Source organism: Diuraphis noxia, unplaced genomic scaffold (genome assembly GCF_037042655.1).
Source record: "Diuraphis noxia isolate RWA-SAM2 unplaced genomic scaffold, SU_Dnox_SAM2 contig0002, whole genome shotgun sequence".
Classification (NCBI taxonomy): Eukaryota; Metazoa; Arthropoda; class Insecta; order Hemiptera; family Aphididae; genus Diuraphis; species Diuraphis noxia.
This window is the reverse complement of record NW_028301712.1, coordinates 21,513,374-21,642,515: the sequence shown is the minus strand read 5'-3', so window position 1 is coordinate 21,642,515 and position 129,142 is coordinate 21,513,374. Positions and strand designations below refer to the sequence as shown.

General features: G+C 26.7%; 2 protein-coding genes across 4 annotated transcripts; one reads left to right on the top strand and one right to left on the bottom strand.

Moving 5' to 3' along the window:
* The first annotated feature begins 11,066 nt into the window (after window positions 1-11,066).
* Window positions 11,067-127,069, top strand: LOC107166000 (tachykinin-like peptides receptor 86C). Of its 2 annotated transcripts, XM_089219469.1 has the most exons (6): window positions 11,149-11,197; window positions 35,327-35,385; window positions 44,831-45,019; window positions 68,301-68,548; window positions 115,079-115,513; window positions 123,427-127,069. In XM_089219469.1, the coding sequence occupies exons 4-6, from the start codon at window positions 68,333-68,335 to the stop codon at window positions 124,213-124,215; spliced, it is 1,440 nt and encodes a 479-aa protein (XP_089075595.1). In that variant the 5' UTR covers window positions 11,149-11,197; window positions 35,327-35,385; window positions 44,831-45,019; window positions 68,301-68,332; the 3' UTR covers window positions 124,216-127,069. The 2 variants fall into 2 exon arrangements, with proteins under 2 accessions (XP_015369960.1, XP_089075595.1); XM_015514474.2 differs by lacking the exon at window positions 44,831-45,019 and having other exon boundaries at window positions 11,067-11,197.
* On the bottom strand, window positions 29,620-49,749 carry LOC149058204 (uncharacterized). Of its 2 annotated transcripts, none has more exons than XM_089219471.1 (2): window positions 49,459-49,749; window positions 29,620-30,052 (listed from the first exon to the last, which is right to left on the bottom strand). In XM_089219471.1, the coding sequence occupies exon 2, from the start codon at window positions 30,010-30,012 to the stop codon at window positions 29,728-29,730; it is 285 nt and encodes a 94-aa protein (XP_089075597.1). In that variant the 5' UTR covers window positions 30,013-30,052; window positions 49,459-49,749; the 3' UTR covers window positions 29,620-29,727. The 2 variants fall into 2 exon arrangements, with proteins under 2 accessions (XP_089075597.1, XP_089075596.1); XM_089219470.1 differs by lacking the exon at window positions 49,459-49,749 and adding an exon at window positions 38,845-38,996.
* Window positions 127,070-129,142: the final 2,073 nt, after the last annotated feature.

Here is a 129,142-nt window from a genome sequence, read left to right as displayed (position 1 = left end):
TAATAAAATAAATAGATAAATGTTATGTTATAGAACTATATAAATATAAGAGAATAATTTACAATCAATAAAATTGGCAGGATTGTTAATATTTACCCAATGAATCACTTTGATAAATTGTGGTTAACTCTGTTAGATTTTGTCAGTTGATTGGCAGAAATATTTATCTTCCCAGCTTATAAGTATGATTTTATTTTTCCTCTTTTTCGTATTTGACTATCAATGTAACTAATTATAAAATATATAATATGTATAGGACTAATATTTGAAACCCTTGCTAAAGTAAGACATGACCCTGATAGTTATGAAATATTTATCGAAATTATTCAAAAAGCACAAAACCTTTGGTAGAGTTAGTAAGTATACACAGTTTTGCAGTCGAATTATTAAAACCTAGAAATATTTTATTATTTTAATTTTTATACTATTTTTCATAAATTATTGGTACTTTTATAATGTCCAAAATTCTTAATTATTTGTTTTTTATTATGCAATGTATTTATGAATAAATTTTTATAGTTTTCAAGTTTAAAAAAAACTTCTTGTAAATTTATTAGAATTGTAATAATAATTGTTTGAAATCTAGAAGAGAAAAATATTAAAATTAGTTATATTAGTTATATTGTATTACATTCGTTTAAAATAATAAAAATTAAAAAGAATGGTTTTATACTTGTCGTGTAAATAACTCAAGGACTGTATGAAGAAAAGACTTAAAAAATGGAGGCTGAATAAACTGGTCTGGGATTAAAATTTAGGCAAATTGGATAATTGCGTTATCATTATTAAATGTACATAAAACCGGTTTGAATTTTAGTGAACTGAGAATCATATTGTTAATATTATAGCCTATATGGTTATAATAATATACCGTTTAATATAAAACATTACAATATTAGTAAGTATATTAATCAGTGATCATAATGAGTAATAACACTATTTATAAACACGACCTACTATATAACACTTTAAATTAATTATTTAAAGGCTTTCATTTCTTTTTCTTTTTAACAGTACCTAACATAAATTTTATTTTGATCTTTTTGACTGTGGCAAATGTTTATAAGAATTATCAAGGTGTTACCTAGCCTTGATTTAAAATATTTTTTTTTTAATATGATGATTATTATTTTACTGCATTTACATTTAGTTTTGTTTTGGTATTAAAAATAACCTACATATTTCATAATCTTTTTTTTTAAGGCATCCTCTCTGGTTTCTGATCAGATAGATCAAAATGATATATTTACCGTATTCCAAACTTTGGAGCTTAAACCTTCATAAACAAAATATATTATAAATAATTAAAAAATATAATATAATAAATTTAACAAATCTTTATTTATTTTGACAAATAAATTTCATATTATTATTTTATTCTTGTTATATTACTGCTAAAATTAGACATTTTAACTGTATACTAATAAGTAGAACTCAGATTTTAAAGCATAATAAATAACAAAAAAGCACAAAATTGTTTTTAAAAAGCAAAAATGAAGCATATTTATTAAAAAAAAAAGCAAAAATAGAGTATGGCCAAAAATGAACACGAATTAGTTGGAAAACTGATTAAAAAAGAATTTTAAAATTAATTTAAATGAAAACAAAATAATTCACTACAGTATATTTGACAAGATTTTCAGTACTGAATCTGATTCTATTGGCTGACATAATATTTTATACATATAGAAATCCATGCAATATAATCATTTAGTCCGTACTGCGTATTTTGGATTTTTTATTAATTAAATACATTTTTTTTTTTTACTACTATAGCATTATAAACATAATATAATACCTAAAATAACCGATAAAAGCAAAAAAGTAAAAAAAAAAAAAAAATTGGTGTATTTGGAATGAGAATGATGTGAAACTGATTTATGTATAAAAATCACATTTTTATCTTTTTTTTTTACACAATAATATATATGCAATCTGTACAATTATGCACAATTAGCATATTTGATAAGGGTTACAATAATACATGAGTACATGAGTAAGAAGCCACCCACTAAGGGCACTTGACTGGAAGTTGTATGAAACTAGCTATATTTATAAATACTGATTCATTTTTTTTTGATTTTTGATATTAGTTCCCTAGCAAGTCACGGCACCAGCTCCTTTTTAATCGACGCTTGGGGTTGTCAGGTAATTTTTGGGTGGATAGGTTTTTAATGAGTGGGTTTTGGTGTGTTTGCCGCCGGGCATGAAAGATTTTGTAGAAACGTATAGCTTCTTCTGTCACGGTTTTAATTGATAGGTTATTATGTATAGTGTGATTCGAAACAAAGGGTGGAGCATTAGAAATTTTCCGAAGAGCAATATTCTGAAATTTTTGAATTTTGTTAGCATTGGACGCTTTTGCTGTACCCCATAGTTGAAAACCATATGTCCATAGAGGTTTGAGTATTGTTTTATACATAAGAACTTTTGTTTTTAAACTGGAGTGTTTGTTATTTGTGAGTAGCGTTCGTAGTCTGCGAAAACGGGCGTTTAAGGCAAATCTTTTTATACGGATATGGCTATTCCAAGTAAGGCGCTTATCCAAGTTAAGTCCAAGATATTTAACTGAGTCAGATGTGGGGATAAAATTTTTATCTTAAATATAAAAAAAGAAGCATTTGCTTTAAAGTCCTAGCCCTACTAATGAGTGATAACTGATGAATCTCAAGACTCAAGAGGTTATCACTTATCATACTATTCATACTTAAAAAATTTTCGATATCGTATAAAGATGTCAAAATCAGTTTTTAATGTTTTTCAAAATTTTATAAAATTTGAAAATTCTATTTTATATTTTAGGTACAACCCTAATTTTATAAATTTTTCAGTTATTTACTTCCCCGATACCTATTTAGAGGGAGGGGGTTAATAGGTGTGTTATATCAACAAAAATGAATTTACAGGAGAAATTCTCATGCCTCGATTAAATTATGTTAAATTTTGATAATTTTTTCTCTTCTTTTAATTAAAAATAAAAAAAAATTAACAAAATCCGCTCTTCTACAGGGCGTGAGCATTTTTCTTGTAAGACATGTTTTTGTTTTAAAAATTCCCCGGCTTCGCACCCCTAAACCAACAATTATTCTTAGTGAACTTATTCGAGAAGTTTTTTGAAAATTATTATGGAAAATAACTATAATACTAATATTAAATTTGTTCGAAACAATGATGATCATTGCGTAAATTTATGTTTTAAACGAACTGAATTGAATTTTCAATAATTTATAATAGGTACGTATCAATTATTAATGGCAAGTAATGATGATAAAACTGATAATATATTGTATATGATGTATTGATATCTAATGTATATTGTATGTACAGAAAAACTAAGGAAGTATTATTACAGATATAGTTATATAAATAATGAATTCCTCATGATTTTGCTTTGGTGTTTTGTCATTATTTTATAAATTTAGTGAAATAATAAAACTTGAATACTCTCTTGCCTCGACTCAGAATATAAGAGTAATATTTGGTCTTAATATTTTAAGTAGACTTAAGTTGGACTATAAAAAGAATCGAATAGGTATTCAAATTGTTGAATATTTAGTATCTATTGATATTGTTAAATATTTAATATTGGTATTGTTAAATCAACAGAGGTAAAAATTTGGTTTTCAAAAGAATGAACTTGTCTAAATAAACAGTTATATATTGTTGAAATTTGAATTATATTCTTTACGGTATATTATGTAAACATTTATTTTAGATTTTGAATGGTTGCAATAAGTTTTACAATGGTTTTTTTAAATTTAGGAAAGTAAAATACTTATGTTAGCTTTTCCTGGTAAATATCACAGTTATTTACAGAATAATGATTATCAAGTTCAATAATTTTATCATTGAATTAATTGTATTCATAAAGCCATAAAATTAAAGTATGTTTTGAAAAAAACTATTATCTCAATGTACCTATCTGTTATGTAACGAAGTACTATTTAACGATTCGAGTTTTTATACATATTTTTGATGAAATGGATACTAAATATGTTATATAATATTTTATACATTTATATATATTTTAAATAATTAATAATATGTGAATTAATATTAAAAGACACTAAAATGGGAAATGTGTTTAATTTTCAACTTTTAAGGTGACTACCAATATGATTTTATAATAATAATTGGATAATATCTTTGGTATCGCACAGCCACCGACCCGTAAAAATGTATCACCTCGCCAGCATTTAATCTAGAACGTTGATATCCATGATCGATAATAATATTATTTTTTCTGCATTTGATACAGATTACGTGTAGTCTACTTATGGTAAAGAGTGTAAATGTGTTTTATAATATTTGAAATTGTATTTTATTACATTATAAATGTAGAGCCTTGTTAGTATGTATTGTATACACATATAATATATGTACCTATTTTACAAATGTCAATAGCTTATTTTTTAATATTTTTAAAAATTAATTTCAATGAATAATAATACTGTCTATAAACATTAAATTTGTACAACAATAACATAATATTATCGTTAAAACAAATAAAATATGTGACATTTAAGGGTCATTAATCATTATGAAATTAATATAATATTTTGTTGAGTTGATTTGTGTGTATTTATGAAATATCTACTATTAACTATGCTACCTACTAATGATGTTATAATGACGCTATTATAGGGTTATGAAATTATGAATTATACAGACGATACGCCATGACGTCATGTTTGTAGTTTTGATAGTTTGCAAGTAAGGATATTTATTTACCTTCAATTCATATAGTAACTGAGAATCTATAAGCCTGTTGAAATAATTTTATTGGTTTAAGTTTTAAAACAGTCAATTTATATTCGAAATTAATCAGTTACCACTTATTAATGTAACTATTGAATTTGAATCAAGTCATTATCCAATAAATCCCATCACGTCCGTAAATGGTAAATTGAACTCGAATATGTTCAGTGTATTATATCACCTAATAATAACATTATACTTTAATAGTTAGGTATTTGCCTTTAATACTTTATGTACGAACTCTGAAAAATAATTTTTCTACCAAAAAAAATCTCAATATGATATAAATTCTATTAAATTTATTTAAATATGTATATGAATGAATTTAATAGTTCGTTGACTTCTCCGAGTTTAAAACCAGATTTTTATCTCAAAGTGAATATCAAATTATTACAATCGAATCTGGCATTGTTTAATACTATTATGTATGACTTATAAAATAAAAAGAAACTGTCGGTTGATGTTAATGAGAGAACACGAAATGAAAAAAACGGCCACACTGACAAGGATTATGTAACGTTTATACGAATATTTTTCTTCGGAATCCGATTGAACTAAATGCATTTCTTTGTGATAAACATAATGCGAGGTTGTGTGGGATACATATATCTGCAATATCATGCAAATTTAAAAACAAAGATTGTTCCAAATTTACTTTAATAGGATTTGGTTTTGAATTTAGATATTTATATACATTATACATAATGTATACCTATATGTAAAGTGTCAAATTTAAAATTAATTATTCTCTTTTTTGTGGTTGGAGATTTCAAATGTAAGTGTACTTCCGTCCAGTTATTTTTTATTAATGTGTCTAGCCTGTTATTAGGGAATTATATGTTATATTGCATCATTTATTGTGAATCAAACATGATTTAAAAAACAATGAATTATTTCATTAAATTTATCAATAATATAATTAAATTTTTAAATTATGAAATTTTGCCATAAACAAAAACCATTTACAGGAAAACGATTATTGAGTTAAATATTTTACGTTTATTCGTTACTTATTCATAAATAATTATTTATTACTTAACTTCGTATACCTACGTAAATATTCAAAATTAAATTATAGTTCAAAATTTGATTGCGATGAATAGTGAAATAATAAGTACAATTTTTTCTATAAAAAATAATAATTAGCGAAATAATTTTATTATCATGGATTTTGATCTCATAATATAATCGATGCTCGTGCATGAAACGATAGAATTGCCTACTTACAACTCCTTAATGACGACGAAACTTCCAACATTGATAAGTACTGAAAAGTGAATAATGATAATAAAATGAGAGTTATGCTAATTTAGTTGTCTACAAATAAAATTACAAGGAGTTAACAAATAAGGTAGTATGGTTCTTATCAAAGTTTTCAATAACGTTATCAGTTTATACTTATATAATTAAGTATTGAAAAATTGTTGATGATTAAAATAAAAAAAAAAATACTTCAATAAACAAAGACTATGCATAATGCGTGTATTTAAATATTGTAAAGACGTGTATTACTATTTATGTTTTAATTAGATTCATATATACGTGTATCGCGTTAACGTGTATGTGGAAGTGATCATATTTTACAAAATTTTTACTCTCAGACGAAATTTAACTATACACATTTTCATATAGTTAAACTATTTTTGTGGCACTTGAATTTGCACATGCGCGCAACAATTTTTGTTTGAATTGCACGGAGCATTTTTGACACGAATTATTTTTCGTAAATCAAACTTTAAATTAAGATATGACGTGTCCCTAAGTTAACGTTTTTGTAACATTTTTATTTTTATTAAATTTATAATCATTATTGAATTATTGCAATAATTTACGAATTCATAAAATCATAAATAGTATAAAAATTGAAATATAATACAATATTTTAAATAGCTATCATAGGGACATGGGTAATTTTCTTAAATTAAAGTTTTTTTTTTTTTTATTGAACGTTACAGCTTCGGCAGCATAGGCCATTAGCTTTGAGCTTTATACAATTATATACTTATAAATATTTACATAGAATAGGAAGAAAAAAAACAGTTTATACAATATTAATGACTTATTACTATTAATTATTATATGCTTTTTTCTAAATTTAATGCTTTGAGGAAAGATATGATGGTTTCTGGTAGGCAGTCGGGACCGATAATTTCGTACAGGTAAAAAAATTCGGTAAATTTTTAAAATAAACAAAGATTTTATGAATGAAAATATTAATGTTTCTTAATTTGTTAGAAAATGTAATAATTATTAACCATTAAATACTGTGATTACTATAATTTGACCATTTTTTGATTTAAAAAGAAATAATTCAACTACTGACACTCGTTATAATTCAGAGAAAAATAATTCATAGTCAAAAATTTCAAAAATTTCATCAAAAAAAGTTGTTGTACGCATGCACAAATTTAACTGTTACAAAAGTAGCTTAATAATTTAAAATCGTGTATAATTATATATATTAATTATAGCCAAAAAATAGAATTCAAATATATTAAACTTATACTAATCTATTAAGAGGATTTTACATGGACGTTTGTTGTCTCCGTCTTATAAATGTTACGGCAAAAGTACGAATACCGGTTAAACCTAGGATTTACTGGTAAATCCTAGGTTTCACCGACTTCTGTTGGTAAATGTCCAAGTTTTGGACATTTACCAATTGATTTCGGTAAAACCTAGGATACACAACATCGTTTGGTCAAATACCGAATGATTTTTGTAGTTCAGACTTATACAAACGAGATTTGGTAAATCTTAGTATAAACAATCAGTGTTAGTAAAAGTCCAAAAGTTTTTACCAAAGTTATTAATTATTATTATTATTTAAATATATTAGGTAGGTACTATATCAATGACTAATACATTAAATACACATATTTATATTATTGTTATATATTATGATAACTAAACTGCGATCAGCTTTTATGTTGATTATCATAATTATTATTTTTTAAGTATTGATTTTGGGAATTTTCATTTCGACTTTCATATACATCATGATAATGGACGACCTTAATACGTGTACCTATATACTTATACAATCAAATCACAATACAATCAATAAATTATCCAAAAAGGTACCAAGGTATGTGATAAAAGTTGTTCCTACTTAATACTGTGTTGCACTACAAGTTTATGATACGGAACCAGGTTTGATAATAGATTGAATCTAAATTGAATAGATTGAAAACAACTCGAGATGTCACAGTAGCGAAGCCTGCACAAATAAATGATTTAATAATACAATTAATTTTATTATAATAAAAATAATATACCAAACATTACAGTAATAAAATTATGTGAAATTTCACTTGCTGCATATTTTCAATTTTGTATTAGTATTTAATAATAATAATAAAATAATAAACTAGCACTACAGTAATAATATTATGTAATAGTTATATAAATTTATTATCATAATATATAACAATAATATAAATACATGTATATGTATTTAATATGTAATACCTACCTAATATACTTAAATAATAATAATTATTAACTTTGGTAAACATTTTTGGACTTTTACTAACACTGATTGTTTATCCTAAGGTTTAACAAATCTCGTTTAAAGTCTGAACTATACAAAAATCAAACAGTAGTCGACGTAATCTAGGATTTACCAGTATTCGTACTTTTACCGTAACATAAACATTACAAATCATGGTCAATTTGACGTTCACAATAATACATTTTACTTTTTAATTATTAAAATAAAATAAAATTTACCTATCATAAAATTTAAACACAAGAAAGGATATATTGGAGGATTTTATTGATATTATTATTTTTAAATGTGTTATGATCGTTTTAAAATTTACAAATTAAATAAAAAATACCAATTTAAAAATGGTCATAACTTACTTAATAATAATACTTTACTTATCAATAAAGTCCTCCAAGATGCCCTAGATAATATTGCTGCCTTTACATTTTGTTAGAGGTAAATTCACTCTAATTTTATAAATTAAAGAGAAAAACGTGTTATTGTGAACGAAAAATTTGCCATTGTGTACATTTTTAAGACGGAGAAAACAAATGCCAGTGTGGCGTCTTCTTAAGTGTTTTAACTTATCGTGATCACACTGTATATACTCATTTATTCTGCATAAAACGGGTGGGGAAATGAAACAGCCAATTAAAAATATTTGTTTTTTCGTTAACAGGAGTACAGGACGTAACACTATATCATTTGTTGTCTACATCTTACAAATACGGAACATAGTAAATTTACGCCCAGCAGATCATGTGTTTCTTTGTTAGTTTAAAAATTAGAGTGTATCGATATATTATGAAACATGATGGTAAGAACACTCAGGTCAATAGTTTAGTTATATAATATAATAGTAAATTAATTACATTAAAGTCGATTAAGTTGTATTTAATCAATAATAAAAAAATTATGGACTGCTTATTTATTTATTTACTTTACTTAATTAATAAGACGTTAGACCGTGTTTATCCGTAGAAAATATCGTATAAACCCGTGTGAAAAATATTACGCTTCAACGTTGAAAAACAATCCGCTATCGATAATCTCTGTTATTTTTCACCTGTAGGTTTTTAGACGCCTTTTTCGCGTAGGCGAATACGCACGAGTCCATATACCTACATAATAAATGGCGTGTGGGTATTATTCACACACACACACGCACACACACATACAACGTCACCTGTACTCTACTCCACCATCAATCGTCGTGGACGTTACGGGGGATGAAACTCGCTGCGGCGGATAGGAGTTAAGGAACAGATCAACACCTGTTGTTCGGTGGCCGAAGCTCATACAGCGTGTGCAAACGTTGGCGCGTGCGGGCAGAGGTGAACGCAAATAAACGGTATACGCATAAACAAACAATAACGGTATAGGCAACACGATGAATGTAAATAACTATACGCAGTGCAGAGAAGGTGTATGTTATGTTGTAGTCGGGCCGTGAATAAGGAGAGGAAAACAATCGCATTGAATAAAAAACATAAATATAATATAATAAAGAAACGTATTGCAGTATTTTGCTGAATCAATCGCTGAGGGATGAGCACCGGCACGGTGGTAGTGTACGGCAGGAAATCGTGTGTGTAGTAAATCAAAATCATTTGTTTCTATTTTGTTCCACCTGTTGGTGTATCTTGTAATCTCCGAAGGAGAATTGTTTACAAAACAATAACTCTTATACGTGTGCGAATACGTTTAGATGTTCGGTTCCCAACAACTGATATTCAGGTGAAATTACTGAATTGTGAGCATAACGAGATACTTTACAATAAATAATATAACAAGTTATATGAATCGTCAAGTATGCAACACTAAATTAATAGAGTATAGGTATGGTACATGGCATATAAATTTTCGTTGTTATCGTTATACATTTTTAATTACCTATGCGTTTTACGTTTTTATCTGAAAATTGTTAAATGTCGTTTAGAACGATCTGAATTCAATTCTGTATAAAATATTTAGTCCATTAGCTTTTTTTTTTGGATTTATAGGAATACAACTCTATGTAAACCTATCAAGATTTGAATATTTATTTAATGTAATAAAAAAAAAAAATGATTGTACCTAAGCCCATAGATGAATTCATATTCTTTGTTTTTAATATTAAAATCAGGTCATTCAAAGTAGGTATAGCTGACGAAAATGATCTGATGATGCGTCTTCTAGCAACAGTCAAACTAATGTTCAGTATCAGTAATACGCATGATCTATAATACCTATAATACCTACCTATTATCAATAATATTCTATATGGACATTTTCGATGATGGAGTTGATGTGTGCAATAATAAATGTAAAGAGGTACCAACGTCCAACACATATACATATTATATTTGTCTTTTTTGAACAGCGATCAGTATGGTACTCGTACATAACATTGTACAGCACGTGTGTTCATAGATTAATTTGGCAGTTTTGCATTATGTAACATTTCATTTTATATTCAATCGTGTCACATGTTTCGGATACATCCTGTGTGTTATACTTCGTCGCATATTCTGCGTGTATAGCTTGCGAGTCGACGTGCGTGCGCGTGTGTGTGAAGGGAGAGTGAAGTTGGATTTATCAGGGTTCTAACCATAATGGTAGACGACGAGGAGCCACTACCACAGAGCCATACTTACCCCGCACGAACCGCGAGGCTGGTATTGTGCCGGGTGAAGATAGAGGCCGGGTGGCGGTGGAGAAAAAAACTATCGAAAGCCTCCGAGAATGCGCCGCCGTGGAGTTTGCGCCGCCGCCGTCCGTGCGTTAAACCGTAGAGTTGCGTTTTTGTCCGAAAATACCAACACACACATATGCGCCGCCGCCGCCGGGTAGGTATACAACCACCGAGCGCGCCGACAGTGTTCGGTTGAAAACCACCCCGCAGTCACACGCGTGCCGACTGGCGACCCGACAGCGTACTGTCTCCTCCGATGATGCGCCGCGTAAAAGGTAATTTTCGTTTTTTGTAGACTTTCGTCGTCGATTCGATGCGAGTTACGTAATACCTATAGAATTAATTAATAGTATAATTTTATGTATTATTACTTAGTGTACGCTAGAGTCTAGCACCACTGCGCTAGACGGCTAGACCCCCTCCTCCCCCCAATTCATATTTTTGGAGCCCTGGTACGAAACTAAATCCGGGCTCTGAATATTTTTCTAATATATATTGAAGTTATTATTTGCATGAACGGTGGGACCTTCGAAAGTCTAGGCCCCAGTACCTTGGGTTTTTCTGACTCCCCTTTCAAGGAGGCCCTGATGTACGCCATTACACCGTAAATACGTCAGCTGGTATTTGTTTATGTTACAACGTTTGATTATCAAAAGTTTTAGTCGCAGTCGACATGGCGTTTAATTAAATAAATAATATTGTTTTTCATTGAAATTTTTCATGCGAACAACGAAAACAATTTTTTTTTAATCAAAAACGTTCCATTACTTTCAAAACGCATTTCGGTGCTATTAAAAAAAAAAATCTTATTGGTGTATTATGTTTATAGAACCTATTGTTGACGTAAGCTTTTACTATTTTTACAAGAGACTTGAAATAAAAAAATAAATAAATAAAAAACGTACATGTGATGTAAAACTGCATTTGTTTATTTTGTTGAAACAAATATTATGTTTATTAATACTATGTCCAATTTAATTTAGTGTTAAATTTAAAAGTTGATTCAAAATATTCTATTGTTTCATGTCTATAAATACTGAAATACTACCGATTTAGATTTAGATTTACAAATAAAGAATTATATATTATATCTATATACAGAATAGAGATTCTACAGACTATAGATTATAGGAAATAAAATATTTTGAACATAAAAATTAAATCAGAAAATATAGTATTCAGCTATAGAATTCTTAAACATTTTCTTTAAATTTCAGTTCTAAAATATAAAAATATATACTAACTTTTCAATATTAAAGATAAGGGTACTAGACATCTCTAATTGATAAAATTTATTTTATTATTTATATAATTATTATAATAATTTTATTTCATTTAACAATCGGAGATGTCTGGTTGTTGCACCAAATGAGCAAGTTTGGGGTTTCTTGTTGTTGCTCTCAGGTATTTAATTGAAGATGGCAGACAAGGTGAAGCCACATTTAAATTAAAATCTAATTTAACAATAAGGTTAATATATTTCCGTGTACGTTTTTGCATCTAACATATAGATTTTACGATATTAATGAAATAATAGAATAATTATCAACATTTCATCTTATAAAAATTGTATTGGGAATGGATGGAATTAATGATAGATATATTCAATTAGAATGGTTATACACATTAATAGTAATAAAGTAAATCAATTTTTTTCGTTAAAATTTAAGTTTTTACAATTTTAAATACACAACATTGTTCATTTTTTTTTTAAAATATAATAAAATAATCAACTGTTACCCAATGTTTGGTCTTGGACTATTAATTTTTTCTATGCGATTTACCATTTACATATTTTTCATCTAATACTTGTCAAAAAAAAATGCTTATTAGAAATCGCGAACTTAAGACTTTTAACTTTAAATTTTTGGATTTTATACTCTTCAATCTTTTTTATACAGCTTAAAATGTTTAAGTAATACATAAATAAACGTATAATTTTAAGATCCTGACCAAAACTAAGAATGAATTGGGCTTTAAAGGGAGGGAACAACTATAAGTTTTATGATTAAAAAGTCTTTTTCTACCTTCAGTTAACACTTTATCGAAGTAATTTAAAGATTACAAATGTTATTTTTATAGATAGGAGATTAATTCTATGTAATGTAGTATTAAATTTTAGTTATTAATAATTTTCTGTAATTCCTAAGAAACAGATGTAAGGAAAACTACAAAACTAGTGAAATTAATTTTTATTTGTAAAATATTTTACTTAAAAAAAAAGCAATCATAATAAAAATACGATTATGTACCATAAATTAATATATTAGCACAATAATCCAATTACTAAAAGAAAATTACTTTAAAAAGATTTTAAATTTAAATTAGCGATTTTCACTTTAAAATTTCAATTATAAACCAAAACAATAAAAAATATTATTTATACTTTCCTTGTTTATAGACTTTGAGAATTTTTCAAAAATTACCCGTTAAATTAGATACCATCTGGGTCACTATCAAATTTACAGTTGGCAAATTCTGTTACTTTTAGAGTACTTTTACTGTTGCAGAAGATAATTTTCTAGAATAAAGTCACCTTTATAAAATCAAGTTATTCTTTAGAATTTTTATATAGTTATAAGTTCATAATCTGTAATATAAGTTTATGAGAAATAATTATTAATCATTATTAATAATAGTTCCTTGATAATAATATTGCTCGATGTGCTATATATTTACAATATTTTAAAAATGTTTTCAACTAATAAATTTATATTCTATTTGAATACAATAATTAAATCCTTGGATGACTTCAAATAAGTGTTGTTCTTGTTACATAATCGTATGAGGTTTCCGTAAAAATATTCTGTTAGATAAGTTAAGATTCTGTTTTAGTTTAAGGCTGATTTCCAATAATAGCTTAATGTAATTTGAACATAAGACTTATGAATACAAATACACTTTAAATCATTCTAATGGAGTATTTAATCTTTTGTATGAATATTATTCGATATAATAAATTATAATTTTATACATTGATCTATAACAAGATATATTAACACTTAATATGAAACATTAGAAAGAGTGGAAACAATGGAATTAATGTTATGGTACCTATACAAGTGGCAGGTATTAAAATGTATAAATTCTATATTTGTATGAAAGAATTCGTTTTATTTTTATCTTTTTTATACATATATTTCTTACTTTTCTTTCATTTTTTACTGCGCATAACTTCCTATTCTCATAGTATTGGAACCACAGAACTATATACAGTCATTAAAAGTGGCTGGTCCATGTCGGTGAGACATTTATTGTAAAATCTCAACGACTTTACGGCTTTTTGAACCCTCCTCCACATTATTGTGGTGAAAAAGATCAACTCGAAGCCATTTTAATTTTAATTTAAAACACAATAGTTTTAAGTATGACCTAATGGATAAAAAAAAAAATTAAGTATAAAGTAGTTTATTGCGTTCAGAAGTTCTTGAATACCTTAAATAAGCAAAATATTTATGATACTGTATAAAATATCCTAGCTAAAATTACAAACCAAAATGTTATTATGTACACTTAACTTATGAGTTACAATACATTTTAGCTTTTGATATTTGATAAAATATATAATGGTATATTAGGAGACTTTGTGTTTGAGCTTATGAAAAATTGATATTATTAATGTAGTAAATCAAATTATATGAAATGAATTAGATAATTTATATTTAAATCGAAAGATTAAATTTATAAATTGAACTAAATATTTAGTTAGAACTTTGGTATTTAAAATTATTCATGCTTAGATTTTTATTTTTATTTAATTCTTATACTTTTAATTTCTACAGCAGGTCTTTTGTCTTTCATTCACTCATTACTTAGTAAACGTTTATTATGAACGGAGTAAAGTATATTGCGAAAACGAGAGATATAATATCATCGCCGTTCACAGCATACCTATCGACAAATTAGTTACCTACGATAATGGTTGTTGTAATTTCATAATACATAGTCATGGTTTTTGCATAATTTATAGTATATTTCGGTAGTTACCAAAATTTTGTGAATTAGAGTTTTTCAAAACAGGCTTTTATACACACATTTCCCATTTAGGCGAATTTTGGAATCAATCACATGTGACAACAATGATTCCCATGAAAGACTATAATTGGTAATTACTCATATTTTTTGTCACTACGTCTCACTTATTTATAGGAAATCATTGAAATCAAACTAATTAAAAATTATATTTACAACTACTAATACTACCTACTATAATATTAATTATAAAATGTATACAGTTTTATAAACCAAAATAAAATAATATTACAATAATTGGATATTAAAAACAGAATTTTAAGATGAAATAGGAAATGAATAGGTACAATATATTTTTAATACATGTATTAATCTTCCATCAGTGATATAAATTACGCTACAAATTTTTACAAAGTCTAAATGAATTGAAAATTAAAATGCTACAAACTGTTAGACTGTTAGAAACCGATGTAGTTTGTGATAATATATCTATTTCAAACTAATAAACAAAATACAACAACAACTATAATACTTATTTTATCTTTAAACACTGCGTTCTGATGTCATCATATCTGTATATTTATTCCTACTTACACACAAAAATCTTTTAAGTTTATTTGAAGAAAAAAATATATAAGTACCTACTTCAATGACAATTACATTTAAGGAAACTTTTCTATCACCTTTGTATCACTATTTTATTGTAAATATAATAAATGCTTCTCATCGTGACTTGAGTATTTTCTTTATTTGTTTAAAAACTGACTGAAGTAAACAGTTGGTTTTTCCTTGAGTTATTTCTAACAAAACAATATACCATTTTATCAGCTATTGATGTATATTGTATTGTATAACTTACTTAATTTTTCTATACTTAATAGTTATGTTCTCGGGCACAACATCGGAAAGTAGTATTTTTTAATAACACGCAAATAAAAAATAAAATAAAAATATTTTATATTTTACACAAATCAATTTATTGGATGTGTACTAGGTACATAGTATTAAATGTTTTATATAAATACTAATAATTGTTGATTAATAGTCTGAGATCCATTCAGTACTATTTTTTGAATACTATGATTTTTCATAGTTTTAAACTAATATTTTAGATTCTGGTCGGAGCAATGAATGTATTGATTTTATGTGCTTTTTAAGTTTGTTGTGTCTGTCGTTACCTATTGAAGCAGTAAAAATGTTTCAATTTTATTTTTAAATATATTTTCTGCTTTGGTAGGGAATTGAAAATATTTGAAAATTAGGAGAGGGGAAGAGTGGTCAAAAGTAAATAATTTAAGGTTCTTTTTAATCTGTTTATGGATATAAGAAATTTTCGATTTTCATTAATTTCATTTTAATAATAATTATTTTCAATAACAATTTTTCACTAGTAGCAAAACTTTAAAACTGATTTCAAAGTTCCTCATATATTGTTTTTAATGTAATAAGAAAAAAAAATGAACGTAAAAATAACTTTTAAAACTTTTAATTAGTAACCTACAAGTCAAAATCGTGAAAATTCGTAAATTATTTTGTAGTTAAAAATTAATGAAATATTTAATTTTATATGTAAGGACTGAAAATTTAAAACAGGTTTCTCGCAAGTACCGAATAGTATAACTAAAAAAAAAAATATATACATTTATTTAACATAATATTTCTATTTCTTTTGAAGTTCAAATAAGAACGACACTAGATATTTAAATGAATAATATCAATTTTGGTTATTTAATTGTAATTTAACAATATTATTCATGCATAATTGAAACCCAGTAGATTGTTATAATATATACACTAAAATACCTAAAATACTGTGCTTATAATAATAAAACATTTACAATATATATCTAAGTATCTACATGCATATAATATAGGGAAATATTTGATTAGTTTTCTAACATCTAGTACAAATTTTAAATGTTTAGTGGGGTTTGGTTACTATTTTTAAATCTACAAAAATGCAGTATCCTTAAACGTATCTGTATTTCATTATTTATTTAACTGACTGTAAATATACAAGGTAATTTTTTTAAGCTTGCTAATCCATATATTATATTACATTTATTCGAATTCAGATTTTCAGAATTTTTAGTTAGACCTAATAAGTTCATTTTCAAATTTCTGATATTTTTTGTACTACTTATAATGTTTTATGGCGATACAAACTTTTATTTTTTAAATTTAACACCTCGCCTTTTTTTCTGAAAATTATTTAGCAGATGATTTTTTTGAAAATTTTGATGTATCGAAACCAAAATTATAATAATTTGTTTCTGAGTTATTAAAATGTTTATGCTAGGGTGATAAAAATGGTTTTATAAAAATAAATAATATATGTAATGTTAGATGTATTATTTATTATACTTGGATCATTTTGACAAATTATTTATATTGATAAATCAATAGTAGATAATAGCTAACTTCTTTAAATCGTCTAATCCTCCCATCTACTTAACCCATAACTATAGCCATCTTTTCAACACAAAGTTATATAATTCAAAGACTACTAAATAAAATTTCGCAAAAGAAAATATCTGCTTAATAACTAAAAATGAGGTTCTAATTAGAAAAACCGAATTTTGTATCGTCACAATTCACTAAGTGGTACAATTTCAAGGATTCTAAAATATGGTCTTCAAGTGTATTTAAAAATTCCAAAATTCAGAATTTATAAACGCATAGTTTAAGCATGAGAATAGAATGAATATATAATTGCTTCGTTCATGAATGTTTTAAAATCTATTGACATGGTTTAAATTCTAGATATTCATTACAACTGTAGTAAATATATAACATGAAAATTACAATGATATAACTAACATCTACGAAAAATTAAAACTACATTTTCAAATAGACGTTTATGTATATTAGTCTGACCATGAACCCAAATTATTATACGAACACAAATAGTTTGAAAGTGTTAAATAAAAACCTGTACAAAATTAACTATGCGTTATGATGAAATATATTTGCTAGCAATAGTTTATCGGTTATATATGTACATAATATGATTTATATTATATTTATATTTAATGGTATAATTAGTTATAATAAGATTTTGATTCAGATCTTTGTTAGTTGCCATAGGTTCTCCTATAGGTAAATTCATATTAACACTTTGCTACTTACAAAAACATAAAGATTTATCAAAATTTAATTACCTCAATCCTATTTTTAATTTAAATAATTTCCAAGTTTTAACGTACTGTAACATTATATTAATATATTATAATTGAACAACGACTAATTTATCTGATTTTTTAGATTTGTTGTAACATATTACATTGATTTAATATAATATCCACTGCTGATCAAGTTTATCAAAGTTTGTAAAACTATATTTAATAACATGTGAATACGTTAGAATTACAATAGAATACATAACTTAATATATTATTATACTAATTCAAATATACTATAAACAATATATTTTCATAACATAGCGTATACAGGTACATAAAACAATAATATTCGAGTCAAAAAATGGATTGATTTAACAATGAGGGGGACTTTTTTTAAATAATATTTGTTTAGTTTAAATAAACCATCTGTAAGCCAAAATTTACATTTTAACAACTTGAGAAACTGCAGTTGAACATTGCTTCGGCCACTGAGACAAATAACAAAAATTAACTTATAACATTTGTATAAATGCATTATATTTATATTTTAAATAATTTTTAATAGAGTTGTATACTGTTGTATAATAATAACTATAATATACTATATACTATATTATATTATTATGCAGTATTATTAGTTGAATCGAACCTCGGTGGTTTTTTTCCAAATTGTGAGTTATTATACTTAGAACAACTGTTGGTGATTTGTAGGTTGTTTAATATTTACTTTACAATTTACGTGGTACAATTTACGTGGTACATATTATTGGTTTTTTTATTTTTGTATCAGACTCCTTCATAGTCATCCGTCTTAAAATTAAGACCAAACAATTCACAGTTTTCAGACAAACGTTTCAAAATAAAACAAATAGGTAAACCTAGCTTGAACAGTTTTCGTATATAATTTTTTAGCGTAGCTTCTAATTATTAATGATAATTTTAATTGATATGCAGTAATGAGAAATAATGTGATCAGCTTAAATCTAACTGCACTCCAAGTTATCTAAAATTAAAACTAAATAGAAAGCTTAAACCTAATTATTAAGATAACAACAATTTTCAACAAATATTTCTTATACAATATATAATTAAAAAATATTGAACGTTACACAATTATAACTATTATAATATCATAATTTTAATTTAAAACAGTATTATATACATACACTTATATTATAAAATAGGTAACAATATTACTATTTAATTATTAATCTTATTAGTACTCTAATGTACTTATTATTGAAGATTTAAAGTGTGGTAATACTATACACTCCAAATTATGTTAAGTATAATATTCGTTAATCCCGGGTTAAAATTAATCTATATTTCTATCGTTTTCTGGTTTGTTTTAGTTATTTATATAGTGAAAACATATTTACAGTGATTAATTTTACTTCATAATATTCTGGACAAAGTTGGTATTCATCTTTAAATTTAAAAAAAACTATATGCCTAGTATTAAGGAAACAAAATATGATGAGCAACATGAAACATAAAAGTTATCATTGTACTTAAGTTCATAAGTATTTTATTTTAATTTTAGTTTAATTTTATGCCATATTTTACTTTTTTTATATAATTATTAATATAATATGAAGTATAACCTATGGAAAACATTTAAATAGACAAAAAAGTTCTAAATGTTTGCAAACAAAGGTTAAATTCATGTAGGCTAGCACCACTATATCAGGTATACCGTCAATAGGTAGTGGTCAAGCGGATAGCGCGACAATTGATAGTATACGACAATTAATAGTGTACGACAATTTATAGTGTACATCGTTTTCGACAACATTTTCGTTATACTAAATTAATTAATTTTATTAAATTATAATTGACTTAATTATGACTTATGAGTTTAAAATATATTAAGAGTGAAAGAGGCACCAACATTTTGGTGGATGATGGATACATGTACCAGCGTGAATGCAATAAATTTAAGTCAAGTTTATTTGTGAAGAATTAAAATGTTATTCGAATTTTTTTATTAGTTATAGGTAATATTTTTTTTAATTATTGACAACATTGTTAAAGTTTATTTCTGAAAACCTATTATTATTATTAGGTATTATTTTAATTATTGATAACTTTGTTAGTTTCTTTGTGGAAAATCAGCATTAAAAAAACATTTAAAATCATAACACTAGGTATCAATTTTCGCGCGATCTTTTTTCTACTATCTATTGTCGCGCTATCAATTGACCACCATCTGTTGACATGGAACCCTATATCAACATATAAGGGTTAAAAAAAGCTATATTGAATTATTATTGCTATAACTTTTATTGAAAATGGTCTAGTAGTTTTTGAGTCTATAGAAGATAAACAATAATTTATATACATATATAGATATGTATATTATCATAACACTAGCCTGTTGAATTTCTTGAGATTCAGAGGTTTAGCCGTCGATGTGAAATATTAATTAAGATACATGTATTTTTGAATTTTGAATTATAGATAATTATAATTATATTATTAATTATTAATTATTATTTCCACCATTCCATATAATAGAGCATTTATTGTATAATAATATGTTATTATTATTTAAATAAATAACCATCTGCCAGCTTTACAATATAAAACAAGAATAAAAAAAGTACAAAACATACAACATCATAATAAGTATATAAATAATATGTGTTAAATTTATACACAAAAATATTCAAACATTAATACATGTTCACCGTTATTAACATCAGTTATTATTTATGATCTATATAGACCATTAAGTTCATAAATGTAAATTGCTAAATACTATACTAAATTAGTTAAGGCGCGTGGAGTGATATTCATATGAGTTCGCAATTACTGTTACAGCTTATACGTTTTAATTTTAGTTCATAATAAGTCTATCACATTTACAAATGTTTATATATCAAAATATTTGATTTAAATTCTATAAAAAATTTATATTTTAAATATTTACTATTTATTTATGAAATATTTTGATACATAAAAATGAATACATTTATATTAAAATGTAATGGTTTTATTACAAACTTAAATAGAAATGTATAAGTTGTAAAATTAATTGAGAGCTCTCATGAATTTCAATTCATGTGTCCCTACTGATTTAGTACAGTATTTAGTAATTTATATTTAAAAACTTAATGGCCTATACAGATTACAATATTACAAACAACGGTAAAGTTTGCATATTTTTGTATATAAATTTCACACATATTGATATCATACTGTTTTATTATATGTTTTACTTTTTTTATTTTTGTTTTATATTTAAAAACTGATAGTTGGTACCTATAATATATTCATTTGTAATTAGGAAGAGTGCAAAGATATTTTGCAAGGTCATTAGTTCATTACAATTGTTGATGTCATTGTTGTCTCTCATTGTCACAATATCTGTCTTTACAACAGTAGTTTTTTTCATATTTGTGGTTTCATAAAACTATTACACTGCCCTTGTTCGACTTCCTTGTATTAAATATAAAATCTAGTAAAATATGAAATGAATTTGACGTATCATATATATATATATATATATATATATATATATATATATATATACATATAAGTTTTTTTATTGATTAATGAAAATGTTAAGGCAAAAATTAATTTGAGTAATCTGAAAGTGGATATAGTTTTTAAAAACAAACTTAAAATTTCTGTTTTGACTATTAAGATAATTTTAAACGTTTTTACTAATTAAAATTTCAAGGTAACAAAATAATATTTTTATCTTTGAATACATACCTAATAATTTGAAAATAATTAACCTTAAAATTTAAGATATTGTGCCAACCAAATATTTATTATCATTATTATTATATTTATAACATTATTATTTTTATTAATTTTTAGTAAACCAATCATCAACCTTTGATTTTAGATTCTGAGCGAAGCGAGGAATGTATTGATTTTACAATGATGTGTTTTTTTTTTTTGTATTAGATTCTGAACGGAGCAACGAATGTATTGATTTTACCATGATGAGTGTTTTCATTTATTTATTTATTTTTTTGTGTCTATCATCATGTTTTGGGACAGTAAAAGTGTTTCGATTTTTGACTTAAGTACCTCGTACGATCAGAAAGTGAATCTAGTTGGTACTTCCGGGAGTCAAAAGTAAAAAATTCCTAATATTTTTCTAAGTAATCGGGATAAAAAAACTAAAAATTAAAGGAAAAACGGAAAATTTAACGCACAACCAGTTTTCGACAAAATCAATTTTGGTTTTTGATGTTACTTTAAAACAAATGACCATAGATTCATGAAATTTTCACCGAATGTTTATATAAGTATATTCTATCCACCATGCAATTTACGAAAAATTTCGACTTAAGATGAACTATTTATAGGCATATGAAATTTTCGATCATTATTAGTTTTTTTAGATAAATATCTATAAAAATGTATTTAATGGTCAGAAAAGCTTGTAAATGTAATACAAGGCTTCTAATACATTTGAAAAATATTAATAATACACAGGCAGGATTTTTTTTTTATAAGCATTTAAAGTTCAAATTTTGACTTAATACGTAAAAATTACGGTAATGTTCAAATTATCTTATATAGGAATTCATAAAAAAATTTTTTTAAATCTAAGATTTGAAAATTTAATTCAAGCTTCCTTATAAGTTTGTATTTCTTTATAAAAAAAAAATTCCACCGGAAAGTCGAATATTTTAATAAGTGCCTATTAAGATTAAGTAATAATAATCGATAATATATCCTAGACAGATAAACCGTTTCCACTCAGAATCGTTTTTCGCATTCAAATAGACAATGATATAATATCATTGGATTCAAATTTAATTTCATACATTACAGTAACCCACTTGTATTCTACTGTACAGCAGAGTGATATCCACTTTATTGCTTTTTAAATATAGTACCGTATATATACTATTTTATATTTTATAATCTGAATCAGAAAACTTTTCTAAAAATTAAAAATATAAAATTGAAATATCTTTGGATATTTTTGGTATGATTTATACTAATAAAAATATTATATTAATGAAGTTACTCTAATATAATTTTAAAAGCTTATTTAACATTAACATATCTAAGAATGGGGAAATATACACACTTAAAAATACATACATTAAAATATAGAAAATAATTAGTTTTATTTTAAATAATATTTTTGTTCTCTGTTAAATTAACCGTGCAGTAGTATATTAAACTTATTTTATTTTAAACTGTGATATTTTTTTTTGAATGGTTTGAGAATTATTTTTAAGATAATTATTAAATTATATTATAGTAAATCAATTTATCATATTTAATAATAAAACTGTCAGCTGTTAATGTATATTGTATACGATTTAAAGATATTTTGAAATTATAGTTAACTGAATGAATCAAGTTATATTTGGATAATAATTTATCAGCACATAAAAAAATGTTTTTCTTTAAACCTTTTACGAACATTTTAAAAGCTTTTACCGTGACTCTGAAGAGAAATAACTTCATTTAAGTTTATTAAGAAACAGAAAAAGTTATTCTCTCGACTTTATTAATGATGTTGAATTTTTCTGTCAAAAGAACAACAGGTAGGTACATTATTATAATAATATTTTGGTATTATCTACTGTTATGAGTAGTACTTATAACTATTTTTTTGGAGAAAAATTTCATAATTATATATTTTTTTTAAGTCTTATAATTTAATTATACCAAAAACCTTAATTCATTAAAAAAAAATAAATACTTATACAGTCATGCGTCTCATTTATTACTTAGTAATAATAAATTGTACTCATCTCTTAAATTGGTACAACCTGAAAGGATATTTAGATACCACTAGAAATTTTTATTAGAAACAACATAAATCTCTCTCATAAAAAATGTTTTTTCAAAAATCTAAAAGTCGTCTGAATGGACTCGTCTTGCTTTTTCATCTTAAAGCACAATAATTGTTGTAAATAGATTAATAACTAAAAAAAATTAAGTAATGATAGGTAAATCGTTCGACTAGCATTCGATAAATGTTACTCAGCAGAGTTTACCGCATAATATGATAAATTTTCTATTTTATTTAAGTTGAATAAAAATAGTGGTCAGAATAAACAAACGAAAATTAACATAATATATGATTGGTAAAACTCAATATGAAATATTAAATCATTAAGCAATATAAAGAACAGAGATTTACTATAGTAATGTGCTTGCTTGAGTTAATTCCTGCAATGCAGTCTTTAGTTTAATTGTTATTGAGCGTGTTATTGCTATTATGACAAACCATTAAATGGCAATAATATTGACCACCTTATTTACGCAGCTTCTGTTATTACTTCCTGTTGCAATTGCTTAAAAGGGTGATTATAGAGTGCTTTTAGCGATTTGGATAAGATAAAGGAATAAGCAGATCCATTAAATTGTTTCAATAATACGAATCACCTATTCTTTTCACTTTTATAATCCTGTAATTTATGATAATATCTTATTTGAGTAAGATGGTGTATGGTTAAGATAAGAACCTTACACTTGAGTGTACCATAATAATTATTGCCAAGTTTTATTCATATTTATGCGTTTTATACTGAGTCGAAATCGGAATATAGAGTTTTTATCTCATAATATCATAATTTAATCAATGCATATTGCGTATTTATTTACCAATAAGTCACACTTTTTTATTATACACCACGAATCATTACAAAAATTAGCTCTACGACATTTCTACCATTTTAAATTGTATGAGGCTTAAAAATGATTAATCTATATATTTTTTTTTTTAAAGTTAAAAACAAATTAAAATACTATGCATAATTTTAATTATTTTTGTGTCTATTGTGTAGGTATTATTTATTTTTCATTTTTGCTAATAGTATCAATTATTATATAACAAATAGTTAAATACCTATTGTAATTTTATTACATAACCTTTCCTTTTGTTGATTATTGTATGTTAACAAATTTAAATTGAATTACTTATATAATTGTGTATTGAACTATTGAGATTTAAAATATTACATTTGGCTATTTTGCTGTGTTGTTACTATTTCATTTCAATCATTTATCTGTACTCTCAGCATTTTTAAAAGTTGATTTTCTGTATCTGAATTTATTAGATTATTTGTTTAATTATACTGACAAATTTCAAATAATGATAATAATACGATTGATGTAGTATCTATATTTATTTATTTACAAATAAGTTAAGAAGTAAATTATTTAAATTTTCATTAATCAAACGTATATATATATATAACGTATATAACGTATATATATATATATATGAAATAATATAATAATATAAATAATATACTTAGGTTAACTAAGTTCAACAGGAGCATTGAAACCATAGTTAGCAGACTGAAATACCTCATTGTATTTGTGTATCTAGTACTGTAACTGCAGGCAGTTGAATGATTTAATTTAAAAATTAATATTGAACAGTAAATAAGTCCGCTAATTAGTTTGGAAATAAAGTAAATATCTAACCTTATCATTTTATGTTTTCGATGATTTAAATTCAAAAAAGCTAATAATGGCTGATAAAAGGAGTGACCTTTTGGGTACAAAACAATATCTAAAAGACGATTTTCTCAGAAAACGATTTTGAACAGGCTCAATTATTTGTATTGAATTTACGAAGCCTAATGACCAAGCAGGTGTTTACCAAGCAGGATAATTATAGTCAAACACAGAATGTAATAAATATGGTCAATATAGAGATTTTGTGCAACTGGATATTTTTAGTCCTTATATTACTGTAGTTAGCCCAACTTAGAAGAGGTTTTATTTTTTACGTTTACAAAATGTGTACTAAATGTAATGTTAGTTGTGTTTCGAAAAGATTTAAAATTATTTTTAATTAGCTATCAAAATCTTTTTTCTGGTAAACATGAATGAGTTCAAATTTTTTCAAGTAGTAATAATTATAAAAGTATAAAACTCTTTATTTTGTGAACATCTTTACTTTACATTTAGAAAAATTTAAGTATATATTGTTAAGATTACGCTACTTATATAGGTAATAATAATTATTCAGGGGGTGGAGTGGCCGAGCGGACTAAGGCGTCGGTTGCGACGCACGTAGTCGCCGGTTCGAATCTCGGTCACGGGCGGCATCGCTCTTTGGGCATTTCGCGATGTCTGGAGAGAGAGGCCGCCAGCCCCCAACCGGGCATGGCAGAAACCCACGGGTTCCCATTAAAAATTCTGCCAAAAACCCACGAGTTAAAACCTTACAGTACCTTCCCCTACAGTTCCACAGGATAATGACCTCAGTTGTCGAAGCCCTAACCATAAAAAAAAAAAAAAAAATAATTTTTCAATAGTTTGGCATCATTAGAGATTTTAATAATACGAAAAAGTTAAGATCATCAGTTAATAATAGCATATAGGTATTTGAATCTGAAAATTGAATATTTTAATAAACAAATTAAAGCGATACAATATGCCACCCTTGTTGGACACATGAAAGTAATATTGAAATATCTCGATCAATAACTTTAATATTTGACATATTATAGCATTTTATTTCATATAAAACAGTTAAACGTGAATGAATAAGGTTACAAAAATCTATACGATGTAATTTTTTCTAAAAAATATTATGACATGTGAATTGTGATACTGAATATAATTTTTCGCTATTGGTGTCGAAATTAATTTACCTCGTGTTTATCGATATGTAATAAAATTAGCAAATTCCATAAAATTAACATCTTGTTTTTACGTCATTATTAATTTATTAATTTTGAGTTGTTACCTATATAACGTTATCAAATATATAATATCATTTTAGTTAGCTAAGTCACAAGATACTGATGTTGGATGCGTTCTACTCTATGCATTCAAAACGAACCAATCTGAAATATCCAATTTATTCTAAGATACCAATTTAAATTTATACTAAGTATTGTCATAAGATTAAAAATAGTAATACCGTTTTGGCTGCCGACAGCACTAAGTCAATAAAACGAGAATGAATTATTTTTAATAGAAGTATTTTGTTGAACAGTTTATTTATGACAGAATTTACTAATGCTAGATAATATAGAAAAATTATAATACTAAACATTAATCATGATATTTATATGATGAAGTTAACTCAAAAAAATATATATTTATGATTTTATAAATTTAATCAAACAAATGTGGTGTACGATATATTATATATTTATTATTACTGGATTTATAAATTGATAATTTTATTGTTTAAAAATGCCAATGCATGTTTATATATAATTCAATTACGTAATTAAGTTTGTTAATTTTAATATTTTTTTAATTATTGTTAGATTAGGTTAACTCAACTTTAAAGTCTTTTTGATTTTTAGTCAATTTATATCGTATGCTATGTATTGAATATTGGGCATAAAAAAGATTTATTACGATTTATGTTAGTAAGTTTCATAATAATTGGTAACAATTAAAAACGTTAGTTGCATAATATCTTATACGCCAAAATATTACCATAAAAAAAAGTTCTAAAAATCAGTTGATAATTACTGGGTTGGTGCTAAATTCACGATGATAATAGTGTGATACTTTGTCTTTCACAATAATTATAACTATAATATTTTATTAATTATAGTTTCGTAATCTGTTCGAGCGGACTCATAATTTTAACCTAACCTTTACGTTTTAGATAGAACATATTATGTTGACTTAATGTATAATATAAGTGTATGGTTTTGTAGGTAAACCTACAATTTTTAATTTAATAAGTTATAAGGCTGATGATCATAGGTTTTTGTAATCAAAAGTACAAATTTAAAAAAAATATGTTTTGGTGTTATGCTAATTATTATATACATATAGGCTACACAAATTTTAGAAATATTTAGCAATTATTTAAACTTATTCATATATTGCTAATATTGTTATGTAAAGGTTTATAAAATGGAGCCAAAACATTGTTATATCTCATAAAAAATTGAATATCTATGCATTAATGAAACAATTATTAATTTAGAGTAAAACACTTGTTAGTTTTGAGTTTGTGCATAAGTAGAATATTTAATATTAAATGAATAACGTCGTAATAATGACACATACGGTGTATCTATAATACAGATATATTACCTTAATTATTTCCATGATTGAAGTCATATGCTGTGTTCTTCAAAGTTAACTTCAAAGTAAAAAAGATAAAGAAATTAAAGTACTTACAATGCACAATTAAAACAATATAGCTGCCAGATCATTTTATTCTTTTAGTAATTCTGTATTTTGATGTCGACATTAATTTAACCATTTTATAGTTTAGTCATATTGCGTGAAAAGTTAACTGTTATTTTTCTAAATCGTATTATATTTAGAATTTAGATAGATAACTAATTGATTTATCATAATATGCATTTAACAAGTTGACTGCCTTGAGTATCATATTATATGCTTCTCACTTATCAGACGAATCTCGTCCTAGAGAAATATTGTAGTCAAACCATGTTGGTCAGACTACATTCTTGAATAATATCGATATTTTTCTACACACGTTTATTTATTTTATGATAACAATTCAATCTGTGATAATAATTAATTGGTGAATATAATTAAATATAATTTTAAATATATTATCATATTTGATACTCAGGCCCCACTGCCCCAGTAGGATTCTTATTAATCGTTTTGTATACAATTTCTGTGGTTTTTCTGTTTTTATATTCAACTTAAAGTTATTTATAGTTATTATATATTTCTATATTAAATAATCAATTTATATATCAGTATGAACAACTTATTGCACTATCATTTTAACTATAAAATTTTAATATCAGGATGATAATAAATATAATAATTATAATATTTATAACTATTTGTTACATTTTTTATGCTTAAATATTTGATTTTATTTGTTAATTTTAGATTATTATGAACATTAATAAGTATAAATATAATAATATATTATAATATTATATTATAAAGATTATTATGATTGTTAGAATGAATCACTTTTTTTTTAAAATTTTTAAGTTTTTATAACAAAAAACTAATAAAGTTAGGAGAGAGGCCAAAACACCATATGATTACAAATATTGTGTAGTATTTTATCCAACTGTTGTATTGACATAAATTAGTGTTATGAAGTTATAATCTAACTAAATAAATAAGTGCATATATGATACTCAAGGCAACCGTGGTAAGTTGTGTTGAGAAGCTAATGTGATACGTACACAAGGCGCCATTGGTAAGTTTGTGTTAATTTACATGGAAGAAAATGAAAAGTGTACTATGTATCATATTTGATACTCAAGTCGATTTTGGTAAGTTAAGTGAAATTGATAGGGCAGTTAACTTGCTTAATAATATTCATTAAATTAGTGATTACTGATTAATGAATAATATTAAATTGTTGAACTTCGATAATTACTATAGTATTCACTTTGGTGTTGGGTATTGGGTTGTCGGGTTTGAACTTTTAAGTGTTTATGAGGTTTATAACTTAATTGAACAATTTTCATTGTTTCTAGTTATTTTTAAACAGAAATATTTACTACATGTTTACCTGAAAGGTTTACATGTTTATTTTGGATGATAATAATAACAACGATATTGTTTTTGTATTATTAAATTAATGAAATGAATATAGAATCTAGTTTTCAATAAATTATGCGTTTGTTTTATAAGAAAAAAAATATCATTTATGAATTATTATGAATAAAATACACAATAAATAATAATAATAATAATAAAATGTTATTTAAATTTAAAATGTTTTAGCAAGGCACTTAAGTCTACCTATATACAGTATTAACATATACACGTTAATTAATAAAACAATATCATTTTAAAAATAACCAAACAAATTTACACATACAATTGATAATAATGAAAAGTACTAAACATATAATGAATATGTGTAACATAGCATCTAATGTTTGAGCACTGAGACTATTATTGATCAGGAACAATGGGGTCCGTGACTTAGGTTCATCAACAGGCACCATTTTGTAGCCCATCCAACCGGCGCTGTTCGCTCCTGCACCAGCCGTGGTCATCGCGTAAATAGGCGAGATCGGGCTGTCTAAGTCGTATGTGTCCTTCGCACTTTGCAACTTGCGACCCATTTCTTCTTCGACGAACCACGAACGTTTTGGACTTGAATACCTGTTAACAAACAACATCAAAATAAGTTTAACGAAACTATTAATGTTAATCAATAATGATATATTTTTTAAAGGGTGTCGGTGACAGTTTTTCTAAGTTTTAGCAATTCTATGAAGTTTGATTTTATATTTTACTTACTATTTTAATTATAGTAGATTTTCGTTAATCTATTGCACGATACTTATTTATGAAGGGAGGAGGTTGATAGCTGTATTATATTATTAACTAAAATTTCTTTTAGGAAAAACTCTCACGCCTCATTATGGTACTTATGTCAAAGTTTGATAATTTATTTTGTTTATCTGAAAAATGTGGATCGTGGTTTGAATTTTCATTTTACTTTAAATAATACTTGAAAAAAACTTTGAAAGAGAACAAATATTGTGTATTGTTCAAATGCATATTTTAGCTTCTATAATTATAAATTTTAAAATCGGGCTACATCTGACCTACAAAACATTCTCTTTTTTTTTTAAAAAAAAGAAAAGAAATTAACGAAATATAATTTTTCTATTGAGAATTTTTCCTGTAAGACATGTTTTGTATTAAAAAATACACTGACAGCTACTATGCCCTTAACCAAAATCAGCATTTTTTAAGATGTAGGTTCACTAATATCATAACGGTATATAAGTGATATATACTTTGGATACAATAATGTATGGTTCAAGTATTAGCTGGAAGTTAAAATATGATTAATTATTAAATCCTTTAAACGTGGGCTTAAGAAAACTATCATTTATTCATTTCTAATACTAAAAAAAAAAAACGAAAATTTTATAAATCTTATTTGCCCGTTATAATTATACAAGAATCATAACTAATTTTAACTGTTAAAATGTCATTATAAAATCAATAGTTTTTTATTAGATATATACTTAGCAATAAGTAGGAGTTACTATACAATATGCATAAATATATTTACATTTAAATATACCTACTTATGTATATCGATTGAAAATGGTTTGACGAATAATATAAAACTATTCATATTTTGTAATTTAATTTTGAAAATTGTATTATCATTAATAACTTAATATATCAATTAGTAGTATGATTTTACCAATTATTTATTATTTGGTATTTGGGTAATAAAATTAGTAGGTGCGTATGTGTAAAACATGACGATAAACTGAATTAGGGTAGGTACTACAATAGTTCAACATTATTAATACTTATAGACATTCTTGTTGATATATTTTTTATTTATTTTTTAAATGTGTATAAATGATTTTAATTTTAAATTGTACCATATTATTTTAACCTGCAATGGAAATTTATTTATTATTTATTTTATATAACACGCATGCACTGTACACATATACTATTCGTTGACACGCTGTACACAATTAAATGTAAAGACCCACAATGTTTACCATCCCATCTGCTATTGTTGTTCTACCTAATAATTTTTTACTTATTTTTTATTCAGCAATTCTTATAATGGAGTAATTAATCATTCTTGACATGAATCCTTAATAAGTCACTAGCGAGGCTTAAAAATCAGGTTCTCAGTTATTGACCAATATTTTACCGACTACCGAGTACCGGAAGCTTTATTGTTACCGTTATACTATTAAGCATTCGACATGTGTTTTTATATACTGTTATGGTATTTCTTTCAAGTATGGTGTTGAACACAAGCAACAATTAATATTGATTGGAAAACGCTTTTTTAGAAATTAAGAAGATACTATTAGATCTTCAGACTTTGGCGTGGTTTATATTAATATTTTCTCTTATTTTTCATCAGATAAGAATACTTCTGTGTATTTGATAAAACAATGTTGAATTTTAATTTACTTTTCATTATTTTTTTTTTTTTTTTGAATGTTATAAATATAAAATAGACAGTATAGTCTAAACCTTTCACCATTCACCATGAATAAAGTTCAATGTTGTTGTTTTCGCTTATTTGTTCGTGATTCTATTAAATAATAGCGTTTTTAAATAATATTAGACTTTAGTGTGTTATACATTTATTTGTACCGTCACTAGTTATCGGTTTCCGCATCTTTGGCATACTTTGATACATTACATATTCGTATAAGTAATTATTATCTGGTCCTAAAATCATCGGTATTTTAGTCAGCTACCGATTACCGAGTGTATTGGAACCGAGTCATCGAAGTCATCACTTTATTGTTTATTTGTTAGGTATTGGTTTTTTTGTACGAAAGCGGTGATATTCACTCAACTCAAGGTCACAGATCGGTTATTATAACTTATAGGTTTGTCTAAAAATACAATTTCTAAACTTCGAAGGCTGACTAAGAATACGTCTAAGAAAAATAAAAAAAGAAGTTAATCTCGATCATATCTATGTCCGATTAATGTCGAATTAAATTTTTCGTCAAATATTTGAGTGGTTCTGAAATCCAAAACTAAACTACGTAATTTTGAGTTTTGGAGTTGAGCGTGGGCTGGTGAGAATTTGCAGCATTAAGGACTCTCGGAGCTAAGTTTTGATTTTTAATGTTTAAATGATATGTATTTTCAATATTAATAGTATTATAATACCTATGTTTAGTTATGTATCGTTCAATTTTTACAAAAATTGCTGAAGTCTCAGAATAAAGCTAAATAATTATATAATAAATGTAAAATTATATATTTATAGGGGAGACAGGGTACAATAAATTGTAACATTTTCCATACTATTATTTATTTATAGGAAAATTTAAACTTTTTAGCATTGATTTTGCACTAAAATAATTCAGTAGCTATTGTATATAATCTTAATAAATATGTATAAATTGAATATTAACTTCCATAGGCGAATCTGTAAAATCTGATCTAAAAAAAAAAATGTAACACTTGTACCCGGTTCTGGGTCAATTGTAACAGTAGTAGTGGACAAATGTAACACATACATAACATATTAATCAAAATTAGGTTTTTAATAGTTTAAGCCTTTATAACTAAATATAAATATTTAAAAAACAGTGGTAGAACATACCTAATATAATAATAAACAACAAGTTATAACATTTTTATAGTTTGAGCCTTTATAACTAAATATAAATATTAAAAATACAGTGGTAAAACATACCTAATATAATAATTTTATAGTTTAAGCCTTTATAACTAAATATAAAAATTTAAAAATAGTATTAAAACATACTTTTATTTGAAATGTGTCTTAAAAATAAATATTTGATGTTAATAAATTAAGTTAAAGCGATTAAAATATCTTTCGATGTGTTAGGAACAGTGCTAAAATCTATTTTATATGAGTTAGGGTCCTTTTTCGCATACCTGATCACTTAATTTATAGTGGTAGTATAAGTATTGAGCAAAGAATCTATAATTAGTGGTTGTATATACTTCTGTCTTAACACTTCTTGTTTGTTCTATGACACATTTATTGTTATTACTGCAGTAAATGACTTTCTTTCCATTCATGCTAATCGTATGTTTATTTTCTATAATTATTTTAATCTTTATGATGTTTTATGCTCTGACGATCATAATGGTATTATTTATTCCTCTACACAAGGACTGAAGGACCCACATTAATTTTGCCCCCAAGATTTCTGCAGCTAACAGTTTCTTCCAGATTAACGAAGTTAGTAATTCATTTGTTTCATGTCTAGTTCGAATCTTCATTAGTCAATCAATTTAGTATAAGTTAAGCCTTTTAATTCAGTAGTGCTGGAGGATTACTAAGCAATATCCATTTATCATATTCTGGTTATCAATTTACCAATCTCATAATTTCATTAACTTTTATAGGGCAGAAGAAATGATGATATCATAATTATTAGAAAAATAATATCATTACGAAACAAAAAAGTTCTACAAAAAACATAGAATTATAAACTATTTGTAAAGTTGAAGAATGTGTTGTCTGTTTAATTTATCATTGATTAATGATAACTTATAATCATAATGTTTTACCAAAGCTTAATATTTTAAGAACCATTTAAATAATATCTTGTGTTGTGATACAAAATTCTGTTTTCCAATTGAAAACTCATTTTTTGTTTTATTTTTTTGGTATTCAAGAGATAATGACGAATTTCGATTTCTAACGAGTGGTTTTATAGTTGATTAAATTTATTAATTAGTCATCAAAAACGGTTTTAAAAAATAGAAAATAAATGTAATACTGAGTCAAGTGTTTATTATATTCAGACAGTTTTTAAAAGCACAACATTTAAATTAAAAATAAAATGTTCATTGACAAAAATGTTAATTATTTTAATTTTAAAATCATTTTAACAAATTTCATAATATATTATAATGCTATTATCTTCAATACATTCTATTTTTATGTCAAATACTACTCGTTCGAATTTTGATTAAATATATACTACTATTTAAAAAAATCAGATATTGAATAACTGTAATAAAAAATTAAGAAAGGTAGGCACTTGCCAAGTGTGAATCACTCTGTATAACATATTTATTTACATTTATATTTCTCACTATACGTAGTACGTACCGCATGTTAACGATTGACTATACCTACATGTTTAGATGATCCACACACCTGGTTACTAAAATTATAAAATTAGTGTATATTGTTTCACAATGGTTATATTTTTATATACCATATACATTATACTTGGACCCATCAGTAAAATACAAGAATATTTTTTTTTTGGAAAAAAAAATAAGTCTTATGGTTATTATTTTTAAACCTTCAAACAAAGAATTATTTTGATAAGACCTCTCAACCCATTTAGGAGAATAATAATAACCTTGCAGGCTATGAGCTGATGTAATTATGACCATTCTATTGGTTACACATTTTTTACGAAGGTTAAAAACTGTTTTATGTGGTATCATTATATAATATTACAATTTACGGTTGGAAAGAGTAAAAGATTATTAAACTACTCGTATATGTATTGTCCATGAATTTTTTGCATACTATTGTAACTAAAGATTAAAATATTAAAATCATATGTTAAAGTTGTATTTTGTACATAAGTATCATTGAATTCTATTGTGAAATGAGCATTATTATTATTTTTATTTTTTTGTAATGTCAGTATTAGTCAAGTACATTACTCGTATATAATTGTTTATAGAAATATACAATGTCTTTGAAATAAATAATAAATAAATAACATCACATATTTCACCTCTTGATAATAATATTTATTGAATCCTAATAGTGTTATATATTTTTCGCTGTTTAATATATTATATTCACTATACCTACATTAAATACTTATATTTTAATCAATTTACTTTTGATTAATCATTAGAAGTATATTTTTTTTTATATAATGTTCTTAAATAATATTCGATTATATGTTATAGATTAAACGAAAATAATACAATCATGGAGAAGACGTACTTCAATGAATCACATTTACCAGGTGAATAATTATTAATAAGATATTATATCGATTTGATAATTTAGATTTTAGTTATGAGTTTATGACTGAATAGCTATAGATTATGCATACAATATTTACATTAATCAGCAGTTTTTTAATAAATGAAAAATTATTTGATTATGGCTCCTATTCCTGTAGGTACTTTATAATAGGTACTATTCATCATTATAGTGTGTCATTGTTTGGATTTATAACTCCTAAATATAAGTATTTTTGAACTTTGAATATTCATGTATTGCATTAAGCTATTATTATTTTAATTTGTGAATTCATTTTATGAATTATTTGTGACTTAATTTTAAATCCTTGAACTGATCGAATTGTCTTGTTACGGATAATAACTTTGACACAGAAAAAAAAAATGGAATGAAAATTGAAAAATCACCATCTTATTAACCTAACCTTGACACTATACAGTATAAGCTATTTGTATAAATATTTTATTTTATATAGTTCATTATTTACAATTTAATATTTTCATTTTGCCTTAAAAATCAGTGGTACTATCAAAAAACTGACCCATCTAGACTCGTATTTATATATATACATATATATATAAATAAAATACCTACTTCATTATTTCTGTTATAAAAAAGTTAATTCCAATGAAAAGAGCTTTTACAGTATAACCCATTTAATATTAATTATAAGAACAGAATAAAAAAAAAAAAAAAGAATTCATAGATGGGTTCATATTTTAATAGTAATTTATCCCATTATAATACCATATTATACCTAACAAAAAAATATTAAACAGTAACTCAAAGTTGATACATTCAACGACATTTTTATTAGTATTTATGAATTAAATGACGCATTAAGTATTGATACTCAAAAGTGTAATTATTATTAAGTAACATATTAACATTGCGTGCTTGAACGAATAGTAAATCAAATCTGCAATAATGTATTATCAACAGTATACTCATTATACTTGTATAGGTACTATAAAACTGATGTATTTTCACAGTAAATATATGAAAATATATATACATTTACAGAGAATAACATATTTCTATAAAATAAGTGACTGAAATATATATATATTTAAGCTACGTCATATTTTAATTTGCAAAAGAAGAATAAATAAAATTATATAATTTAGTATTTTTTGTGGCTACATAATATTATCTAGAATTATGTATACACACAATGAGATGAGATTTATAGATTCATAGATTTATTTTTTTAAACAACAATACTTCCAGTTATTATAATACATATATATATATACAATATACATATAACTATAAACTGTCTTTGCCAGTAGGAGGGGTAAATATAATTTAATATATTATCTTACTTGATATATTATATACTTAAGATTTCAGTGCGTAAATTGGCATTTAGAAGTAATTTTAATGATTTGTTGAATTAACTATCTCATTTTTCATAATATATACATTTTGATTTTTCAACAGAAGTTTTAATTATGTTTGTAAGGTTGAGTTATTTATATCAGTGTCTTTGAGATGTTTGATAAAAAAATTATCCAAGAGCTATTTTATTAAAATTATTTAATTTATGTACTATATGATTACTGATTTGTATTGCATGTATCCTAAACGATATGTCATATAAATCCTTCCAAGCAGTACATGCAATAATATCAGTAACTTAAGTAACATTTTATTAAAAGGAAAAAAAGCTTTATAAGTAATTTATTTCATTTTTATTTTATAAGGTAATATAATTTACTAAATAAAATGTTTAATTATATTTTTAACTTACAAATTCATTTTTAATTTTCTTTCGTTATTACGTATTTACATCCTGTAAAGATAATATTATATTATAAAATAATATAATATATTTTATTAAAGTTTAAGATAAATTGACCAAAACATAACTATACAAATAAACAATCAAAGAATAAATGGAGTTTAATGGATAATTAAAAAAAATTGAAAGGTTTTTATAGGTCGTCTCATACTAATAGTGTTTACTGGTTAAAAGAATCATCCGCTTATAGTGATCAGGAACGGAACCTATCTACTTATTCTACCAGTTTTTTGAGTAGCTGGTTATAGTGATTTCCGGTTATAGTGATAACTATACTACTGTATTTATTATATTTTTTAAATAAATAAAGTGAAAATAACAAGTAGAATGTATATTTTTTCTATTGTTTTTATAAATTAATTTAGTATTATTATTATTGTATATAATTGAGTTTTTTCATACTGGGGTATTTAAAATCTATAATAGGTATTTATAGTTAAAAAATAAAAATAAAAATGAAACATTTATTTTATACTATGCTTTTCTGTATAATATTGAAATGGAACAATGATTCAAATAATGATTACGTTTACAGTGTCAATAGTTTTGTAAATAGTTGGTGAATTCAATGAAACAGTTATCAGGGGATTTGATGAAATGTCAATCAGATGAGGTTAATTAACTGAGGTCTTTAAGAACACAGTGGAATATGTTTGACCAACGTATTTTAGTTAAATTAAATACATTATCTACGCAAATCATCTTTTTTATTATTTAATATCTGTGAATCCTGGGAATGATTTTTTAACAAAAAACATCCGTTTTTAAAATTTACAGTTTAATAGTGTATACAATTATTACCATTTTGTTTTTGGCTTAATGATTTGGATTCTGATTATGCAGTGCCTAACACTTGCCATGACTTCCACGTGATTTATAAAAAACTAATAAATGAAATTATTTAAACCTAGGTGTAATGACTTTACTTGACTGCCTTGACTCATTAGAAGTTAAAATAGATAAACATTTTTTTTTTTTTTTACGAGGTATAAGTAAAAGAAAACAATTATTTTATAATACACATATTAAATTAAATATTTAAAATGCAGTATAAGTTTTATACGTACCTATAGTTACGTACAGTTTAATAACAACATTATACCTAAGTATATTTTAAGAAAATCAAAACATCAGAAAAAAAAATATTTTCTCGTATATTACGAAGAATATTTGTGTATATAATATTGTAAGAATTGCATCCATTACAATTTTAATATTTATTTCATATTAATTATTATAAGTTTGTTAAAATCTTTTAAGCTGCCAGTTGTATGTACTATACATGAAGTTATGATAAATGCGAATCGCTATGTTTGAGGTTTTACAAAAAATAAAAGGAAAAAAAAATGACCATATCGATCTTATAAAAATAATAAATAAAAAACGGTATTATAGCAAGAGTGCGAAAAATATGTTCTGGTGTCATTAATCATTATCCACCAAAAAACGTCAATAGGTGTCCCACAAATGATTCACAAAAATGAGTTGATAAAAGATGTGAACAGCGGGGATAAAAATATATTTTGATGATATAAATCAATGTATTAAACATTTTTATTGTAAAACAAAAATATATATACTATTATCAATAGATGAAGTGATAAGTGCCGATCCTTATTATTTAATAAATTGTTACAATACAATTAATATATTTACCCATTCATTTTTATATTTTCTTCAGTGAACAGTCAAGAAAAAAATAACGGTTTATTAACACTAAATTTCTAGGACGACAAAAACCAAAATATATTTGACAATTTAAGTACATTTATAGAATTTATTCAATTATTATTAACTATGATTTATAAAATGTTATATAGTACGCCGAGTAACCTTAGAGTATCACTGTAGAATTTCAGTCGGACAGTTTAGAGGGAGATATTAGAGTAGGAGACAATGTAATTGTTTATAAAATATTACATATTTTCATTAGTATGGCTTTATTAATATGCGTGAATCCGATAACAATATAATTTATTGTGTGGATTCGACATTTCGAACTTGAAAATAAATAGCCATGACATAATTTATTTTATTTTGTTGTTTTCATATTTTTGAATATTCATTCATTAATGTATTAATCTATAAAAAATCATCCGATGAATAGTATCTAATAGAAATAATTATTTTAACCCATAGACTGCTCTAATTGTTGTGATCACCGATTATAATTGATTTTGTATATCATGGACATCATCCAAACTCAAACGTCAGCTATTATAATGTTTACACAAGTCAAAATTTAATAGATTTGAAAAAATAGATCTCATACAGGTTAATACGTTTTTGTGTAACCGATAATTAGTACATGACGTTAAACGTAGTTGTATATTATTGTAGGAATGTGTTAATCTATAAAACATTGCTTAAAAAAAAATTCTGAAATGAGAAATTCCGTTAATAGTAAAGTTACTGTTGTTTTTCATATTGTTAACAAACAAATTTATTAATTTAATTTACATAGTTTATCTACATATAATATATGTAGGTATTTTATATGCATAATTTAAAAAAAAATGGGTTTTCAAACATAAACTAAATTATTAATACTCTAAAAGATCTTATGTTTCGCAAATATGAGACTTGCACATTTTATTGTTAAAAAATTTTTTTAAACATGTAACGTGTGTTATATATAGAATCAGATGCAACGTAAGATACTCATGATGACAAATGATCATTAAATCGTTCACCCACTATATATTATAATACGCATTAATTTAATTGCATTGTCTTGGACATTTATAAAATAACAGCTATTCGATCTATTTAAATATCACGTCAATTGTAAATTGAGTTACATTTTAACAAAGTTATTGGAATACTAGCCAATGCTAATTAAATCTATTTGCATAACGTTATAATTTGGTACCAACAGTTCAGGGATTTGCATATTTACTTTAGATTAATTGATAAATATCTTAAATCCTTATACTTTTTTGTTATTTCATAAACTATATAACGTTTGCCATTTTTTTTTTTTAATTTTTACAAAGACGTGAAATTTTAAATTGAAATGGTTAAAAATTTTTTGTACTGTAAACTCTAGAAAATGATTTTATTGTCTCTACTATTTTACAGTTAAATAGGTACTTATGTTTATTTAATATTTTAATATACGTTCGAAATTGAATTATATTTTTAGATAAATCTAATACTTTAATATTTTTTAAATAATTTTTTATTCTGAAAATAATATATTTGATGATATAACAATATTTTTAAGTTGCTTATCAGTTTTTTTCTAGTTAAAATTGTTTAATGATTACCTAACTTAAAGTTAGTTTAGTTAATTTTTGATGTTATATACCACGTACCATTTATTCTAACTGTAAATTATATACATGTGAATACCTATATATTGTGTCCTTGCAGAATATTATTTTCTGTTTTAAATATTTAATAAGCATACATTGAAGTAAAAGTTATTTAGTACACTATAGAGGAACTAAATTATTTTATATCGAAATACATATGTGAAGGTGAAAGAATATTTCATACGAATGGACTTCCTTTAATAAGCTAACAAATTTTAAGCTGTTTTCAACGTGCATTTAAAAATTTTAATTTCTGACAAGTTGTAACTGTCATTAATCCGAAACAAACTCGTGTATGTAATTACAATATTTTAGAATGAAGTGTGTTTTTAATTTTGTTTTGTGTCTGAACTCTGAAGACACTTTTTCAGTAGAAAAAGGGCCTGATCATCCACTAACAAATTTTCTTGTTGAAAATTGGATTTAGATACTAATTTTGGGAGGTAAAAATATTCAATTATTTTTAAAATAATCGAGAATAATTTAAAAAAAATACAAAAATTTGTTAAACTTTTATTATTTATTAAAAAACACATCCTTTTTACACACTTTTCTTAAAGTCGCTTTCACGTCTGTTTGTCTGTAATCAAATCTTGAGTGTTCGATTTGAGGCACTTTTTGACGATGAAAAATTCTGAAAATTGGTATAGACCTTGGTCTTGGATGACAATATAATAATCCGTTGTCATTTTGGGACATGGATCTCCAGGTAGGCGATGACGGGTGTGCAAAGTCATCTCCGAGGAAGTAAAGGTACGAATGGTTTCTCTGGGTCAAGGCGGGTTAACCTAACCATTACTCGCCAAAAAAAAAATAGTGTTGCAGAGGAACTCCCGGCATCCCCCCTATACGGATTCTGCAGTGGTACAGCAGAGTAAGATTGTACAGCTCAAGCTGCAGATCCCCGTATAGCAACGGATTGTCCCCACAACGTCGCCTAAAAACCCCGTTTACACTGTGTGCTTCTGCAGTGATACAGCTTTGTTTCATAAATATTTTTTAAACGTTTAATAAAAAAATTACTTTTAACTAAAAAGTAGAAAATAAAAAAATGAAAATTTTTTTAAAAAAAACATTTAAAAAAATTATGAAAAATTTACTGATGAAAAATCTAAAAGTGTGTGGTGCTCTTACATTTGACATATACTACCAGTCACTATCCTATAAACAGGATTGAACAAAGAAGTGTATGTGAGACTTAGATCGGCTTTAAATGTTTTGTATGATGCACCACACACTTTTAAATTTTTCATTATTTTTTTAAATATAATTTTTTATAAATGTTTTTTTAGAAAAGTGTGTTTTAAAAAAAAATTATTTTTTATTTTTTCATTACTATAGTGTCTCAATGACGAGGTAAACTAAAATTCTACTATACAGCAGAGTGATTATCTACTTTTTATTGATTACTTATGTTTTTTTTAAATAATGTTTTCATTGATTGATTTTGTTATATTTATCTAATTTCAACAATATATTAGAGTTTATAGTAATTGTCCTTGATGAATAATGTACCTATTCATATGGATATGATGCAGTTATTCGATAATATGAAATATGACACGAATATACAGAGTGGTAATTTTATCGTAAACCATAAACAAAATTTCTAATAAAAAACAAGGAAATTACATTTATTAAAACGTATATGAATATATTAGTTGTTTTGATATTTTCCCATAATTGTAAGGTATTAAATTGAAACATCAAAATATTTTTTTTGAAATTCTGGCATAATTAGGTTATAGAATTGGATATTCAACCGTAAAATACAAATTTCTCATAAAACGGTTTTTATATTTAAAACTAATATTAAAAAATTACATCAAGCTTAACTAATATTGTATGTTAAATCTTACGGGGTTGTATTTGTTGACTTTGTCTCTAATCAATAAAAAAATAATAAACTTAACTAATGCTATTTTTGAATATCTCTTAAACAATAATAGTATAAGTATAAAAAGAATTTGAAACATTTTTAAAATGTATTTGTATTTTGTGTACCTGCTATTGCAATATGTATAATATTTTAAATTAAAACACTTTTTCATTCAAGTATTTACCTATTTGAACAGTATTTTTTTTTTTTATGGTTATTAATAATAATTACTGTGTTCAAAACAAATATTATTTTTTCATATAATATATCATCTGGTTTGCGCTAAAATATACACCACACCTACCATGTGTTATTTTTTCGTATAGCCGATGTACCTATATAGTAGTTCTATAATTTATACCATTTTGTGTGTTAATGTAAAGTGGGGACTTGGTCGTATTATGTTAAAGTAAAGCGGAAACTTGATCTTGTGTTATTTTAATTTGACCGTCTCCGATGCATTTCACGCGTGTGGTCGGTTTGTCGTTGAACTTGGTGAGACTGAACATGCCGCATCGCATTTTGTGCATTTGAAACGCCAATACGTATGTCAAAATATTGATAAAATCAGCATGCCGATGTAAGACAGCATGAAATCTTAATAATAATTTATCTTAAAAAAATAAAATACAAAATACCAAAAATTGTTTGAAAATAAATCGTGTGATAATGTAAATAATCTTAATAACCTAACCTATTTTACGTGTGGTTTTATGAATATTCGAATTTATTAACATTTTAACTTAAAATTAATATTGCTTATTCTAAAATTCAAAAATTGTATTGATGCTTATAATATAATATAGAAAGCATCATTCTGTATACAAAAGTTACATTAAACAATTTTAAATTAGAATCACTTATTCCCTCTCCATTCATGGTTAAGTTAATACTGGTTTAAGTATTTTAACGGTACCTGTATATATAATATTATATATTTTAAGACTATAACGTTATGTACACACTCAACAGATTTGATGACTAGTTACTTATACAGATACCTGTACTTATTAATTGTACTTTTATTCAAGTCATCGTTATAATTTATAAGTTGCATTCATTTCCAATGCTCACCGCCCCTTTTTTTTCATATAATACACTAAAATAAATGAATAAATACAAAATGCTATTATTTTGAGTTAAGTATATTATCATTTAAAGACCAAATTTTTGAAAATTGGCTTTTTATACTATTTAAAAAGAGCCCTGGAGTGATTTATTTATTATTTTTACTAATGAAAAATGAACACCACTATTTCACTACTTACATTGTTAGAAACAGATGTTTTTTTTAACGTTTTGATGCATCTAAATCAATTACAAATACTTTCAGAGTTATAATACTATGTATTGAAGTACCTCATTCAATGTGTCAATATTAAACGTCAAACATAATATGTTCTATGTAACATTATAGAGTTAAGATGGTAATCCCCTATAATGGTCTTTTTTTTTACAGATATTATAAAATCAATGTAATATTCTGTTCAGTATTTGGTAACCTACTTATAATTATTCTACCCAGAAAATGGATATAAAGTAATATAATTTAAATAATCAATACTAATCAATATTTTTCGAATCTATGATATAATGAACAAATGCTTACAATGAGTAATAACAATAATTTAATGTTTAAATTGAAATAAACCAAAGTATTAAAATAAAATTTTATATTTATTAATACTATTCAATGTATAGTTAAATATTAAAAAAAAAGGTTGGATTACAAAACGATACTCTATAAATTATATAAACAAATCTTATATATTTGGATAGTATATAAAAATTAAAAAGTGGGTAAGTACTAAGTAGGTAACGTTCTGCTGTACAGTAGGTTACAAGTGGGTCATAGTAATGGATTATAATACCATAGCAGACGAAAACAATTTTGAGCGGATACTGTTTGTCAGTCTAGGACATTTTATATATTTTTTAAATTGTTATTATCGCAGCTGTAGCTGGTTGATTGAATTAATATTGTATGCATATATTATCATATTTGTATTATACAATAATAAACATTAAAATTGTAAAAGTTTCAAGTACCTACGAATAATTTTTTTTATAAAATTATTTAACAATAAGATATTAACAAATAATATTATTAAATTACAACAATTTAACTGAAATATCTTTATTCTAATATGTAATTTCGTCCAAATTTTGAACTCAAGATAATTTTATAAAAAAACTGCGTCCTTTGTTTTATAGATTTTTTTGGTTACACAATAAACTATATATACGTGGAACCTCGTTTTAAATTTTCGATCCTTAGCAATAAAAGTTGAATGTTTTATAAATTTATAACTACTAAATAATTTGTAAATTATAAATTAAATAAATTTTGTCAACATTTGAACTTTAAAAAAGTCGTGCTAATGTATTTTTATAGGTAATGTTTTTCAACTGCTACTGTTTTTAATATTTTGATCTCCCCAATTAGATTCACTTTTCCACCGGAACAGCTACTGAAGTTGAAATTCTATAACCATTATTCTGATAACTCATCGTGTACACACACACGCACACAAATGATTGTCAGATCAATTCATTCATAGTTTCGTTCAAAATCTTATATTATCAGTATGCTATCAAAACAAGAAAATAATAATCATTAAATGGAACAAAGAATGTAAGTATCTAATATTTTTGCGATACTGGAAAAATCCAAAAATCAGAATTTATATAAATGCATACATAATTGATATTATTAAAAGACAACATAAATATTCCATGCTTGGTGAATTGCATTGTACTATAATATTCGTAACTATATAGGAAATTTGCAGCGTTTTTCCGACCGTTGAACTTCGTCATCACACCGATCGCGAGTTCACAGAAATCTCGAACGGGGTATGAAGATAATAATTATAATAATAATAATATCACATACAAGTATATTATGTAGATATGACAAGTACCTAAATTATTATTATATCATTGTGAAAGGTCAACCAAAATTTTAGATGTGTCATCGAACGCGAGGCTGGGACGTGTTTTTTGGTCGAAGAAGTAGGTAGTTATATATTATTATATAGGGAATGATGCTCGCGCGTACGTTGAGTATAAACGGTTAATGAGATCAACATGACCTTATACAGTGGGGTTGGTAGTAAAGGTGGTAGAGGCAGTGCAGGTGGCAGATGTGGATGTCTGAAGTAGACTATGATTTATGAACACACACACACACACACACACACACACACATATATATCATGTAGTCGTGGATGTCTCCGTCGCGCCACTCGGTCGGTCCCAAACTTACACCATGTCGATACGCGTCGACGTTGATGGGGAAAATATAGTTTTGCACAAATCTAACCAAAAGATACTTTTCCTCGGAACATATAATATTATAGGTACAGCAAACGCATATAATAATATATGCCGTCACACGGTTTATTGTACGATGCGCACATTTTATTTTCTATTTCGTTAGGTATCTCATATCTATCACACACATACATCTACACCCACACGTATGTAATGTATACACACACAGAAAAACAACATTCGTAAATTATCGATGATTTTATTAAAGATGTGATAACTTCCTCGATTCGTCGCTGCTACTGACACTGCTGCGTAGGTAGTCCGCATTTTATTATTATATCGACGGGTAAAATATATAATGTATTGTATTATTATTTCGTGTCGATAAAAAACTCACGAAAAAACTGATTATTCACTGAACAATATTATATTATATTATAGCGTAAGACGTATGTATTATGTGTCACGCGCATTTGTCTGCAACAGTTTCGAACGACCCCACTACGCACGTCGAAGGGTTTGACGATATGGGTGAGCACCTTGTTATGTGTAGCCACCATCCGGTACCGAATAAGCGACGAGGTGACTTTCGCAACCTATATAAGTGTAACAACGGCGAAGCGTCGGACTCGCTGAGACGAAATTAACAACAAGTCCACCATCGGATAAACAATATTTAATATGTATATTGTATAAACACGAACGTGTGCAATGGCCTGGATTCCAATCAAATGAGATACTATATTTCATTTTTAAAATATTCAGTAAGTCTTGAGCTCAGTATCAATATTGTATGAAGACATTTCAGCGTGAAATAACATTTTAATATCAAAAATAGTTTTGGGAACGTATTATAGGTTATTAATTATTTTTAGAAATTCACGATTCGATTCTGTTTCTATACGATTTGTTATTGTGTTGGTGAAATATCATGTTGTAGTACACTGTATGTTTATAATACGAACTTGTAAAATATCGTATTATGCCTTTAAATTAAATGTCTATTACTCTATTTAGGTACAATACATATGCACATAATAATATGTACTTGTATTTAGAATTTACCATTTACAATTACAAAATATATAAATTTTACTTTTTACACAAAACGTACAGACCAATACTTTTTTTGGACCAATTATTATTCATCGGTAAATTAGTTAAATAATGTAAAATGTTTTAGTTCTACGATGATGATTTTTTCCTTTCATATTTTTCTATAAGTTATTATTAAAGAAAGAGTACTCCTAAAATGTTGGGCTGCCTTATCTATCAATCGGATGTTTTATCTTTGTCTTTCTCGTTTGTATTCTTCAAAGAATGCTACTTTGATGATTATTTACTGAACCAAATTTCTCAACAGGTTATATAGATTCTACGAAACGATACCTACAAATAATCTATAATAAAAATATTTATAAATTATTCAAGATATATAATCACGTACGATCATGAATTAAGATTTCCGTTTTCGATATGATCATAATGATTTTATTCTAATTTTTGCCTAAAACTCAGTGTGATGGAAATATGGATCAAGGTTTTTTTATCTACTCGTATATAGTCCGTCGAGAGACGGATTCAGTAAATTTCGGTTTAAAATCATATCTTAAGCGACTTAAGCGTGTTGAATGATTTATGCAATCTTAACTGTATTTTTAACTAAATGAATTTTTGTTATTTTTACAATAACTAATTAAAATGAAATGATAAACAGTATCTAACTAGAATCTTTATCAGTTTTGTATAGTACCAATTTTATTAGGTACTATTATTTTATCAGTTCCGTAGACAGGAATTAACATGAAAGGGGTATACCTAAGAATTATTATATATTATAATTTTTATATTTTTACACTTTCTATATTGTAAGGGAGTGGGTTGGACCTTAACTACCCGTGTCTGTTGCTTTGTATTTTATCTAATAAAATGTTATACTTAAAATATTTATAATATATTTTTGAAACTAAATTTATTTTTTGATTCGTCTAAAATTGAATTGGAAAGTTATATACTATGAGTTATGATTAATATATTTAATTTAACTAGTATAAAGCGAATCATAGGTAAGTTACTTTTTGTTTCTACACATATTATATATAACTCATTGTGTTATAGATATATAATTTAAGTAAATTAATCAGTAAATTATAGGTATGAAAATATGGATGTGATGAATGTATTGATTTCACAATGATGTGTGTGTGTTTTTTTTTGTGTGTCTGTGAACAGCATACCTAGTCGAAATAATGCTTCAATTTCAAACTTAGGGGGTGGTTTCCGATGTAAAAGTAAATATTCTTGATGCATTATAGAGGTCAAAAGTAAACATTTTCCAACAGTTTTCAAAAAAATCGAGAAAAACAAAAAAAAAATGATAGAAAAACGTGAATTTTTACGCAAAACCAGTTTTCGACCAAATCGATTTTTTTATAAGGTTATAGGTAATTCAAAAACTAATCACTATAAATACTTGAAATTTTCAAATTTTTATGTTAGTGATATATATATATACAATTTAATTTTCAAAAATTTTTGACTTTTTTGAGTTATTGAATTTTTGACCAATGAAATTTTCGATGTTTTTGAGAATTTTTTTTTAAAGTGTCGGTAAAAAAATGTTGGATGACCAAAAAAACTTGAAAATTTAATAAAAGGTTCCTTATGAGTTGTTCTCATTGTAGCTAAAAAAAAATTAAAAATCGTTAGTCACAATTTTCAGCAGAAAGCATCATTATAGGAAAAATTTTAAGTGCGTTTGAATTTTAAATTTTTACGAAATAGCATAACGATAACGATTTATCTTCAAACGATTTTAAACATTTGTTATTTTTAAAAAAGTATAAGTCGTAAATACTTGAAAATTTTACCAGCTATTAAGATTGGCATTGTCTTAACATGATTTAATTTTCAAAATATTTTGAATTTTTTTGAGATATTTATAGACAACTGAAATTTAAAATTTTTCTGAACATTTTTTTTGAAGTGTCGATAAATTTTTTTTGGCCCAATCAAAATACTTGGCAATTGAATATAAAGTTCCTTATAAGTTATTCTTATAGCGATTAACAACATTTTAAGAATACATAGGCACGATTTTTTTTATAAGCATTCAAATTTTAATTTTGACATCATACGTAAAAATCATGAAAATTCGTAAATTATTTTATCCTAGAAATTCATAAAAAATTTTCTTTTTAAATCTAAGATTTGAAAATTTTTAATGATCTATAATATGTCCTAGATACATAAACCGTCTCCGTTCAGAATCGTTTTTCGTATACAATGATACCTATCATTGCATTCAAATTTAACCTACCCTAGTCAGAGGTCCACCCCACCCCCTAATTTACACCAGAGCAATACCTACTTACCCGCTTTTTTACATTTAATATTATATAATGAAAGTAGCTCTATAAATTTTAAAATAAAACGTTTATTACGTTTTATACCTGCGTAGTCTCTATAGGAGTTGAGATATTTTTTCCAGTGAAAATAAATTAAATGAATAATATCAGGTCATAAATATGAATCGCATTTTTTACGATTACAAAATATTTATTAATTGAAAATACCATTTCAATAGATATTGTAGTAATTGTAAAAAAATAAAAATAATTTATACGGCAACGAACGTAAAGGTTATGCTATGTTATTCCAGCTTAAAATCAATGAAATTAATGAATATCGAGGCATATTGTTTTTATTGCTTTGAAGTGTCTTCAATTCTTCACTATTTAGGCGAATTTTTAATAAATAAGCATAAGTACTCACTATAAACAATGCTATAGAACGTACCTTTTTGTTTTTCTTGATGTTTATGTCGGCGGGTACTGTACAATATATGTCGTATTTTTTATTTTATTTTTTTTTATCTGAATCGCGTCTTTTTTTTACTGCCACGGGATCACTATTATTATAGGTAATAGTTATTATAATAATGACATGACACTATAAGACACGAGTCGTGGTTGTCACTGCATGGCGTGTTGGTCGGCGGCTGCGGTACGACCAGCGTCGGCGATAACACGCGACTACCGGCTCTGTGGTCTTCGGATCAACACAACACTAGAAACAACACTGTGCTGGCCGGGTGTACAGATGCCCGGAGTTGGGTCGTTCAGTGAGAGGAAGAGTGACCGAGAGACGCGGGCGGTGTTAACATTCAACAAATAACGTTTTCTAATTTTTTCTTTCTTTTTTTGTCTTTCACGGTAGATGCTTTAAATTAATTGTCTAGCCACGGAGAGGGCCAATTACACCGTGTTTCTTCACCTTGGCAATGGATGGTGGATATTCGGGAGGGGGGGCAACAGTGGATATTTATTCGGGAGAATTTGCTGCACGCACCGGAAACGTGGTCGCGCAGTGTGTAGGTCCGCGTAACTGGAAGTGGCAGGTGCCTTTTTTAGTTTGTGTGCTTCTCTGACTCGCTGTCAAAGTAAAATATCACACAAAATTCAGAAACGCAATATTCCATAGTTAAATAACATTCATGTAGTATCCGGATATCCGGTTATGGAGATGTAATGTATTTTATTTCCGAATAAATACATTTTTATCAAATTGCAGTCTATTTGTTTGTCTGTAGTTGCACCGTATATAACCCGTTTGGTTCAAACTTACATAATTATACTTCGACAACTTTTTTAAAACAAATATTTATAAAGAATTGTCTGCCTAACCGAATTACAATGTAATCAGGATATAGTACGTATATATCAGTTTTATGCGAAATGAGTTGATGAGTGGCTGCAGCCTTGCTTAAATACGTCGGGTAATAAAAACACCCAAATTAAATTTATAAATGACGACCCTTATTTAAATATCCCTCTACACGATTTCATAATTGTAATAACCACTTATTATTTATTATCATCATACTGATACACATTGTATGTTAATTTATAATATGCGTAAATAACAACGCTGTAGAAGGTGGGAAGATAATTAACTTTGAAAAATGGTTCTTGCACCTATATATTTGAAAATTTGCAGCACTTCGCGGATCCCTAGCACCCCTCCACCACTGTATACCACCACTTATTTATACATGCGGCAGACTTTGATATTTTGAGGCGTGTCTCGGGATACACGGTCGATACTAACCGAATAACGTATATCATTGTTAAATGCAATTAATCATTATTGCAAATTGCAATATAAAATCTCAAGTATAAATAATATTGTCGTGAACTCATGATGATGAGCGACCATCAAATGTAAGCAAACGTAAATAATTATTGTTCAATTTTTTATACATATTGTTTATTTATTCACAAAGATAGAAGACTATTATAACTATAACTATAAAACTATACTACAATAGTCCTTCAAGTGGTAATAGTGAACATAATGATACTATTATAACATAGAATCGCAGCTCACTATAGTTGGCGCAGCTGCTTCATAGACAAGCGGCGCGTGACAACAGCGGTCTATAATGATACCTACCTACTTAACAAACTGTTGTTTGGAAAGTCTTCACCTCGGACTGTTGATAGTACTGTATAATGATAGCAATTCATACGCTGCCGAATACTAGACGTAAACTGGCCACCTTGAACCGCGTCACGTTTGAAAACAACCGAATTTAACTGACCAAGAATGAAAAACTTTTTATGTAATATACCAACAACCTACTTACTCATTTGAATATAAATATAGATCCGTTTAGGATATAATCGTAAGTGGGTACACAAAGACATGTTTTCATCTTATACCACGTCGTAAAGTTAAAATAATGATATTATAATAAATCATGAAAAATAATAACCATATAGGTATTCTTTTTTTCTTACAAGGTTAATCTTGTCTAACCGTAACTCAATGATTAGTTTCTGTCATTTACGTTCAAGTGAATACTGTAAAATGCACATGGAAGATATGTGGGTCGCATATTTTAAGCCATTTACATACCTTTTAAATTCTAAGTTTTATATTGTGTTTACTAAGAGTTAAATATATTATATTTTTCACGCCTTTGCAGCGATTCATTGTTACGAGTCACAATTACAGCTATATTGACTATACGTATCTACATTCTACATGCCTATTATCCCTGATCGATGTTTGTGTTCATAATATAAAATATGTATAAATAATATTATTTATTATTTTTAATAAATATGTTTCCATAACATGTTCATTGTTATAGTTCAATAGTTGTATAAAGTTGTACTTTTAGTGAAACAAACAATAATGTATAATAATATGCAATTTGCATGATATGTCACATAACGCATTTATTTATAACAATTTCAATTAGTACAATGTACTTTATGATAGATTAAATTTGATAAAAATATTTGGTTTTTAAATGTTGTTTACTTAATACCATGCGTCATAATGCTGTTGTAAGAAAATTAAAATATCAATAGTTATTTAATTATACATACAATTTCGTACTTATTTTTACAATTCTTAAAATAATTTTTATAATAATATGAGCTCATACTATACAATAAGTAAATAAGGTATTTTTTTATTAAATATATCTATAAATATAATTTGCATAGTGATGTAAAATGAAAAAGTTTACATAGAAAGAACTATTAGTGATAGAACTCATTTGTTTTATTTTTCTTAATAAAATATATGTATATCATTTGTGTAAACATTTTAATGTATGTCCGTAAGTGTATCAATAATCTTACATTTTTTAAATATATTTTAAAAATGTACTCATGGAAAATAAAATTAATCAATGTATTAAGTTTATAATGTTAGAAATGTTTGAATCAAATAATATTATAATATTTATCATGTAATTCATATTTAGGTTGGATTTACTTTTGACGAAAATTATAAATGATTATAAAATTTCTACTTTAAATTCTAATAGCAAAAGTTAGATGAACGGTAATCAATATTAGGTATTTAAATAATGACAATCTCTTGAATAGGATTTGTGTGAGTAATATTAATAAGTGGTTTAACATCGCGTTATGCATACGTTATTGTTTACAATATACTTATTATAAAACAATATACACGTAACGATAGGCAATCAGTATAATATTATAATGTTAATTTTACGTAGTTTGACGTCAGAGAACTGGAAATGCATATTGAAATAAAAACACATTTGCCAATAATACTTTTATACTGAAAGACAAAAACTTCTCTTGTATACAATCTAAATTAAATTATTCAAGAGTTTAGTCGTTAGTTATTATTAAATACATTTGCCATCACAATATTATTGTTTGTAGCGATTTTTTCAAATACTTACATATAATCACTTATGTACACTTTAAAAAACACAAATCATCTTACAATTTTACGAGTGGTTGAAAAATAATCAAACGTGTTTCAGCATTTCTGTGGTTCCAATGTCATATACTAAATTACTGTACATTGATCTTATTTACACTAATACCTATTTGAAAATACTATTTAAATTATTATTTAAAGGTATAAACCTTTTTCTGTAAAAGTAAACTTGAATAAATAGTCTAACTAATCTAACTGTGTAGGTAAGTAATTAAAAAAAAAATTAATTAATATAAATTAACTATAAACGCATTGCATTTTTATACAGTTTCGTCAAATTATCTTCATTAAAATAGTCAGATTGCTTTACAACATATATTTTCTCACTCTTATTATTTGATCATTAACTCCATATTGCTTCTCAAATCTCAAATATGAATGATTTGATTGGTTTATATTTACCGATAATTATTTTATATTACATCTAGGAATACAAATAGACTTTGTGATATTTATTTTGGATATAATTACATTAGAGTAATAATAAATATTTTATTATTGGGATATCAAGCTGCTGAGTATTATTTATGATACTTATTACTTTTAATTCAATAAGTTTCATTAATAACTGAGTATTATACTCAAATAATAATAAATTCGTAAATATTTTATATATCAGCTATTATTTAATTTGATCACCTCAAATCGTATAGGTAATTTGATCTAGTGAAAATATATGATTAAACAAATAATATAATTAATCATTTCTTTTTGCAAAAAAAGTGTTTGTTTTCAAATTCTTTAGTACCTATATGATATTATTAACATTAAATAAATCATATAGTTTTTGTAAAGTTTACATAACAAGAGATCAAAAAGAAAATAAACATTTGTTTGCTTGCAATTATTAAACATCAATTACTAATTAATAAATTAATTTTATAAAAATCAATTTTGAAAGGAAAATAGCCTAGTAATTTAATCTTAAAGGTGAACAACGACGGACAAAAAAATCTATATCTGTTAACGCTTTAAATCACTGTACTTACTACTTTAAAATAGTTAATAAAAAAAAAATTGAGTATATAGCTGGAAATTATATTTTACGTATTATATTAATAATTATACTATGGGTCAGGTCAATAAAGTGAATATAGTTGGTAGGTACCTACAAAAAACCTACCTAAAAAAAAAATCGTTTTTTAAGTTCAACAAATTAAATTATTTAAAGTATAATAATGAGTAGTTTAAACTTAAGTTCAATAACAAAAAGTACATAGTACATTATTATGACGTATATATGTATATATCAGACGAATCTGAAGGCAGGTCTACACTTTTTTAATATATATGAGGGATAAACGCTGGATGAATACTTCAAACACAAAATTAATTTGTTACTAGCTACAACTACTCCTTTATTTGATAAAATTATTACTAAAAACAGATTTTTTTTGTATGTATTGACTTTTGAAATATTGCATGGGTATTATCTGTATATGTTTCGTAACTTATAATATGAAATCAAAGATCAAATTGGATATTTTTTCAAACTTTTGAGTTTTGAAAAATATTATGTTATTATGCAACACCTTCGTTTTTTACATTTATCACCATAACAACTCTTTTTTGGTATGTTTTAAAATTATGAATAAATCATTCTGAGAAGATTCATAAACTCTTTTGCTAAAAAACTAAATAGTGTGAATTATCACAAAAAGTAAAAAAAAAAAAACATACATTTTACTATAATTGTTTTCTCATCTCTTAAATCTCTTATCCATCTTATACCAAATTTGGTTGGTAATCACCTAGATACCTAGTATAAGAGCCTGAATATATAATTTATTTTAAATGCCCCGTCACTTTGTGGTACAATATAATCCATCTGTATGGTATATGATATATAGATACAGCCCACGTTTTATACATATTTTATTTGAGATTCTGAGTGACGCGTGAATACTATATTACCGTTTTAGTAAATATTAAATTAAGTGTTGTTCCATAGCCACCGTCCGCACCGCGAACGACGCACACCTCTTTATGTTAGCTCCGCGTAATTGCTACTGTTTCTACTTTTTTGAAAACCGATAAGGTTAAAATTTTGCTCTACAAATAGTTTACGCCGAGCGCAATCAATTGTCAATAATTGAATCCGCGTTTTCCTTATTGTTTCCGTTGTACTTAAACATGTAGTTTTCTAATATTTTTACAAGTGCGATTACCTAATATTACTCGTATCGTTGCGCCACACAGGCAGCACGTTATCGCGTTCACCGGTCAGCGACTTGTGATCTTCGCTCACTAATTATGCCACCCAAAACAAATATAAACCGTTTAACGAATGTAAAAAATAACAAATCTGATAAAAACACCAACTCTATACAGCCTGCTTGCCTAGAAAACACACAAAACTCTGAAATTAACAACTCTGGGCTCTGGCCATTGCACCCAACACAATATTAAGAACAGCCCTGAAAATGAAAATTGGACTACTCAGTGAGTAGTACTCACACAGGTAAAAGAAATCTGTCAAGCTCATCATCCGGTTCTATCACCTCCCCCGATATTTACGAAAGGGATAAATGACTTTCCAGGATTCTGTACAACTTTAATTGAGTTGATAGAAGTTGATAACTTAATTTGTAAAGCCATCACAGACCGCTTAAAAATACAGACTACCAATACCGAATTTTATAGACTTCTAATACATTATTTAAAAGAACAAAATGCGAAATACCACACATACAAACTTGCTGAGGAGAAACACACGAAGATAGTTATCCGCAATCTGCACCCTACTACCCCTATAGAACAAATATAATCTGAACTCGAGATGCGCCTCTTCGAAGTCAGACAAGTCACGAATGTCCTGCACATGACTATCAACCACCCACTCCCGCTGTTGTTCGTTGATTTAGAACCCACCGATCACTCAATCCAAATTTACAAATTATCTTTTCTTCTGTACACAAAAATTAAGGTTGAAAAACCATACAAGCCTAAGTTAATTAGCCAATGTCAAAATTGCCAAGATTATGGCCACACCCGGGCGTATTGTGATTATTCAGCACGCTGCGTCCGATGCGGCGCGCATCATCCATCTTCCGAATGAAATTAAGTCTGCTGACTCCCCTACAAAATGTGTATTATGCTTCGGGGATCATCCAGCTAACTACCGAGGTTGCAGCGTCTACAAGGAACTCCAGCGCCGAAAAACGCCTACCACTAAAAGTAATTTCTTACATGATACTATGAATCCAAATGTTAAACCTTATAATGTAAAAAAAATCCACCCGCTTACTATCCATTTGGAAAAAAATGAATCTAACCCACAAAAAAGTTATGCACAGGCCACAGCTAGTCAACCACCTCAACCTTCTTTTCCCTCCAACTTAACTCAACTTATGTCCTCCTTTGTAGGTGCACTAACATTTCTTATCAACTCATTAAATGCTCTCCTACACAAGTTATCACTTCAATCCTAAACAAAAGCAATGAATAACTCCTACACTAATAACTTATTATCTATTTTACTGTTTAATGCTAACGGCCTAAAAATCATATTAATGAGCTCCAGACAGAGTGTACTCTTTGACAAGCGTATAGATATCGCTTTAATCTCAGAAACTCATTTTACCAAATATTCTCACATTTCCATCTCGGGTTATAACTTACTTAAATCTTACCATCCTGATGGTAAAGCACATGGTGGAGCAGCTATACTTATTAAAAGTAACTTACTATTCCGTCCTCTCACTAACTTCTCTCAAAATCATATCCAATCCTGTACCATCTCAATCACATTAATAATATTCCTATTGTTATTGCAGCAGTGTATAGTCCTCCCAAGCACCTTATAACAGACACTAATCTCACCGAATATTTTGACACATTTTCTTACAATTTTATTGCTGATGGCGACTTTAATGCTAAGTACCAAAGCTGGGGCTGCCGAGTTACAAACCCACGCGGCAATTTACTTCATAATTTTACCAATATTAAAAAATTCTAAATACTCGCACTACCTGATCCTACTTACTGGCCAACATCACTTAAGAAAACTCCTGATATTCTGGACATATTTGTCTCCAAAATTCTAAGTAATTTATACTGCGCTGTAAACAAAATTTTAGACTTAAACTCAGATCACTTATCTGTAATACTAAATATCGATGTGACTTCTCAAACATATTCAGTTACTCATTTTTTTTTCTCACAATCGACTAATCGTTATTTATTCCATAACATAATTGACCAAAAAGTTAATCTTTCAAGTTTTTCAAGTTAAAAACTATGCACAATATTGACGAAGCAATCAATAACTTATTCTAACTTATCCATTCAGCTGTCTTGTTATCCAATACCTTAACCAACTCACTCAATGCAAAAGCAGACTCTTCTTCCTGAACAGATACGCTTTCTAATATTGGAAAAACGTAGACCCAGAGCAGTTTATCAACGCACGCGACTACCGTCACACAAAAGCGTTTGTAATAAATTAGCTAACTCCCTACAAAAAACCCTAGCTAAAAACAAAGCGGATACACTTTGTAATGAATTTTTATAACTGAGAAGTCAGTTTTCTTCATTAACAAAATACAGCGAATAAATATAAGTGTGCGGCGGCGAATATTACTACGATGTAAGGGCACGGTTACGGAAATAAGAATATAACAACGAGCGCGGAAAAATATGATACGACGAACTGTAGTGCGGCGGGACAACTACTTTGATCCGTGCCTAGTCGGCCAACTACTTCTAGCCGTCTATTAGCCGTCCTAAGGAGGCCGATTAGAGACGAAGAGCTGTAGTAGCCAGGTACTATATACGGTCAAAGCGTGTCGGGAAGGTGCTTTTTCAGTGTAGCGGCTGCTCTTATATCAATATCCGGACATCCTGGGGGCGTGCAGAAGTGCGCAGAGACAATATATACTCATATACTGGTTTTGCACACTCGATCCGCGCGTTCTATTGGTATTTAGGTTACTTATTCTTGCGATCGATCTCATGTTGTTATTGGAGTATGCCGTTAGGCGTCGCGTCGTAAGTATGTTCGTTACAACTTATACAAAAACTAACCAGTCTTTCATATTCTGACGGTAGCTTGTAGATAGAAACCAAAAACTTACTTAGTCTTAAAACTCCTTTTACCTCTTTAAAGAAACCTGACAATACACTTGCTTCACAAGTACATTATTGCTCTGTATACTCAAAAATAACCAAAATCAATGCTGGCGCCCTACAAGGGGGCATTATATCTCCAACTTTATTCAACAACAATGTCACTGATCAGCCCACCAAGCCTCAAACTATGGTAGTTGATTATGCTGACGATAAAGTCATTTCGCCAATTAATGAAAATCCGGTAACCGCCTCATCAAACCTACAACTTCACCTCAACCTAATGACTAACTGGTACGATAAATGGCATATTAAAATAAACTGAAACAAATCAAGTCACACCACATTTACTTTCAAAAAGGCCGTATGTCTAACTATTACATTTAACAACATCCCAATTCCCACATCGAATAAATAAAATACCTGGGACTCAATCTCGACAAACGACTAACATGGAAAAATCATATACGAACCAAAAGACTGACTCTCAAAGCCCGTATGCGCATGCTCGGCACTCTAATATCGAGAAATAATAATACCAATCTAAAAGTCAAACTTCTAATTAAAAATATCTCCTAAAACCTATTTGGACTTATGGAATACAGCTCTGGAGTTCAGAAAAAAAAATCCAACGCCAATAAAATCCAAGTATTCCAAAACCTAGTTCTTCCAATGCACTACCGTACGTCTCAAACCTAACATTACATAACGATTTTCACATGAAAACCATCAATGAAGAAGCTCGATTCTTTTACTCGTGCTTCCGCGTGCGATTTCTATCCCACCAAAATCCTCTTATTAAAAACCTCTCCTCTCTAACTCTCCTAGGAAATCTAAGGCGCAGGCTAAAAAGGAAATGGTGTCGTTATCTCCTACAATTATGAAGTTAAAATATACAATATAATATATATACACACAATTCCAACCATCAATAATTAAAAAACAAAAAAAATATATATATAAATTAATATTAATTCATGCTAAGACGTGTTGCCAGTGGGCGCCTTCTTAACCAATTTCTCACGTCCTGTCTTCTCTTAACACATAATCTTATTGTACATACTTGTATAGATTGTTTATTTCTAATAAAAAAAAGAAAAGAAAAAAGTGTTATTTCCCGTATTGAAAGCAAATTCTACGCTCAAATGTTTTGTGTACGTTTTTTTATTTTCATTACACAAATTGAACTTTGCCAATTTGGATGTAATCATCAATTAGAAATAAAATAGGCCATTTATTTGTGTCCTAAGCCTAACTCTTAATTACTTCATTTATAAAAATTTAATTCTCTCATTACTTTTCATGCATTAAATAAAATGAATAATGATATTTAATTTTGATTTTGACGACTGATTGCAATTCAAGATTAATAAAAATATTGTGTAATCTTTGCTACGCGTCTATGTGACAAATTCATCAATCATATTGACACACTAATGTTTTAATTTGTTGTTGTTATATGTTACAACATGAATTTCTTACGGTAAAATTAATTTAAAAGTATGTCATGGTGAATTTAAATAGGTAAATAATATTATTATAAATTAAGTAGTTCTGGAATTATAGTATTATAAACAAAATAATAAAAGAAAATAAGAAAATGTTGTACAAAAATATAAAAAAAGTGTATTTGTATAAATAGTAAAAACCAAGCAAGTTACTTTTAAAAGTATTCATGCATCAAAACTATTATATTGTGATAGGTTATTTATATTGGTAAACCAATAAATTCGAAAACGAACAACTGTCTGAAGAAAGAGATAAAAAATATTTTACACCTGTAATAAATAATTATTTTCAGATAACTTCGTACAAATATTTTAATGCAATTATAACGCAGAAATGATAATAATGAATTATATTTGACAGCAATATATTTTATCATATTATGCGTTCATTAAAGGCTCAAGAGAAAATATATTAGTAATAGTATTATAAAATGGCGTCACAAAGATAACCAGGGTAATCTGTTTTATAAAGGTAGAAAAGGATCATATTTTTCAATGATTTTTAAATAGGTCATCTGATGTAATCGAGACGAGCATATAGTAAAGAATATTACAGAATTGCAGTCAAATAGTTGGGATCAAAGAGGAAATCTCGGTTCAGATGACAGGATTTTTGTGGTAAATATAATAAAATATAGAACAGAACAACATATTATACGTTACAGAGGAACAATTCTTATTCTGTATAGTAATACCAGAATTAAATTCAATTCAATATTGATTTGATTTTATCAGTGTTTATAAATAAAATATATGATTAATTTATTATTTATGAGCTTAAAGTTACGATTACCATACATTATGTACTATAGTAAAAAATAATATTTAGTATAATATTATCATTAGATATTTGGTAGATAATATAGGTGTGCAATATTCATCCAAAAACAAAAAAATATTGTATTAATTATCAGGTTATAAATTAATTTCCAATACTGACAGCCAATAATGTGGTAAAAATAAGTCTAAATACAATTTTGAGCATTTCCATTATAAAATATTATTTACTTGATGGATTTTATTTCCTGCAAGGCATATAATACTAAAATCTAATATATCTCAGTAATTGATAATCATCTAAGATGAGTTTGTATAAAGCAGTATTTTATAATATTTCAGATGCTAAAACCAGCCACCAATATAATAGTATAAGCAATATAGTTATTATTATTAATAGTTGTGAAATAATCATTGAAAGTCTCAAACTATCAAAGCTATTGTATAACGAATAATTTTTATTGATAACAATACGGTACTGTTGAAACCAATTTTCAATCTCCAACTGATAGTTATCGTGATTACCCTCATTAATATTAATAATTTCAGAATCTATTCTAGCATCTTCTTCCCTAGTTTGATTAATCGTGTATAAAACACGTGTATTCTATATTTTAGTTAAAGGATCTATAATTAAATTTACCTTTAATACTGCCAATTTACTTCCAAAACTTTCATCTAATTTCCAGGACTTCTACATAGTTTTAAAATATTTGCTAACTGATTTCTGGGTGTGTATAATTCTAAAAATGAACCAAAAAACACAGAAATCAAAATTTTGCTGATTTTAATGATTGATAATATAATTAGCAAGAGTAATATCACGAACGATAACGCTATGGTTACAATATCAAGCGAAACACTGAATAATAAATAGTTCTATCGATAATTACGTTACCAGCAATTCATCCAGACATGAAACCATTAATATAAACACCATTATGCCTCTGTCTCGAGTAACTTAACTCGCTGCCGCACACACACACAAAACATAGTAAAAATAATGTTGAATTTCATTTCAAACACTTTGACGACATATAAGTTATTATCACTTTTCACAAATTCAACACGTTTTTGGCATCCGTTAAAGTTCTATATCGTTATTTTTTTTTAGTATTCATAACATCAAACTGATTGTCTCACAAAAAGTTAAAATAACATTTGGCTCAATATTTGACGCCAATCTATGCCTCAAATCACATTTATCACAATTGTCTGCTTAAATACCTTCAACTAAAATTCTATTTATTTTTATCTTAGCTTCTATCATCAATATTATTCTTATTGTTCTCCTTTGAAACAGATTGAATAAAACATTAAAAAAAAAAAAAAAAAAAAAAACTAAAATTCTATGGCAAAATTATCAAATTAAATACATCTTTCCCAGTGAAGAACTTTAGGTATGATACCAAGAAAGAGTGACGTTACTGTTATCACTTTCAAACGTATCGTCGTCAACTAAGGGCCATTCTTACAATGCTCGGTTAGTGCCTGATAACACTAACCGGAAGAATTTATCATGAGTTAACCGGTAGAATTCTATCGGTTAGTCTTAACCGACACTTAACCGGACATTGTAAGAATGGCCCTAAGACGTTAATTTTTAAACTCACATTATAATAAGTGAGTAAAACTTATTGTAAAAATTATTGTAAAACTAAAATCTTTATCTACTATAACTGTTCATACCATTGTTTCTCGATGCTTCTTCTGTAGACTTTTTCATCTTCATAAGCGATCGCAACTGCCAGGAATAGGATTTCAACTCGATATAAAAAAAATCACAGCTACCTAACTAAATTTCTACTTCAGTGTTATAGGCAGAATATATTATTATTATATTATACTAGGCCACTACGTAGACGAACAAATGGAGTTCTGTGCTATTATTTACACTATTGACCGTGGTAATGAATGGTGGATACTTCATGATCATTTCGTAAATTCACATGATCTCGCACCACCAAAATTCTCACGATATTTGTTTATACATAATAGTACTATAGTAAATGTATCAATGATAATATTTTATTGTATAAACTATTATAAATTTTATAATTTATTAGTCGCTGTTGTAGAGCTGTAGGCATTATCATGTCGGAGGGCGTCACACATGTGGCCGAGTATAATAATATTAATATTATGTAGTAACGATTTATCCGATTATGAAATCATAGTCATCGCATATTTTATAATAGCTTACATTATGGTCTCTAACTGATGTGTAATATTTGGCTGAACAATAATACAATATTATACATCAATGTCATTACTTATTAATCAGTCAGGATGAATAGGTCAGTTAGCTGGAATTTCAAACTTTGATTTAATTTCTATAATATTATATCAATTGATACAGTTATATCAATAAGTTTTGATAAAAATTTCAATATGATTACTAAATTAAAATACCACTAGATATATTTCGATATTTATCGATAGGTTAAATAACTGCAGTTGATACGTATTTCTTGTTATATATTTTAAGATAAAGTCCACGTAGGTAGTTTGTCATAAATATTGCATGAGTGTGAAAAACATAGGAAGTTTAATGACATGTGGATGAAGGTATTCATTTATGTCAAGTTTTTTGAATTTCATACTAGAATCAATGAAGAACATTGCTGTCTATGACACGCAATCAATAACGATCAATGATGATGGCAATATGCATATAGGTTAGAAATAACCTACTTATTCGTAACGTTATATGTATGGCTTAATAACTTTTATATACACAGCTATATAGTAGGTACTGTGAACATGCTTCAAAATATATTTTGTTCGACGTTCAAGTTCTCAAACTAATAAGTCACTATTAAAGTTTCATTGAGATACTGATAATCAATATTAATAACAATGGTATTCGATAAAACCCATCTCATACGCACTTGCACGATATGTGATAACACCGTTGATAATATTATTAATGATAGGATGAGTGGTTCTAGGATTAAAGGTTCTAATCTCCAGCTTAGATTATTATAACCGAGAATTGTAAATAACACCATTGTAATACATAATACATAATAACCATACATAATAACTTTACATGTAAACTATTTATGAATCATAACTATCAAAAGCAATGTAAAAATTAAATTTTTTTTAATTCATAATACCTTACCATGCATTTCAAGGATTAAAAAAAAAAAAACTACTGTAGACATCTCTGCCAATGATTTAAATGTAGCTAAAATAGTTTTACCAATTCAAGACAATTTCAACATAAAAACTTTAAATGTTTGTTTATTTGACACTATAAAAGTAATCGTGTGAGGTACATATTATGGTGTTGTAAAAATTGTGTGACTTGAAGGTGAATAGGACTCAGCTATGGTATATCTGAAAATTATAAATGGTTCTCTTTCCTCTTTTCCTAGACCAGGGATCCCACGATTTGGTCAATATTCGTACAATTGTTTTTGTAGCTATATGAATGTTGTTTTCGTAATGTCACGTGCCACTTAGTAATAAACCATCCCTTTCGGTATATTTGGTATGGGAATTGCAAAATTATAGTTATTTAATACTTGCGTTTTGCGGATTTCTAAACCAGAGATACTAATATCCATGTATACTATAATTGTATGATTCAATAGTTAATCTTTCAGTCAGTCACCTAATCAACGGTGACATTCTATTATTATAAGTAAAACATACTTAATTTCTTCATAAAAAAGTTACAATACTAAGAAAAAAAGAGCCAAGAAATCATAAATTACATATGAAAAAAATTAGACGATTGGGTTATGCTCTGCAATACATTAGGTGTCTAAAGAAGTCAGTGTTGTTAATGGATTTGTTGAATTTGAATTCAATAACCTAAAATTATTTTGAATAAAAAATGATTCTGAGCCAAGACAGTCAGCCTATATATTTACTTAGCATATTTCATGATTTTACTGTGATTAAAAAAAGGTTTTACTATTAGGCATTCCTACTACAGTAGGTTAAATTAACTTTAAAAAAATATTTTATAAACACAATTTAATTGGTACTTGTTAAAATCTAAATCTGTATTCTTTTAAGGTTATTAAATTTCAAATTAATGAGTTTTATTCTCTTATTTCAAAAAAATGTTGAGATTTTAATAACCATGAAATATAAGCTTGGTACTTTGACTTCGTAGTTTTCAGTACCAAATTAATTAATATCAAATATATCACACAATGATAATAAATAATACAATCACAAAAATCATAAAAGATATTAAACCTTATATTTTTTTGTTAAATAGATTATATTTTATTGGATTCAATATAAATTAAATGCATGAAAAATTTGTTTACTGTTTAGGTAAATGGTATTATTTCACCTTAAATTATGTGTATGGCGTGTATGCCATGTGTAATACCAACAATTATCGACATTTTTAAGCTTATAAAATATGTCTAACACATGCAATACATAGTCATTAATTATAAACTATGATATTTTTTACACAAAGCAAAGTGTATTTAAAATTAAAACGTATTTTCCAATACGAATATAACTTATACGTCAAAATTCAGTCTTTTCAAACATTAATGAAGAATACCAAAAGTGATAATTAACGATTTAGTTATAAATGAAATTACAAATAAAACTTTGAATTGATAAAATATAAAGGTTGTTTATTTTATATTACTATAATTAAAAGGTAGGTTTTTCTTTTTATTATTTACTAAACTAAAAAAAAAAATATCAAAATATATTCAAATATTTTATAATTTACCTAATTTAAATAATTTAAAGCTAGGTATTTTAATCTATTACAGCACTTTTTTGATCCAAGTACGCAGAAATAATAATTAAATGAGTATTACCTACCAAGAACTGATTAATTATTGTAAAACCAATAATTTACTCGTTTCCTAAACATTTTGAAATAGGTAACATGCTTAGCTCATCAGGAATAATTAATGAGTTAAAAATATATGTTTTTGGAGGAAATAATGCTCTCTAGACTTTAACCGGTGATGGTTTCGTTATTATATAATGCATTATACATCACACATGTATACTTATTATAGTTTCTTTAAAGTTTATACGATTTAACTTTAGTTGACGTGTCCCTCGAGTATTATTATGTTTAGTTAACTAAATTTCAATTTAAAATTCTTTAAAGAAACTATATTAGCTAGGTACTCATGTTAATTTTTAAGATGATATTTAACAACCTTTTAAATATTATTTATGCTATATTATTACTGTTTGCATAAAAATTATACATTGGTACATACTACACATATTTAAAATAGATTTATTACTTCAAACTACTATTTTTTCTTTTATAGGTACTTATCTTCATTAATAGGTACTGTTAATCATTCCTTTAAGTATGAATATAGTTTTGGGGCTTATAAAATTAAAAATCATTATTACAGCTCGTTTAATTTGCGTAATTATACATTTTTATATACTTATAATATATTAAATTTACATTGATGTAGAGCATTCAATATTGAAGATTCATTTAAAAACCAAACATAAATAAAAGAACATTTAAATTAAATTGATTATCTTTTCAGCATCAACTTTTATGTACGAATTATAATTAAATATAGTCAACACTTCACTAAACCTTTGGAGCTTTTATTTCACTAGAAAAAAAATTTAAATAAATTCAAACAGGTTTGGAATTATTATAAAAAATACCGGTCGTAACAAGTAGGTATTAACTAAAACCTTCTGAACAATATGAAAACAAAACCAACTCAATTTTGATTTATTTCTACCTTTTTCTAAACCAGTTCTGATATCAAGTGCCAATAAACATAATATTAAATAAATATTAATTTGTCCAGTTTAAAGATTTCATTCACAATTTTTAGTAATAGGTATTATTTTTAGTGGCAATTATGATGCATATATTGTTATATTTAGCTATTTATTTATTTGCATTTATTAGTATTATAATTAAAAAAAAATATTTTGTACATTTAAATACCAGTAATCTCTGGATAAATGAGCTCTTTGAACAGGGGGTCAAGCAGCGTTTGACAAAAGATTTCTAGAATATAAAAACTAGCTGCAATATTCAAAAAAATCAAAAACGGGTAAACATCTCCCTTCTGCCCTAAATTACCAGTTAATATTTTTCGGCTATTAAAGTTCCACCAATAATAAAAAGCGGGGAAGTGGATGTCGCTCTGCTGTACAGTAGATTACAAGTGGGTTAATGTAATGGATGGAATTAAATTTGAATCCAATGACATTATATTATTGTATTCGAAAAACAATTCTGAGTGAAAATGGTATATCTGTCAAGGAGATATTATAGATTATTAAAAATGTTCAAATCTTAGATTTAAAAAGAAAAATTTTTATGTTGTCAAAATTCAAACTTTGAATGATTATAAGAAAAAATTGTGACTATATATTCTTTTATTTTTCAATTGCTATTGATACTGCTCCAGAATGTGATGACAGACAAAAAAAAAACACACACACATCATGGTAAAATCAATATATTCATCGCTCCGCTCAGAATCTAAAAGATGACTATTTTGCAGTCAAATGTCAGTGAATCATTATAATGCCTTATATCAAAAATATTCACGAATAACTTAAATATTTTTGAATTTTGTATTTATCAATGAATTTAAATTCATCAATATAATAAATTAATTAAATGCTAACATCTATTTTAGATAAATCTTTAGGTGCTTTGTTTTTTTGTAGTTACATTTGATCATAGACATTCCTTTATAATGTATATAATTTTAAAGCACTAAATATTCATAAGCTTCAGGAGAGAGGCGTAAGATGGCTTGTCGGAAATTTATTTTAAATTGAGTATATTATGATAAATTACTATATAACAGATTACGTTGCATTATACGAAAAAAAGGTCAACATTATAAAAAAAAAGGTAGGCTAGTGGGTATCACTCTACTCAGTAGAGTCTACTGTATATTATATGTCATCTGTAATTGATGTGTTAAATTTGAATTCAGTGATATTAAATAATTTTATACCAAAACAATTCTGAACGAGACTAGATTACTAAAATTTATATTATAATTATGATATATTTATATTGCTATCAAAATATTTTATTACACTATTAGTTAAGCATTAGGTTGAATTATTTTTTCTGAAAAATTTGAATTCAAAAATGTTATTATACTTGAATGTATAAAATATAATAATATACTTTAAAAGTTGCAAATATAAAACGAATATTATTTTTAATTACTACAAAATGACTAAAATACGTTTCCTTTGTTTAAATATCTAATTTAAACTAAATTTTAACTTGAAATGTTTATGCAGAATAACCTAGGTATGTTTATTTAAATGTTCTTAAGGTTTCTGGACTACGTGATATTTTTTATCTACTGTTATTGTAATGCCACTTAAAGGAATTTGTTTCTACATTTATCATAATGAAATAAAAATAATAATAATTTAAACATGTATCGAGATGTATGTGTATTGTGCAACTACTAACTAATGTGCCTTTGCATTTAATTGTATTATGTAAAGTGGAGCCTATGCATTGAGCGTAGCATAGTTTTATTAAATTTGGAAAACTAGTTATATTATTATTATTATTATTATTATTCCCAACACTAAAAACCCTGTATTCCAAAACGTGTTGTAATAATAGCACTTAAATAAAAGGAAATAAAAATGTATTCTAGTAGAAAACTGTTATGCTGTACAATGTAGATCTTGAATGTACTTTGTCATTAAAGAGTAAATCACTGTTATTGGTCGGTTAAATTTGAAATTAACGATGATTAATCATTGTATACAAATAAATGACTCTTATCGGAGATTTTTTGTCACCCAATTTACTTATATGCACACATCCATTGTAAAACCAATTAATCGCTCAGCTCAGATATTAAAAAGATATGGAAATCTGTGAGACGTATCGTTCACGTATAAATGGTAAATGGTTAATAATTCATGAAAATTAATGACTTGTGTGACTAGGGCGCATGTAATATCAATAATTAAGTTTTTTTAGTTCAAAATATAGGCTCAAACTTAAAATGTGTTTTTTTTAACGTTCTACAGACGAAGGGTTTTCGACCGTAGCTCCGTCATTAATGGCTGTCCACATGATACTTGTGGCGATAATTGGCACCACAGCAAATTTATGCGTGTTTCTCGCTCTATCAGTGGGTCATAAGGTGTCCAAAAACCTTTTGTTGCTGAATTTATGCGTCGCTGACAGTATGGTGTGTATTATTAGCGGACCGTTGACAGTGCTGTCTTGGGAATGGCCAATACTATCGTCGTACACCATCGTAAATGCAGTACAGGTAATTCACAGCATGCTGAACATTAAATTATAGTTATCACGACTTACTACACAATTGTGTATAAATAATTAAAAAACACAGACTTTATATTGTAGGAAGTGATCGATACACAATAAACCTATTTACGTTTTTCGAATGCTCGGAGATCACTTCAATATTTTTTTTTTTTTTAAAGAAGCATCTAATAATTTTCAAACTATATCAAAACGCAACGATATCTATTAACTAGACCTTGACATTTTATTATATTACTTTGATAAATTCTAGTGTCAATAATTTAACTATGTATAATATTAGGTTATAAATTGTCTGTTGCTCAATAATAATAATTATAGTCTTCCACCACATTGTAAATTATTTTGGATGGTAATATTAAAGTGATGGTAAAATATTTAATCGATTTGTTATTTCTACCTTCGGTTTACTAATAAGTTTTTTGATTATCGTTAAAACAAAAAACAAACTCACTAATGATGGCAACATATTGTGTTATATGAGCATATCTCTTTAAATGGTTCGTTGGTATTCATTAGAGTTTTGACCCAATATTGGATTGCATAATGATGATATATTATACTAATCGTACATCCCAAATTGATGTATTCATTTTAGTTTACGATAGAGTGAGACTTAAGAGTTTGTATTACGTATTTTGAAACGAATAGTATGTATAGGTACCATTATGCTACGCGTTGCACGGAAAAAAGATTAATTCCTAGTACAGATATCTAGAATTCTGTCCCATGGACATTTTTACCATCTATTTTTTTTTCAATCTCGATGTATTCGTCCAATCAATGTCCCATTATTCAATATCACTCTGTATACAGAGCAATCAACTTAAGTGGTTAAACTAATTATCTCAAAAAGTATAATCTTTTTAAAAATTTTTTTTTAAACTTTTAGGTTTATGTTTTTCTAAAACCTTATAATATTTTAATTTTTTCACCCTTATATTTATTGGTGAAACCACTATCAACTTTTGATATTCAAATAGTAACATATAATAGAAATATCATGAATTGATAAAACTTTTTAACATTTTTATTTTTCGTTGATTGGTTTGTGAGATACAAAATGTTGGTGGTTTTTACTATTTTTCTAATAATTTTTAAGACCAGGAGCTAGTGATAAATTTAATATCGCTGAATCCAAGGTAATAGGTAACAAAATAAATAAAAATTAATTAAAGATTACTCTTGTACTTTGAATCCTGATCAATTATTAACTAATTGCCTAATTGGAATTATTTTGTTAACTTAGATTCAGTGATAACGAATTTATCACTAGCTCCTGATCTTTACAATTATTGGAAAAATAGTAAAAACCACCAATACTTTGTATCTCACAAACCAATCAACGAAATATAAAAATGTCAACACGTAAATTCATTATAAAAATGGTTTTATCAATTCATGATATTTCTATTATATTTTATCGTTTTAAAATCAAAAGTTGATAATGGTTTCACTAAAAAATATAAGTGTAAAAATAAATTTTTAATATTATACGGTTTTTGAAAAACATAAACCTAAAAGGTAAAAAAAATAATGCTTTTCGAGTTAATTATTGTATCCACTTAAATGGATCACCCTGCATACATGACAAGTTTATAAATGATTTACTTTACCAGTTGTTGCAGTTGTGAAATATTGTGCAAACCAAATTAAAACGAAATAAACAGATGATACCATAAAAAAGTTATACAGTCTGAAAGAAATACCAATAAACAAAAAAAAATATGATAGTTAAACGTTATGATAAAATTTGTGAAGATTGTATGGTTAATATTATATAAATAAAAAAAATATATTCACGTCAGAAAATTCCCAAAAATAATATTTTGAAAAAGTTATTGTTTTAAATAAATTTACTGCAAAAAAATGTCGATATTTAAAAATAAATAAACTGCTTAATTTAGATAAATGTATTTACCATCATGATTGTTCTTATGAGATTCTGATTTTATTTGAAAATTTACTATTGGATCCATAAGCGTCATTTCGACATTCAGAAATGCCAGAAATGGAATTTATTTCCGTTTAACTTATTATTGTTGTGTAAGTAGTTGTGTCGGGTACATATTATACTAATATTTTAAATCAACATAAAAACCCCAGAAATATTAAATTGTTATTCAGATTTGTAAAGAATTAGAGACAGAAAAGCCTTATTTAGCTCACTGTGTTTATTTTTCATGATAAATGTTAAAATGTAATATGTATATTGTATATTATGCAATGTTTGAAATGGAACAAAGGTAAAGTATAATCGTGTTTTTCTCAGACTTGTTTTCGTTGTTTTATTTTTTAAACTTCAAAAATTTGATTTGAGTATTATCAGCTATTTTTTTTAAGCATTGTGTTTTCTAATATCAGTTATGTAAAATATTCTACAGTATATACAAATTAATTTACATTATGTAACTTTTTATTTACTTACTACGAAATGTTCCAAAGTTATACATACCTAACAAACTTTTAAGTCGACAATTTTCGAAAGAAGTTTTCTAATGCGATAGTGGTTTTTATTTAAAATCATGCAAACTTATTAAAAACAAAGCGCAAGTATTCTGTTCAAGATGTAGAAATCTTTGTCTCGTTATAATTTCTCACGAATAAATTCATAACACGTCTTAACCGAAATATAAATGTAAATTTAAAAATCAATTGCTTTTGAAACAAATCAAAAACAAAATTATCAAAGAAAACAAGAGAAAGTTGTTTAAAACACGTTGAGCTCCGCTAGTGTTCACGGCGCAGTGCCCGCGTCGCCGCGTCAAAACTACGTACGATCGACTATGCGTCGACACCGGGATTTTGGTTGTGTAATAAAAATATTTTTCGAATCACCCTGTATTCTGAGGAACACGGTGTATACATCGTAAAATAACTTGTATGAAAATGTTAGTATTGGGAATGTTATTTATACGATTTATTATATCGAGTTGCAACTGAATTTTAATAATATAGTATACTATTCTCATCAGCGTTAAACATCGTCGTATTTCTAGGAAAAATAATTATCCAAACTAAAAATAAACAAAATTAAAAACGAACTTCATCTTTAGATTCTTAAGAAGTCACCTGATCGCCTACAATAGATTTCAAAACGTTATCGCGTAGCCAGTAAAAATTATAAGCCACCAAAGTGAACACTATGTTTGTCGACTACCCGTTGAAAAAGGCGACCCGGGCAATGTAACCGATGTCGACTACCCGTCGACAATGGCATTGAACGTGTTAATTAGGTTAATTAACAACGTTCCGATTGAATTGATTAAATATAATTAAAATATCTATGCCGTATTCGATTTTGTAATAACGACATGAACTAATTTCTAAATCATTCATTAAATTAGAACAGTGGTCCGATGTTTGTACTTACCGTGGCAATCGGACTATCATCCCATATATAACCATCGTCTGTGAAACGATATTATATTATAAGACATTCTACTTTGGGTACGTGGTGTTTCATGAATATTAATATTTCTTTAGTACTTTTTGATATATTACAGTCAGTTTATTTAAGAGTGCACTCGTCGTAACGGTTACGTACTACCTATTATATATTACGTCTTTCGTAGGATTTCGGTATACTGTGCGTAAACACACTAACCACCCACGACCATGGGATGACCTAACTGAAATTCACCCGATATTATAATGCGTTTATGAAATGAAAACAACGTCATGTAAAACATACGAATTCCAAATTAAAACAAAATAGAAAATACTTTTAATAGCCTTGGAGCAAAAAAAAAAACAAATAATAAGAACCGTAATGTCCGGAACGTTAAAAGAACAATATTTAAATTTTATTTTTAAAAAAAGAAGGTACTTATATATTATATGACTTAATAAATACCTCTGTGAACGCGTAATAAATTCACCACTGTGAAAAAAACATTTTAATTAGTTTTTATTTTTTTTATGAATTTTAATTGTTTTAACAAATTTTTTTACGATGATTTTAACTTATATAAGTTAAATGTTACATTCAAGTATCGTTTACTTGAGTTCTGATTCAGAAGATGATCCAGATGTTGATTGCGAAGATAAGAAGTTATCCTGTGGAAAACGTGGTTTCAGCCGACGGTTTTCTATTCTTTTATCTACCGATTTTGTAGTGAAGTAAGTGGACCTTATTCAATTGAGTTAAGTCGTAGGTGAAACTTTTAAAATTATCATGGATCCATGTATCTATATTATTTATAATTACCACTGAATCATGGTGTTTTAAGGGATATTCCGAGAAATTTATTATGTATTTTCTGAAATTTGATAGATAGGAGTAGTATGTTTTAGTAGGTTCTGGGTCCCCCGTAAATCCCACAGATCCCATTACCCCGCCTAGCCTATGGTTCGAGCTATCGCGTACACGCTAATATGATGACTTCATAATAGATAGCATAGTATAGATATGAATGGATGAGAGGGGGAGGGGCATGGCCGGGCACGGTCGCGCGTGTGCCGGGCACGGTCGAGCGTGTACGCGATAGCTCGAACCATAGGCTAGGCAGGGTAATGGGATCTGTGGGATTTGCGGGGGACCCAGAACCTACTAAAACATACTACTAAGAGGAACAATATAGATCCAAGGACGGATCCTTGAGGGATGCCAGATTTTTTAGTATATTCGAGATAAATCAGTGCCTATTTATTTTATAGAGGTTAATGATGAAGGAGCGAATGATATTAAAAGATTGTTAAGTGGATTCAGTTTATTTTGTTTGTGCAGGAGGACTTGATGCCAAACTTTATTAATTGCTTATGCTACGTAGGGAAAGCCATGGTAGAGTATTTTTATTTTTTTAATCAGTTTACAATTATTTCAGATTTTCTCTGAAGCTGGTGACAGGTTAACTGTTAATTTTTCTTAATTTCTTAAATGTCTTAATCTTCAAAAAGTACACATTTCAGTTGATTTTTTTTCAGACGTTGAGACTGAGCTATGAATGTATTTTATCATTGTGCTCCGTAACAACTATTATGCTTATACAGAAATAAATAATATTTCACAAATCTATGCACTAGTAGGTAAATTATTATTGCATAATATTATTATATTTTTAATAGAATTTATATTTAACTAATTCATAGTACTTAACGTAAATAGTATATTATTATAATTTTATTGTAACACCGCATAATGAATTTATATAAGGTACCTATGTAACTTTTATTAAGTTAAATAGCACTCCAGAAATACTAGGCAGGACAAATGTATTACCTCAGTGTTTATACATTGTATTTGGATAAAATATTTTGAGTTAAAATAAAAATTGCACGTAAAATTAAATTATTCATAGGTGTTTCAATCACATTAAAAAAACATTTAGTTTTTTAACAATTTCTTTATGACAAATTGTTATGACTTTATGAGAGTTATTAATATATTTATGTATATGTTAACGGTTTTTATAATTATTTTATCATATTATCATACACAGATATAATATTATTGGGTATGAAAATAATATCAAAAATAATTACTGTTATTTGATTTGAATCAATTTATTTTTATTTTTTTATTTAGATGTTTTAAACGGTAATTAATTTATCCTTTGAATTTTTAAGAAAAATTCTATTTATATACTTATATTTGTAATATATAATATATATTTAATTACTTCGTACACACAGAAAGTGCTATATCTTAACCATGGTTTTATATCTAATTATTTTCTGTACTTTCCGTATGAATCAGCCAAACATCACCAAGTAATTCAAAAACACAATGTGTATAGTATTAAATTTTTTTAGAATGTTTTTTTGAGTTGTTGACGTAAATCTATAGTACCCGCATACATATTTCTATAAAAAATAAAAATTTTTAAATTATTTTTACGAACTCCAACATGAGTGAATGGTAATATTCTAAGCAATATAATTTTTAAATACAATATTTATACAAGTCGTAAAAATTACATTATGTTTGTTACTAATGAAGTAGTTAATGTTTAATTTAATAAAAGAGATGTTAAATATAAAAATTAAAATCAGAGATATAATATAAATATAGTTAAATACAGTTATGGGATACAACTTTGAACTTATTAATTAAGTTCAGCATCTATTCTTAAATAGCAGGCAATAAAAATATCTACAATAATATATTATTTATATTAATAAATGAGTACAAATAATTTATAGGTAAGGCATAATAAGGGTATTTTTAAGGCTATAACGTATATAACGGTTTATACATGGTATATTCTTTTATACATTTGGTTTGTTAGGTATGCCCACGACCACATCATAGTGATATATAAAATATATTTTTTGTATTATATATATTTATATATTTTAAATTCAACGCATATTATTATTTTTATTAAAACTACGAGTATAAAATAAACACGGAACATAGTAGTATCTACTAGATTTCACGTCATACTTGAATTATTATAATTCTAGCTTAAATTTTATAATTTCAGTAAGTTTTATCTTTGAAAAAAAAAAACAAATTAAAATCTGTTAAAAATTATATTAGTGAATTTTAGAGTAAGAATCGTTTTTCATTGCATTAATACCTATTAAATTTAGAAGATACATACTTAGATTAATGATAGTTTAGAAATCATTAATATTTTATTATGTTTTTATTACATGTTTTACTCATGTATTACAGCACTTAAATCTTAAACCCAGTAGTAATCATATCAATTTTACGTGGAAAAATATTAAAAAACTTTATTTTACAAACATAATTTATACTCATTATAACTCTGAGTAGTAATAATATTAAAAACAATGATGTACTTGATATTTCTAATGTGTTTAAATTTGCAAAGATTAATTTTTGTACAACGTACAACGTAAATTATTATATGAACTGGATGATTTGTATTAAACCGGTTTTAGAAGAGAATATCGGAAAGCGAATAAGCAATGTGATATACTTTCAAATTTATAACGTAATCCATATAGAATACAGTTCTGGAAATAAAAAAAAAAAAACGATAAAATATATAAGGAAGTAAACTTAATTTATATACTCATAATGTTTAAAATTTAAAAGCGAAATCCGTTCTTACTTTCACTTTAAAAAAAAAAGTGAAAACAAAAATATGGAAGTTTTTAGAAAGTGACCATCTGTTACATCAATATAATTGTGTATATGTATGTTATAGTAATATAAATATAATAGTATGTACATCCTATGTGAATTTATAAATGATAAGATTTTATTTATTTAAAAAATAAACGCTTTTTTCACAATACTCAGATTAATACAACAACAATTTTATTTTTCTTGTGAATCAATAGACAATCGTGTTTGTTAAAGAGTTTTTATGTTTTTGGCATACCACACATAATCGAATGATAAAAAAAATAGCCATCTACTGCGTGTTAGCTGAAGCCTGAATTACAAACATACGTCTAAAAGTCGTTATGTTCATCATATTAATATACGTCTTTAAATGTACCATGCATGATATGTTTATTAAACATTAATTCTACACTGTATGTAACTTGACACAATATCAATAAATGGCAGGGTTCCCTACGAGGATTTACTCATTGCGATAACTCCCGAATTAATGGAGATATCGAAATTCTAGTTTTGTAATAAGACTCACAGGGATAAGAACTACAATTGTTTCATTTTTAAATGTATTTTAATGTTTTGATAAAAAAGTTAAAAAATATATTTTTTTATTTAATTATTTGCAAAAAAATTGACTATAGCTATTTTTTAGAGTTTGTTTTTTTGAAAGTATTGAGTTTCAAAATTGCATTTTCATTAATTTCCTGGTTTAAATTTTTTTTAGTTTTGATAAAAATTGTGAATTATGAAACACCGTACCTAGTGTTTTCGAACATGTCACCCGCTGTGCTGTGCGCGTGCTCGTACGGCCAGCTAAACTCTTTCAGTGTGACAATTGTTATAAATTTATAATCATATTTTATTTCTTCAAAACTAGAAAAAAAATTAAAATCAGGAAATTAATAAAAATATAATTTTGAATTGTTAATATTTTCAGAAAAATAAACTCTACAAAATGACTATCTTTAATTTTGTTTGGAAATAAATAAAAAAAATTTTTTTTTATTTTTTACCAAAACATTAAGATAAATTAAAAAATGAAACAATTGTAGTTCTTATCCCTGTAAGTCTTATTACAAAACCAGAATAATTTCGATATTACCATTATTTCGTGAGATATCCCAATAGGTAAATCCTCGTGAGACATTGAATATATATAATATATAGGTATGTATATGTGTATATTACTTTTGAAAGTCTTATTATTTTCCACCTCTTAATTATGTAAATAATAGAATAATATGGCCGCTTAAAATGTATACCTTATCGAATGAATTATATCATTTTTTTTTTTTTTTTTTTTAATGAGCCCTCGGCAATATAAGCCATTAGGTTTACATAAATTTAGATTACATTACATGTTAAATCGAGTTACATATAGGAGAACTTAATTTTAAATTTTGGATTGGAGGTTTGCTGCTATGATGAAGTGTCAGCTATGGCGTTGGGATGATTGTGGAGTATTTCGGCAAGTGCAGATTTAGGCTAGTTGAGACTTGATCTGATGCTAGGTGGTATGTACGGCATTCGAGATTATGTGTTTAATGGTAATTTAGACGCCACATGTTGCACATGTTCGAGGTTCTTCCTTGGACATTAAAAAACTGTGTGAGATTTGTGAGTGTCCAATTCTTAGTCTCATTAGGATGATTTTAAATTAATTTAAAAAAGTGTTTAATATACTTAAGGACACTTTTTCAAATCCATTCGTTGAATAAGCTTAATAGTTATTCACAGGATTATTTTATCATTTTTTGTTTTTTTTTTTTTTCAATGTTGGAATAAATCTCATTTGATTAATAAATTACAAATAAGATATTTGATACTCTATTTATACTGAATATGAAATAAACTAATGAATATTCATCAACAATAAATGATTATAATGTCGTTACAGTATTTAGAACCAGTGGCAATAGTAATTCGTTTGTCATTACATCTTTTCTTCTGAATTTCTGTTTAAGTTTGATGGATTAATAACTAATAAGATAAATATATTGTTTATTTGTAGGTATGATCATATACAAGAAGTAACTAAACAATAGTTTGTGAAAATAATATACATTATAAATGACGCACACTAAAATAATTATTTTGAAAATAATCTTCTATGTTTCTACGTATATAATACTGAAAAATCAGTTCGGTTTCGAATGTTGTAATGTGCGCACATTTGTTCATTACCAGTATGCTCGCTGCTTTCTTTATCTAATCGTAACCCTCCTTCACTGCTTTGTCTATAATAATAATCAAGTTTTATGTCAACTCAACCTAGCGCTGTTTCTTCCAAAAATACAAACAAAAGAAATCCCTCTACTTCTTCCCTCTCGCCTAAGGCAGATTAAAAGAAAACTAAATTATTCACAAGTCTAAATCGGTTCTCCGTTCTCTCTAAGTGCGACGACGTCAACGCGAATACATCTACAATCAACGTCCTAATCCACAACAGCGATGACAAAATAAAGGTACCGCCTGTTTGCATTAAAAATTTGGGTAACATATCCGCCTTCGTCTCCAGTCATTTGACCAAACTTGACTCTTCAGATTTTATTTGTAAATCCACGTCCTCCTATCTTATCGTCCGCACTCATTTTGTTGATCATTACAATCAGTTATTAACGCATTTAGAGGAGAATGATTATGGTCATCATTTCATCATTCATATCAGCCAGATTCTAAGCGCCTGCTACGCGTAGTTCGAAATCTGCACCCAACTACTGCATTCGAAGACATCGTCGCCGGCCTTTCAGCAATTAGGCCACCACGTCACCAACATACACAGCATTAAGCGATTTTCGGACAAAACGCCCTTGCAACTTTTCTTTGTTGATATTCAAAAAGCTACTAACAATTCGGATGTATTCAAGATTGAGTTTCTTCTCAATTGAAAAATTGTTGTTGAAAAACCACATCCAACAAAAAGCACTCCACAGTGCTATACATGCCATTCTTACGGTCATACTCGAAAATATTTTTATCATGATCCACGTTGTGTAAAATGTGGAAAAAACCACGTCTCAGGTGCCTGTACCAAGCCACGCGACTCTTCAGCCAGATGTGCCTTATACAATGGCAGCCACACTGCCAACTACAAAGGTTGCCCCGATTACAAAAAACTTAAACGTGTTACTCCTACAATTAGGCAAGATTCTCTTATACCTACTCCTTCACCAAAAAACTATACTACCAAAACTTTTTTTTCTACCAATCAACATTCTTATGCTCAAGCCATATCCTCTGGTTAAAACTATTCTAAGCTTCCTTCAAATATTGAAACTTTATTATCCTCCTTCATCTCCAAAATTTCTAATATCATATAACTCCTCTACTCCCTCCTTACTTCACTTCTAATTAAGTCTTAATTATCAACAATTTAAATACATATATCAAATCGTGTTAATCACGCTATACTTCTTTGCTTACTATTTGTTCATTACCTGTCTTTTAAATATTAATTATCTTATACTCTGTACATTCATATCATATATTTAAATCTTAATGGCATCGTATGTTGAAACTATAAATTTATTGTATGTTATGCTATTTAATACTTTATCTTTGTTTTATTTTTGGCAATAATTTTATTTTATAGTTGTTACGTAATTGCTATTGTTGTGTAATTATTGAGCTATAATAGTTATTCTAGAAGCTAATAAAACAAAAAAAAAAAACTGAAAAATATCTCTTAGTATTTATAGTAAAGTATCAGTCGTTATGTATCATAAAATATTATATTAATGATACGAATTTCAAATGAAAATCGATAAGGTAATTAATTGTGTTTAATATCATAGTTTAATAATTGTTAACTATTACATATTTACACCTACAACATAAAATATAAAAAAGTTCAAGATCATGATTTGATGTTTTGAATACAATATGGAATATAGGTAATTTTCAGGGATAATACAATATAATTTTAGTAATTACATATTTGATAAAAGTAAATTGAAAAATATTATTATGTTTTATGCTTTGAATTCGATACAAGTTATATAAATAATTCATTAAAAGCGACTTATATAATTTATGATTAACAACTAAAACTTTATATAATATTAATACTCAGTAAATATGTGTAACTGCTCTAGACATAATAGTATATTTTATTTTGGTAGTACCTAATATAAGTGTTTTTCACTTTATTTTATGGCATAACTTTTATCATTTGAATCATGTATATATATATAAATATATATATTAGACATCTTAGTTGCATTTGACATTTTAAATAGGTAGGTATTAAAAGTATCTCAAAGTGAACTTTATTTTATGGAAAACATTTGTTATAGAACATGATATAGGTATCGAACTACCGACAATAAACACGAGACTCACAGTGTTATTTTAATATTTAACGTACCGTGTTAAATAATAATTATTTATCAAATACATATTTGAATAAGTGTGTTCTATAGTTACTGATTTTCATAAATACTTATGTTAAATTTTATAAGTAATTTAGTATTAATGATTAAATGAATCATAATTATAAAATCCAAATAATCAATCTGTCTTTCTGCCAACACCTGCAGGGCTACAGTAGTAAATACAATAATTAACCTGCATTCATAACTAAAAAGAAATTTACTATTTAATTACTTGATAGTAAAGTTGGTATTAGTTATAAACTATAATAGCTATATTTCATAAATAGACTACTAACAGGTATTATTGATATAAATAATATTATGTACAACATCGCACCAAATTGAAGATTTTGCATAGTTTTAAAAGAATTGAATGCATGTAAGTTGTGAATATGAGAGGGGTTGCATTTTTGACTCGATTTGAGATATATTTTATAAATAAACGAGATAATCTACACCAAGATAATAATTAGAAGGTGGACTAGACTTGTAAGTCATGTGAACAGTGAATATCAAATTGTGGATCAGGATTTGCCTCAAAGCTCCATGGTTTATAAAAAAAAATTAAACTCACGATGATAAGGGTATACCCTTCTTTAAAAAATGGATAAAGACGCAATTCTAAAACTTTCAAAACAATTAAAAAAATTCGGATGGAGTCCGTCACTACAACCTAGGAAAAAAACACAAAATAGACGTCTACGACCTCGACTACTTCATGACATTCTACTAACGGATAACGAAGAATCATCAGAAGAAGACTCATAGAAGAATACACTTACACTCATACTATACATAACTATAACTATAATTTACTCAACTGTATCAATGTAAAAATTCATGTATCTAGTATAATTGAATCCATTGTTAAAAAAAATAATTACTTGTAAATAGCACTATGTGCTCTGAAACATTTTATGGTAATATAATAAATAATAAAAAATTGCAAATTCACCTAAACCTTTTTTTCAAATTATTATTATTTACAATTACAATAACTTACAAGGAACTTTGTTATTACGTTTTGAGAAATCGACAATTTTTTTATTGACATGAATCTTAAAAAAACTAATAACTATCGAAAAATGCATATATTTATAAATAGCTAAACACGAGTCAACATATTTTGTGGTTATAATTGTGTAGTATATAGAACATGTTAATATAAACGTTCACTAAAAATATCTATGGTAATTTTTTTTAGAGTTCCGCCAAAAACCAATTTCGATTTTGTATAAAAATTCCCATTTTTCCTTAATATATTCATTTTTTTCTCGTTGCTTTGAAAATAACTGGACATTTTAACCTCCCGAATGCAACAAATAGTTTCACATTACCACCGGAAAAGATACTGAACTTAAAAATCGAGTACAAATCATGTACACAAACACTAAGTAATAAAAAAAACACACATCATTATAAAATGTATACATTCATCGTTACACACAGAATCTAAAATTATAATATATTAATACTCTTTTTAGGAAGTGTAATTTTGTTACTAAGTGATGGTAGAGCAAGTAAAAGTGGTTTTAGTACCAATTTTAGTTGTATAGGTAATGAATTTGTTGAAGGAGTGGAATGTTTGACCAACTACTGGTAAATTGGCTGTGGCTTTTAAATATGTTTCTTTTTTATTTGGATTGGAGATGTGGGTGTTGTTTGTTTATGGCTCAGATTGTATTGCAGATTTTAGAGAGGACTAGAGGAGTATTTTTGAATTTATAGACTTGGTCTTCAGAGTGGTTCAGTATTTTTAAAATCTTCACAACTTTTATAGTTAGTAAGCTGTGTGGTTTACTTGGAAATTTGAATATTTTGTGGGTTACTCCCGTGTTTTAGTGCAGTCTTTGGTGAAGTGTTTCAAACTGCATTTCACGCAAAGTGAAGTATGGATACATTTTAGTTACATGTATGTTACCTTTACACATCTGACAAACGTAACATTGGGGAGGCCACTTAATTATTAAATATTTGAATTTCATAATTACATTGAAAATTATTGTTATTTTGAATATTTCAGAATATTATTGGTGTTACGATCTAGGTTAATTAGTTTAATATTAAATATTTACATTTTATAAATCAAATATATAATACACTTTGTTATTATTTAAAAAAGATATCAAGTACCTTCATGAGTATTACAATTCTATCATTAAAATGACTAAAAAAGCTAATATTTTGCTATAATATGTGATTTAAATATCAAATGAGTTATAATGAACCTACAAAACGTAAAATTCGAAAATGGATTTGCAGTAAAATGATTGATTATTTGCAAATGCACATCTTCAATAATTTTTTTTTTTAAATATATGAACTATTAAGACTTAATACTAATGCAGTAGTGTTAATAGTTTATTACGTAAAATGTATTTACATAAATTATTCACTTTTTGAGTGGCAGAGTTAAGAGTGAAAAAATTTATTTTCCTAAGAAGAAGACGAAAAGTATTTAATTAAAAATGTTTACGTTGAATTAAAATAATTTAATTTTAATCATAATAGTCCATTAATCTTCTAATTACTTAGGACCTAAGTAATTACATTGTCATATTTATCATAGAAATGTGAAAGAATTGTATGTAAAATATAATTTTAATTTTGAATCTATTATTCATTTACTCTTTTTATATCGAATAAAATATAAGTCACAAAATAGATACAAAGGAAAAATATAATATAAAAACAAAATCAATGGTGGAAACTTGAAAGTCAAATTTACACACTGTATAATAAATAACTTACTACTAAAAACATTTTATTGTACTTATGTTATTTTTCAAAAGTAAAAATGTTTATTTTCGATTTGATCGAAAAACCATCGGACGTATGTTCCCTAGAGAACCATCCAACTTCTGATTTATGACAGAAAGATATTTTTAGGTTTTCAATAAGGTTATGTACACCATTTTTGTTTCAAGTATAAATTATGTATTCATTTGCATTAAATAAATATTGAGCTAAATTGTATTTGTGAAGTATGTTAATGTTGTTTTTGATAAACGACATAATTTAAAATTTTTTAATGTTATACAAGAATATTATAGTAAAGTTAATTATTTTAATTTGTACAGTTTTAAGTAATTAAGTCCCAGGACAAAATATTTTTTCTTTTAAAAATTTACCTAATATTAAATTGTATTATTTTATATCTAAATCACACATAAAATAATGTTATCAGTGATTTTTCAATACTGTTCCCAGAATTGTGGCTTATTTCATTTTTTTCTTTATATGGCTTTGGGTGTTTGTGATCAGATTAATGCTTTACACACGTATTTTATACAGATATGTTTTTGTATTTATTACAACTGATAGTCATCGGCAAAATGTTTTCAAAAAAGGTTGATGTACGTAGATAGGATCTTTAGTAAACATCTCTCAAACGAGTTACTTCGTTACAATTTCTCGATTTTTTTGATTTAATGTTCTGAGGACTTGAGCAACGATTTTAACACATACACCTTTATAACAATTTATTCGCAAGTATTACACTAATGATCATTTAAAAAATTTTAAACTACTGAGATTAAAGTGCATGTTGGTACAACACTACAACATAACGTAATATTGTTGAACTTCACTAGATGATTTACATTTTATATCTAATAATAATAGGTCACTTAATATTTACAATTTAAATTAACATTTTGAGTGAATCATTGAATATTGATATCTATATTATCATTTGTAAAACAATGTGCCTTTTTGATTGTTAAGTAAATGTACAGCTATAAAAAAACCTACAATATATTATGTAGTGCATACGATTATGAATATTTGAAAAATAATATTCTAATATCATATAATTTTTTGTAAGTTATAGTCGTTTTTCTAAAAAATTATACAAACATTACTAATTTACATGTTTACCACTATTATGAGATTTATGAAATCATTAACACATTTATAACCTATAACCCATTATTGCAATAATTCAAAAATAAGTGTTCCTGATAAATGATTTATTTAGTTCTTATTGGACCCAATAAATTAAAAAAATATTTCAAGTTTACATATTTTGATCAAAATGGATCCCTCTTAAAATAGATAATAACTATTTTGGTTAGTTTGTTCAAAAATATTTTTTGTGAGGGATTGAAAATTTTATGTACACATTAAATTTAGATTAATTTTTTCCCATTATCTATTTATACCACGAACCTATTTACACTGCAGTTGTATATTAATTCGATAGTGACTCAAATGTTAAATAACAATTATATGGTAATATGATCTAAATACAAAGCGTATTACTATTAAAATGTATTAAATAATATTATTTTAGTAAAAAGATTTTTTTGGAAAAAAAAATTTTTATCTATTGTGTTGCTAAAAACCAAGCCACATTGCAGTATTTTCACCATTGAGTTCAAACGGTTTTATCACCGTTGTTTTCACGTCGTTTTTAGCGCATCTGTTTTTAAATCGACTGAGCTATACTACGTGGTTTTACGGCCAAAATATCGCGTAGTGGCTGGGCCCTAAATCTAGTAAAATGGATTACTTTATGTTTTTATTTTGTTGCATACAACATAACATTGAAAAGGCCAGGGGACCTGCTAAAAGCATAATAAAATTAATTTAAATTTGTCAGGTGGCACCACGGGAGCTTCTATATTCTAATCTTAAATGTCAATTTCAAATTTGTTGTATAGATTCTAAATGTATCATATTATAATATTTTTAGTAATGATATTAACTGACTGACTGTCTTGGGTCAGAAATATATTTCTATTGTGGTGTGCTAGGTGGTGGGAAGGACGGGTTATTATATTTCACCTTTGGCTCACAGGCTCATATTTTTTACATAAAATATATGTGAAGCAATAAAAGTATATTAACTGTTGTTTGATTTTGTCTGAAAATAGTTAAAAATATCTTATTTCCCACTCCTTTCAAAAGATCAGAGTAGGTAGCCACTGTTTTCATATGTGATGATTTATCATTGCATTTTAACATATACATTGCAGTCACATACTCAATTCTGAGGTACCTACCCTCAACATCTACTATTAAGGGGAATTGTTGCCTATACTTATATATTTATTTAATATTTTTATAATTTGTTTAGAATAAAAGGATACCTAACTCTGGTTTTTTGAAAAAAATAAAAATAAAACTCATCTGCATTAGATATTCAGACTTCAAACCACCTTATACTTGAATTAAATATCAAACAACTATTAATCGATGTCATGTAAAAATAATAAGACTATATTAGTTAAAAAAGTATAAAATAATATTTTTGTTAAAAGTTCTTCAAAAAGGTATCATTATTCAAATTTAGGCCCTCTTCCCCAACTTTGTACAGTTATTTTTTTTTGCTTCGAACCGTCGCAGATTTTGTTTCTGAAATAGTCAATAATTGTCCTTTTTACGTGGTTGACATGCCTGTTACTTTTCGAGTTCACCAAACCAAAACTACTAATCATTCATATAGTTTCATTCACTTTTTTAGTATTTTTTTTTTTTTAGTAAACACATCACTCACAATTTGTGTTCCTTTTTCTTTTTTCCTCATTTCAATCCATCCATCATTCTATAATAGTTGGTGAAATAGAAATATATTATAGTAATGCGTTATCCACGTTGTATCGTATAATATTTATCCTTCAATCTCATGTCTTCTCAATGTGTCATGTTTTTTTTTTATGTGAATCAAATTATTTTCAGCTTTTAAAACCTATTATTTTCTTTAATTAACTGTAATTAAATAAGTATTATACGGCCAATATAAAAATTACTGAAATTATAATCAATTACACAAAATATTACTATATAATTATTATGTATTTTATTTTTATTTTTGTACATTGAAGTTTTATTAAAAATTTAAGAAATTCCCTGGTAATATTATGTTTAATAAATAGTTAGTAAATTTTTATTTAAAAAAATAAAAAATAATTTTATTTTTTAATTAATTATTGTGTCATTGCCCTGATTTAAATAACTAATAATGAGCAGTAATTAATTTATGTTATATTATAATAAAAACTTAAGATAAAACATATTTTTGAGTAGCATTCTTTCGTAATTCAAATTAGAGCTGTAATTATATAAGAAGTAAGAGAATAGCTTCATAGCTTTCTATTAATAATTATTAAAAAAATAAAAATAATTATTAAAAAGTCGACTAAACGAAGTTTTTTTCAAAGAGACAAAGATATTATTCAAATACGAAGTAATATTAATGTAAAAATTGTATTAGTTGTTTAAAATAGTTATGTAAATAGGTAATCTTTATTATTTTAAATTTAAATTTTTTTTGTTAATATGCTATATTTGAATATTTCATTCGTAAATTGTAAAAAACTGTGACGTGGTATGACCAAATAGTTAATATATTTAAATTTGGTGTACATATTTTAAATAAAACCAGTGATTAGAAACAGGACAGCTTTTGAAAATATTTTTTTTGTAGACCTGTGTAATATCTCTATGAAATATTAAATGTTGGTTGTACCAAAGACATAGTATAAAAATTAATTTATTAATTTATATTTAGGCCATACATATTACATATAATATATAAATTATATTAATAGTAACCAATACCAAAGTTATATTACATAATTATATAAATGATAACTAATTATAATGAATATTAATCAAACGGACAATAGATTTTTGAATGAATATATATATGACTATATCGATGAAATTAAACATTATAAAATGTTGTGCAATCTTAATTAATCAAAATATCTATAATAGATGATAGTGATTGAATCAATGGATTCATAATTGCAATATTGTAGGTCTGATGATCGTAACACCCTTTTAGTAGATTCAATTAAATGGATTGGATTTTATTTTTTTTATACCTATTATTCGTGTATTTAATAAAAAAAAACAATTATACCAATCGATACTAGAAAAATACGATGTTTTTACATGTAATACGCAATGTAATTAAATTATGAATTTCATTTATTTTTCTGACAATATCTTGTAATATTACTAGCTGTCCCGACACGGCGTTGCCCGCGTATTAGTTTGTTTTTTGGCATTTTCGTAGGCCGTGTATAGTGTTATTACTTATTAATTATTTTTTTGAATTAACTTATATTTTTAAATAGAACGTGATTAAAAACATTTGATATTATATAAATATGCCCATAATGTAAATGATGATAATGATGATGAAGTTCCAATACACCTGATCATTGGTTCCTGAAATATAAATTATAAAATTATTTTATTTTTATCGTTGTGTATTTGTTTGAATATTAATTTATTAATTTACAAAATACGAGGTAAACCTAATCTAAACGAATCGACATGCGAATAAACGTGTCTATGTATGGTATAAAGATTAAAATAACAATTTGATTCTTTAAATGTGTTGATTAGTTATTTATTATGCTTTTGGGTTTATGGAGATAGTAACTAAATCTGATACGATACATATTATAGGTTTTGAGTGTACCGGCTTAGATACATATGAATATATTAAGTTTTACTTCAATGATGGACCTACGTAAGCTAAAATAAACAACTATGAGCAAAGAAAACGGGTGAATCTATGTCTAAAGATATAAATACGTATAATATAGTTTAAGCCAAGTGGTGCACTAAAAAGTAATTTAGGAGGGAGGGGGTTACGTTGTTTCAATATATGTGTACCTACATAAGCATAATATGCTGTCAGCCAAATATAAAGTCTTGGTTGGGGGTTATAACCACTTCTGGTGGCGCCACTGCCTATACTTTATGTTATATTATATTATATTATATTTATTAAATTTAGCGGGATTGACTGATAACCTAACATTGTATTTATGCATATGAAAATATTATTCCGTAGAAAGTCGTAAAATCGGTAAGTGGTATAAAATATATTTTGAAATTTTTCTGAAAAAAAAATCACAACTAAATACATTTTTGTAACAAACATGTTATTGTGTATATAAAAACTAATGAGAACCCTTGAAAAAATAAAATGTCAAGCTATTGATATAAAAATATATATTTTATAAATTTGCAATGAATTAGAAAAAAAAATTGTTTATTTTTGTGATTTTACAAATTTGGTTATTGATATTTAATAAGCTTAATTTATGAACAATTCCAATCTATACCAGACAATTGCCTACAGTAGGTACTTAAGTAAATTATTTACAATGTATTAATTACAATCACTATTTTCATTAAAAAGAAAAACGTAGAAGTAAGTGTTAGAATTGATGCAGTTGGTGATTTTAAATTATTTAGTTGTCAGGTATTTTATAAGTTTTTATCACAATAATTTTTGCGATTTTCAGAGGTTGCAATAGATGACTAGTGTCATGTAACTGAAAACGATTATTTTTTATAAGTCATAACGATACTACCTATTATTCCTATAACTTTTTTTTTTTTGTCATCTTGTAACCGTGTGCTTTTTGATTGTATTAATACTTTATATTTTATAACTACTATTATTTAAAATTAAATTGTCGTATAGAATGTTTTTGTTGTGTGTCGATTGTAATAAAATAAATGCTGATCATATTTTGAATAAAAAAGAAATATTGTTATGGTTTATGATCGTAATCCAATTATTTGATCGTTTGTATGTTGACGTATGCAATGAGCCTTTACATCTTGTTTGCAACAAATAAATTGGACATCGTGAAACATCTAACACGAGTAACGCTTATTATCGTAGGACACCCGTGGCCGTCACAAGGAAACAACCTACGATGACACCCGTAATAGCTGTTGTCCACGACTGCCACAAAACATCGATACGACTAATCTGAAATTTTACAACATTCATTTGAACATATCACGCTAAGTGACGTGTTGAAAATGTATCTATCGATGCCACCTTCCTTCCCCCTCATATACACGCACACAACTGTTAGAATAAAATTGAGATATGGTCCACATGATGATAAATTCATAATTAATATGAAAAATAACGTTATTCTATACAAATGTGTAAAAATAGTTAACATAATAAATTCTTCGCGATCATCCAGCCTTCAAAAATTGAAAAATGAAAAAAAAATTACTATTATTTATTTGAAAAATTAACACATCAATGTATAATAACATATAAATTAATATTTCTTATTTTTAAATTACTCACCTGTCAGTTATTGTCAATTATCAAATACAGCGTTATGTCTTATGTCATTTTAATAATTGAAATATATCACAATCATATTTATCTAATTACTTAAGTTAACATAGAGAAACTCTAATTATCAACTCGGGGTCCTCATTAATACAGTTTTTTTTTATTTAATAATATTAATCATTTTTAATAATAATAATAAAAAAAAATAACAACACACATCATGGTAAACTCAATACATTTATCGCTCCACTCAGAATCTAAAATTGTTTTTAAATAGTTAAAATTTACTTTTTTACTTGGTATAAAAATGCTTCTGTGTGGAATTAAATTCCGCAATGGAGTAACATATACCTGAAGTAAATAAGTCAATACCGACCTATTGGTGATTGATGTAAATAAGTTTGAGATATAATACCCTAAAAATAAACTAAATATCTTGAAAATTGTATAATTGTGAAATATTTATATTCTCTGTAAGATTATTACAACAAAAAAACTAATGCCTGTGTAGTAAAAACATTTTTAATCTCTGTAGGGAACACTTATAAGGAATCTTGCATTATATTTTAATAACTAAAGAAAATGTTATGTATTTTTAATAACAATATTTTCAACTTTTTATGATTTAAATTTATTCTGTTAAAGTTTTTATGTAAGAAAATTTACCTGTGTTTTACGATTTTGACTATATTTTTTTACAATAACTTATGAATAGCCTATATTGTTTGTTATTTTTCAGCTTTGGGACCGATAAACTAACAACCTAATTCAAAAACCCAAAACAAAGAAATAACATAAATTTAAAAACCAAAAAAGTAAAAAATATTGCAAAAACATATCAAGATAATGAAATAATATTAATTTAAATATTGAAACTACTCTCATATTGTTTAATAGAATGAAGCAAATTTTTTGTTTTCCAAACGTTATGACAGAAAATAAATAAAATATAAAATCTCAATTCATTCCCCATTTAGCTTATTATCTAAATCTATATTACAAAAATTCAAATATGAAAACTAAAAACAAAATCCTGATGATAATCTGAAGTGATATTGCATATTTGCATGATAATATTATATATAATATGATATTATCTATATCAAAAATGACGTGTGTTATATCATATTCTGTCCAATGCACGTATGAACATTTAAAATGCACTACATTTATATATTGTAAACTTGAATATTGTTCTTACCATCATTAAATATCTTATCAACGTGCAATAACTTAAAAAAAATAATAATAATAAATTGTATATTACATATTATATTATTACGAATTTCCATGGAAAAAATAGTGCAAGATTTGTTAATCTTTTCTATTTGGGTCTTTAAAAATACTTAATGAACAAGTTAACTTATATACGTTATTTTAATATTGTAGTTCAATAAGAATATTCAAAATATAAGATAGTACTGCTATTTATAGTTAATTAAAACAATTTCTAATTAATTTACCATACCTATTAACTACGAAAATGAATTAATTTATAATTTATTATATTTACTGTTAAGTTGGCTTACATATTGTAATATTTAATCGATTATATTTTACATAAATTATGTATCCCATGAAAATAAAAACATAATTCATATTAGTATATTACAATATTATAAATGCTTGTATGAGATTTTCTATTAATTATGGCCTTTAAATTCTAAATATTGAATAGTTTGATATTTCATAAATAATTTATTATCATTAAAGCACTGCAAGCGCCAATGCATAAATCATAGCTAGGAATATCGTCAATGGTTGTTACTTATTATCGATTTTACTTTTGATGTCAACATATATATATATATATATATATATATATATATATATTCTTCTTATGCTTGGTAAATATGAATAATTATAATATTATGCTAAGCTCATACAATGAGGCCATAGTTTACTTATAGATGATGTACAATATGTTTATTATTAAGTCGTAATCATTTAATTTGTTCACAAAATATCTTTGCTACAATGTAGTTATATTTAAAATTTATTGAAGTTGATAATATACCGAAACGGCTATTGTGTAATGTCGATTTAAAGGGACTGACGTAAATTTGTCGATACAAAATAATAATCCTTTTCGAAGTACCAGTGTAAACCTAATCCATTTGCATGTATGAATGTATAATATACATAACATTTGAGATCCTCCGTTCAAAGAAACATGTGAATTTTTGAATAATACCTATTCTAATAGGCACTCAATAGAGGCAGTTGAAGATCTCAGAACACTTAGCATGTGGTTGCTGAACGCAATTTAATACGGAAAATCGTCCATACATATACTAAAAAGTTAATGTGCATTAAATATATTCTCTCATTTGTCAAAATCATCATTAAATTTTTTTTTGTGATTTAGCGTAAAACGCTGTTTTAGTGTTTAGTTTTTTACGATGAACTTTGGAATACTATGTATCTTCTTATATTGAGCTATAAAATAATGGAGTTGAAAATTGTCATGTTCAAAGTTCAACTATATATGTATATAAAATTTATTAAAAGTTATAAGAAAGTCTTTTCAGTCAAACAAATATGCCGTTAGTTTTCTACAATCCTTTTGAAACAGCAGTTGTTTGTATTGGTTAGAGAAGTTTAAATTATACGTTTATAGTTAAACTATTTAATCGAGTATCTTGCTATATATTATAATTATAATGTTTTGATATTGTTCATACAAGATTGTGCAGTAAATTAATAATATGATTAAAATTGACCGTGAAGAAAATAACTTAGTAAAACATACGGTAATCATATGCACATTCTATGAATCAGAACATTGTATTGATGCTAAGTCTTAACTCCTTATAATCTATGAAATGTGTGAATATTGTAAATATCACACTAAAATAATGAAATACATTTTTACGACGAATGAATATACCGTTATATTCAGCGCTTAAATTATAAAAATGATACAGTGACACAACGTCGACATCAATATACAATTTAAACATATCAATATTTTTACTATTTAAAGTCAACGTTCGAAATTCTTTGTCAAATTATATATTTCGATGTACACAGATGGACAGATGTGATCGATTGACGTCTTTCTCGTTTGTAAATCTTTATCGACGTGACAGCTAATGAATTACGATTGTTGTCTAGTGACGTACACGATAGGATGGATCATACGGGAGAAAAATACATTATTGATTTTCTGTATACCTAATAGCATTATGAGACAACAATAAACAGTAGTCTGCAAGACGTGAGCCTATTTTATAAAATGTATTTTCTTATTATAATTCTTAGTAGGTAAGTTGTGATATTTTAATAGGCATGTTAATGCCACGTAACATAAATACGTAATTGTTCATTTTTAGATTCTGAACGAAGTGATGAATGTATTGATTTCACAATGATGTGTGTGTGTTTTTTTTTGTGTGTCTGTGAACAGCATAACTAGTCGAAATAATGCTTCGATTTCAAACTTAGGGGGTGGTTTCCGATGTAAAAGTGAATATCATTGGTGCATAATAGAAGTCAAAAGTAAACATTTTCCAACAGTTTTCAAAAAAATCGAGAAAAACCAATGACAGAAAAATGGGAATTTTTACGCAAAACCAGTTTTCGACCAAATCGATTTTTATATGGTTATAATTCAAAAACTAATCACTATAAATAATTGAAATTTTCACCAAATGTTTATGTTAGTGATATCTATATACAGTTTAATTTTCAAAAATGTTTGACTTTTTTTGAGTTATTTATAGACAACTTAAATTTAAGACACATAAGTGTCGGTAAAAAAAATGTTGGATGACCAAAATACTTGAAAATTTAATACAAAGTTCCTCATAAGTTATTCTTATAGTGATTAAAAAATTATAAAAATACATGGGCACAATTTTTTTTATAAGCGTTTATAGTTCAAATTTTTACGAAATCTGTCAAAAACGCGAAAATTTGCAAGTAATTTTGAAGTTGAAAAATCATAAAAATTTTTGTGTTTATAACTAAAGATTAAAAATACAACACTAAGTTTTCCTTCAAGTAGCTATAGAGCAATTTCGAAGCATCATTAAAGGAACAATTTTAAGTGCGTTTGAATTTTAAATTTTTACGAAATAGCGTAACGATAACGATTTATCCTCAAACGAATTTAAACATTTGTTATTATTTAAAAAGTATAAGTCGTAGATACATGAAAAATTTACCAGTTATTTAGATTGGCATTTTCTTTACGTTATTTAATTTTCAAAATATTTTGACTTTTTTGAGATATTTAAAGACAACTGAAATTTTCAATTATTCTGAAATTTTTTTTTGAAGTGTCGATAAAATTTGTTTGGCCTAATCAAAATACTAGAAAATTTAATACACAGTTTCTCATAAGTTATTCTTATAGTGATTGAAAAATTACAAGAATACATAGGCACAATTTTTTTTAATTAGCATTTTAAGTTCAAATTTTGACTAAACACGTAAAAATTACGGCAATGTTCAAATTATCTATGATAGAAATTCATAAGAGTTTTTATTTTTAGATCTAAGATTTTAAAATTAAATACAAGACTCTTAACACATTGTAACAGTAGTAGTTGAAAATTATTAAAAATACATAGTCACGATTTTTTTTTATACGCATTTAAAGTTCAAATTTTGACTAAATACATAAAAATTACGGCAATGTTCAAATTATCTATGATAGAAATTCATAAAAGTTTTTCCTTTTAATAATATTCTAAGATTTGAGAATTTAATACAAGATTCATAATATATTTTTACAATAGCAGTTGAAAAATAAAAGAATTATATAGCCACAATTTTTTTTTTACAAGCATTCAAATTTTAATTTTGACAATATACGTAAAAATCACGAAAATTCGTAAATTATTTTATGCTAGAAATTCATAAAAAATGTTCCTTTTATATCTAAGATTTGAAAATTTTTAATAATCTATAATATATCCTAGACAGATAAACCGCCTCCGTTCAGAATCGTTTTTCGTATACAATGATACCTATCATTGCATTCAAATTTAACCTACCCTAGTCAGAGGTCCACCCCACCCCCTAATGTACAGCGGAGCGATACCCACTTTCCCGCTTTTTATTTATTACTTTTTTACCATCGACTTGGTATTATATTGTTGTAGGTTTCTTGTTAAACTGACTGTAGCGGACGCAATATTAAGCGAATAACGAGGTTTTTATGCGATAGTCCGAATATACAACGAATTCGTTTGATGGGTGGTGTTTTTGTTTTAAGGTTTTATTGTATAATATACCAGTGCTTCTCAACCTGGGGAGCCTTGAAATATTTATTTCATTTAAAATGTTTCAGTTATTTAGTTATAACATAACCGACCATATGATTAATCATTGATGTAATTAAAAATCTAATTCAATAAACATCTAACACTACAACGTTTTTGTTGGATTAATTCATTCAAATTATACGAATTATTCTGTTATGACAAATAAGTTCGTGTAAATAATTTGACATAATATTATGTATGAATATTGTATATGGTTGTTTTGAACCGATATCTCAACACGGGTAAATGAGAAAATCCTTTAATATTATTTTTCTTATGCTAATAGAAATTTCTATACATGGAAATTTTAATGAAAATTTCATCTCAATCTATTTAATAATACAACAGTGAACTCAAACAGCTTGAATAAGTCAAAGATGAACTAATTTTGAACATTAAATGTTAATCTTTAAAATATATCAGAATTCTATTGATTTAGACTTAAGAAATTGTGAATTTCAAATTTTACTTCACGATGATATCTAACTATTTATCATAATAAGATGCTGAAAAATATCTTTGAATCCTAGACGTTAATAATAAATACATATATATATATATATACATATACATATACATTAAAATTTAAAAGTGATAATTTTTTATTATGTTGAAGTAATTGTCAAATATGTGCTTTAACTTTTTTTCCTCCGGCTGTTTCTAGGTAGCTATAGTTTTCTATATATCTCGTATCTACGAAATACCTTTTTTTTTTTAAATATTTCACATACTATCTATATGTAGGAATAGTAACATTTTGAAGTATGAGCAGTTTTTAAAACATTTCAATATAATATAGATATTTTACATATAAATTTACCTAGATAAGATGATGGATGTTGTAAAAAAATAAAGAAGGGTAACACCTCGGTATCTTATAAGCAATGCTTGTAAAATAAAAACTAAATGCAAGCTTATTGTTGATTATTTTATATTTTTATAGCAAACAGAAAATAATTAATCATTATATTATTATGATTAAAGTGTGATAATAACCAGTTAAAAAAATGATTTATCTAATATGGAAATTATAGCACATAAGAGTAAATATATATATACTATTCTATGTTCTATACAGTTAGGTATGTTTATGGAATATAATTTCCACTCTCTCCTACCATTACCTACATAATATGTTTCAAGTTATTACCAATGATCAACCTATAATGTGCATACGAAATTTATTTTAAGTTTTTCACTCGCCGATTCCTAAGTCCATCTCCAAGTGATACAATATCTGCTAACGTGTCGTCACGTGAGATTTAACAAACAATATTATATTATATAGTTGTAGTGTGAACATACATTTATGGTGGTAATCATAGTTCAAGTTTATGTAACGGCTTAGGGCGAGGTATTTATATTATCCCAAACTCCGAAGAACGCCCATTTAAATTACCTAACATTAACGTGTGTACTTAACGTACTCGTAATAACGCTGTAATTCCCAAGTGTTCTAGTTACATTTAAACTTAATCTGGTGACCAAGTCTGATGTGTTCACGTGCCGCAAACGTTAGTTTACACACATACGATATACATTTAAATATTATCATATTGTTTCATTACTTTGTAAGTCTCTCATATCTGTGTTTTGTTACAAAATACAATTGAACCTTCACGCAACACACTGATAGGTACATTGTATTATGCGAAAGAATATAATTACAAGAAAATAACACAGTTATCTATATGATTTATATGATTAAGTATGGTATATTTATATAGTATTTATTTATTTATATTTATATAGTATTTATATGGTACCTATTATAGTATTATATCATATAACAATTGTTTAGTAGACATATAGGAACCGAAGCAGTAGTTTTAAATTTTTTTTTTCAAAATGACGCCCTACACTCTGCCTCAAGAGAGAACGATCATTTTTATGCATCGTAAATGATGCGATTGGTGTGTCGAGAACTACGTAATCACGCTACTATATTGGGTAGTTAGTGGGATGCTCAGCACTGACATAAAACGGTCGTTTGACTGATTATCCTCTTTTGGAACAGAGTATAATTTTAATTTTAATAAATGGCAACACAATTAAATCATTAAGATCAAAGAGAATTATAAGTAATTATAAAATAATTTATTACCTATATGTATAAGGTGATCTATTTAAGCGACTACAGTAATTATCTCGAAAAATAGTAACTTTTTTGAATTTTTTTTTTTAAACTTTAAACTTTATGTTTTACAAAACCGTTTAATATTTTAATTTTGTTCACCTTTATATTTATTGGCGAAACCACTATCAATTTTTGATTTTCAAATGGTAATATATAATAAATATATCACGAATAAATATAACCATTTTTATAATGAATTTACATGTTAATATTTTTATATTTCGTTGATTGGTTTGTGAGATACAAAGTATTGGTGGTTTTTACTATTTGTTCAATAATTGCAAAGATCAAGAACTAGTAAATTAAATAAATTCGATATCGCTGAATCCAAGGTAACAAAATAAATAACAACTAATTAAAGATTACTGTTGTACTTTGAACCATAATCATGTATTAACTTATCAACTAATTGGAATTATTTTGTTAACTTAGATTCAACGATATCGAATTTATCACTAGCTTCTGATCTTTGCAACTATTGGAAAAATAGTAAAAACCACCAGTACTTTGTATCTCACAAACCAATCAACGAAATATAAAAATGTCAACATGTAAATTTATTATAAAAATGGTTTTATCAATCCATGATATTTTTATTATATGTTACCATTTGAAGAACAAAAATTAATAGTGGTTTAAAAATATTATACAGTTTTAGAAAAACATAAACCTATAAGTTTTTAAACAAAAAATTCACAAAAAGTTAATACTTTTTGAAATGACCAGTGTACCCACTTAATTGAATAACTCTATATACATAGGTAAACAGGACTGTAAAAGTGTTAAACGTATCAATATATTGATGTAGGTAAGTTTATGTATATTCAATAGTCTCGTATGTTGATAAATATTGATTTTCATCATAATAGTGTCATTATTTTTGTCTAGGTATACATCATTATTGTTTAGTTACTAAGCAGACGATTAGATTTTAAATTTAAAAAAACTATAGTGTAAACATACAGATTTTAAAACTTCATGAAACTTTCATAAAAAATTTCATTTTTGTGAAAGATGTATGAAAATAAATAAATTACAATTTAAAACTTCATTATGTAGTTCTTTTTATGTTCAAGTAGGTAAGTGTATATAGTATTATATAATGAAACAAACTTGAAAATACGTTTTTGAATTTTATAATGTAATATCTCACAATATAAATAATTTTAACAGAAATATTTTAAATTTTTTCTCAAAGGTTTTTTAACTATTCTATGATATATTATAATAGGTACATAGGTATATTATAGGTAATTTTATTATTATTTTATGTTAGTATTCATAACCTAAAATATAATGTAATATAATGTAGGTACCTACTTATAATTTATTCATTGTGATATCAATCAATTATAAATAAATTTACATACTATATATAAATACTTATAATCTATATAACCTTTGAAATTCAAACTCCATATAATCATAATATTTTATAAATCTATATGACAATATAACGTTAGTACTTCCAAATTAAAATATCGAATCATACTTCCCGATAATTACAAACTAAAATATCTTTCAATATTACTCAATGCAATTTCCATATGAGTAAACGACGTTATATAACTACCATGGGGTTTTATAAAAATAAAGATTCTATAAAAAATACATTGTTAATGCATTTAATGTCATCATTTCGGTAGGAATAAACAAAACGTTTGATCACACAACTAACTCGATGATATATTTTCAATTCTTTTATGTTACCGTTCAGCTAGAATGGAAGCGAATGGGTTAGTTTAGAGTTATATTATCTCACATATTACACCTTTACACTTAAACTATAATATATTATACCTCTTTGTAAAAATTCACTGTCAGTGGTTTTCAATATAAAAAACGCCATCAGCATGGTTTGTGCACGGCCAAATTAACGAATTCTTCAAGACACGCAGACGAGCAAAGAAATCCAATAATAACGCTGTTACCGGTGAACAAGTACAATGTCAAGTTCGTCAAGACTATAATATAATTGTATTTTTAAAATTGCTTTCTAAGACTGTTCAACCTCAGGCGTTGTCGATTGATCAGCTGCTAAAGCACTTTATATATCCACGTCTTCAGTTTATCTTTCTGTCTCTATGATTAAAGCATCATTAAGCTACACCCGAATTCATAAAATAGACTACGATATCGTACATTTTTTAATGTAGTCCTTGAAAATATAACCATACTATTGAGTAACTACTACACTAACTACACAGTATTTGATCGATGTCATAATAAATAATAATCTAGCTCTTGCGGTTTATTTGAATTATTTTTTACAGATTATCATTGAAGTAATGAAAGTATTGATAGAAAATATATTTATTTTTTTATTATTTTTATTATTATTATTACATTTTTCGAAGAACCTATTTTGGAATTGACAGTGATAACATCAAAAGTTTTCCGTACGTAGTAAAAAAAACTATCTGTATCTACTATAATGTCTAAACATATTATTCTGCTTGTTATAAATAATCAGTTTTTTCAGAGCTAAGTTCAAAATCGGGCTTTAAGTGTGATGAGTTAAGATATACGATTATACATTTTTTACTAATCATTACTGGTGTGACATTTTATTATTTTTTTTCATTTCGAAAATATATTTGTTCTTTCTAATTTCTTAAATTTAAAACCTTGGAAATACGGACACCTGCAGTAATATATTTAGTGAATAACTTACTTGCGTAATGTACTTATTTTTATCTATTTAATTAAATCATTAATTACGCGTGGTGGTCATGATAATAATAATAATAATAGTTGGTTGAAATTAAAAGGTTTTTATGCGTGTACCCTAAACTACTTAAAATTAACTAAGCGTTAAATAGTTACCTAAGTCATTTACTCTATATAATTTTCAATAGTATCGAAATCCCTCCTTAGTGCGACATGAGTACAAACAACTTCTTTTATCGCATTATTCCAAGAGTCCATCGTACTTGAATTCGTGGAAATGGTATAATTAAATTAAGGTTGAAGCTCTGGAAAAATTGTATTCTCGTTGAAAAGGGAACCGTGTCACAGAAAAAAAAAATCGTTTTGGAAAGTTTTTATCAAACTAATTCAAAAACTACATCAACTATTGTAGATACATCAAAACAACAGATAATGTATTATCCGCCATGCAATATACTTAAAGCAGTTAAAAAGATTTTACAAAATGATAATTTCATCCTGAATTTTAAAACGTGACATAATATAGTACATGCTATTTGTTGCACAAACAATAATAGTGTATGACAATTTTATATATTAAATGGAATCCTAATATTCAAATATTCCAACCAATTTTAATATCATCGTTAATAGCAATATTCTACTTCACAGTTCAATATTATTTTCTTCTTCTATGTATAATAATTTATCAATATAAATGTTTTTAAGATCAAAGGGGGTTAAAAGCTTTTCACATATTTATTCATATTTATAGATTGGAAAATTAGAACTTTTGCACGTCAGTAAAGCATTTTTATATAGCTCATAAACAATAATTGTTTATACTATCATAGGTCAGACTGATCCTATGGATCACCTTATAATATAAAAAAAAATATTTAAAAATACGATAATAATACTGTACTGAATTAAGACACAATCCATAAATGTCAACCAATGATAATTTATAATATTCTGGTAGGAATTAGGCCATTTTTTTTCTCAGTCGTAAAAATAATACCTAAACATTGTTTATTTATTTTATTTGATTTTTAAGTATGCATATCTAAAATTAATTAAATAGTTAAATTAAAATGTAAAATATTTCATTTTTACTTCGTTGAATTTAATTAACTGGCACTAATCCCGTATTTTACTGAATAATATGACTTATTAACATGATAGATATAGGAGTAAAATTCTTTAATTGGCATCAAACACTAGTAAAAAAACTAAAACGTAGTTTTTATGGATTTAACGTATAGTACCTACCTAAATGACGGTTAAGTTAGACAGTGCATACAAATAATTAAGTAAATAGTATAATTTAATTGCTGCTTAATGTGGGTGTTTAAAGTTATCACACTTCATAAACACGAAATAAAGTTATTTAATCACGTACAGAAAGACGTATTTTAAAATTATGCCTACGCAGTCATTTAAAGGCGTTTAATTTAATGAAAACGAGAAAAGAGATAAAACTCGTTCAAACTTTAAGGGTAACATTTCAAAAATTATATTTTATTTTTGTTGCGTATTAATTTACTTAGCATTTATTCGGGTGAGTAGGTATAACGTATAAAAAAAGAATTTTATCAATAATTTTTGTCAAGTGTCTTGCATGTGCGTGTATAGATAAGTTAGGTCCTGTTGCTGAAATTTTCGGACTGTGGATGAGTTAGAGGTTAACTGGTGGATTGACGCAGATAGGTTACGCGGTATTATATGCGTTGAGGTGATCGGAGTAGAAGTAAGAAAAATTAACATAAAAAATGTAAACGAGCTCGGTGAAATATAAATTTTCCGTCGACAACCGATTTTCACGTTTCGTTACACATTCGCTAAGACAATAAATTACGAATAAAAAAAAACGAAAAAGTTATAGCTCTGCAGCTCTCGTGACGTAATTGAAAAACGTTGATTTATAGACGTGGTAATTGGAGCGCGCGCTGCCGTCTCTCCGACAACAGAATCGTCTTGCGGCGGTGCCGATACGATGACGTACGTATTACACATACATGCCACAATAATCTAAGTAAACGGAAACGGCAACATTACACAACCTTTACGAATCGAAATCGTTTGTCTCGGCACTTCCTCTGTCCCGGTTTCCCGGTGTGTGTTATATTTTGTTGCTCGTTCTCGCGACGACAGCACACGTATCTATATATGTACACTTTTTGTCATTCGTAATTTATGTAGGTATACCTACAGCATCACCCGGGAGACGATCCACGAAGACGAATCGCCGTGACAAATATTATTTAGCTAAGCCATTACGCTAATCGAATTTGAATGTTTATGATTAATTTAACTATACGGCACGCAACACTGCGAGAGTAAGCGAAGCAGCCGTAGCTGTGATTCATATGATATAATAATAATATGTTCTTATTTCGTCTGTTTCGTTTAATCCTCAAAGACGGGGCAAAAAAATCTAGTAACTTTCTGCGGGCTAACCAAACTCGTGCACACGAATGACTAATGTGTATATGTATAAATGTTTATTAAACACAAATGTGGGTTGTTAATGATTATTATTATTGAAGTCTGAACGTCGTTGCTATGGTGCAATGATTATGACGTGCTGCGCGACAGAAGAGTGGTGACGAAACCTTCAGCGCAAGATGTCATATCCTTACAATATACGATGGGTGGTCGATGAGTAGACGTCTACAGGCCAAGAATTGTACGGATTTAATGCATAGTATATCGTATAATAATAATGTTATAAAGTATCTATAAAATATATATAATACGTCTTACGGATTTAAGCCAATCGCTTAACAATCACAGTTGTACGGTAAAACCACAGCAGACGGAAGTTTTTATTCGCTCACGAGATAAATATTATTACTGCGCATCGTTAGCGGAGATTTAGTAGAATTTCGCGGGAGGCTTACATTTAAATAAGCAAGTCAATTTGCATAGCACATTGGCCACATCCATCGATCAATGTTTTAAATGTTGTTTTGCTGTATCGTTATTTTATACTTATTGTGCAGTAAATAATTAAACATAATATTATAAATACAATTAATAACAATCAAATGTTAAATTCTTATAATAAAACATTTGCTGCTGATAACATTTTTAGTAAATACCATTTTATATAATAAAGTGTTTATTTTAACGGGGTGAGACGAGTCTGTATGAGATAAAAATAAAATAAAATCATTGTCACAAAATTGACTTAAATAGAATTTAATTGATAAATAATATTGCTTGGGGATGTGAAACTTTGTGCAACGAAATATCGGTACGCCCGCTTTACACAGTATAGATTTTTTATAGTGTAGGTACCTACCTCGTAATTGCAGAGTACATCAGTGACTGTAATGGATGTATTACATTTGAGTTTAATGGTTAATCATTATACACAAAAAAACACTTTTGATCGGTGAATGTGTGATATGTTGTACATAGGTAGGTAGGTACTATGTTTAATGTTTATACTATAAGTGATTTATTTTTCTATAACATATTATAGCGTAAACTCAATTAAAAAACATCGTGTACCATATTATTCAACAATAATTTATATAACTGTTATTAACAATTATCTTATAAGATATAAGTTATACCTAAATCAATGTTAAAGAACGATTGAACAGTGTAAATAGGTAAATATTTTTAAAATGTAATTGTGTTTAGTGTATAAAGGAAATTATATTAAGTAATATGTAGTGGAAATGATTCAAGGATCTTCAACTTTTCGTATTACTATATTAAATTAATTTTTAACTTTTTTAATTGTTAGTATAAAATAATATTAGGTAAATATGTCAAGTCTATTCAGTGATTTAATTTTGAATTACAAAAAAAAATTTTAAAAATAGATTACAATGAAATTGACGGTATTGCTCGGAAAATACTCAGAATTTTACAACTCTTGATTGGGGGAGGGGGTCCCCTGGTCTACAAATATTTTTGTGTACTGATTCAAAATGCAACTAATTAGTATTTTAATAGAATTTGAAGTTTACTGCAAAGCATTCCAAAACCTGGATTGAGTTCGTTGAAGATAATGAGAATGAAACGTATGAGAAATCTAAAAATTATCATAGTTAGTTACATTAATATTATCAATGAAATGTCTTCAGACACTGATTTGCGATGACGATTGAATTACGAGCTTAACGACTAAAATGTACAAGTATATTAATATAATTATTGGAATCGTTGCGCTTATCTATCTGTATTTACAGTCAGTGGCTATACTGGCTGAACTGTTGTTTTTTTTTTCAGAAATACACATCACAGACGCGCAATAAACATGGTAATTTCATGAAAATATCCATTTAACATAAGATGTAGTATTATATTAAATTATATAATACTATTATATAAATAAAAAAAATAACAGTAGGTGCAGACTAATTGTATATAATTAATAATTAATAATAGGCAAATACACGAAACTCATGAATAAAAACATGTTTTTATTTTTTTTAATTCCGATCGTTAAAATAATTTATTCTAATTAGTTAAATGCTAAAAATGAGCACACTGAAAATTATCATTTATTTTAAAACCAAAAAACATTAATTTAATGAGAATGAGTAATCAAAATATAACACTGAATGGGTATATGCATTGTTAGAGGTGCACCCAAGTTTTATGGTAAACGAACACTTTGTACTATCGATGTTTGAGTTGCATACCGCGGGCATTTTGTACGGTGAAAATAATTTGATAAAAATCGATTGCGGACACTTTGTACGGTATAAATAAACCGGGAATATAGTTTATACATAACATAAAACCAAACCGTTCAAAACTTAAGATCGCGAATCGTGATCGCTATCAGTATGAGACAAGAGTTTAATGACACAGTACCAAAATAATAACAAATGCACAATTACTTAAAATAATATGCAATACTTTTAATTTTTTTTAAAAATTCATCAATAAATTACTATCATAACTATAATTTTTATTTTTATTATTATCATCATTATTATTATTTATACATGTAAAAGTGTAAACTACATGTGTATTATTAGTTATTACCTGAAATAGTACAAACTGTCCGCCATATTGACTGTTGTTACTACCTAAATAGTACAAACTGTCCGCTGTTTTCATTTTTTTTAGATGACCGTACAAAGTGTCCTACAACCAAGTTTTATAACCTAAGTTTATTCAATTTTAGGGAATGGGTACAATAGATTGCTCATTGAAGTATCTTAAGAATTAAATATGATAATATTAACATACGAGTATATTAATTATTATTTATTATTCATTTCGGTAAAAATAAATAAATAATAATTGCAATTTTATGAGTGCACCTCTCTCGGTGCGCGGGTACTATGTATTTGCCTTCTTAATAAAAAAAAATTAAAATAATATCTTAACATCCAGTTTATCGCACAATATTAAACATTTACTATTGAGTGCAAATTATAAATATTTATAAACACACTTATTTTAAATCATTAAATAAATCGTAATTATGCCTATATTCGACTAATGAATTATTATTATCTACTTGTATTATAATTTATAATGATAAGAATATATAACATTTGTACATAGTTCCCAAATAATAATTGCCAGAAACATCTTTACACGAAAATAAATTTTAGTGGAAACGGGAATCATATTCTTTTTTTGTTTTGACAGAAAGGGCTATGTGTAAATCAGGAAACCAGGTTTTCGGTGGTAACGGGCCATGCCCAAAACAAGAACAATGATAAAAAAATAAGGGTACTAATATTATTTTAATATTTTTAATTTTCTATTTAATATAAAAATTAAAAAATGTATAATAAGAGAAAAACTTGATACAATAAGTAAATAAACATAAATTAAACAGTTTTATTAGTTATTCAGCTACCGATCTAATATAACTATATCTAATCCAGTTGATAATTTTTAGTTTTTAAATACCTAATATGAAATAAGAGTTTTTTTTTTAATATTTAAATATTCATATAATATATTTCTAATTTATTAAATGTAATAATTTCATTATAAACATTTTTAAATTTTATTTCCGTAAAATCAAACAATGAAGTTTTAAATATTTTTTCAATGCATTGAATTTCAAAAACAATTGTATGTTAATTTATTTGTTTGTCCTGTGTGTAATTAGATTTTTTATCTGTTTTTAATCAAAACTGATTAGTATAACTATCAAACTCAATAGTTACTAGCATATAACATAGGGTATTTATTTAAAATATCAATCATAGCATTTTATGTACACGTATACTTAAAATAACAATCTTTCTTTCGGTCCACCACAAGGGCACAAGATAGTGCATTTGCATATTAGATATTATACAAAGTATACATATTATTTGTGTTAATTTTACGTTATTTAAGGATGATATATAAACCATTGGGTTCTTGGTAAATACCATTAATACAAAAATTATTTTTCAATGTTTCAATTTATTGAGTATAAAGTATTCAGAACAGAATATAATATTACCTATCTAACTCAGGCTAATATTTAAAATAAAAATGTAACTTAAATAAAAAAAAATCTATTTTTTCTATTGACTAATTGATAATCATGTGCTTGAATCATATTAAATTTAATATTATTATTCTTATATGTATAAAATAAATAATATACAAAACTTTTTTGTTTATTAACTATATAATTTCTATAATCACTATAAAACAACAAAATACATTTTAAAAGAGACAGTATATGCAAAGTATTTCCGGTTTAAATATTTTAGTATACGCATGGTACACTCAATTTGCACTACTGTTTAAGTTTATTTTACTTTTTCAACTGAAGCTAAAAAAATAATTTAATTTTTAATTTTAGTTTTTACGCTATTTTGCTATTTCTTGTTTTGTGCCATTGTTTGTTATATATGTATATACATTCACTCCATTTCGGCAAAAAATAAATTAAGGAATATAAAAAAACAAAAATGAATATTCATGAAAATGTTGTATTTTGCGTTGTTGGCAATAATAAGAGTATATTCGTTAATCGCGGGTATTACAGAAACATTTTTGTCGTACACGTAAATAATTGTTTCCTCATAGTTTTATATTATTTTTACAATAATTATTTTTAAATTATTTGACATATAGCGAACTATGTTCACGGTGTTCATTAGAAGAGTCAGAAACACTTAATGATTTTTATTTTTATTTTTCATAAGCCCATCATACAAATATATACTATAATATTATATTAAGTAAACTGTTTTAATTTTATCACTTTATGAGGAGTAATAACCAAACGTTTTCCATTGTTTATCTGCAGACTAAATGGTTTTTAACAACATGATATCTAAGATTATCGGCTGAAGTTCACAAAACTGTTTTCACAGTTATCCGAATTAGTCTACATGCTCAAGTTGTATATCCTATTATGCTACACCTAATGTAACTTATAAGACAATAATATTAAAATATAACTAGATTTATCACAAAAACACGTATAAAAATAGGTACGTTTATTGGTTTACCTTTATTTATTTATTTATAAATGTATAATAAATTATTCATCATATTATTTAATGACAGATCACAAATGTAAAATTTTAATGTATCTATATTATAGGTACATGTTTTTTCTGAATGTATTTAAAAATGCTAAACAAGTTAGTCTTAAATTGTGCCTTAATTCAGGACTTGGAATTTTTACTTTGATATTATTTTCATCGAAATTGTATAAGAAATACGTATAGGTATAGCTACACATTTTTCATCCTACAGAGTATTATAATGTTTTCATTTTTTTGGTACATATAATTTTTGGTATTTTCAGTAAGTAATCTCATATAATATACTGCTATAATCTAAAACCGACAATTATTTAAATGTTGCACGGTGAGACGGGTTTTGATTAATTTGATAATTTAATGTCATAATCATCGTGGGTTGTTGATCTCCATCACAAATTCACAAATATATACAAGCGTACGTACTACATAGGTACCTATACGATATTAAATTATTCATCATACACATGTGACATGCGTATAATAACAATATTCGTACACATAGGTAGAATGTAGAATAATATCAGGTATAATGCGTACAATACACTACTCGCCGCGTGGAACGCTCAACAGTGTAATCTTGCTAAAACAGTTAAAGTGAAATGATTCCATTCAACCACAGAAGTGTTGTGTACTCAAATTTCACGATCGTTGTCACCTGTTCCAAACGTGTTATTCACGTCGGTTGAGCATATACACACAATATATATATATATTACACTCTATATAGTACATAAGACGTATAATATATAGTGGCAATAACAGCTGTGTAACAGAGTATGAAAACGATTACTCGCGCCATTTTGGAAAAGTGTACGAGATCATTCAAAAGTTTCTAATGATGTACTCTGTTACTGGTACATCATACATTTTCATCGAAGATATTAGAGTATGGCATTATATTGTATGTTTGACAGACATTGAAGTGAGCGACGGTTCGTCGAAGGTAAAACCAAAGTAGATATAAATTATGTGGCTCGGAAGTTTAAAGCTTTGATATTTGTTGATTTTTTCTATAGAAACCTAAAACATCACGTACCTATAAGGCTATAAAGTAAAAGTCAAACATCGTTTATCGATTTTAGTTTTTTTTTTTGCTTTACACTCTTTGCATATCAAAATCATGTTACATCTATATGCTGAAAAACCTAACCAAATTGAAAAAAAAAACAGTTTATACAAAAGTATTTTTCTGACGGTAACTAAAACATTAACTGATATATATTTTTTCATTTTGGATACACAAATTTAAATTTTTAAATTAATCAACTAGCTAAAGTGTCACTAATGGGTGGCGTCTTTAATCACGCCTTTATCACCTGTTGTGTTACTTTTCTCGTATATGCTTATTGTGCTAAATTGTACAGATTGCATATTACATGATAAAAATAAAAAATTAAATTAATTTAATTAACACACAATTTTTTCTAAATTATGTCGATCATTTAGTTTCAATGTAGAAGATAAATTTTAAAGATGCAAATAAGTGATAACAGGGCGTTTAAGCATTTATTTGAATTTTAAATTTAAATGTTCTGATTCTATACATATTTAAACATTTGTTGGTCAGAATCAATATTTGTCTTAACTACTTAAAGATTAAAATTAGAGACCCAGTAAGTTGTGGTGGAATCCAATTATGAATTAGTTCAACCTATCGTATAACCAATATAACATGAAATCACTAATAGGCAATAGCAATATAAATATTTAGGTAGGTAAAAACCATTTGAAATACAGGCTGGAGAAATTTGAGTAACTTACTCTGTTTTTTAATTATCGTATTTGTTGTAAATTTTAATGCATCAATATTACTTTAAATTCCAAAACTGTATTTGGTACTATATACATAATATTACAGAATAAATACACACACACACACACATACACTTAAGTAAAATAGAAAAAACTCGATTCAATAAGACTATTTTTAACACTGATATAAGTCTTTATAAATACTTAACGTTTTCAGTATTTGATTACAATATATTGATATATTTGTTAATTCACCAAAAAAATTTACACCCTCTTATCATTTTATGAATCTATACACATTAGTCAATATTTGAGGTCATTAAAAACGTGTTCATCCAATATAATATACTATATAATAATCACTCAAACACATGAGAAATCCACCCCAACATGTTATTTTTCTTCTGCAAGTTAAGAGGTAATTGACCCAAGAAAAAAAAATATGATCATATGATCTTCTGTCCCATCAATGATTCTAAAAAAGTAAAAAATCATTACAAATATTTTGAATTTATCTATGCATATTATTAGCCTTAAATGAATAAAAATATTATATTGTCTATTACACTTTTTCGTACTTTATTAATAAATATGATAATCAAAAATAATCAATAATCATATACATATGTTGTATATTTTTTTGTGAACAATCATATATTATTTTTAACAATACAAGTGTAAAAGGTAGGTATTTACTCTTAAAATTTAATATGTGAATGTAGAATATTAATTTGTATATTAATAATATTAATATATTATATAATATAAATTTTTAACAGGGGCAAAACATTTTTTTTTGACTTCCAGTTTTTCCACTATTTCAGCCATATATGTATGCTTCCACTTAATATAGTGATTGTAAGTACCTATAAAATTGTCACAACACGACTTGTAATAAAACTAATGAAATAAATGAGCATAAAACAACTACAATACCTGCCTAATATTAAAACAAAATATGTCTCGAATTAGTTAGTATTATAATAAATTCTTGATTTGTCTTGGCTTTTCATTTTTCGGCAACAAAGCTAAAATTTATATGTTCATCATAAAATATGTATATTATGATCACGGTTTCGGTTTTTGAGAACGATTTTCTACATTTTCTAGTTTTGGATTAGGTTTTTTTTTTCTAATTTTTCTAATTCCTGCAACTAATAACCGTAGACCCAATATTTATTGTCTATTAACTATTAAGGGCACACACTATTTCAGGGCTAGAAATAATTGTTAGAAATTTACATTTCTTTCTTAATATTTTACGTTTTTATTACCAATACTCAATAGGCAATAAATAATAACATTATAAATACAATATATCATTATTTTAGTACCTGTGTTGTAATAGTTAGAAAACAGTAGGAAATGGGAATACATTTACATAATATAAGTATCATTGTATTATGACGTATATTCTTTATTTGTGACACTAAGTCTTTTGTCTGGTTTAAACAAAAAATGTGTACCTATTTAAAAAAAAATGCAAAATTTAAACTTTAAATGTTAACTATAGCTTCCTTATAATGGTCTCATGCAATGTATAAATTAAGCAGTTTAAATTCATCGTCTTTCATTCCTTTTAGACATTTACAAACATAACATTTTATTTAATACTTTTTTTATCATAGCTTTTAAGCTATTACTAACAAATGGAAACAATAACAGACGTACATAACCACATAGGAGCGAACAAAATTACAATAATTGTGTTATTTGAATTTGAATTTTAAACCAATAAGTATAGTTATAATATAAAATATAAATAGAATAATATTCGTATTGTCAATTAATATTTCGTAATACTGAGTACCTAATAGTATCGGGAGATTTATTAATAAATTCGAACATTATATTATTTTCTTCGTATGAAAATACTCGTTTTAACTAGGATTATAAAAAATGTAATTACCTTTATAAAATCCGAAGAAACCGATATTAGTTTTAAATTTTAATCGGTTTTTCAGGAACGGATCAATAACGGTTTTTCAATTGTAAACGGTTAACGGTTTCAGTTACAGTTTTTTTAAACCAGTGTTTTGAAGCTTTTAGTGTCTTTTCCGGTTACGATGTTCAATAATGAAAAAACCGGTTTTCATAAACCGGTTTCGATCTATGATACATTTAGAATCTATGTGGATTATATAGGGACTCCATGTGTCTCTCGGATAATCCTGCCACTACCACTGAAAATTGTCTGAAATAATCATCTAGGGGTTGTAACGATGTCACGATCTGTGAGGTGGTTTTGAAAGCTTGATAAAAGCGATAAATCGGATTGGTTATAAAAGAGACTTTAACTGCATTTCCTACTTATTTATATACTTTGTTTATAGGCTTTTGTTGTCATTTTGGGGATTTCAGAAATCCATTAGTTTGTCGTGAAACATTAATCGACCCGCGAATGAACATATAATATACTCGTACATTTAATGATGTATACGTGAAATGTTCACTAATTTCAATAGAGCGTATCACATATATTATGTATTATACATAACACACGTAATTATCGGCACAGTTGAGTATTGGTGTCATGCATATAGCTTATCAATAACATATTTTTTACGGGTTGTATTATACCTGCATATATTTTAGGTTCAAAGCATATATTAATTCTAAAATAATGTGAACTTTTTTTATGGAAGTGTACACGACAAGTACTCGGAATAATGATATGATTTTTTTCTTTGGGAATGGTTTTTGATGGAAAATTGGACCTAGTTGATACTTTAGAAAAGCCAAAATTGAAATTTTTAATGATTTTTTAAGGAAAAAAGCAGGGAATTTTACGAAAACCAATTGTCATAATATTAATTTTCTTTTTTTGTTTATGTAACCTAAAAACGAATAACTGCAATTAATCAAATATATGCATTAGAATTTTTTTAATATTTTTATTCTTTTTGGGCTAGCTAATAATAGACAATAAAATAGATATTTTCAACAGATTTTTTTAATTTAAATTTTGGATGAAATTAAATATTTAATCAAAGAAAATCTACGATTTTAGTTACTTTAATGTAGTTTAAAAATATTATTCGCGAGTACTCACAACATTTAAAGTTGTAATTATATTTTAAACATACGACATTTTGAATTGCAATGTTTTAGACAAAATTAATTCAACCTCATCAATAACTCGATAATAGGGAACTAAATTACTTTAATAGCGATAATATCTTAAAATATACTAAGGTTAGGTAATATAGGTTGACAAACCATATTCGCTCAGAATCGTTTTTTGTATGCCATGATTTATATTTGAATTGAAATTCAATACAACCATTACTGCAGTGACCCACACGACACCTACTATAAAGCAGAACGATACCTACTATTGCTTACCTTTTTTTGTAATGTACTGCAATTTAATAAAAAGCAATCTCGCACGAGTTCAAAATATCCCTCATGTATTATATAGCTCGGTTTGATAAAAACATACAATATAGAAGGTAGGCCATAGTTATCATGTATCTGATAAAATCATTTATTTATTTAATTAAAATTCAAAATATCGTGAGCGAACAGTCATTAATTTGGCACTTTTTCATATATTATATGTTAAAGTTATACCCATATTATATAGGTAGACAAGTTATACGCCCGGATCAATAAAAAGTTTCTATAATATTAAAATATCTATATTGTAGTGGGTTTAACGAAGCGATGTTTTCGATTTTTTCTATCTTTCATTGCATATTTATAATGTTATTATAATGCATTCCTATACCTACGTAAACAATCTTATAATACTCACTTACGTTATTAAAATGTACTTTTTAACCTTACCAAATTTCAGAGTTTGAATTTTTTTTGAAATTTTAATTTCATAATAATATTTTAACTACTAGTTAATGGGACAAATATCTCAAATAACTATGATAATGCATTGTAGATTGTATTATAATCTGTAAATTTAGTTTTTATTCACTGTTATAAAACTGCCTTAGTTAATTGGGCCTATGTTAAACTTCAGCAATAATAATTAATAATAATAAATATCATTGTAATTAATAACCTACTCTAAGTTTGTTTAATATTTATAGCAAAGGTAGGATATTTTAAATTATTATTATTATTTTGGTTGGTAATTTTTAGAAAAAATTAAAGTTTAAGATTCGTTTATATTTAACTTAATGTCTATTCGTCCACTGCATAAAATAATTATTATATTTTTTAATTGTTAATTCATCCATCTCTCTGATAATGGTTTATTTCTACAAATTTCATGAGTTTAAGAAAATATAGAAACGACAGTTGTTGCGTAAGAATCCAACTTTAGCCTGCCTACACAAATAGAATTATATTAACACATATAAATTTTGTAAAGAAATTCTAAAAGTATTTTATATATTATACATTTAGTACACAACTGTAGGAATTGTAATAATTAATGTTAAAATAATAATTTATTTTATTATTTTACTTTCGTCAAGCATTATATATCATATTATATGCTCATTTCAAATAATAAAAATTCCCCGCAAAAGATATTTATAATTTATAAAAAAATTACTTCAATCGTTATTCATCGTTTAAATATTTTGATTCGTCTAAATTTGAACTTAAAAGTTAAAATTAAAAAAAAAAATCGTATTTATATTATATCTTCAAGGCTAGACAAAAACGATTTAATAGGTTAAAAATTAAGTTATTTTCTAACTTATTAAAATATTATTAGCTTAACATACTAGCTCAATGTTTTAATATTTAATAACTTATTTTTAACTTAACTCATTTGTATCTTCGTAAGTTTACAAACAATGTACGTATATTATTTTTAATATTATTAATTTATTTAATTTTTCATATCTAAAAAAAATATTTATTATACACAAAAGTTATAAGTTTCGTGTAATTTAGCTAGAAAAAAGAAGAATTTCGTAGGTATGGAAAAAAATTTCGAATTTTTTTAACATAATTATTATAGCTCAAAATAAAAAAATAATATTTTGTATAGAAATTGGTAATATAAATAGCATTTTTTTCTATTATAAAAAGTGTCTTTCATCATCCTATGAATCCATTACATCTCCACAATCCACTCAAATCAACTCTTCTTCCTCTTTCGAAACCTTTGGCATAATCCATTGGAATATAATGGAAGAATGTAACTTTTTTGGAAAAATCTACCCTTCACCAACAAACTGAGAAATACAAAATTATTCGTTAAGAAATTCCACTACTCTCCAGGCACAAAAATAAGTGGAGAAGTAACCGTCACTTGAACCAAAATAGGCCATTCTCGCTTAACTTGCCTAAACTGTTTCACCCCACCAAGCCATCAAAAAAGAGAACACAGCTGCAATTATTACATTCTTCCTTAATATAAACTCAAACTATCCATTGTAAATAATAATAATAAGAATGTTGTAAAGTTTATTCCAAAATGTAATGTATATATATTCTTTGTTTAACTTTTGATCAAATGTAGGCTAAAAACCTGTGTTGTTGAAGTCTAAACTCGTGAATTAGAAAAAATGTGTCTTTAAAATATTTACCGACATTTTTGTTTATGTTGAAATTCCCATTACTAAAAGATAATATTATTATTACTAACTGATCCTGCACGGCATCGCCCGTGACAATTAATTAAATTACCATGGATTTACATCTTCTTAAACTATGTTAAACCATGAATATTTTTCACACTGCTATTTTGGTTGTTTTGACTTAATATAAATTACAGGTCTAAAATTATATTCAACTATAACCATTAACTGTTTTTTTGCCTGAATTTGCTGTCAAATGTTTTATGAAAATCGTTCATAAACTGTGGATTTAAATTTGCAGGGTCAGTGATTTAGGACTGACTTTATGCAGTCAGTATAAATACTACAGCTGGAATATGTAATGTTGCCTATGACAAATTTAATAATGCCAGTGATGGATTGACAGGGTAAATCCGTTAAAATACTGGTCTTAAATTAATAATCTATTCAATCGTAATAAAACTGTTTTATTTTCTGTAACCTATGCAATAATATTCAACAACTGCAACAATATGCAAAAACAAAAAATAATAATTTTTCGTTACTCAAATAATATTCAACATAGCCATCCACCCGGTGTTCTCCATGTCAAATAGAGGAGGACCTGAGAGACTCACTGAGATGATAAGGATTGAAATATTGTGATCATACGAGTAGTAATGATAATATTAATCCCACGAGGTGGATAAAATATCTAACTCTAAAATTCTATAGTTAGGTATACAAATTATGTCGTTTTCATTGCATCGTTTGTCCCGCGATGGTTTTTAGTGTATTAAAAATTTTTCACCTTAGAATGTATTCGATCGTTTACCATACAGCCACCTCAAGTGGTTTACGTGCAACTAAACCACCTGTTATTTGAGCATTATATAGTCAAGATCAAATTTAAAATATTAATAATATTTGATATTTTCAATATTAAAGAAAGTAGTTTGAATTTTGAAAAATGACGTAAGAAATTTGAAAAAATGATTTATATCGTGAATTTCAAAATCATTGGTGGATCACCCTTTAAATTTTTATTTTTTGAAAATTCTTTATTAGTGCTCATCTAGATCGATAGGTTAGTAGAAACCCCTTATTTCAAATTTTAAGTTCATCCGTTTTGTAGTTTATGAAATTATTGTGATGAGGGAGTTAGTGGTATCTGACATTCATATATATATATATATATATATACATATATATAATAATAATATTTTATAAATATGGTTTTTTATTTGTTTTCCTTGTAGTATATACCGGTAGCGGCCAGTACGCTGAGTCTCATGACGCAGTCGATCGACCGGTACGCGTCAATCAAACACCCACGGCACAACAGGTTGCACCGAGACAAACACGTCGCATATCTGGTGTCTGGCGTGGCAACCGCGTGGACGGTGGCCGTGGTCATCTCGGTGCCGCGGTACGCGTGGCCGGTCCGTCAGCTGATCATTGACATGCAGTGGACGTGGTACTACGAGGCCTGCTACGTGACCGTCGTGTTCGCCGTACCGTGGGCCGCCGTCACGTTCAGCCAGCGGGCCGTCAGCAGGACGCTGTACATCACGTCACTCAAGGCGGCCGCGGCCCGCGGTCAATTGCCACTGCCCATGCCCTTAATGACGGCCGAGTCCAAGCAAGTGATCCTGGTGGCATCCATACAGAAGAATACAACTGTCCAGTCCAAGGTCAGTAGCACTTGATACATATATGCAGAGTGGTATCAGTAGCACTTTGAAGCTTGGTTTCAGAGCTCTTGCATGTTCGTAAAGTTTACCGTCAAACGTTGGCCGCTATAGATTTCGATATATTATGATCATTTTTTACTAAGTCTTAATAATATTATATTGTCACCCGAATGTCGCTTTTGTGTATGATAATATAGGATAAATTAATATATAAATTCTGATTGTCCGCTTATAAATACTTGCTATAATTACTTACTACGAAATGGATAAAAAAATATGCATTTGGCTAGTTAAAAAAACATAACTGGTGATGGCTATAAGTATTACAATGTTAGGTACTTGTTGAATTCATAATAAATAATACAGTGAACTCCTTTTAATGTGAACAAATTGATGCCAAACTCATTTGCTCATATTAATCGGTTGGCAATATAGTTGACATAAATTATAATTGTACCATTTTGCAAATATTACATTGATGTCCATATTAACCGGGGCCCTTATTAGCTGGAATACCCTGTATTTGTTAATAACAAAGTCCCGAAGTCTTTTAAATCTTCAAGATGCATATTTATATATTTGGTTTTTATTAAATTTTTGAAAAATTATGGTCGTATTTTACTATATGAAATTTATTTTAATTTTTACAGTTATATAAATGCCCTACAAATGAAATTATTACTATTATAAGTGTTATCTGTAAGAAACCTTTCACGTTTGTATACAATCATTAATGCTGGTTTGCATATAATTAATATTGTATTGCGTTAAAAGTACCTAGGAGTTTTTTTCTTTTTTTTTTTAGTATAAAAACTATAGCACAACAAGTATGCAATTGGTTATAGAACAAAATTTAATTCAAATGTATTTTAATAGCATAGAATTAACTATTCTCTATATTATTATGTCCTTCGTAATCAACGCAATATTTATAAATTATAAATAACAGTTTCAAGTTTGGCATTATTAAATTTTCACCAAAAATACTAATTTCCACAAAGCTGTTATTAGACTAAACATTTTTCAATTCCGAAGATAAGAGTAAAATCAACGATCGCATTGAATAATTAATAATAATAATAATAACTGTTGCTGCCATGACGAAATAAACACAGACAACATATTAATTTCATAGTCACGATTAGAATAGCTCTTACATAGCACAAACATTCTTATTTATTTATTTATATTTATTTAATTTATATTTATTTTTTTATCGATTAAAGTATGTAATCTCCGTGAAGTCTTTATCGGTCAGTTACCGTAACTACGTTGTTGTGTCAGAATTGACATTATTTTTCTTAACTTAGTTTTTTGTGTTTGTTTTACTCTTCGTTATTACCGCAGGTGACCAGGCTCATTTTTTTATTATATAGGTTCTTTTGAATCACTTTTTAGATTTTTAGCGTAGCAATTAATGTACCTACTTATTTTACTACAATGTATTTTTTTTCTTTTCATTTAATGTGCTTAAATACACAAAAAGTAGTTAATATAATGTTTAAATATTCTAATTTGAAGGTAGTTTTGTATGAGAAATTCTTGCCGGTACTTTCAATAGGTAATTTAAAAAAAAAAATCCTTAAAAACAGGAAATTTCACGTGAAATATATTTTGGGATTTGGCGAAACTCTAAAAAATTACCTTAAGCACATGATATTTTCACCGAATGTTTATATTCACATTTTCTATGCATCACACAACTTTTAAAATACTTTGAATAATGTTGAGCTATTTATAAATATATGAAATTTAAAATTATCGCTAGTTTTTTTAAAAATTAATGTAAATAAAAAGTTGTTTGCTTCGTCAATAAACTTGAAAATGTTATACAAGATCTTCGTCAGTTTTTGTTTGTGAAAATTACTAACAAGTTGAACGTAACTCCAAAATAATTTTTTATGAGCATTCGAAGTTAAAATTTTGAAATCTATTATTATTTTTGTTTAGATTCTATTATTGTTAGCCACTATCTACGATATAATTGTTTCTATTAAGGATTTATACAACGGTTCTATTCAAAGTAAATTTGTATTGGACAGTAGCCAGTACCTTTTGAAAAATATCAATATTTAAGTACCTATTTAATAAATATTCATACTTTAGCTAGTAAAAAAAAAAATGTTACCAATTTTTTTCATTTTGGAAATGAATGAAATGATATTAATTGCTTTATGCTAAAATACGTTCAGGCTGGGTTTCTCCCCATGTATCCTCCCTGAGTCACATCTACATCATTTCACACTGCGCACCACACATTCATATTTTTTCCATTATTTTAAATTCTAAATATTAAAGGTGAGCAAGAAGTAAATTATTGTTGAAGTTAATTATTGGTTATTGGAGAATAGGCGGGTGTATTACCGTTTTACATTACTAGCCCATAAAATGGCCTAACGAGAATTAAAAAATCGTTTGTTTGCAGCTATCATCCATACTAACTTAAAACTTAAACGAACACGTGAATTAGCATTATACAAATAATTAAAAATCCTCTTATATTATATTAACATTTCTATTTTTATTTTTATTTTGGAAAAAACTCCGATCAAAGTCCCTCTAATCTCAATCTAATCCATTTCGCTATACGATTTCAAGACAATACTTCCTTTGTTTCTTTTACTTTTTCTATTTTTTCTACTATACATTTTATTATAAAGTATACACAATAATAATAAGCTAATGACATAGATTCAAATTGAATTATTATTAAAGATACCTTCTTCAAAAATACGCAATTATAAAAAATATGTTTCCTTTGTTTGTTAATAGTTGTTTCTTGTTTATAATGGACTATAACATAGTAGCCATTAGATATTATTAACTGAATATTGTTATATGAGTAAATATGAGTTTATAATCAAATATAAATCCAAAGTTATTTTATTTTAAATTAATATTAACATCAATAAAACATAAATACATTTTAGTGCACAATGTAAGAATTTATAATTTCCAATAAACGAGTATGAATATTATAAACTAAACAAGAGTTGCAAAATTTAGCTGATTTGAAATTTGAAATGTAAAAGATGTTCAAAATACTTGTACATTTTCCTAATAAAATAATTGCCTATGCATGAAATTAGTTAAATATTTATTACTTAGTATCATATTCAAAATTCAGTATCATATATACTGAATTTTAAGACAAACCTTTTGAAGATTACTAAAAATATGTATTTATAGTTTGACAGTAAAAAAATAGGACAAGTTTTAATTAGTGAACAACGTGTTTGTATACTTTAAAAAAGTAGACCTAAATGTAGTATATAGGTACGACAAATCATATTGGCATGATTATCTATAATGTTGCAATGGCGTGTTTTCGATGCCGACAGGAAATTAAATATATTTTCTAAGTCAAAACAGCTTTATTTTTACTTTTATTTTTATTTAGGTGATACCTACCAACTACCACGGTGTAATACTGTAGGCACCGAGTGTGAGAGATAACACTACAACATATAATACATGTTCGCGGTAATACCATTATAATTCACAAACATGGGAAAATAAACCATCAGCTTTACATCCATCGTATGTTATTATAATGTATTTTGTACACGATACGAATAAATCGTGTCAAGTTCGTTTGCGGTTCGTTCTTATCGATATAGATCGATATTACTGCTAGTGTTTCTAGAACTATAATTTAAGTAGCATACGGCTAGAAGTTATATCTTTAAAAGTTTAAAATAATATAGGCATCTAAAATAAGAAAAAAATTTAACTAAAATTCAATTTATACAGTGAATTGTATCATATATAGATGGATGAGACGTTTTAAGAGAAGAGTAACTGTTGTACGTTTCGTACTAAGCAAAATAACATTTCTATTGAAGAATGGTTGGAGAGTAGTAATTGTTAATGGAGTGATTTTAAGGAGGAAGGGCATCTCATAAAAATGCTAATACACTAAACTCTCTCGTGTTTCAATTTTAAAACCCATCACATCACGTGCCATTAAGAATTTTATAAAGAGCTGTACAGCCGTTGCCTAAAATCAATATCATTTAAGTAATTCCAAAGCAAAAAAAAAAACAAATAAATAAAATCTTTGGTTAAAATTGTTTTTCAATATCCAATTAATATATTAGTGTTAAATGGTGGAATTATCTACTGGCGTTGGATCACTGGTTGACCTTTGTACCACTATTTTTGAACAAATTTAATTTACTTTACTTAAATTTTTTTTAATTTTTTTTTTTTTGAGGGTTGGGAGGAGGACGTAAAATAAGAATTTTCAATTACTCCAGGGAAATATCATTGATTATGACAATTTTATATTCTTTTGCTATTATAAATGTGATTTATCACAATAGATCCGATATTATCGGATACATTTATTATCAATAGGTATACCTATTTAAGTTTATATTTTACAATAGTATTCATAATTTATACTAAACAAAATATATTTTAAATCTATGAGGTTTATATTATGTTAGAAAAAATAAACTTATCATGGATATAAAATTAGTTTATACTGATCAGTAAATAACATAGACAACAAATAATCCGTTCAGTAAAGAGTTACATTTAAAATAAAGTTATTCTATATAAGTAACCTAATTTTTGCTTTTTATATAAAATACCAAGTGGTTTAAATTTTCACGCTCTTACCTATTTGACATTTACATAATATCATGTTATTGCGTTCATAAATTAACATGTATTATTTAATGACCATAGAAATCAAATAAAAATCACCGCATGGATGTTTATTTGATTTCCGAAGACCTACCGTCACTGAGCCTCTATGTTTTCGTTACCTACAGATAAATTCATTATACTCTCGTGTATAATATAACTATTATCTACCGACGGTAATGTTATTGAAGCGAGGAGATGATTTCAGATTAAAAATTTTCAATGGTCACAGATTGCATCGATCGGTTCCAACGGATGTGGGCTAACGAGTTTGACTGTTTATTGTTTTTGTTTATCAGGTATATCTGATTTTCCGTAAATTCATTTTGGGCGTTTTTATTTTTATTTGTTTGTACCTTATCGATTTTACGAGTCAAGTTATTTTTTGTCATTATTCGTGTCCCATTTCATCATAACGACGCACACGAGAGATTATTGAAATTAAAAACAATAATCTGCACCTTCTTGTATTTATTTAATTATTTTGGAAGTCGTTAAAAAGATACTAATGACAAAATCCAACGCATAACAATGTGCTTTAATCTTTAAGCTGAAAAAATGAGTTGAAATTTGCATATTTTATATACATTTTTACTTACAAGTCAATATACACTAAAAAAATAATCATAGTTCCGTGTAAGATAAATGGTTTTACCGATGTGCATTACTGCATATATGAACTACTCATATCAGTAGTAGGTACTCATGATTTTCATAATATTTTGTATTTGATAAAACCGTTTACGCTAACAATAAAATTATTTATGAATAAACATCAACATTATTTATATAAAATGTCAATATATAATATATTAATCTCCTATTTTTATTAAATAGGTATATAATTAATATTTGATATTCATTTGTATATTTTGATTTAGAACTGCTTTATTAGAATGATTTTCCAAAAAAAAATAAAAAAGCATTTAGAAGTCAACATTTTATAAACAATTGAAAATTATGTTATGTTATCGACAATTTAATTTATGAGATAGAACTATTATAATAAGTCTACTTAAAAGTATAATCCTTACAAAAGTTTTCAAACAGGTTAAAGATTATGTATTCGTCTTCAGTTAAAAAATGCTATTATGTAACTAATAACACACAAATCAAGTAATAGTATTTCCATAACAAAAAAATACATTTATGTATAAAATTATTGTCAGAATATATTTTTGGTTACGTTCATGAATTATTATTGTATATTAGATTGCACTGAAAATTGAATAAACTCACTCATTTTTAATTATTAAGTATATCCTTTTTGTATTAAGTAAATCAAAGTATAATGGTTTCTCGTGGACACATAGCTTAACTTTTTTTTCATTCTCAATCCCCATAAATAAGAATACTCCAAGATCAAAGTATCCTGCTGTAGATATAGCTGGAAGATAAATGTGAACCCTAATTCACAGTACACGTGCGAAAGCGTTGTAAATAACTCTCGTTTTGCGAACGGAAATGAGACCTCAAACGGACTCTGCAGTTTTCGTCGAGTGGAGGTATTATATCCAAGTTTTGATACTACTTTGAATTCAGACGTCAGTGCTTTTGATATCCTTTAAATTAAGGACTACAATAAGATGCAATGAATTAATCATACTAAAGCATAACAGCTCAAGTATTATTAAGGGTATTATCTGTAGTCACATTTATGAGCAATGAAGTTATACACAAATTTTTAAGGATCTTTATGAGCAAAGGTTGAAGGAAAACCAAATATTCTCTGACTAGTTACTAAGATCCAGTTTAGTAGCGATAACATAGTACCAAGTCTTAGTGTAACTACCGATGGTAATCAGGGAAAAATGAAAATCATAATACAATATGTTATTTAGATTCTGAACGAAGTGATGACTGTATTGATTTTACAATGATGTGTGTTTTTTTTTGTGTGTGTCTGTGTACAGCATAACTAGTCAAAATAATGCTTCAATTTCAAACTTTGGGGGTGGTTTCCGATGTAAAAATAAATACCCTTGGTGCATTATAGAGGTCAATAGTTAACATTTTCCAACAGTTTTCAAAAAAATCGAGAAAAACAAAAAAAAAAAATGACAGAAAAACGGAAATTTTTACGCAAAATCAGTTTTCGACCAAATCGATTATTTTATATGGCTGTAATTCAAAAACTAATCACTGTAAATACTTGAAATTTTCACCAAATGTTAATGTTAGTGATATCTATATACAGTTTAATTTTCAAAATGTTTTGACTATTTTTGAAATATTTATAGACCACTGAAATTTTCTAATATATGAGCATTTTTTTTAAAAGTGTCGGTAAAAAAAATTTAGATGACCAAAAAAACTTAAAAATTTAATACAAGGTTCCTTATGAGTTGTTCTTATTGTAGCTAAAAAAAATTAAAATCGTTTCTCAAAATTTTTTTATAACGTTTATAGTTCAAATTTTTACGAAAAACGCGAAAATTTGCAAGTTCCTCATAAGTTATTCTTATAATGATTAAAAAATTATAAGAATACATAGACACATTTTTTTTATTAGCATTTGAAGTTCAAATATTGACAAAAATTCGTCAAAACCATGAATATTTGCAAATTATTCTGAAGTTGAAAAATCATAAAAATGTTTGTGTTCATAACTAAGGATAAATAACACAACATTAAGTTTTCCATAAGTTTTTCTTCAATTAGCTATAGAGAAAACTCGAAGCGTCGTCTTAGGACTTAGGAAAATGTTTTAAGTGTTTGAGTTTTAAATTTTTATGAAATCAGGTATATGTATATATCTATGATAATATAAAGTATTATGAACTATGATAACTACATGCAATGTTTTTGGAAAAATTGATTAATCATGCCTTATGCAAAATGCGTCCTAATTGAAAAATAAAATATTTGTTTCAAAATAGAATATATGACAATATTTAAATATAATATATCCTAGACTGACAAATCATCTCCGTTCAGAATCGTTTTTCGTATACAATGATACCTATCATTGCATTTAAATCGAACCTACCCTAGTCAGAGATCCACCTCACCACCTAATGTACAGCAGAGCGACATCCACTTACCCGCTTTTTTAAATTAAACATTCCGTGTTTTTATATCTAATCATATATCCAAGTATATGTAATGTATACTATAAACGATTTATTTTTTAGTTCTTCATCCAGATATATATATATGAAAATGGAAATTGAAATACAATATTGAACGATGATCTATTTAGTTTTAGCCTATATCATTCTGTGTCTCTGCAGCCATTAAATTCAAACGCTTGTTTACAGGTGGTAAATGATGTAGTGATACAACAGCAACAGCCACATTCGTCCCATCAGCCAACTCAACAAGAACAGCAGCAGCAGATACAAGCACAACAGCAACAGCAGCAGAAGCAACGTCCCACGCCGAGTGCGCGTAGCCGCAGACGATTGGCCAAAGTGTTGGTAGCACTGGCTGGCGTGTTCGTTGCTTGTTGGTTACCATACGCCGCTGCGTTACTCTACACCAACTGGTTTTTTACACCGACACAAGACGGTGACGGTGACAAAAACGATAACGAAGACGACGGCGGCGGCAGAAGACACACAGTCCACCAGCTGGCCACCGTGGCCGCTATGCTACTGGGCCACGCACACTCTGCCGTCAACCCAGTGGTTTACTGGTGGCTGAACCGACACACTTTACGCGCCTGTCCATGGTGCTGGTCCTCGGACGATCAGTTTGGCGACAATGACGATGACGACGATGTAGGGTTCGGATGCGGAGCGTTGGGTTGCGTCATCGGCGGTGCCGTGATGGCGTTCGGATGCGGCCGGGGCGACGGCAGTTGTGGTGACGGCGGTGCTGTCGATTGTGGTGGTGGCGCCGGCTGTAGGCAGTCACAAAACCATACGCCTACTCGGCTCAACCGGTTGCTGTTTCACCGACAGCCCAATAACCACCAGCGCAGCCGCCAACCGTCGTCTACCAACGAAGCAGCCCTGGGGCCGTTCAACCCACGGTTCGCCACCCCGAAAAAGCGGCCACAACAGTTGCCCGTCGTCAAGAACCCTGTTATGCTGTATTACGCGTGAATTATAGTTCAACCACATATCAGTCAACCCATCCCCTCCCCCCGCAATGTACAACACTATACCACCTTTGCGACTTCTATAGGTTCTCGATTATCATCGTTATACAACTCAAAGCGTGGCGCCACTGAAACGATGGTTCCAATTCTGCTACCATTCACACCAATGTCTGACGCTTTATCCGTCCTGTCACGATAATTTTATCAAACTTGTAGGTCCGAAACACACCCTTACCCCAAGAACAAAAACAAATTTGCTAAATATGAGGCCTGGAATAGAAAAAAAGTGATTGTGGATACGAAATGTGTCTAAAGATATTTTACAAAATTGTTTGATACAAATCATTTGTTTTTTAAAATTTGATTTGTAGTCGACATTCCTAAGTCTGGGTGCTTGTATGACCTCAGGCCTCAAACTTGTACCAGCTGACCTGTAAATGCACATGAGCCCTCTACGACAACTTACTGTTATCAATATTATCACGACGCCTTAACTCGGTAGCACTCATACCTGATAACTGTGTGATATAGTTCTTGCTCGATGGCGATTATCTCGTAAATATAATCATGCGATGCACTTTTGAATTTGGTAGATAATGCTGGGTAAGCCAGAAATCAGAATATAATATGTTTATGAACAAATACAAATTTAGATTTGATTTTTTTATAACAACTTGCGCAGTAGTGTACCTATACTCGTATATACCTATGGTTAACTAATATTATGTTATATTGTATTTGATATTAAACAACAAGGCAACATAATGGCTACAAGTCTACAAGTCACTGGTATAAGCACTAAAGAGTGTGTGTAATTTAATTATTTTTTTATTACATCATAACTTTTAGACATAGTCACATAGCCAACACTGAGCCACGCTAGTATGATGAAGGCCGTCTTCCACTTCCTTCGTAAGTATTTTTGAGAGTATAGTTTGGTACGAGTGTTTTAGATCGATGCATTAAGCGGGGTGTTTTTTTTTTTTTTTTTGTCTCACTATTTTATCGTAGTATATTATAGTAATAATATTATTATACTATCCGTATTATGTTATTAATAATATAAATTTTAAATGTGTCTTAATCAATAATTTCGATATTTATTCGTTGTTTGTGTATTTATGTAACACTATTTTCAAACTACATAATATTTACGCGTTTTGTGATTTTTCATTTTCCTGAGTGTTATAACACTCTGATAAATATGTATCTTTACGTCCATTTTAAAGATATTTATTCTGTATCAATAAAAATATATAGATCAACCAATGGCATATAAAATGTATCATTTAATTTGTTGTATCTCGACATAAGTCGATGTCCAAACGGACTTATATTTTGCACGATGTTATATTATATAAAATTTTAAATAAAGAGTAGTTTAGGTGTAGTCGTATAGTATATTATAATATTAATCATTTTGTTTTTGACCAAAATATTTTTTATCCGTTCCATTTTCTCTCGGTCAATAGCTTATTGTTATTTTAACTTTTGGTGGATAAACATTAGACACCAAATAGGCAGGTTGTAGATACACTAAATTTGTCTAATAATCAAATCTTCTGTGCCCTTGGCTGCTAAAAGCAATACATCGCGTGAAAAAAATTAGTTTCACAATCTCCAATATTGTATAAAATATATCTACAGCTGTCTACTGTTAATAAAATCGACTTTTTCGACCCTGGAACTACATTGCTCTTACGATCGACTTAAACGGATAGATTAGTCCATTTGGTATATAAATTTTAGGATAATACTGTTTCATGTAAAACAAACGTTAATCTATATTTTTAAACATATAATGAGAATGAGAATATGCTTGTCGATTTACCTTCACCCGTGTGCTTTACCTATATCCGCAATGGCTTTATCTGAGTACTATAATAATATATTATACGATGGATAGTCGACAGATATAAATAAAACATTTCCGTTTAAGCGATTCTTTTTGAACGATGGAAATAAAAGTATAGGAGTAAAAACCCGACGAATATATTATTCGTATCGAAAACACGAAATCCAAGTCTGTTGTATTGCATAATGTAAATTTTTTTTTTATCGCCGATGGCAGCTGTAATATTAATTTATTGGCCAAGGGATCAAATAATCGTTCTTTTTCATGTAATTCATAATTCTCTCGTATACATATATAGGTAATTTAATGTGACTTCCAAATATTAAGTTCACCTCCTATACACAACTTTACTACACTACAGTCTACAGGGTCCAATTATTATTATTTTTATTATTATTACATGATCTATTTTTGCATTACTATATTTTATCGTTAAACTCGAATATTTCTGTGATATAAAAAATAGTATCATTCGGTACTCCGTAGTACAACGTTTCGAACAATCATTCATCGCACTGACAAAAACATAATAATACATTTCTATAAAAAAATTCCCGTTAAAATAATATCGTTATGGTTTTTTGGACGTTTATTAATACTATATCATCCGTGACCTACGACCACGGGTACAATTGGTTTATACCCGAAGTCTGTTATTGTAGGTATCTACTTTTTTACTGAGGCATTTTATTATAATGCAATGCAATAAGACACCCAATCGACATTTCAACGTTATATTATATTTCACCCACAAATTATATATATGCATTGATAACATTGTACATTTTACATATTATATATATATATATACGTATCTTACTTGATTTTATAATATAATATTATAGTATAGGTCTTATAATAATATATTATCATTATGCATTGTGTATTATACATTTATACCTCTAAGTATTATTTATTTGCAACATTGTATTGTTTATATGTGATTTTTTTAATCTTCCTCATTCTTTTTGATAATTTATTTCATATTTTATTACATCGCTGTACGGTGTATTTTGTATAAATATTACAATAATATGTAATATATGATAATAATTATATTAAAAATATAATATATATTATATGTGTAATAAATTTGATGTATTTATTATTATATTTTTATATGTATCAATATAGGTTTCAAAATAAATACTGATACGTAAGATTAATATTCATTAATAAGATTGCTCGTAGAATAGAATGCATAATAAGTGAACCATAAAACTAACTACAGCTAATTCTCTAAAAATAAAACGTTGCTATTTTTTAAACATATAGTAAAATCACAAAACTAGAATAAGAAAAATATACTTAATTATTTGCTCGAGGCATTAACTAATGACGTTAAAATTGAAATTATAGGCTCTAATGGAATCCTAAATAAATTACCATAAATTACGATCTGGATTTTGCTGCTAAAAACAGAAAAATACGCAATCATAATCTTGTATCTACTATTTTTTAAGTTACAAATTGTAACTTACAATACTACAAATAAATTGATAAAAAGAGTGTTTTGTATCAATTATTGTAGCAACCAAACATGAAAAATAAATTGGTTATATTGCGGTATTTTATTCATGACTGTTAATATTGTTTTTTTTATGTTATCATGCTGTGATGATTCGTGTAAATACCTACTTGGCAAGATCAAATTGGATAGAAAAAAAATCAACTTAATAGGTGAGTTTTGTTCCACTTGGATCAAACAATACTAAGTGAAGTTTTCCTTGTTATTATCTAACATCTGAGCACAAAATGTATCACATAATATTTGGGACCATCAGTGTTTAATACCTTATTACTAGTATTTTGTATCCCTTAACTCTTTTTTCTCTTCACCTTCTTTTAATACACGAAACTACTATTAAAATCATTATTAGACCATTATTTGTTGAATCATTTCAACTGTTTTCTATTCCCTAGTCAACTTTTCAATATGATGTTTTTATACTGTTCTATACTTAGTTTCCCGTATCTATATCCATCCACCAATTCACTAAAACAAAAAAATAAATTTACAATACTACTACTATATTAATAGTTATTACTATTTTACTGAACCTTTAAGAATGTTAAGTGAGATTACGGTATTTTTTTTATTTTTAACTATTTAGACTTAACGATGATGCAATAGAATGAGGACATGGTTACAAAATATATTACTAATTAAACTATTAGATAAAAACCTAAAATAAAGAATGGTCTTAAGAATTTAAATTTATAATTTGATGTTATTTAATGTGTGTATAGAATTTAAATGGAGAATTATTAAAAATATTTTGTTTAATTTAAATTTTTACACGGTTTTATTTTTATTTTTATGCTCTTACCTTGGTAAAGCGCAGATTTACTCAAGACATACGACAATACGTGTAAGTATTTAGAGTCGAACTACTCGAACTAGAGTCTAGAAGATGCAACTTCCAGGATTTCGTGCCTCAAACATTCTTATTATAAATATGGCGTTTATTCACAACATGTATAACTCAAATAAGGTACCTACAGTTTCATAGTACCTACATAACTATGCAATTAAACTGCAGGGGTATGTTATCAGGTACTGAACGTCGTTTTAAAATGTAGCATAAATGCGTAATATTCTATAGCAAATGGTGGTGTAGAGTGATTGCGGGAATTGTTGCCGTAAGTTTCCAACGGAATAAACATCGTTCGTAGCCTACTACTTGGGTAGCAACATATTTTGAGTAATTTGAAATCACCTTTTATACTGGATGAGTAGTAACTATATGTCCTAAAATGTTGAAAAAAGTAGACAACACATGAAGCTTGTTCCATCAAAAATTTGTGATACCAGATGCCATATATTCCTTCCATAGTTACTTCCAATGCGTTGCAACATGGACATTTTCATTTAAATAAATATTTAAAAAATTATTTTCGGAACAATATTTAAAAGTTTTTTTGCGAATAAAATGATAAATTTGCCAACAATTATTGTATATTATTAATATAATATAATATAATACAATTTAAGAGTCATAATACAGGGTGTCCCAGTCCAACAGAGATTCTGACAAATGAAATAACTTTTGTTCTAATTAATATTTTAAAAAAA

Excerpts from the sequence above, each read along its gene's own strand:
- LOC107166000 (XM_015514474.2), top strand. The coding sequence starts at position 35,349 with ATGGAGAAGACGTACTTCAATGAATCACATTTACCAG. Across the intron at positions 68,549-115,078 it reads CCATCGTAAATGCAGTACAG|TATATACCGGTAGCGGCCAG; the intron begins GTAATTCACAGC and ends TTTTCCTTGTAG. Across the intron at positions 115,514-123,426 it reads ATACAACTGTCCAGTCCAAG|GTGGTAAATGATGTAGTGAT; the intron begins GTCAGTAGCACT and ends GCTTGTTTACAG.